Source organism: Alligator mississippiensis, chromosome 1 (assembly GCF_030867095.1).
Source record: "Alligator mississippiensis isolate rAllMis1 chromosome 1, rAllMis1, whole genome shotgun sequence".
NCBI lineage: Eukaryota > Metazoa > Chordata > Crocodylia > Alligatoridae > Alligator > Alligator mississippiensis.
In genome coordinates this window covers 361,328,220-361,472,398 of record NC_081824.1, presented here as the reverse complement: position 1 = coordinate 361,472,398, position 144,179 = coordinate 361,328,220, and the positions used below count along the sequence as shown (strand labels likewise).

The following is a 144,179-nucleotide window of genomic DNA, read 5'->3' as shown; positions in this document are numbered from 1 at the left end:
AGTCCAAACTTCAGGAGCAATTTGGGGATATCCAGATACAATCTTGAAATGTGGAATTGTCACAGAAAATTTGGATGGTTGATCACTGTGTGACCACTTAAAACACCTGTCAGTTAAAACCTATAGCAATATTACTCATCTAAGTCTGATGAATAACCTGATCAGTGCTGAGCATCACCCATGAAGACCTCAGTATATTCAGCATCTAGCTCAGGGGCGGGCAATTATTTTGGGCAGAGGGCTGCTTGCCCAATTTTGGCAAGCTGTCGAGGGCCACAAGGGTAGCCCCACCCCTTGACTGGTGCCCTGCCCCCTGGTCACCATCTTGGGACCAATGTCCCAATGTCTTGGGACCAGTGTCCCAGGGCCAGCACCGGTGGGGCCCAGAGCAGGGCACAGGCTGGCAGGGGTCTGTGGAGCTGGGCTGGACTGTACCAGCAGGGAGATGGAGGAGCTGGCCCAACTCCATAAAGTCCCTGCCGGCCAGGACTCTGTACCTCTGCGGCCCTGCTCTGGGCCCTGCTGGTGCTGGCGCTGGCACACCGGTGTAGGCCCTGTGTTCCCACGCCTGCTCACTCCCAGTGCCCCTCCAGCCCCGTGATACAGGTGGGGGGCAGCGCACAGCCCCGACCCCCTGCTCACTGGCAGGGAAGGAGCTGGTGTGGAGCATGGGGAAAAGTGGCCCCTTGCCTGCCCCATGGCTGGCACAGCCACTCACAGCTCACACGGGGTTGTCCTGAGCAGGCACAGGCAGCCCCAGGTAGGCTGCGAGCGGCTGCTACATGGGGCACCAGCCACGAGGTGGGCACAGGGCCACTTTTCTCCTGCTCAGCACCAGTTTGTATCCCGCAGCCACTACCAGCTTGGGCCTCGCGCGACTCCGGGCTTGCCCATCGGGGCTGCGCCATGCCAGCAGCAGCTGTGGCCCCCCTGCTTGCCATGCTGGGCAGTTTTTGCTGCTGCTGACCACCCAGAGCTTGCACGCTGGGCAGCACAGAGGTGGCGGTGGCAGCCTCATCACAGCCTACTGCAGCGTGAGCTCTGGGCGGGCAGCAAACTCTGCCCAGCGTGGCAAGCAGGGGGGGCCACAGCTGCTGCCAGCATGGCGCAGCCCTGACGGGTGAGCCTGGAGCCACGCAGAGCCCAAGCTGGCAGTGGCTGTGGGTTACAAGCTGGTGCTGAGTGTGGAGGAAAAGTGGCCCTGCACCTGCACCTGCCCTGCAGCCGTCACCCCGCACTGCAGCTGCTCACAGGCGCGGGGCTGACTGTGCCTGCTCAGGACAGCCCCACACAGGTTGTGAGTGGCTGCAGCAAAAAGCACTAGCCACGGGGCGGGTGAGGGGCTGCTTTTCCCCGCACTCTGCACCAGCTCCTTCCCTGCTCTTCCTCCCATCCCTTACCTGAGGTTCCTGTGCTGGGGCAGCCACATGGTCCCAGGCCAGAAGCCCCTGCTGGGACTTCCAGCTGGGGGGCTGGGCAGACCCTGCTGTTGTAGGAGCCCACCAAGGATTCCCCTGGGTCCTACTGCTTCTGGTTCCTGTCATTTTTGACAGGAACCAATGACAGATAAATTTTAATCTTCAATTTTTTTTTAGGGGCCCCACAGGCCAGATAGAATGGCCTCATAGGCTGGATCCAGCCCGTGGGCCATATTTTGCCCACCCCTGATCTAGCTGAATAGGCATTAAGCAAAATCATACCCCAAATGCCATAGTATATTTCTATAAATACATTTCCTGGAGCTCCTCCAGTGAAATCCTTATTGATCCCCCAGTTCTGTAGCTCCCTTGTAAGACTTGAATACAGTTTGTTCCATTTTGCTCCAGTAAAAATTTAGTATCAGAATATATTTCTGATCACTTTCAGGATCTAAGTTCAGGAATTCATTCAAGTTACTTCAGATTAAATTTAGAGGTTATTCAATTGTGAAACTCAGTAGTCACCTTCTTTAATTGTTAGAGGTCCTTATAGCCCTAGGATGTTCAACATGTTAAGTTCAAGGCTCACATTCTATAATTTTACACACCTTATCCCCTGCCGCCTCCCCTTTCTGTCATTAAACAAATTGCTTGAAGTTAGGCAGCCTACTCCTGAGGAAAAACTGGAAGCAAACAAAACTTTCCACTGAATTCTTCTACTAGGAGCATATAAGATTTTAGGATCTCAGATCTTTACATTTAAATGCATCTTTACTTATTAATTACCATATGTACTGAAATACAAGAGGATGTTTTTCCCCCCAGTTGGCATGGGGAAAAAAAGCCCATTATGGGAGGATGCTTAGGGCACCTGCCACTTTAAGAGGTCAGGCAGCCTGTAAAGCAGCCTGCAGGTGGGGGCAGGGCTAATTATGGAGTCATCTGACTCAGAAGGAGGTCTCATACTATATGGATCCTTTGTGAGAGGTATCCTTTAGCTTTGGACTAATATCATGCATAACTTGTACTATATGTAAGTGGATGCATCTACATGTGCACTTTAATGCACAATGGTCTACTTTACTGTGTATTAAAGCATCACATAAAAAGCCATGTGATTATACTAATGCACAGTAAAATAGGCTACTGTGCATTAAGCATCATTTTAAAAACATGAACATTTTTTACTGTGCATTAAGGCAGCTTAATGAGCATTTCTTTAGAACCTCACATTGGAGGTACAAAATTTAATGTGCATTACAAAGTGCCTTAATGCACATGTTGACACACCCAGTAGGCACCAAAGTGCTGCTCAGAAGTGTGTTTATGGAGTACCTAAAACTTGCAGCAGTTTCAAAGAAAAAGAAAGGTAACATGCATCAATTCTGGATGAATTAACTGTATGTATACCATACGCAACTTGCTACAGCCCTCTTTACTTTCAAGGTTATTCTTTTCAATTTTGCTCATACCCTCTTGAACTCTGTCTTCAAAGTTCTTTTCAACTTTCCTTTATGGTACTTGTTGACTATCGGTCTCGTGCCGGTATTTAGCCTTAGATGGAGTTTACCACCCGCTTTGGGCTGCATTCCCAAGCAACCCAACTCCGAGAAGACCCGGTCCTGGCACGCTGGGGGCCGCTACTGGCCTCACACCGTACACGGGCTGTGCCTCTATCAGAAGGACTTGGGCCCCCCGAGAGCAGCACCGGGGAGTGGGTCTTCTGTATGCCACATTTCCCGCGCCCCACCACGGGACAGGGATTCGGCGCTGGGCTCTTCCCTGTTCACTTGCCATTACTGAGGAAATCCTGGTTAGTTTCTTTTCCTCCGCTGACTAATATGCTTAAATTCAGCGGGTCACCACGTCTGATCTGAGGTTGCAGTTGGATGGGAGGGCCCGGGCGTGGGGGAAGGCCGAGAGGGACAGGGACTGGCCTGGCCTCTTGGTGCGCCACGCGCGCATGCGTCAGCCCTGCCCGCCACGGCTGCGGGCGAGCACACTGGCCCTGGAGGAGGCCCGACGGAAAGGAGCTGGGGAGAACGGCCCTGAGATGGAGGAGCGGCCGTGGACAGCGATCAGGGCCTGATAATAAAAGGAGGAAATGGCTGCCAGGGGAAAAAGTTGGGGGGAAGCAGAGAGCAAAGGGACTATCTGATCCCCTCCCACCCCCTGACTTATTTTGCTTGATGTAGTAGTGGGAGAGGGAAGAATTCAAGGCAAACCTCCTGCAGACCCTACCCTCCTGCAGACCCTACCCTCCTTTGGCCTTGTCTCCTCTGATGTAATGGATAAGAACTCATGAATGTGCTCATGACTAAAGGGTTGAAGATCCTAGAATGGGTGGCTGATTGACCCTTGATGATAGTATGACCCAGATAAATTTATTAAGCATGAGCAGTTACCCACAGGTTACATAACCTTGTGGCGGGAAAGTTTCAAGTAGCATCTAAGGTGTGAAGACTCCTGATTGGTTGAATCATGACTGATGTGTTTGCATTGGAGGTGCTCAACTGAATTGTATATGGTGGTGAGATATGTTGGTGTTACACATGAAGGTGCGAATAGGTCAGAGTATGGTGCTGTAAAGCCACCTGCAGAAGTGGTTCCTAACCACATTGTGAGGTTTGACCTAGAAACTACTATGCAAAGCCTAAGCAAAAGTGAATGTTATGTGACGAATGCCCATCTGCAATGATAAGGAAAAGACAGTCTTAGATAAAGGGGGTTTGAAAACAAAAGCAGAATCAGAGTACTAGGCCAAAGAGCTCATTAAAATACTAAAAATCACACCCCTAGGTGGGCAAAAGATATGCTAATGAAACATGTATGTATGTTAATGAGATACATAGCTAAAACACAGGTATAGAGACATGCTCAGTAAAGAACTCCTTGCGTCACTCCTTTATAGCCAATTAGCAAACAAGGATGCTTATGAAGGTTTAAAAACACCTGTATAAAAGGGCTTCGTTTTTTGAAATCTAGTGTGCTTGTTCTGTGAAATTATTCCGCTTGCACCTTTTATTGATAGCAATAAATCTTCTTTATACTTTCACCCCTGGTAACTTTATTGGCCTTTGCATACCGGGCACGAACCCAGACTTGAGCTGGGGCCTAACAACATCAAGCCCAGAGATCTTCACTGCCTGCAGTACTGTCTGGAGAGGATAACATATAGCCCTTCCTTGTTCTTGAGGTCCTGAATATTCTGTGGACAAAAGGGTTAAAAATCCTCATCAGTCTAGTGAGATGTGACAGAGCAGTCTCACTGCAACAGGGCCTATACCTGTTATACTGACACTGTGGTTTAAAGAGCGTAATTGCCTTTTGGATTTATGTCACAGTCTGTATATATGTGTGTACATTATTTTGTGTAATCATTCATGCTGGGTGGTATTGTTTGTTGGTGGTTATATTTTATTCATTACAGCTCTGGTGTTTGATCTTATTGGAGTTGCAGTGTGTTTATTCCAGCCTTCAGGTGGAGTGAGGCTGAAAGTCAATGCCTGAAGGGTTTAACCCTTAAATCTACCACACTTGTTATTATTAAAGAAGCCCCAAGGTATTTTTTATTTAGAGAAGGGATTACCTAGAAAAGCTGGTGTACAAGTCCAAGGGGCCAGATGGGATGCTAAGGGAGTTGGCTGATGTGATTGCAGAGCCATCATCTTTAAAAACTCATGGTGATCAGGAGAGATCCTGGATGGTTGGAAAAGAGCAAACATAGTGCCCATATTTAAGAAATGTGAAAATCCAGGGAACTAGAGACCAGCCAGCCTCACTTCAGTCCCTGGAAAAATCATGGAGTACATCCTCAAGGAATCCATTTCTAAGCACTTGGAGGAGAAAAAGGTGATTAAGAACAGTCAGCATGGATTCACCAGGAGCAAGTCATGCCTGACCAACCTGACTGCCTTCTATGATGAGATGGCTAGCTCCGTGGATGCAGGGAGACTGGTGGATGCGGTATACCTTGATTTTAGCAAGGTTTTTGATATGGTCTCCCACACCATTCTTGCAGGCAAGCTAAGGAAGTATGGGTTAGATGAATGGACTGTAAGGTGGATAGAAAATTGTCTGGAACATCAGGCTCAGAGAGTAGTAATCAATGGTTCCATGTCTAGTGGGCAGCTGGTATCAAGTAGCGTGCCCAAGGGGTTGGTTCTGGGGCCAGTTTTGTTCAATGTCTTCATCAGCAACCTAGAAGATGGCATAGAGTATACCCTCAGCAAGTCTGCAGATGAAGCAGTAGATATGCAAGATGGTAGGGCTAGGACTCAGAGTGAGCTAGACAAATTGGAGGATTGGGCCAAAAGCAATCTCATGATGTTCAACAAGGACAAGTGCAAAGTCCTGCACTTAGGACAGAATAATCCCATGCACGAGTACAGGCTGGGGGATGACTGGCTGGGCAGCAGCTCTGCAGAAAAGGGCCTGGGAGGTTACAGTGGACAATAAGCATACTCATAAGCTGAATATGAGGCAACTGTGTGCCCTTGTTGCCAAGAAGGCTAAAGGCATGCTGGGCAGCTTTGGTAGGAGTGTTCCCAGCATATCAAGGCAACTGATTATTGCCCTCTATTCAGCATTGGTGAGGCCACATCTGGAGTACTGTGTTCAGTTTTAGGCCCCCTGCTACAGAAAGGATGTGGACAAATTGGATAGAGTCCAGCAGAGGGTGGCAAAAATGGTGAGGGGGTTGGGGGACATGACTTCTGAGGAAAGGCTGAGGGAACTGGGCTTATTTAGTCTAGAGAAGAGGAGACTGAGAGGGGATATTTAATAGCAGCCTTCAACTACCTGAAGTGGGGTTCAAAAGAGAATGGAGCTAGACTGTTCTCAGTGGTGGCAGATGACACAACAAAGAACAACAGTCTCAAGTTGCAGCAAAGGAAGTTTAGGTTAGATATTAGGAAGAATTTTCTTACTAGGAGGGTGGTAAAATACTGATTACCCAGAGAGGTGGTGGAATCTCCATCCTTGGAGGGTTTCAAGACCTGGCTGGACAAAGCTTTGGTTGGGGTGATCTGGTCTGGGATGGTCCTGCTTTGAACTATGACCTGCTGAGGTCCCTTCCAACCCTAACTTTCTATGATTCTAAAGCCTAACAACCCTTCATCACAATTGTTGATCAGGTCTTCGCTCCAATAATTGGATTCTATACCTGCAAAATTAGAACAAACTTATAATTTTTCCGTATAGAGAATCTCACTGAGGGGTTGTCCTATAATCAGGAACCTCTTCCATTCAGGTAAATATGGTACATGAGGCATTTCAAAAGCCAAGATACTAGAGTCTCAACAGATAATCCTGAAATTAGAAATGGGAAATATTTATGTTTTCCTGTATCCAGCCTAAGAGAAACAGATGCTGTAGAACTTGAGTGACAGCCAGGAATTGTCTGGAATCCTTTCTATAAGCATCTGTTCAAGGGTTTAATACAACTAAACTAGATTTGCTATACTTGCACCTATTAAGTGTTTGAGAACTTAACTTCCACAGGATTCTTGTATTCAAGCTACACAAGTATAAAAATTATATGCATTTCGTCTGACAATATAGACGATCCAGGGGATGTTAACTGGACTGGTGATCCATTAATAGAGCAGTGTTCTACCATAGAATAATCCACGTCTGACACAAAGGCATGACTCTCTGTTTCAAGGTTAGAAGAAATGGGGAAAGCTGGATCAGCTGCACGCTGGGAATAGGGCGTTATCAGACCAAAACTGTCTACAGTGATCTTTCTGTTCACTTCCGGAGAAATGTTCATGATGTACCTTGCAAGGCTGTGTGTGTGTGTGTGTGTGTGTGTGTGTGTGTGTGTGTAAGTACATACATGAGGATATCAGCATATGAGGATATCAACATATATATATATAGTTTGACTTTTTGGTGATCCTGCAGCCAGCAAGTAGTGGAAAGTAGTGGGCCGTGTGAAAACCTAGAGTGCCATGTGAAGTTCACCTGAGTGCCCTGTGTTACCCGAGTGCCATGCTCAAAAAAAACGTTCCCACCTGAGGACTATGTGCAGCCTAGGTTGACACTACTGCATCGTTGACGTTGTGACAGGAGATTTAGTCCTGGCTCATCCCATTTTATCCCCAGTTGCACTAGCTTATAGTCTCCTGAGGTAAATATAACCCCTTCCTCCCTTTTATTGTTATATGTATGAGAGTCTTGCATGTACCCCTGTATATAATAATGTAAATAATAGAAATTAAAGTACTGTCACAGTATAATCAGTTGTTTAAAATAGTGTAGTAGATTTTGCAGTTTTCCACTTGTCATTGTTGTGCTTAATAAACTGTCTTTGTTCGTTTCAGTTTAAATTTGTGTTTCAGAAGTGTGCTGTCTAATTATATCTGTGTCCTTTCCAGAGCTGTCTGAGCACCTAGTTCAGTGGTTCCCAACCTTTTTATTCTGTGCCCTGCTGCTGGGAGCAGAGTGCAGTGGCGGTCACAGGTGCGTCCTGGGGGCAGGGACGGGGAAGCTCCCGGCACACAGCATGGCTCATCTTTTCTGTGCGGTACTGCTGGCATTGCCCTCACAACCCTCATTTGGGTCGTGGCCCAGGGTTGGGAACCGCTGATCTAGTTGATAGATGCTGAAGCTTGGACTGTGCTCATTAACCCTCACCCACTGAACTACCAGTTGGCTGGTGACTTTATTTGCCTAAATTCTAAGTTCAGAAAACATAACAACAAAGCAGCTTCCATTTGACCTCCTTTCATGGGACTATGATGTCCTTATGGCAGGTCTTTCTTCCATTCTCATGTATGTTCTTAAATGGCACACATCACTATTGTATCTAAGCAAGATCCAGTAGAAAACTGGATATAGAGACTAATATCTGTCACCTGAGGTTTCCTCTCTGTTCTGACTGAGATTTGCAAAGAAGCCTAAGGGAGTTAACTCTATAGGAACATTTCTTTGAAAATCTGAGTCTCATTTGCTACCTTTAAGGCAGAATTGCATGTGTAATTTAATGAATTGTCCTTAGGGCAGAAAAAGTTGAAGATAGAAATGTGCTTTGCAATCTCAACACAGTGTAATGAGGTCTGTGGGAGCTCTTAGTTCCTGAAAGGGATTTTTCTGCTGGCAGCTGCCAGCTCCCAAGAAACCCTTGTACACTGCACAAATAAGTTTATATTTTCTGGTAGATGATACAGTTGTTCCTAAGGCTCAAGTATGCTGATTGTAGCCAAAATCCAAGAGGGTTATGAGGTCTTTTTTCCTGGGCCCAGAACATGACACGTAAGGATGGATGCCTTTTATTAAATGTGATTTTTGTAGGCAGAACTAGTGGAAAAACTAAAGCAATGCAGTCATCTTCTATGAGTAACCTGGGCAACTGAAGGGCGGTTTGGCTGTGTTCTGTCACAGCTGCACTGATTTTAGGACTGATGTTGCCCAAACAAATTGTACTTCCACAATCCAAACAGGAGATGGCAGACATACATACCTTGGCCAAGTTATAATCCACAATGATGAGACTCAGTCTCCTATTCAAGCAATGATATTAGAAGTTTCTTAGGGCCTTGTTACACATTACCCTTGGGCTACACTAAGTGGTGCTTAATATTGAGCAGTGTTAATGTTAGATAGAACTTAGAGCAGTCGCACATTGGCTAAGTACAGAGGTTCAAAAAGCCCATGGCAAAATTGATTCAATCTGAACAAGTTTTCCTAAACTGCGTATAGTAAATCAATAACAAACTGAACTGACGTGTAGGGTTCAAGTGGCCAAGACAGGCAGAAGCCTGCATTGACCCAGGCCAGGACCCTGGAGGTGTTCACGTGCACCACCCCTCATGGCCACGCTTCCTAAGGCTGCTGAACCCAGCTCAATGGCAGTGCAGGCCTGGCTGGCTGCTGGACACAAACTTGCCATCAGCAGCAGGGCAGGTAGAGCCAGCAGACGATCGCCTCCTAGCCCCCAACTCCTCCCCAGTCCCTACCTCTAAGAATGCATCCCCCACCTGGCACCAGACCCCCCAGCTGGGGTGTGGTACAAAATTCCCACTGGGGGGCTTTGTGCTCACATGAAGCCCGGAGCTGGGCTGGGATTGCCTTAGCCCCACCACCTGCTCAGCTGTCTGCCTCAGAGAAGCAGAAGGGCAGGGGGTGGGAACACTCCCTCCCCTCGCCTGGCATCCCCCTTCAGCCAGGGTCTGCCAGGCACAGGTGTGGGGAGGGGGGGTGGAAGGGAAGGCTCCACTGGAAGAGCTCCACTGGGGCGCTCTTTGCCCCGCTGCAGCTCAAAGCTGGCTGGGATCACCCCCACCCTGCTCTCCTGTCAGTCATCCGTTCAGAGGCACTGGTTGCATAGGGTTCTGTGACGGGCTAGCTGGCAGTGACTTAGTCCAGGGGTTTTGAAAGGGCAAAAGATGATTGGAGGACTTGGGATTCCCTTTCCTCACCAATCAGGCCCCAGAGACTCACCCTCCATGTCCCCTGATTGGCCCCTTGGGTTACCTGGAGGGGGATAAAAGAGGCAGCATGGCTGATTCAGGGGAGACCAGTGAGGGACCACAAGGAAGGAGATTCAAAGAGCTGGGCCAGCAGTGCGGGAGCAGTTGCCCCAGAAGAGCCTGAAGGAGTGGGAACTGCAGGCAGCAGTTGGACCTTCTACAGCGCGGCATGCGGCCGGCAGGAGAGGCTCTCCACTGGGCTCCAGGATTGCCTATGAGAGGTAGTGGCCAGCAGGAGAGGCTCCCCAGATCCAGCAAGGATCTGAGCAGCGACCTGAGAGGTTCCCAGCTCTGCTTCCAGCTCCTCCAATCAGAGGCCAGGCAGCTCGATGTGAGGCCGAGGCTCTGGGAAGGTCAAGACCCCTAGCAGCCGGGAGCAGTGCTAGTACTGCTCCAGGCTGCTAGGGGTCTTGACCTTCCCAGAGCCTCAGCTTCACATCAAGCTGCCTGGCCTCTGATGGTGGCTGTGCGGTAGAGTTTCTGTCTACTAGGTGGGAGATCTGCATTCAAGTCCCAGCTGGGGTGCATGAAGCAACAGGGAGAAATCCTTGTTGCAGTGGAAAGGCATCATTGTGTTTTCCCTCTTTCCCCCTCTCCAGGTACCTAGGCCCTATATTCCTTGTTATTTGACATTTTGTATTTTGTGCCTTTTATATTTCACCAACCAGTATTGTTTGTTCTGCTGTTTGTGTTTTATATTTTGTTAACCCTGTCTTTTGTCAATGATTGTATGTGTCTAACCTTTGTTGAATCCTGCCCCCTCTGGGCGTTGTAGTGTCCCCTATACCCCCTGTTATGTTCCCAGTACTGTTCTTTCATTAAAAGGTATATGGTTAAGGCCCCGCTTTGGTCTGGCTCTGCTCTATAGGGGGAGGAAAGTCCCTACAGCTCCCACAGTGCTTGTGCACCTGCTCTGATCCCTGCAATTGGAGAGGGGGTACCTCTTGGAGTACTGCCCAGGTTACAGTTGCATCCTTGGTCACCTTATCTCTGCAGAGCAGCCCTACCTTACTGTCACATAGTTTCATAGATTCATAGAAGTTAGGGTCGGAAGGGACCTCAATAGATCATCGAGTCCGACCCCCTGCATAGGCAAGAAAGAGTGCTGGGTTTAGATGACCCCAGCTAGATGCCTATCTAACCTCCTCTTGAAGACCCCCAGGGTAGGGGAGAGCACCACCTCCCTTGGGAGCCCATTCCAGACCTTGGCCACTCAAACTGTGAAGAAGTTCTTCCTAATGTCTAGTCTAAATCTGCTCTCTGCTAGCTTATGGCCATTATTTCTTGTAACCCCCAGGGGCGCCTTGGTGAGTAAAGCCTCACCAATTCCCTTCTGTGCCCCCATGATTAACTTATAGGCAGCCACAAGGTCACCTCTCACTCGTATAGTTAAGTCTGCAAGCCCTTAACCATATGAGTGGTCCTTCTCTGGACCTTCTCCAGGTTATCCACATCCCTCTTGAAGTGCGGCGCCCAAAACTGCATGCAGTATGCCAACTGCGATCTGACCAGCGCCCAATAGAGGGGAAGTATCACCTCCTTGGTTCTATTCATCACGCATCTGCTGATGCACGATAAAGTGCCATTAGCTTTCCTGATGACTTCGTCACACTGACGACTCATGTTCATCTTGGAGCCACTAGGACTCCAAGATCCCTTTCCGCTTCCGTGCCACTGAGCAGGTCATTTTCTAGGCAGTAGGTATGCTGGACATTTTTCCTCCCTAGGTGCAGCACTTTGCATTTCTCCTTGTTGAATTGTATTCTGTTGTTTTGTGCCCATATGTCCAACCTGTCCAGGTCTGCTTGTAGCTGTTCCCTGCCCTCCGGCGTGGCCACTTCTCCCCACAGTTTTGTGTCATCCGCAAACTTGGACAGAGTACACTTCACTCCCTCGTCCAAGTTGCTGATGAAGACATTGAAGAGTATCGGTCCAAGGACCGAGCCCTGCGGGACCCCACTGCCCACACCCTTCCAGGTCGATACCGACCCATCCACTACGACTCTCTGGGTATGACCCTCTAGCCAATTCGCCACCCACCAGACCATGCAGTCATCCATGTCACAGCCTCTTAACTTGTTCACCAGTATGGGGTGGGATACCATATCGAAGGCCTTCCTGAATTCTAAGTAAACGACGTCTACCCCTACTCCTGCGTCCAGGTGTTTTGTAACCTGGTCATAAAAAGAGACTAGATTAGTCAGGCATGATCTACCTGCTACGAACCCAGGCTGGTTTCACCTCAGCATAATTTTTCCTGCCGGGCTCTCACAAATGTGAGCCTTGATAATTTTTTCAAAGACTTTGCCTAGGATGGAGGTGAGACTGACTGGCCTATAGTTGGCTGGGTCCTCCTTTCTCCCCTTCTTGAAAATGGGGACCACATTGGCCTTTTTCCAGTCCTCCGGGACCTGGCCCGTGCGCCATGAGTGTTCAAAAATTCCTACCAGTGGCTGTGCAATGACGTCAGCCAGTGCCTTCAGTACCCTCGGATGGAGCTCATCCGGGCCTGCCAACTTAAACGCATCCAGTTCCTCCAAGTGCCTCTGCACCATCACAGGGTCTACGCTTGGTAGTCTGGCACCCTGCTGCTGCCTCTCTACAATCCCAGTGAGAGACTTGTCTTGCCCCTCGCTTAGGAACACTGAGGCAAAGAGCTCATTGAGGAGTTCAGCCTTGTCCCCCCTGTCCGTCACCAATTGCTTATGCCCATTTAGTAGGGGTCCTATTCCACCCTGGGCCTTCCTTTTACTCCCTATATATCTAAAAAACAATTTTTTGTTATACTTAACTTGGGATGCCATCCTCAGCTCCATGGTAGCTTTGGCCTGACTAACTGCCTCCCTACAAGCTTGAGCAGAGGACGTATACTCCTCTTTAGTAGTATCTCCCCATTTCCACTTTTTATATGCCCCCCTTTTTGCCCGCAGGCTGCTCTGGGTTTCTCTGGTCAGCCAAGGAAGCCTCTTGGCCCCTTTTCCCCTTTTTCCCTGCATCGGGATCATCTCCCTCTGTGCCCAAAGGATCATTTCCTTAAGGCACAGCCACCCTTCCTGGGCTCCCACCTCTTCAAAACTCTTACTCTGCAGTGTGTCCTTGACTAAATGCCTGAGTTCATTGAAATCAGCTTTCCTAAAGTCTAGCACTTTCACCCTACTAGTTACCTTACCCACTCGACGTCTTATGATGAATTCTATTATTTGGTGATCACTGTCCCCCAGGTGACCACTGATCTGTCCAGCTGCCTCGCGACCAGCAGTCATCCATCAGCTGTTTCTGTTTCTGTTCAATATTCTGGTCTAATGTTAGACTATAATTTTTTTAACATTGGCTATTGGCTGAAAACATGTACATTTTGCTGGTTTCTCATTACACCTAGAAACAGGAGACATGGGCAGGCTCTGGCTACACCTGCAATCTCTGTAGTTCTTTTGACAACATCATGCCTTCAAGACACAAGATTGGTTTTTCAAATGAAAGTTTACAATTTCATCCAGAAGAGATCCCCAGTATCTCTTTCAGTTACGATGGGCATAAGTTTGATATTTCAGATAGCGAGTCATATCATTCCAGTTGTATCTTGTCCCTGGTTCAGTCACTCCTCCCAGCCATGTTACCTTTCTCCAGTGATCTTCCTTAATAGTTCAGCAAGATTTACTTTTAACTGGCATTAGAAAAAAAATGTTAAACTGAATTATGAAAAGTGCTGGATATGAGTATAGTCTTTGACTTTTTCTGACAATTTAGTAAAACAAGGATGTAACCTAACACCATGAGCTGGGCCTCATGAGTCTTTGAAAAGAGAATGACATGAACTAATGACCTGGGCCTCAGATAATTCCCCAAGGCATATTTGAAACATTTTTATGTGGGACAGTAATAAAAAACAACTGACTAAGCATCCTACTATTCCATATTTAGTGAGGGATGAATCTGGAAAGAAATGTATTCCCAGATGAATAACTTAATGGAGAGAGAGAGAAGGGTGAGACTATATTCTACTTAAAAGAAAAACAGTATTGTCAAAAATAAAAAAATTGGATGTATTCTCATTTAAGAAACAATCTTTGATGGCTCATTGACCTTCATTATCCTGTGGGGTACCTTATACCTTTGCTGAATGCAATTGTCATATTCACAGAATAAATACGTTAGTCCCTTTCAAAAAAATCCTAGAGGACTAGATCCATATACAGATAAGGCTGAATGGTCTGCTGAGGTTTCTTCCAGCCCTAGTTTTCCATAATTCCATTATTCTAAGGATGTAGGCATAGCATGTTTAGGTCGTAGAAGCCACAGCTCTGTGTCACACACCTGGGGCTAAATCCAGAAAATCTTTTTGTTGCCCAGCCTCCAAAGTGAAATCTAGAACCCAGTGTAAAACAAACAACATCTGCAATGAGCTAGGAAACAGAGAATGGGATCCACAAAATCCAGCATACAGAACAGGGAGCCACCGATGCTAGCCAACAGAAAATGGTAAAAAGAACGGGTATGTCTTAAGACCCAGCCATACTGTATGTGACCTCCAGTGCAATCTCCAGTTCACAATCCTGAATCTTCTTCTGGTATTAGGGCTGGGATAGATTGAAAAAGTATCTGTTTACATGGGAGTCCAGTGGTTGTTGCACCCACCCAGTAATGGGATATCTAGGGTATTTGTACACACCACATTTTTTGCTCTTTCTTGCATTGCAGCTGTGTGAACTGTTTGCACAAGCAGGTTTTCCAGACACTTTAAAAGTGTTTCTGGCACTTTAAACTAATATTCCTGAGATGTAGTTTAGTTTGGCTCACTGGGAATTAAAGTGTTGCATCCATGGACTCATTTTGTGCAAACACAAAGGAACTCAAAGATGTGTAATGAACCTCTTTGTCCACCAGGTGGTGCTCTGACTTTTTTGTAGTTCACTCCTTTGAATTGCTTTTGCTTTTAAATTGGTTCTGCTTTTTTGTGTGTGTGCAGTTTGCTAGCTCCCTGCTTCCACAGCTGCATGGCAGAGCATGGGCACAGGGTAGGTGGGGGACCCCTGGCCATGTGGGCAATGCTGGACAGTCCTGCTCTCCTGTGACACCAGGTGGGGACCAGGCTTAATGCGTTCAAAAACCTAGTGTGTGTAAACCCAGATGCAATGCTCCAAGGCTTAATTCGTTCAAAAACCTAGTGTGGGCAAACACAGATGCAACACTCCAAAATAAACAAGTTCAAATGTTATAAAGCTATTTAATTTAATGAGGATTAAAACCCATGGTGTGTACAGGCGCCCCTACATTCAAGTCTTTCCCCTGTCTAAAGGAATTTAAATCTGCATCTTGGTGAATTTTCTAACCAGAAGACCTATAGAGTATTCTGGAGTGGGAATCTCAGAATCTCTGATCCCTGAAACTGTTTCACTGTGCAGGAAATAATTAAATATGCATTGGGTCAGAGACTAAGAGACCGTGGATGGATGAATGAGCATGGCTGTATATATTATTGATTAGGGCACTCACCTGAACAGTGACGGGGAGAACTGAGCTTTAGTCCTGAGTCCAATGAATATTTAATATAAAATAAATGTTCATTGGAGCAGAGACAGGGATCTGCTCCACTTCCTCACGTCCAGGTAAATGCTAACTAATTTTGAGTCATGTTCACTCTCTTTCTTTCTCTGACCCAAAGAATTTCATGCAAATTAGATGAGCTTAAACAAGTGAGACTGAGAGTCCCTCTCCAGAATAGCCTTCTGGAAGATGGAGGAAGGAAAAGAAAGTTCATACCTCTCAGCAGAGGAAGGACTTAAGCAAGAGTTTTCCACTTCCTCATTGAGAGCCTAAAAATAGAGATATTGGTAGAAAGGGGCTGTGTTTCCCCCAGCTTTGTTTTGTGCAAGGCCTGAACAGGGTAGGGGTGTTTTAAGAAAACCTACTCAATTGGGCACTGAAGGTTAAAGAGCCATGGATCCTGACAAAACCTAAAGCATAAGCTAGGCACCTGGCTGATCTCCACTGTTGAGATCTGGGCATTTCTGACCATGATCTGTAAATGTCAAGGGAACATTGAAACTGGAAAAATAGGGCCCAGATGCTATTCCAGTGTTAAGTACACTTAATAGCCTCTTCCCAGAAAATGTGTGTCTTGCCTCAGGGCAATGATTTTATTTTACTCTGGGTTGGTACAGATATGTCCTATTTTCTCAACGGGCAGCCTAATAAGATCCTGTCATATCAGGATCCAAAGCAAGTAGTGAGGAGACATGTAGCTGAAACCAGCGCTGACTTTGGTGCAAAGAGGAGGACAAGTCCACCTTTTCCCAACAGCTTAGTGCTAGGGTACGTAGCAAGGAAATGGGATATACTGCATGGTCTGGGAATAATTACAAGAATTCTTTAATGCATTTTATCTTCTCAACCTTGACTATTTTACAACAGATTTTAAATGGGAATTTCTGAATGATGAATTATTATCAAGGCCTACTTCTGTTCTAGATGTATACGCTAATAGAATGAGTCTGTTCCACATTTGCATCAGCATAACTAAGGGCAAAGTGAGCCTCACATATTGTACATTTCAGACAGTGTTAAGCAGAAGTCCCCACTGAAATCAATTAGGAGTTTTGCCTAAAATGCCTTTGTACAATGTAACCTTAGTTTTGTAAAGCACTATTAAATTACTGTGCTGCATAAATGTTTTAATAATTAATCATGAAAATAATATAACCTCTCTCAGGACTGAAATGAATAGAGGTTCCTCTGGGGCTGCAGTGTTTTAAATAAATTCACATCTAAGCCAGCCCAAAAGCCACTTCAGTTACTTGCAAGTGAACCAGGGGATTTGGCCAACACGAGGGAGCAAACTGCTGGTACCCCAACAGACGGGCTGATCTTCAAAAGTACAGAGCACTTTTGGGGACCTCATTGAAGACCCTTATTTTCCTATATGCTTGCCTTGTCATGTCAATACAGATAGGTGCAGACCCACATACCTTTCTCTCCTGACTTCTCACCTCCAATTAAGCAGCTGTGTTTATGTAGGGCAAGAAGTGTCAGTTGTCTTTATGTAGGACAAGCATCAAACTGCTCTGTAGCAGAAAAGTGTTTTTAGGAGTCACTGCATGAACTATGCAGAACAGTAACAAATAATAACAGCTTCCACTTCCTGCCACCTCCCTGAACAGAATGAATGCTTACTCAATAGTGATACCCTACAATAACCCTATAATTATGTGTGTAACTCTTCTGCCCAGCACCAGTGTGCAGCAACAAGGGCTGGGTTCAAATTTCAGGGTATCCAATACGTTTTCACTGTGGCTCAAGCCCCGACCCAAAAATCTGGGATCACTGAATTTGGCTGTGGTGTCATAAACAAAACTCCCTCCTTGTAAGCAGTGTAAACACAAGGATAGATTTATTACAGAAAATAAAGGGAAAGAAAACACCAAATGCAATTTTAAACACTACCAACTACAAACTACAGGCTCTAGTTTGCACCCCTTTTGAGGGAGACTCCACTCATGCCCTGGCAGTCTGAAACATGGGGGCTTACCCGAGGGTTAGTCCTGGGGGGGCCAGTGCTCCTACACCTACTACTCAGTAGGAGAATCCTATAAGCTGCTCGCTGGGTTTCACTGCATCTCAGGGAGCTGTTAGTGAGCATGGGTCCTTCTGCAGTGCCCCTCATTGTTCCCTGGGAAGCCATAGAGCAGCAATCTCCACTTTCATGTGGTGGCTTTAGGAAGGTGACCGCACCCCAAAATTCCTAGTCCCAAATCCCACAGCTCCAGCTGGGGAAAAACTGCAAAAGAACTCAAGAGATGGGGAGCCAGGCCTATATTGATTTCTGGTCCTGAACTACAGATAGGCTCAGCTACCTAGCTAGGCTAAGATAGGGGTGGTTGTAAACACAGCGGGGGTTTAATTCAGTTTAGTTCTCCCTAAATTGAATGGTGGCTTCCCTCTGCGGTGGTGGCGCCCCTGAATCGCCGCTGGCCCAGGTGATCCCGGGAGGCACTGCAGCCGCAGAGGGAAGTGCAACCCCACCTTGCAGCTGTGGAAGGAAGCACCAGGCCCCTGCACAGCTCAGGCAGACAGGTAGGTGCTGAGAGAAAAAAAAGCAATCAGGCTCCTCGACACTTTTTTTTTCCTTCAGTTGAACCTGCCTGCGTGGGCTGCCACTGGGTTGCACACTCTCTGAGCTGCATGGGGTTCTTCCCTCTGCAGCTGTGGTGCCTCCAGGGACCACCCAGGCCAGGTGCCAGTGGGCAGGTGCCACCTGAGGGGGTACCACTACCACAGAGGAAAGCATCAGGGTCCCCTGAAACTCAGGGGCTGTGCAATCCAGTAGCAGCTCCCCCCCTCCCCCCCTTCTCCAGCTGCGGGAGATGCAGGTAAGCTCCAGCACCCCTGTACCATCCCCGACACCTTCCTGCTGCGTGGGACTGCCCAGGAAAGGCTGACTTGCCCTTGACGCAGAGAGGCAAGGTGGCAGGAGGGCGGTTGGTTATGCTGGCAGCCGAAGACGGTGGCAGGGATGGTGCATGGGGTGCTGGAAACCTGCCAAGCCCGAACTTCCCCAAGCACGTCATCTTCCAGCACCCTGTGCACTGTTGCATTTTGTTAGGTAGCAAACTAAAACACCTTGAAGTGTTTTATGTTGCTACATTACAAAATCATTTAAAGTGGACTACGTTGTCAAGCACGCAAACAGCAATGCCATTAAAGTGGTGCAAAAAGGCATTTAAGCCACGTTAAAGGCCAATTTTGTGGCGTGTACAAAGGCCCAAGAACTGCTACAGTTACAGCAGGAACTAGGCTCCAAATCCTTAACCAGGCTGTAATCCTGGTGTTTTGCTCCAGGGATTAATATCCCCCACAGTATTATTTCAAGACCCCAGAAAAAAGAGGGGACAAAGAAACGGAGAGGAAAGGAGTCCCAGACTCAGAGACTTTCACTCCCCTGTACCTGAAAGTTCCCTTTACCTTGGTTTCTCCAGCTGGTGCCTCCCCCCCTCAGCTCCCTCTTCTTTTGTTCCTAGGGTGACATCACCCCAAGTACCCAATCAGTGGTCACCAGGCTTCAATTTTTTTTTTCTCTTAGCCAATTAATTTGAAATAAGAACACTGCCCAGTTAGCCAATTAGGGTAGGGGTCTGCTTCCAACCTCCTCCACGCCCTTTAGAGACAAGAAACCAAGTTTTCTTGTTTATAGTAAACAGATGGGTCAGTTCTAGACAAAAGGTCTAAACACAGGTGCTTTCCTGCCTACGTGCTGGCACATTTATTTCAGATTAAGAAACAGACAAGATACAGCAAAGCAACCACCATATTAGACCCAGTCATATTCAAACTAAAACAATATTTTACAGCAACATAAAACTAGAATACTTTGAAGTACAAAATGCTTATTCATTGTGTGTGTGTGGTACATGTATGTTAAATTTTTAGTCCCAAAGTAGGAGAAGCCAATTTTTAAAGATACTTTTTCTTCTCGTGCTTTTTCATGGTGTCACTACAGGGCAGTTAAGTACCTTGTTCTATTCTTACCAATTTCTCCAGCCCTTGTTGCAGAACCCTACACTCCCAGGTGAAAACACATATCAGTGAAGTTGTAAGAATATGAATTGTTAACAGTCAGGGTAATTAGAGACTGTGGTCTGACTTGTGACATCAAAGCAACAAATGAAGAGTAGATGTGTACAGGTTTAGTAAAAACTGTATTTCCCAAATTAAAATGTATCTATTCACTGAACATGATACTAAGAGTGCTATTAAAGAGACTGAGGAACTCTGAACTCCTGAGATATATTAAAAATGATACATCAAACTGATACATATCCGACTTTGTTTTATTAGCATAGAAAGATAAAGTGGAAACTGAACTTGACTAGAAAGTAAAATCAGATGCTACTGAACAAATGAAGATGCCCTCAGCACAGAATGCAAATGGGACAAGTATTTTGTGTTATTCTAAAATATCTGAATGAAGTCATCACAAACTACCACTACCCTGCAACCGTTGAGGTGGTCATGTCTAGACTTTAGCATTTAATAATTATTTTCACTCTTATTTGCAAACCAAGGATGGATGCAGGTGTGACACTACACCTTCAATTTCCCTTCTGGTTGGTATGTTTTATGTGACTTCCTTTCAGGTTTACCACAGGATCAGAAGTGCAACAAAGCATCATGCCTCAAACTTTTGAGTATCTGGATGTGTTGGAGGTGATTATTGATGATCTGTTCATTTAGGAAGAAAATGGCAGCCAGTAAAATGAAAAACTATGTAAGGTTCCACTGTGTGCCAGAGAAAAGAATGTTGCATTTAAAAGGAGCAGATGTCAGATTTGGCTGGATGAAGATGAATTGTATCTGACACACGTTCAATAATCAAGAAAATTTGATTGGACCCAACAAATGTGGAAACACTTATGCAAACAAAAAATCTTCAAAATAGCAACCCCCCCAAGTGCCTTACAGAGTGATGACTACATTCATATCATTCATCTCTAATTTGTGTCAGTGTTCTGCCTGCTTAAAAGGATGCCTGAGGAGAGTACAGATGGGCACTGAAATAACCAACAGGAGACTTCTTCATTCTGAGTTTCAATTGTGCATAATTTAGCTTCCTTCCTCCCCAGCCCCACATGAGTTTAGTTTTAAAATCTTTACATTTAAAAATAGGTGCTTTTTCTTTACCTTCTGCTTTATGAAACTTGAGGGTACATCCAGCTTATATTGTCATGGTTTTTTTCCAACAACCATGAAGCCAGAAACTTAAAGAAAAAAAGGAGAGAAAAGGAAAGAAGAGGAAACTCAGGCCTCTGAAAGTTAAGTTTCTCCCATAATTATTTGACCCCAGGTGTTCAAACTTCAAGGTTATGTCTATATAGAAGCTTACCATCTGGAGTGGTGGCATCCTTAAATGTGCTGTGCTGCTCTGCATGGGTGAGCTCAGGGCTGGCCTGTCCTATCCTGTGGAACCTGTGGCCGTAGGGGGCCCCGCAGCCAAGGGGACATTCCCCACTCATCCCCTACTGCCCATGCCATGTTTAAAGGGATTGATTCAGGCAAGGAGCCTCTTCCTGGCTGAGCAGAGGAGTTTCCATGTCCGTTTCCACCTCGGGGGAAGGGAACCCAGGCATCCCCAGCAGATGCTGCCCCCACCCTGTGTCCCCCCACGGTGCAGTCCACATATGCACTGCCCAGCCCTGACTATTTTATTTCACTGAGTTTATACTGCAATTAACCACAATTTTGATTTTTCAATGGATCGGGGGCCCCAACACTATGTCTTGCAGGAGGCCCCAAAAATTGTGGGCTGGCCCTGGATGAGCTTCCCAATGGCACTTGCCAGGAAGTGACCTTATTCTTTGACAGTGCTAATTAGTGTGTCCCCAATGCCTGTTGAATGTGGTTCCAGTTTGGGAACAAATCTGTACAGAGCTGTTTGGAGTGTCTGTCAGCACAGTAAATTTGTTGTGTAGACATGTCTTAAGAAAAGCACCAAGTAACCTTATATGTGTAATGGATGCTGTCAACAGTGCTATTACTACTTATTTTTTAAGGTAGCTGTTACACAATACATTGAACCTAAATGTAACACCACCTTATAAATTGTAGCTTACTCCCAGTCAAATTCTATGTGAGTTAATAACATATAATAGTTCAAAATTAACAATGACTCATTGTTAATGACTCATTTCAAGAATTCTCCATTTAATAAATCAGTTCCACCACATCACACAATGTGTTTTCTATATATAATCAAAACCATTAGCAGAAAATGCATATAGGACAATGCTTTAAAACTGTGTATTCAGGAAATCCATAGTTAGCATAGAATTTAATATCCCTCATGTTGCTTTACTAAGATTTATGGGAAGCAGGGCAAAAACATGGGTGCCAACATCTAAAAGGTTTTTCAGTCAGATTAACCCTTCAATGGTTTCAAAAGAGCTAAAGGCCAGAATACCAAAACAGAAGAAAAAACTAAAAATATCAAATAGTTACTTCATTATAAAGTTGAAGACAACATTACACTTACTGGCTAGCAACCTGTTAAGGTCAAGAACCATTAATCTGCATCAAGCCTCTGAATGGAAATACCATCAGCATCAAAGCTAAATATAAATATACTCCAATAGTCAATCATAAATGGGAATAAGAGATATTTAGACCAAACCAGGACACTGGTATTTGTTTTGTAAGGGCCTTCCTAATGTAAATGGAAGTGTTCATGTGTGCCAACAGCCACCAGTGTCTTACAATAAAAAACCCAGCAAAACATAGGCCCAATAAGAGGGGGCTACTTCAGCAGCACATCAGGCCTTTGACAAGGAGAAGTCAAGTAATGGCTATATAGCCAGAAAACTATCTGGCAGGTCAGTGATACTTGCTTCTGCCTGAGACCTAATACAAGGCAGACCTGCCATCCATTGTAAAGGTCTTCTCGCCTAACCTCTATTCTCTTTGCATGTAGTAGCTGGCTGTAACAATGTGAGTGCTTTTTACTATTTTATTTGTGTTCTAGGTAGTGTTAAAGTAATGTTGCAACTATGATGGTCCAGGAATTGTGCAAGAGGCAAGGAATTCTGTAGGCGGTATCTTTTATTGGACCAACTGTATGGTTGGGATAACATTAGACAAGCTTTTGACTGCAAGACATTCCTCCTGAGGCCATCATTCCTTGTCATTTGTGTTTCACACTTTCTGTTTAGAAATGGTGATTCAACCCTGACTCCTGCCACCTTACAGGCATAGGCAGATTAACGCGTGAGCCAACTGAGCCTGGGTCCAGGAGATCCTGCCAAACAGGGACCCCCAGATGCCTGGATGGTGGGCATGAGAAGGAGTGGGAGCAGCTTGGCTCAGAGGAAATTGGCAGCTGGGCCAGGCCAGACATGCATGATGTGGCAGGCAGTGGCTGCTGGGTACTAGGTGGGGCATTGGGTGTGACCGTGCTGGAGCCCTGGGAGTAGCCGGAGCTGCTGGTGGCAGGGAGCAGAGCCAGGCGCAGTGCATGGCCAGGGCCTGCCCATGCAGCCAACTCCCATCCTGGCCATGATCCTGCATGTTTGCCGGGTGCTGCTGCAGCCGGACTGAGCTGCAGCAGGGTGAGGGGCTGCCCCCAGAGCTCAGGCCATGCTGGATACACCCAGTGGGCTCTATACTCCTAGCACTGCCTGGCCACAGGGAGAAGTTGTGCAGGGTTCTGAGCAACTGGTCCCAGGCTTCAGTTCATGTGGACCTGTGGGCGGGGGTGGCCGCAGCTCCTGCCTTGGGCCTGGGGGGCAACACGTCTTGCTGCAGCTGCTGTGGGGCAGGGCACGGGTTGGGGAGGGCTCAGGCTGTAGCGGGGCAGGCCTCTGGATCGTGGGAGGGGGCTCCCAGGCCTAGGGCCCCAATGAATCTTAATCCGCCTCTGCTTACAGGAGCAGTTTTTCTGACCCTTGGCAGTAAGGGATAGAGCAGTCTATGTGACTTTGCACCCCTCCCCCCCCTGTACAACAGTACTTTGCTTTGGCTTGCATTAGTCATACCCAGCAGCGCCGAGTACTTCCTGATGCCCTGCCACATCCTGGTGGGACCACGTGTAAACCCATGTTATCTTGGGCAGCAGGTAGGGGAAGATGTGGATTCCCATTATACCCCTGTGGACTCCCCAATTTCTTCATGCACAAATTGCTGTGGATGGGTTACAGGAAACCACCAGCTGAGGGGACAGCCATGCAGGGGCATGGAGCCCCAGCTGCTGGGTCCACAAATACACCTAAATCACGAGGTGTCAATACAGACACCCTCCCCAGGAGCAGATCCAGGGAGGTGCAGTATTGCAGCTGTATCCCACCAACCACACTTTAACTGCCTGGGAGTGGTAGCAGCATTTCTATTCAGGTAGCAATGAGGGAGTCAACTGACTTCCTGGCTTATCATCCTTCTAAACTCTTCACTCAGCAGCTGTTAATGACCTTCTCTCCTTCAAATAAAGTCTTGCATTCAAAAGCTTGTTTAACTTTATCCCAGCTACACAGTTGGTCCAATAAAAGAGATCATATTAAGAAATGCTTTCCCCTCATATAATTTCTGGACCATCCCAGCTACAGTATCACTCTTATACTATGTCTCTTTTTTAATGGCCCCACTAATCAAGCTATCCTTTCTTCTGCAATTCTGTGTTAGCAGCTCCTGGTAGTCTAGCTCCTATTTCACAGCCCCACAGACTGGTTTTAGCTCTAGCTGGAAACATCAACTCAGGTGTGGCAATGTGAGCTCAGGTGAACATGAACTCAGGTGTAGAAAGTACTTCCAAGGAACCAGTGGAAGCTCTGTCAAGGTGCTCAGGAAGGATGTGATGAATCTGACACAAGAAAGAGATGTCCATTTCACACTAATTAGCACAGGACTAATGAAAGGCAGGCGAGTTTCTTTGCATAAATCCAATATATTTTATTAGATCAACTAAAAGAGATGGAAAAATTCTTCACTGCAAGCTTTTGGGTAAAAACACCCTTCTTCAGGCTGAGGAAGTCTGCAGTTGGTCTGTGCTCTTCCTGGATGGAACAGAAAAGAAGCCGGGGCCAGTATGCAAGAAAGCCAGTCAGTGAAAAAGCAAATTGAGACAGTCAACGGGCGAGAAAGCCAGTCAGTGAAAAAGCAAATTGAGGCAGTCAGTGGGTGAGAAACAGGTGTGTCAGGGAAGAGGGGAATATAGACCTGGTGATTCTACTTTTCTCTGATTAAAAAAAAATCCCCAGTTTTCAGTTAAAAAAGTAAATCCAAATCCACATTTTTCTGTGATTAAAATGAAACATCACTACACACACAAAATTGGTGTTTCATTTTAGTCACGGAATAATGTGGATTTGGGGTTACTTTTTTTTAACTGACAATTGGGGATTTTTTTAAATCAGAGAAAACCAGGATCCCTGATGATAAGATATAGCTGGTAAATAGTAGAGAGGTTATCTGGAGTATCAGATGTTAGGCAGGTTATAATGTGCCATAAATCCACTGTCTATATTTAGGCCATGATTTTTTTATGTGCAGTAGGTTGATGAACTGAAATCTGTAGGCTCATCTGGGAAAGGTGTTTTGTAAATTCCCTTTGAGGACTTGAACTGAAAGACTGGAGAGAGAGAGTGGCTGTCTTGTGAGAAATTTGCCTAGTGAAAGGCTTGACTAAAATGAAACTTTAACTAAAATGAAACTGACTAAAGAAAGTGCCTAATTCATCAGCCTGATGAAGGGAATTTGTGCCTGAAAGCTTGCAAAGAAGAATTTTTCCAACTATTTGAATTGTTCTAATAAAAGATATCAGATTTACCAAAAAGAACCTTGTCTGCCCATGTCCTTAGACCAACATGGCTACAACCTACAGCTCTGCCTAATAAGAGGGCACTTGTGTGGTGGTTTTACACTCAATAGGTCAGGCTTGTCCAACATGCAGCCCGCGGGCCACCATGCAGCCCGCCAAGCCGTTTTCTGAGGCCCGAGGTGCTGCGATGAGAAACGAAAGTAAACACTGTTTACTTTCGTTCCCACCCCTTGTCCCTCCCCCAGACCCTCAGCAGCTTCCTACTGGCTGCTGAAGGGCTGGGGAAGGAACAAGGTTCCCACACGCACCGCGTCAGCTTGACGTTCCTGACGCGGTGCGGCTCCTCTCCTCCCCCCTCATTTCACGGTGTCCCTTCCTAGCCCTACCCCTCCCTTCCTCATTTGCATCCCAGCCCCGCTCCACGCTGGTCCCCACTGGCCGCATGGACTGGAGCAGGTCACAGTGCAGCGGGTGGGCGGGCGGGCAGGCACGGGGGGCGCAGATGCCGGCTTGGAGGGATGATGCGGCTGGGCCTGCGGGAGATGCTGCTGCTGCTGCTGCGGCAGTGGAAGCCAGCGCCACTCCCGCCTCCCTGCAACCCCCTGTGCCAGCAGACATCGTGCTGGGGGTGGTAGTTGTGGGCCCTGGGGAGGGAGGAAGCCCCGCCAGTCGCGCTCGGGCTGCCCTGGGGGAGAGGGAGTAGGGGGGTGTCCCTGCACATCACGCACCCCCTGTAGGGTCCCTGCATGTCCCCCTGGCTGCTGAGCCCAGGCGCTCACGTGTGGGAGCATCCTCGAGGCTGCCCAGGTGGCAGGGAGGACACGGTGGGGTCAGGTGGTGCCCCTTGACCCCTGTGCCCCCAGGCCCCACTGGCTGGATGTTGCCCCAAGAGACCGGAGTAAGAGATTAAAGATCTGTGATGCATTTCAACCACGTATTTGAAAACTAGGAGGCATGAAACAATGGTAATAGAAAGCTCTGCTAAAAAAAAACAGATCCCTGCAACAATTCTCTGGAGTAATACAGCATGATGTCAACAGAGGTTTTGCATTCAAAAATGATTTTTACCCCTCTGTAAATTGTGGCTTTCCATGGGGACAAAAGCAGAGAATTAAGGGTGCAGCAGGGTGGTACGCTCCTCTCCAGCACTGCTAGGGGGGTGTTTAAAATAAATCAGTGCTATTAGACCAAATTGTTTTTATTTTGGATTTTAAACCACTTTCCAGACCCATTTCATTGTCACTTCCTGCAACTTCATTGGTGTCAAGTCACGTGACATCACTTCCTGATGTGATACCGCTTCCTGTGAGGTCTTTGAATATGGCTCGCTGGCCCACTGGGTGATAAAAAGTTCATGATCTGGCCCCACATTCAAAAAGGTTGGACACCCCTGCAACAGGTGATCCAGCAACGAAGGCCCAACCCAATAAGGTTTTAGTCTTTTCCTACCCTAGTCTGAATACTGCAGCCCTGCCCCTCCCGACAAAAAAAACTCCTTGCGGAGTGTTATAGGAGAAGGACCGCCAACCCTCTGGAGCACAAGACCCCCCACCATGGGGGAAGAGATTAGCTCCACCCTCTGCAACGTCACAGCGAGAGGTTCTGATTGGCCCAACCCCGCTCTCTCCTCCCCCGCGCCACCGCGCGCCCTTGCGCATGCCCCGCGGCGGCCTGAGCCGTGTGTGCTGTCCATTCGCAAGCTGCCTTTGGCTTGGCAGTAGAGGGTTCTGCGGCCGGGAGCGGGACAAGGGGGCTGAATCTAGTCATAGCACTAATATGGAGAGGAGGCGGGAAGGAACCGGCGGGCGCTCCCTTTAAAAGTATGCTTGAAAGGGCAGCGGCTGCGTCACTAAGCCAAGCGCTCTTGACTTCCGGAGGTTTCTTCAGCCCGATTGGCTGGGCAGGGAAAAGGGGCGCGCGCATGCGCTCTCCAGCTCCGGCGCGGCCAGAATTGCGTCCCGCCTTCCTATTGGTTCCTTCCCTCCCCCCTCCTTTTAGCCAGCCGTTCCCCGCTGGCTGGCACATCGGGGCCCGTAGCGCCCAGTGATTGGCCGAGCCGGCGCCTGCGTCGCTGGGCTCCGGGCAAGGAGTCGTCGCCGGCCGCGCGCTGCGCTCGTTTGTTCTACCTCCGCCGACATCATGGCGGCTGCAGCCGAAGAGCCGTTCCCTTTCCACGGGCTGCTGCCCAAGAAGGAGACGGGCGCCGCCTCCTTCCTCTGCCGCTATCCGGAGTACGACGGGCGTGGCGTGCTGCTGGCTGTGCTCGACACCGGCGTCGACCCGGGCGCCCCGGGCATGCAGGTGGGCAACGGTGGGGGCGGCTGGGCCTGGCGTGTGTGTGAGGGAAGGGTCTCGTGGGGGCGGGGAGGGGCTGGCTCGGGTGCCCGGGAGGAGCTCCCAGCAGGCGCCATGCAACTCTCCCCATCTCAGCCCCTGGGGCGGTGAGGGTGGGGCGGTTAACCTTCTCTGATTCATTCCCTTCTTGCCAGGGGCGAGCTGCCTGGGTGGCGCCTGTGCCTAGTGCTGACAGGCTGGGGGGGGGCATTACCTGAGTGCCTAAGGCAGGCAAGCAAGGGTCTTTGGGTAGATGTGGTGTCTTTTATTAGACTAAAATGTGACAAAGGGGAAGGAGGATGGATGGGCACAATAGTGCTTCAAGCATCCATTGCTCCCCTTGCTTTTGTTTGTAGTTACCGTGGCCTGAGAGTTCCTGCTCTGAGTGGCTGTGAGCTGGCCCTGAGTTCTGGGGCTTGGCACCTTCTGAGCACTTCCCTCTGCAGCTTTCAGTTTCTAACTTGCTTTCCTGCGCACGTGTCTGTGTGTGCATTCCTGTCTGCCTATCTATTCGTCTGTGATTCGTGCATACTTGCATACAGTGTGTGGATGCAGTGCAGCTGGGTTTTTTTAAATAGAGATGGGTGTGGGGATGCAGGGTGAGTGGGTTTTGTGTGTATGCGTGCTCATACGTCTGTGTATGTGTGTGCACACATGCACACTGCATCCAGTCACTGCTCAGCACCTCTAGCTGGATTTGGGCAGCAGGTGTGATGGACGTTGAGGAGGAGTTTGAAGAAAGGCGGCAGTTTTACGTGAAGGTTAAAGGAGAGTATAGGCAACTGTGGCAAGGATGCTTAGATGAGAGGTGAACAAGCTAATGTCAGCATCATATCAAAAAGGGTGTGGGGCTGCTATGGGAGAAGATGGGACTGTAGCTGAGGGGCAGCAATTATTTGGGTCTGCATGCCACATAGGCTGTTCTGGGGAGCTGCCATGGGCCAGTCAGCACCCTCCCCCTGCCCCACCCCATGCAACAGCCCAGAGCCCCTGTGTCCCCAGCCCGCCCTGCGCCTGGTCTGGACCACCTGCCCACGCTGAGCAGCTGCAGCAGCTGGGCAGAAGCTGCTGCTCAGCATGCGGGGGGGAGGGGGGGGGGGGAGTGGTCATCTTTCCCTTTGCCACTGCCAGGCCCTTCTTGCTGCAGTGTGTGAAGCCTGTGTCCAGGCTGTCCTATGACTCCTCTCCCCCACCATCACAGCTGCCTCTGGGCTGCCCAGCAGGGCAGCAGTAGCAGTGCAGAGGAGCACTGCCTGGGCTGTCTAGAAAGGCAGTCTACCCAGGGGGCAGTGGGACACCCCCTTGGCCAGACAGCACCTGGGCCAGGCGGGACCAAGAGACCTGCTGTGGGCCATATTTTGCCAACCCCTGCTGTAGATAGAGTAGTGCAGAGGTTTGGAGGGGCCTGAAAAAAGTTTGAACCTCTTGAAATGGGGGAAAGCAGGCCAGTGGTGAAGGAGTAGATGGTCAGAATGTGTGTATTTGGAATGAAGTGAAAGGGAATGTTGTCTTGTTACACAGGCTTTTGTTTTACCCAAAGTACAAGAAAAGCCAAAGCAAGTTCCTCCAAACTACATGCTGATTTATCGGGATGTTATAGATCAGGCAGTATTAACAAGAGCTGCTACATACAGCAGAGAATACAGACATACTTACTGCTGGGGGGGTGAGGTCTCAGGGTCCTCAGAATAAATCCTCAGGGTTTGAGGCGAGTTCTACATTCCCACCCCTCCGCCTTTGTACGGAGCAGTTTTATACAGTGCAGGTTCAGATTTCTGTGTTCCTGCCCATTCCTCTTAGATAAGGATCTCTTAGCCAACTCATTAGGAAGCAGGGAAACTGAGTCATGGCCTGTGACAATTGTTCTTTCCTAGGGTTGCCTTATTAGCATTGCACTATGCAGCTCAACTCTCTTGAAACTCTCCCTTGCAATCTGCTTCTTGCATGCTAATTGTTGTGATTTCAGTCTGAACTCCTTCTGGGATCAGCGTACCAATGCAGAAGAATGTAGGAACCCCAGAACTTCAAAAAGGGGTGAGAGATGTTTCGGACTCCCTGACAGTATGGGTGTCAGGAAAACCAGAAAGAAAGAGTTTGGCATAGTCAAAACAAAGTTTGTGAGGGTCTATAGGAGTTGGAAGTTGAATCTCAGGTTACAAATGCGCACAGTGTGGAGCTTTAGTTCTTTTAATGGCAGAGCAAAGAAGTAGGGAGTTTTGGAGGAAAGATTCATTTTGCCTTTTTATGAAGGCGGTGGTGAATTCAGGGAGGAACTGTCCTGGAGCTATTGACAAGTTTGTCAGGAATGGAAATGTCTAAATGTGATATTTGAAATTGTGAGCAGATCTAATTGGAGAAAGAAAGTGTATAATAAAGAGGACTGGGCAAAGGTTTCAGTGCTTTGGGAACTTCATGGAGTGGATGTGAGAAGGAGAACAGACCAAAAAAAAGAACACTGAAAGAATGACCACACACAGAAAACGAAGCGGGGAGAAGGGTGGGATATTAAGAAGGATGGTGTAACAGTGTTAAAAGCAGACTAGGCATTAGGATGGGTGGAGACTGATTTGACAGGAAACTACTTGAAAGCAGGGTTGTGAAGATCATCCAAACCTACAGGCTGCTTAAGCTGTTCTGGGCTGGTCCTTGGGCCAGGTCTGGATCTAGCATATGCCCTGGACCAGCAGTCTACAGACTGTGCAGCGTGTGGGGTTGATCTGATGACACGTGATTCTGGTATTGCCCATGGGTCCTCAATTAGAGGCTGCGTCATGGGGTTCCATAGGCTGTACCTTTGATATCCCTCCTTTAACGAAGTGATTCTCAACCAGGATGCCACAAGATTCTTTTATGCATGATGTAGGGGTGCTGCATAGTATTAGCACTATCAGATGTGCAAGCACCTAGATGTTTTTGGTGCTCAGAACCATATAAAGTTTAGGCTGCATTCTCAGGAAAATTAAATGGGCTTAATATTATTATTATTATTATTATTATTATTTCTTTTGTTCTATTGAAAGATGTCAGGCAATGTATATTGTGCTACATCTAAAAGAGAGTCTGATTCTAGCATATTTTATTTGGTTTACAAAGGTTTATTTTTTTCCTATTAGTTGTGAAGAATTAAGTTTCCTGAAACAAAGCTATGGATAATTGTAGTTACCCTGTATATCATCTGGTCATAATTAAACCTTGAGGAGGGGGCATTATTTTGGATGGACCATGGGAGGCTGGGGTGGGGGGGAAGGTATCAAAGGGATGCAACTTTTTTTTTTTTTTTTAGTAAAGGCAAGCCTTTTGATACTGATACGCCCTGCTCCTCAAGTATGCCAACACCAACTCTTTATTTGTTGGCTTAACAATGTCATTCTCCATTGATTCCCTTCTTCACTGCAACAAGTTAAAATTCCTTTTCTTTTTACAGCCATGTATCCTTATGCATATCTGACTTAATTTCATCGTGTTGTCTTTCACTTTTGCAGCTGGTGCTAGTTTTAAAGTCCTGTGTGTCTGCTTCCCTTGCAACAGTGGGGTTTTTTTTCATTGGCAGCTCTGGATAAATACTCATTTTTATTAGCCATAATTCAAAAACAATTCACTTGACTGAAACCTCAGGATGTGTGGGTATTTAAATTGGGTGACTGCATAATTCTGTTGTGCCCTTTGCTTCTCTATCCCATCTTCTCTCTGTTGTTAGCTTGCTTATTTTGTCATGTTTCAGTGCAGAAACCATACCATTTAGTGCAGGACCATACCATTTAGCAAGCTTGTTTTATAAAGTGTCAAGTATGCTTTTAGCTGCTGTCAAATAAATAGTAAAGGGCTTAATTGTCACTTCATAAACTTGCAGTTTTTCCCACTAGAAACTGCATTTGGCCGAAGTAGTCAATTTGATCTGACTTTTTAAAAATAAAACAGTTTGTATGCAAAAAAAGTCTTAGCTTTTATGATGTAATGAAAGAGCTTAAGCTATATTTTTTTTCTGCTGAAATCAGTAAAGCCTGATGGGTTGACAAGAGTATGTCCAGTCATGTGTGCGTGCTTTAAATCAGACTTCAGACTGACATAATTTAAGAGTAGACTATCCAGCTCTACTTCTGTTACATGCAGAAGCTTCTTGATGTCAGAGTAATTTTTAAATCCTTGATTTAAATTAATTTATAAAAAATATTTAAATTAGTTTCACAAAGCCCCAGCTAATCTGAAAAATATATGCTGTCATAACTTTAAAATAAATAATTAAAAAGTTTTTTCTCACTGCTGGTAGGTTGTTTCGTGTGAATTTTACTAAACTACTATTGGCTAAAAACAGTACAAAATAGTCATTCTAATATTTTCCCTTTCAAATCCAAAATGGCACAAAATATTTGTAACTATGTCACAAGTTGCTTCTTTTTTTAGCACAAGTAAATTGTTTCGGATTTCAGTACCTTACCATAAACAAAACTACTGAAATTTATTTTGACATAATTTCTGTTGATTGGTTTCAGAACTAAAGTAATCCAACATTAAAACAGTCCATAATAAAAGTAATTTTATTATTTACATTTGTTGGTGTTGCTTTCAGAATTAAAATGCTTGATAATACTTAGTTTGTGCCAGCCAAAGTCTTTTTCTCATAATTATGAAATATGAAGCATCTGTCTGGGACATGGACAGAAGGGACTGAATCTGGGATCATTGGATATGGAACCCTGTATCCAATACTGCAGATGAAGGACCAGCATTCATTGTCTCAAAGACACTACAGGTCCTTACTTATGTGGATCCTCAAGTGAAGGGTAGAGATGCATATAGGGTAAGTGTGTCTTACACTTTGTTTCTGTCAAGGGAAACGCTTCCTAAACCTGCTACAGCTCATCCTCCCAGTGGCCACATGTTTGGACAATGACTCCAAATGACAAATCAACCTACTCATGGGTTATATTTTCATTCATTTTTTTCACACAGTTCCATCATTGAACAGTTGTTAGATTTACTAGTAGAATACAGAAAAACCTGCCTATTGAAATGGCCCCATATGTTTGTTTAATTTATTTATTAGATTTCTATCCTGTCCTATCCAAAGAGCTCAGAGCAGCTTACAGTAAACAAACAGCTCCAGACAGGATTCCTCCAACAACGACCCAAAACCCGAGAGCTCTCGCTCTGCCCACCTCCAGCCACTATCTCCCTGGCTGCATCTGCATGCAAGTTAACCTTCCCACTAGTTAACCACACCTCCCAACAACTTATTCATAGAAACCTGTCTTCAGCATAAACCTCTTATACCTGTTTTGGAACATTTGTTGATTTTTTGAGAGTGAAAACTTGCACATGTAAACATTAATTGCAAATGCCAAACAGTGACAGTGTGTTGAAGTCTGCTTTATAATGATTTTTTTAAAACAATTTTATATAGCTGCAGTTCAGTAAATGTTATGTTCAGTTGCTAAAGCTGTTGAAGATTAAATGTGTTATGTAGAAACAAAACACGTTACTATTAGCTTTGGCATTTGGAGCAGTTCTTTAGGCAGCCTTTTCAAAGTCATATATGTTAGTTTCTGCTAAATGGGAGTTAATTTTTGTGGTACCTGTCACCGACGTTTGTTGTATGTCGAAGTAATTTTGATTAAATGTTTATAGAACTACTGTAATCTATGAAAATTCTCAGCTTTAATATTGCATGAGAAACGCACAACTGTCTTTTAGTTTGGAAGCTGCTGAATTTATTGTTTATAACAGGGGTGGGCAATTATTTCAGCTGGAGTGCTGCTTAATGAGTTTTAGTGAGGTGTCAAGGGCCACAAGGGTAGCCCTGCCCCTTGACAGGTTCCCCACCCCCTGTTGCCATTTTGGGATTAGAAGTCCTGCCCCTAACCTCCCTAACCTTTGCCACTGGAAGTCCCTCCTCTTGTCTCAGAAGTACTCCTTTTGGGAGCAGGGTTGCCATCTTGAAACTGGAAAAAAAAATACCACAAATCATATACTAAAGAAATCAGATGTCTACTATAGCTTATTTTTCTTAAATTTAAATATTTTTCTCCTGATTTATGTGTGTTTGCATTGTGTATCAAGAGACAGTCTCAAAATAGCTTAAAATACACTCTTACTCCTGTATATTGTGTCTCACCCACTGCTTTGTGGTTCTGAGCAGTGCCAGCCTTTGCTGTTCTGCTCTCTGCACCTGTGTTCAGGCCCCAGTGATCCCCATGCCTTTCCTGGGAAGCCCTTGACTGGGGCTCAGGGGCTGGGCTACTTTAATGCACTTCCCTTACAAGCCAGCCTCCTCCTGCACAGGCTATTCTAGAGGGCCTCTAAGCCTGGCTGTAGTGCCTACCTGGAGTGTTTGCCCACCCCCAAATCTCTCTCTCTCCCCCATGCTGCTGCTGCTGCTGCCGCCCCCTCTGCCCTGCAGGACCAGGAGTTCCCCCAGGCTGGGGCCACATGTCCCAGCACTGGTGTGGGCATATGGCAGGGCTGTGTGTGGCAGTTGCCTCGGAGCCACAGCTCCCACCAGCAGGTCTTGTCCCTTCCCGTGTGGCCAGCTGGACACGCAGGTTGTGAAATTGATGTAGGGTTTGTAGGGGTGATGCTTGTGGTGCGGGTATGGGGCTTATGCAAGGGTTTGGGGTTTGTGGCTGGGTATGTGGATGAGGGCTTTGTCGGGGTGGTTTGGGGGTGTGGGGCTTATGGGTGCATTGTGGGTGTGGGGGAGGACTGTGTGGATATGTGGAGGGCTTCCCTGGAGGGGTGGGTCCCCCGCCTACCTTCCACAGGGTATACAGCCCCCTGCAGCAGCGGCTGTTTGGGGCACTCGGGACCTGCTGTTGGTAGAGGCCTGGCTGCCTCTACCGAATGTCGTGGGCCCAGCCCAGCCAGGCCTGGGGTTGTGTGCCTCCAGAGTGGCCACTGTGGCTGTCGCTTGGGGTCTTGACACTGCATGGAGGGGCCATGCGTTGGGCTGGGCTGGGTCCTGCCTCCAAGTGACCTACACACCTTTGGGCTGGGTTGGCTCCATGGGGGCAGGAGCCCCCATGAGGCAGATGTACAGCCTCTGCATGCAGTGCCGGGACGCCAGCTGACAGCCAGAGCGGGCTGGTGCTGCCTGAAGGCGCGTGGCCCTAAGCCAGGCTGGGTAAACAACATGCAGCACAGGCGGCACTGGGTTTGAGGCAGCCGGCTTTGTGCCATGGCGGGGGGGGGGTGGCTCTGCCAGCTGTGGGCCCTGAGTGCTTGACAGCCGATGCTGCAGGGAGGCTGTATGCCCTGTGGGGGCTGGGTGGGGGATCCCCTCCCCTGAGCTCCGCAACATGCAAACACAGCTTCCTTCACATCCACAGTCCCTCCTCACACCCACAATCCTCCCCCACATCCTTACTTACCTAGGACGGTGCCTGGGCCCAGGTCACGCTTCAGCCTTGCCTCACTCCTATTGCTCCAGTGTGCTGTGGTAATGTGCTGGGACAGCCACAGAGATGCTCTGGCCAGATGCGTGCCTTGCCCTGCTTTTTTTCTGCATGTTTTTGTTTGATATTGGGTTTCCAGGTGGCAAATTTAGAGCCCACGCTGCAAATATGCACTGCGGGGAACATTTTTTTGTTTCCAGTGTGCCTTTGAGATGCTGCAAGAGGCATGTGTGTGCTCATCCAGACGTGTCCTAAGAGTCTGTTTAGATAAATTCTGTTTTTAATTCAGTCAATTGTTTTGCCAAGCTGTTCTTTCCATTCTTATCTATTTGGATCATAAAAGAAACCTTGCTATATTGCCTTATAATGGGGTGACCAAACCATGGTTTGCAAGCCACATACAGCTCCGTGGCAGTTTAAACACAACTGCCAAAGAAAGTCATTCAACCACAGATTATTATTTGAGCTAGAGGATTATGTGCCTATCTTGACTCTGGGGCATATTAATCTTAAATTTTGTGTTCTGAAGCTCATGGTTACGCCAGTATTCTTGTGCTGATAGAATGGCTTAGAAATTTGGCCGACTTTATTATATAACATATGCCATAATCTAATTCTAGCTGGATTAGGTGCCATCTGTGGTGTTTTTTTTATTGTATTTATTTTTTTTAGGTTCAACCTTATCACTTTTTTCTTCTGAAGGTTTCTAGTATCTCCTTTAGGGAGAAGGTTAGAAAGGTAAAGTTATGCAACACATCTTTTCTCATGGAGGGTTGGAAGTGACAACCTGTAAAGCCTAATAAAGTTGGTTGCTTTTCATTTAGTTTGAGATGGGAACATGTAAGTGCTCTGTTTAGCCAGTCAGTTTGCCTCCTTCCTTGGAAAGAATTCACTCCTTTCATAGTATTTATTTAGTAGGTTTCTAGCAATATACACAACTTCTTACCAGCAATTGAATGTGACAGGATATTCATATTCCCATTTACTTTTGAAACATAAAGAAATAAAGCTTGTAACTGCATACTGCTTGGGATGTAAATTCCCAGGCTATTCTTCTCCCTTAATGATTTGTATTTGTTCCTTTTCCTTTTGCTTTATGTCCTTTATTTTTTTTTCCCTTGGATGATTCCTGTACTGCTGCAAGATGAGGCAGGAGCAGTAGTGTGGAATGTAATATGTACTGTTCTATTTTGTTCTTTTCTATGTTAGTTTTTCTAAAGTTTGGCAGGAAAAAGGTGGCTTAGGCAGGTGAACATATTCCTCAGAAATGCAAGTAGTGTGTTTTGGGTAGTTAAGAAACATGTAAAATTTGATCCTGCATTGACTTTAGGCCTCTGAGCATTAATAATGTAATCTTTCCTTTTTCTTGTCTCTTAGACATTGTTTTTCAGAAATCAGATCATTTTTATACAAGGCTATAACAGCATCGAAATGCAGTCTTCATCTCCACATGAATCTGTAACCATAATGTTAACATAATTCCATACTGTTTTGTTTGTATGTGTGTAAATAAAATGCAGGCTTGCCTAAATGTGCAGGTCAGTGTATTTAAAAAAAAAATGTATAAAAATGAAGGTGTCTGATTTGCTGTTGAAAGTGTCACTGGCAGAATCTGGTTATCTAAGTTTCACGTGATTATTTGTTTGCTTTCAGATTACAACTGATGGGAAACCCAAGATAGCTGACATTATTGATACAACAGGCAGTGGTGATGTAAACACTTCCACGGTAGTAGAACTCAAAGATGGGGAAATTGTAGGTCTTTCTGGAAGAACTCTAAAGGTAAAGGTTTCTATTGTATCATTGTATGGGGTTTTCTTTACTGTTGCTGGATTCAACGTCCCTCTTCCATCCTTTTGTTTTTCTGCATAGTGTATCACCTCCTAAACCCCACCCCAAACTAGTATAGCATTTGCTGACCATTGTGTTAACTAACGTAACATTTGCTGACCATTATGATGTTCATTCTGCTTGTGTGTTATGTCCCTTTCACCCTACTTCGTCTCGTCTATTTATGCTTTAAGTTCTGTGGGTCAGAGGCTGCTGATCACTGGGTGTTTTCAATATTAAAATGCACTTAATGTCAGTTATTTGATTGGTCCTTGGGCATTTTAAAATGATCCAATATTTTAAACTTAGTTCTGAAAGATGGATCAGCAGAACATCAAGATACCTTTAGAAATATCCCAAAATGTGTATGATCATGTGAAATATACTAATATTTGTGGAGACTAGCTTTATAAAATATATCAGATTAAAACTTGACATCCAGAGACAAGAGTCTGATTAGGTGACTGATGGTTCTAGTTACAAAAGCCACATTTTCTTGCTGTTAAGAACCCAAAGGTCTGAAAATAGTCTAGAACAGGTGATCAACTTATGACATAAGTGCCACAGGTTGCATGGATAGCTTCTGCCTGTGGCAGGGGAAATGGATTGGAATAGCACTCGGAAAGGTCCTGGGGCTTAATTTGTGGCATGCTTGCCAAAAAGGGTGGATACCACTCATCTAGAAGACAGCTGAGGTGGTAAGTCTTGTTAACAGCTATTGCTTTTGTTATTAATGGTCTTTATGAGGACTGATTTTGACACAGGTTAATGAGATGAAAGTTCTAAGTTTACATCTTTACAATATTTGAACTCCTCCATGCTGTCAGTCTTTTTATGATTGTATATGAGAGAATATAGTTCTCTGTCCTAATTGATCTGAAAGATATGGGGTCAGCAAATTTGGTCTGACAGCCCAACGATAGCAGAAAGTTAAGCTCCACTTTTGCCTCAAGCTGCTTGTCAGCATCTAATATAGGAAACAGAACTGCCTACAACAATTATGAAAAGAAACCAGAACAAAATACTGCTTTGGCAATGTATTCTAGAGCTGGTACGAATGGCCAGCTCTGTAAAATGATAGTTCAGTTTCTACCATCATAAAACACCTGTATAGAGGTTTTCAATTATGGTGCCACATGTATTAATACTCCTTTCCTGGGAATGGGATTATGACTGCCACCTCATCTTGCAAAACCTGTTGGTTATTGCCACTTGAATCCAATGACAGATCTGAACTATTACAAATATATTTAGCTATGTAATTTTATGTAACACTTTAGCATTGTCTTTTGAGTCTGACTGTATATTTAGTGAACCTGTCTTTATTTTGGAGTCTTATTTGTTTACTCTAGATTCCAACAAGCTGGATAAATCCTTCAGGCAAGTACCACATTGGCATGAAAAATGGCTATGATGTCTACCCTAAAGCTCTTAAGGAGAGGATTCAGGTAATGTTACCCTTTTGCTTCTGTTGAATGTATTCATATTTTATGGATTTTAATCCCTTTAAAAAAAAAAAAGTTTTATTATAAATTATGGCTTTTAAATGACTTATGTAAGATGATTTGTTTGTATGTAGTTCTTTATGTACTAAATCATCTATTAATCATGTGGCAACTCTGCATGTGTAAAGTACTAATATTGTTATATTTTAGTGAAAAATCTTAGCTTTTTCTTTTACAGAAAGAACGCAAGGAAAAACTCTGGGATCCTTTTCACAGACTACTTCTAGCAGAGGCTTGTAGAAAATTAGATGAATTTGACGCTGTTCATAGCTCTCCTTCACAAGTTTGTACTATTTTTTAAAAACTGTCATTGTTCATAGTGTACAAATGAAGAATAAGAGACCTAATAAGATTATTCTAGTACACAATTTTATTGTTGTATTTTTGTTCTTTTGTTGGGTAGTAGAAAATATATATAAATACTTCTGTGGCTTTGAATACTCTCATTTTCTTCTATATTAGTTTTTACAGTAGTTTTCATTTTCTGTATTGTGTCCTGATAGATCTTGTGATCTGTGATAATCCCAGTAGAGAAAATTGACAATGTTTTCCTTTCATGAAAGCTGCATGTTATTGTAAAGTGACAGGCAGTAAATTCACTAAGGGTTTAGACTAGTGGCTCCCAACCTCGGGTCGCAACCAAAAGCAGGGTCGTGGGGAGGTCCGCCCCTCTCGCCTGGGGCTGTCCCCGGTGCACGGTCCGCATGACTCTCGCCACCACTGCCTCCCATAATCCTGACCCAGCCTGAGCTCTGCTAGTGCCGCCAGGCTTTAGTGAGGGTGGAGGCAGGGGTTGTGACCCGGATTTAGGGTCACAGCAAAAAAAGGTTGGGAGCCACTGGTTTAGACTGTTGTAACAGTCCTATACTTTATTGATTTTGGTTGTTAAAGTGTAACAGTTAAATCCCTCTGCCGCTATAGAGACACTGTATTAGCTTTAACTCTTTCATTCAGGATTAAATTTTCAGGAGTTGCTTAAATTGCTATGAAAGCATGCAGTGTAACTGTTACAACTGGAACCTAGTCCTGAGTGGCAGCTCTTTTTCCCCCTTGTAGTTGGGATCTACCCAAGTTGCTGCCAGCAAAACCAATTTTACAGCCTTTTTGAAGTGAGCCCACTCCATGCTGCTGATTGGTTGAGTGGGCTGTCTGTTACACAGTCCCATCCCTCTCCACTGATTGATTGGCAAAGAGGGGTGAGGTCATGCGTTGGGCAGCCCTCAGCCAGTTGGAGGTAGTTCAGCCTTTATACCAGTGGGCCCTCTCTCCCACCCCAAAGGCTGCAAGGCCAGGTCACAATGAGCATGAGGACAGCCGGCATTTTATTTTTAGTAATTTTTTTTCATTTTTGGTGGATTTTTTTTAATTTCATGGACAGTGCCCAATTTTGTGGATTTATTGAAGTTTCTGAAAGCTATCCTCAGCCCTGAGTGCTGTGAGCTCTTTGGAGCACTTGTGAATCATCTTTGTTAATGATACTTCTGAACAGTTTGTTACCTTTTTATATCCCTAAATTGATTCACAAGCGTGAATAAAATAAGTAAATGCATTCCTACTTTACACTCCCTGCCCCGTCCTCAGACTACCGTAGAAATATGGGTAGTCACTGCTGAAGACAATGTACCCTAAGCTTTCAAACGTTACTTGTTCATATCTTCTGTACTACTTATAAGTCCCTTAAGAAGCAGTGATACAAGTACTGTCATTTTTCTTACTTTAAATTTGCTCTAAAGACCTCTTTAAAAGTAAGACACTATTAAAACTGGTAATCTGTGCTAAAAAGTAGACTTAACAGTTTTCAGTGGTTTGTAAATTGTGCCTGCATCCTGAGTTCCTATAAAATAATATAAAGTAGTTACTGCAAATTGGTCCCTTTTGTTCTTATATCCAGCCAAAGTACTGTACAATAATTATGTCAACAGAAATGGGTATATTGGCTTTGTTAGAAGAATATACTTAGTATGACTATAACAGCATATGATCTACTGAAGAATGATATTAGTAGCTCCTTTTTAAATACATTCATGTGTCAGGAGATGGGAGCATTCCCAGTAATTGAATTGACTAATTAACAACTATAAACAGCGCTAAAATGATAAGCCTTTCACCTTGTGAAAATATATGGTTCATATTACTTAAAAATATTGATATTTTATGCATTCTTTTCTTTTTCCAGGTAAATAAATTGCAGAAGGAGGAGCTTCAAAGTCACGTAGAACTGTTGAATTCTTTTGAGAAAAAATACAGCGATCCTGGTCCTGTCTATGATTGCTTAGTGTGGCATGATGGTGATACTTGGAGGTAAATGCTCAAGATTTTGCTGCATTATAAAATAATTTGCTTGTGCATATAAATCACTGAATCTCTGAGTTTTGGATTGCTGGAAAAAATAGGAACTTATTATATGTCTTTTTTTTTAAGAACATTTCCAAAATAAGCCTGTAAAGAGGATCATAGAAAAGCTTGCTAATGTAGTCATTACATAGATTCTGATCCTGCATTGTGATCTTGTAATTTGGCCACCAAGCCTGTGCAGAGTTCTGGTGAAGTATTTGGATCAAAGTAAGTGCAGTTTCAGGTGTAGTTTAATGTTCTTCTATTGCCCAAGAATGCATTAAAGTGTCTTGTCTTGCTGTTCTTAAGTGTATAAATTGCTAGCTATTTGTATGTAATTATTGGGGATCCTGGTTTTCTCTGTTTAAATATCACAAATTCTGATTAAAACCCCCCAAATTGACGATTAAAATGAAATGCCATATTATTGTAATCAATTAAGCACAGTGTTTTACTGGTATATTTACAGTTTTAAAGCAATTTTGGAAGCCTGCCAGTGCCTCAATCAATAAATTCTAAATACCTATACATGTTGGTATTTGATTTTGCATTTTTTGACATGGAAAATCAGAGCTCTCACTGCCCCCTTCACTCACCAGGGTCCCAGGCCCCTCACTCCCAAGCCACAACTACCTTTTCCCCCCTCCCCTTCAGCCCTGCTGGAGGGGGCCCCCAGCTGCCAGGATTACAGGGCCAGGGACCCAGGTCTGCAGCCCTCTACCCCTGCAGCAGCACCTGAGTCCTGCCTTCCACCAATGGGAGGTAACAGCTGCTGTGGCCTGAGTGGGCAGCAAAGTGTAGAGCCTGCCCGGCTCCCCTTCTCCCACGGGTGGCACAGATGGAGTGGAGCCCGTGGGAGAGATGGGTGCAGGCTGCCTGCTGCAGGATCAAGCTTCATTCCCTGCTGTCCTCCTCCCAGAGCCTCCATGGCCCAGAGGGCGGGACCTGGCATGGCAAGGCAGGGTAGGGTCAGGTGGAAAAGCTTCTTGCTGCTGCAAGCCCCATGCTGCTCTGGCAAAGCACCCACTGCCCACCTAGCAGCCGTGAGGGGCCCAACCCTGCTGCTGTCAGGTAGGTAGGAGGCGCTTTGACAGTGGCACGGGGCTAGCAGTGGCAAGAAGCTTTCCTGCCTGGCCCTGCTCTGCCGTGCACTCTGGGTCTTGCTTGCTGGGCTGCGGAGGCCTCAAAGGGAAGGCAGCAGTGTGAGCCCGAAACAGACAGCCCACACCCACCCTGCGCACAGATCTGGGGGGCACATGCCCCCCATGGTCCCTCCAGGAGTGCATGCAGCAGCAAGAGCAAGCCCCACCCTCCCTGCCCCCTGAACAAGCTACCCGAAGCCCTGTCCTGCTCCCCGCTGGGGCCCTGTGGCCATGCATTCTGGCCCTTGACCCCAAACCCCCACGCGCTGCCCAGCTGATCAACAGCCCCAGCCCTGTCGAACTCCCTCCCTATGTGGGCCTCAATTTCCTCCTCTTTTCCCTCCCCCTCCTGGGCACCCTGGAGAGCTGGGGAGGTGCTCTCCAGGGTGCCCGGCGGCCATGTGCATGTATATGTGCCTGGTGGCTCTTCTCCTGCTTCCCCTAGCCCCTTGCAGGCTGGAACTCTGCCAGCCTGCATAGAGCTCTTTGCAAAAGTGGAAGATCTGAATGTTTCTCTGCTAAAATGAGAAATCCGCATTTTTCTCCGTGAAAAGGGAAAATCCACATTTTTTCCCCATTTTTCCGTGGGAAAAGGAAAACCCAGATCTCTGGTAATTACCCATTAGTGACACATTTTGGAATTTGTGAAGACTGTTCATTCGTCGCTTCTTTTATAGGTAATGTATTTTCCATAATGACCAGCACAGCAAATGTTTAAAGTTAGGATCTTAAATCAGTATTAGGCCATGTGAGTAAAGTGACTTGACTTTCTCCCTGGGCTGCTGAGTAAAAAATACAAATCTGTAAGTCAACTGGATGTAGCACTTATGGAAGATAAAACTTACTTAGATGCCTTTATGATTTAGAAGCTTTACCTTGAGCATCCAGGTTTGAAAATTCTAACTATAGTCACTTATAAACGATTATGCAACTAAAAAGCCCTTCTATTAACTTCTCTAATTTTAAATGGAAAGGAAACAATTGAAGTCTTGCTGTGCACAGATTTATCTTGTATATGTTGACACTATTCTGTATTGCCAGAGCCTGCATAGATTCAAGTGAATGTGGAGACCTAACAAACTGCACTGTGTTGAGGACCTACAGAGAGTCACAGGAATATGGATCTTTTGGAACATCAGAGATGTTAAACTACTCTATTAATATATATGAAGAAGGAAACCTACTTTCCATTGTGACAAGTGGAGGTAATTTTTTTTTAATTGGTAAAAAGTAAAAATTACTCTCAGTGTATCAGTAAGCAGAAATAGTATCACTTTTTCTTTCCCCACAAAGTAAGATAGGCTTCATTTTCCAAGTAGCCTATATCAAAATATGCCCACCCATTTTTTTTCATTTAATTAGAAAAACATCTGTTAGATTGCTTCTTATGGGAGAGGAGAAATTTTAAGTCAAGGCACTTAAAATCTCTAAGAAATCATAAATTGAAATCAACTTAGTTGTGTGAAATTAAAATGAAAATGCATGCTATTGACCCCTCAATAGTGTTAGGTTAAAATACTATTCTTGGTATGTCATCTATTTAAATTTTACATAACCTTGATAAGCAAAATATAAATTTTTCGAAATTACTAATATGACCGGAAACTAGCAAGTTATGAAAACTATTTCTGCATGTAATATTAAGCATTTGTGCAAGAGGTTTTATCTTTTTTTGTTGTTTGTTATGTTTTGGGTTGGGGTTTTTTGTTTTTTTTGTTGTTGTTGTTTTTTGGAGCATTTGGGCTGAAATTTTATTTTTATAAAGATCCATTTGTATCAATTCAAAATATAATGTTTCTGGTTTTTAAGAAATGAGACAAATTATCTTTTCAGTACATTTAATAGTTGTCGTGAACTGTTTATATATCTAACCACACTTCCCCCCCCCCCCCCCCCAATACCTGTGTGACTTTTGAAGTCAGTAGGCTTCACCTTGCTATCCTACTCAAATAACGAAGCTTCAGCCTAAACTGAGATATTTCTCTTTCTACTTTTTTGGTGATGTTCTTTGTACGATTGTGTTTTGTTGGTTATTTGAGTGCTAATTTATACATGTACCAGTGTCTGCAGAGATGACCCGAGCAGGATGCGGGCCCAGGGCAAATCAGCCTGTCCAGGGCCCCACCCCTGGACACGAGGAAGCTGGTGGTGGATTAAGTGTTGGGGATGTGGTGCCAAGAGGCCAGACATGAAGCTGTCAGCAGTGTGGAGTTGCTGCAGCTGCTCTGGCTGGCTCCATGGGGCCCCCCAAAGTGTGGGGCCTAGGGCAGTTGCCCTGATTCGCCCCACCCCGGGACAGGCCCAAGTGTGTGGACAGCTCTGCATGCAGGAGTTCCCTGGTCTCCAGCTGCCCACACCATGTGAAGTGATGCACGTGTATCTGGGAACCAAGGAGCTCCTTAATCGCCTGCTGCTCATGCTGCACATCTTGAAGCGCAACTCCTTGGCTTCTTGTGCAAGGAAAGTTAAAGTCACAATGTGCAGCCTAGTGCTGGGCTCCATGCCATATATTTAAATTTAAGTGCAATACAAACTAGCAGCAACAGTGTTCCTCATTAAATTGGGAACATCTTTGTCACTGGTTTGCCATTTTACCATGCCATATATTGGCTGACCACGTTGCACTTTACATTTTATCACACATTTAATGTTAATCTGCTGATAAATGCAGTGTCTGCTCGGGGTCATATATGTATAACTATTAATTTTAATGCAGTTTTTCTTCACTCCTCATGTGAATGCGTGTAACTTGGCTGTTTTGATTTATGTTTAGACATAGTGAATCCAATGTTCACATTTTTGTATAGTGACAGTTGGGGCACTACTATTACAGCTTCAACTCTAATCCCATTTTGGTGCAGAATATAATTAGTAACATTACATTGTCATAGTTCAAGAAAGCTTGCCTAAAAGGTTGCTCGTATTCTGAAGACCTTTTCTCCCATGTTCATCTAATGCACCACTTTCTGTAATTTCAATGTAAGCTTAACACATTTATAATAATAAAACATTCTACAGGTTTCCCCTTTTCCCTTGTATAGCAAAACTTGTTTAAAAAAGAGGTTAATCTCATTGCTGTCGGTCAGTTTTTCTGTTAAGGTTAATATCACAGAAGCAGACCTTTAGTCTTAATAAACATGTTTTATGGTACTTTGCAATAATAACTTGTATGAAATAGAGCAAATCCAAGTAAAATACTATTTTCAGAACAGTATGAAGGTACTTTAAAGATAATGACTTGTAAAATTGCAAGGTGGGTGGATTAGTGAAAGATGGCACTGTAATAGCTCAACAGGTAAATAAAATGGTAGAGACTTGATTCAGAGCCTAGCCATGATGGCAATAAGTGTGTCAGATTTTCCCCCAATGTCCAGATTAAAATGAGAGCTAGTGTAGGATTTTACCCATCCTGGTAGCGTCCGCATAAATTGTTTACTTTGTTTATATTTAAATGGCTAAGCAAATGAAACTGATTTGAATTGTAAGTTAAGTGATGTTTCTATTGGACTCTGTTTAGCACATGCAACACTGTTTTATCTTTAATCTGTCTAGGAGCACATGGGACACATGTAGCTAGTATTGCTGCTGGATACTTTCCAGAAGAACCAGAAAGAAATGGAGTGGCTCCTGGAGCTCAGATTCTTGCCATCAAGATTGGTGATACAAGACTAAGCACAATGGAAACTGGCACAGGCTTAATAAGAGCTGTAGGTCTTTATTAACAGACAATTATGTTGCCTCCTTTAGATAAGCTTGTATAGTGTATCTTCTGGATGGCAAGTACAAATATATTTTGAGATGTACCTGGACATTGCTAAATTAATTGATATTGTATCATTTTCATGTGAGGGTTTATAGGCTTGTTATGGGTTATATTATTTTCTTGTGTACCACATAGCCTAGAATATAATACACCCCTTATTTTTGAGAGGCAGAATGAAAAAAAAGATTTTCCTCCAACCCCCTCTGTCAGGGTGTATAGAGCAGGGACAGAGTCTAATCTTTCAGCTCCTACCCTCCCTTAACTAAAATTGAAACCATAGGTGCTGCTAAAGACTGGTCTGCATGGGTGGATCTGTGATTTTGAAAAGAGCTAGTGTTTCAGGGGCTTTGAAAAAGAGAAACCAGGAGCAGGTAACAGGCAGCAAAGTTGCCTTTGAAGGTTGGCTTGATTAGTGGAACATCAAGACCACTAAAAAGGATATGTTATTAATGCCTGTCCAGTTGAAGAACAATGAATCATTAAGTCAGCTGATTCCCTTAGCTGCCTGAATGGTAATGCTACAACTACTGCACTGTGGAATAGGAGTCAAAACAGGATTTGGCTGTTTCTCCGGCCTACTCGGGTCATTTTGAATCCTGGTCGATCCTAACTCTACTCTCTAACACATCTGCAACTCCACCCAACTTGATATTTTCCACAAACTTGCAACGTGTGCACTTGATCTCATCTTTAGATCATTAATGAAGATAATGAACAATACCAGACCGAGGACAACCCTCTCAGGAACTCCACTTAATTTATCCCAACTAGACATTGAACCATTGATAACTGATTAGAGCATTGTACTCAACAAGTAGATGGATATCCCAGTTTACAGACTATATGAAAGTATTGCATTTGCATACCTAGTTAATGGGAATGTAATGGGAGACTGTCAAAAGCCATGCTAAACTCAAGGTATTCACTGCTTTTCCTCTCCCCACTCTCCTTAATCCACAAGGCCTGTCATTTTATCATGGGAGGAAATCGGGTGGGTCAGGTGTTACTTGCTTTTGTTGAATCCATGCTTCCTGATCGCCTTGTTCTCCAAGTGCTTCACAACAGATTCATTGAGGATCTACCCCATGATCTTTCCATGTGTAGATGTCAGGGTGACTGGGGTAGTTTCCCAGATCCTCCTCTTCCTCCCCTTTTCCAGTCATCCAGGATCTTACTTGACTTACAGAGTTCTCAAAGAGGGTAACCAACGACTCAAACTGACTCAGATAATTTCATCTGTATGCTAGCGTGCATCCCATCTGGGCCTGCTGACTTGAAAGCACCTAGCCTTTCTATATGTTCTTATATTGCTCCAGGATGTTTGTCTCCTTCCCTAGCTTTGCTGCCAACTGCACCCATCATCTGATAGCTGTTCTTGTTTGTGAAAGCTGAAGTAAAAATGGCATTAAATACTTCAGTCTTATCTGCAACATCGCAACTAGATTTCCTTTTTGCATTTTTGTAAGAGGAAGACCATAGGAATTGTAGGTCCTTTACTTTTGGTGTATTTGTAGGATCCCTTTTTATTGCCTTATGTCCCTTGCCAGCTGTGTTTCAAATTGTGCCTTGGCCTTCCTGCTTTTTTTCCTTTTTGCATGCCCATGCAATGCTTTTCCTAGTACTATGAGCAAGTTTCTACTTTTTTTTTTGAGTTTCATCTCATGGAAGAGACTGCTGTCTAGCCAGGCTGGCCTCCTGTTGTACTTCCTTTTTGTTCTGTTTTATTGGAATCATTTGTTCCTGTGTTCTTAAGAGGGCCTCCTTAAAGTACTACCAGCTCTCTTGGACTTCTTTTCCTCTCAGACTTGCCTCCCAGCGGAGCCTTCTCACCAGTTCCCTGAATTTGTTAAAGTCTGCTTTTCTGAAATCCAGTGTCCTTATTGTTCTGCTCTCCCTTCCTTCTCTTAGAATCTTGAACTTGGTACCTTCTCCCTTCATGTTCTGAACAGTAAGTCGAGAAGAGCTTCCCTCCTAGTTGACACCTCTTCTCTGTATCAAAAAGTTATCCTTCACAGGATATTTGCTATACTGCTTGTGCATGGCTATATTTCCATCCCAGCAGATACCCTGGTAATTAAAGTCCCCCATGAGAATCAAGTCCTGTGACTTTTAGAAGTTTCCACTGCTTTGTTTAAAGAAGGTCTCATCCACCTTCTCATTTGGTGGCCTGTAGCAGATGCCCACAATGATATCCTCTCAGCTGCTCTTCCCCCTGACGTTTACCCAGAAGCTTTCAGCTGGCCTACCTTCCACTTTGTACTGCATCTCAGAACGTGTTACCTCACCTTTTATAAACAAGACAACACGTCCTTCTTTTTTCCTCCTGTCTGTCCTTCCTGAACCAGCTATATCCATCCATGACAGTACTCTAGTCCATGACAGTACTCCAGTCATGTCCCATTAACCCCAGTTAATGCTGTTTTTGTACTAGGACTGCTAATTCTGTTTCCCCCATACTCCTCTCATTTGTGTATAAACATTTTGGGTATTGAACTGTTCCATCCTTTCCCTGAGAACACTGCTTAGGCTTCTGTTATTGCTTCCCATCACTAAGTTCTTATCTAGGTCTCAGACTTCTTACTTACCTCTGGGGTTTTTTTTCTCCATTCACTAGTGAACCTAGTTTAAAGCTCTCCATTGTTACTTAAACGGCTAGGAGATATTTGTGGTGGAAAAAGAGAATGGGAGGTGGATGGAAATAAAAATACCATGTGGATGTTCTATAAAATTCTCAGCCTGCTATTTAGATGTCAGTAAAGGGTCGTTTCACTTGAGTAATTGGATCACAAAGTGAAGGGAAAATTGAGCAGTGCTAGTTGCAAGCACTTAGTGGCCCCAAAACATCTGTATTCTTGTGCTCTGGATCAGAGGTTCCCAAACTTTTTTTCTTATTGCATGCCCCCTTCCAGATGTACCAGCTTCCCATGTACACCTACCAGCATATGATTTACAAGCTGCCTGTGTACACTTAGCACCTTAAATGTCAATTATTTTAATATAAAACAAATCTGCCATTACACAATTTCTCCCATGTACCCCCCAGAGATGACTTGTGTACCCCTAGGGTTACTTGTACCACAGTTTGTGAACCCTTTCTCTAGATCATATAATTTAGAAGTTGGTTCATTATGAGAGTGTAGGGCTTCAAGGTGTGTTTACTGGCTACAGAGAAAAAATATTTAGATAAACTTGCGCTTCAGTTTTAAATTACCTTAATTCAAATGGTTTTTATTAATGAGGTGAAATAAATAGTTTTGTCGTGGGTAAGCAGCTGACCTCTTCCACCCTGTAAATTATCATCTTTCATCAGTTTAAACTCTGTTTTTAACAGATGATAGAAGCAATAAAATATAAATGTGATCTTGTCAACTACAGCTATGGAGAAGCCACTCACTGGCCAAATTCTGGGTAAGCGCAGTAAGTTTAATGTAGAATTCCTGCCGCCGCTGCCGCATGCATCCCAGGTGGAGGCATGGGCATGTCCGTCTGTCCGTTGTCTGTCCCTCCCTCCCTCCTCTCCCCCCCCACCCCGGATCTTTGCGCAGGGTGAAGGCAGGCTGCTGCTGTGGGCTGGGTCTGGGGGACAATGGCGGGCTTTTCCTGGCGTGGGGGGCTGGGCGGAACGGGATAGGCAGCAGCAGTGGCACAGGGACAGGATTACAGGGGGGCCATAGTGAATTTTAGGGTTGCTGTAGCCTACCCTGTAGCCACCCCTTCCAGCATTGCCTCTGCCTACCCTGAGTGCAGCCCTGACCCAGGCCCTGGCCCCCCGCCAAGAAGAGCCTGGCATTGCCTCCAAACCCCCAGCCCACAGTGGTAGCCTGCCCTTGGTCTGCATACAGATCTGGGGGGCACATACCTCCCCCGGGGATGCGCACAATGGTGGCAGCTGCCGCCCCCCCCCCCATGTCCCCAGACAAACTGCTCGCAGCCCCATTCTGTGCTCCACTCTGGCTGGGTAGCCTCAGCCCTACTTCCTCCCTCACTGTGGAGGCCTCAGTCTGCCTTCCTTCCCCCCGCCGCTTCTCCCCCACAAACTAACCGGCTGGATGCTGCTCTCCAAGCTGCCAGGCTGCATTCCTGGCCATGTACATACGACTGTGCCCACATACATGGCATTTATTAGCGACATCAGCCACCTTGGCCAAGAAAAGCTGATTGCCAATAATGTCAGTTTCCCTTTTATCAGTGCCGATACAGTATGGATTGATGTGTCAGTGCATCTCTAGCTGGTAGTATTTTAAGGCTCTGAGTCTTTGGGGGGAAAAAAGTCTTTGCAATTTTATCTTTTTACAAAATGGAGTGCCTACAGAAACTCTTGCTTTGAGAATAAAGTTTCATTTTTCTGGCTAATTCTTGGCCTTCTTTAAAATTTAAAAAGTGATGGTTTTCGGTCAGTTTATACCCTACATTTGCTTACCCTTCCAGGTTTGGCTGCTAGATTAAGCAAAATTTTGTAATTTATGGAAAGAAAAGGTTAGTATGAAATTGGCCCTGTTAAAATAAATAGTAACATAATAATTGATAGCATGGGGGTCTGGATTAACAGCCGTAGGAAGGAAATTGTGTTTTGTTGCTTAAATGACTTGTTTTCTATGCTTATTTTAGGAGAATTTGTGAAGTGATTAATGAAGCTGTATGGAAACACAATGTCATCTATGTTTCAAGTGCGGGAAATAATGGTCCTTGCCTTTCTACAGTAGGATGCCCAGGTGGAACTACATCTAGTGTAATAGGTAAATAGTTTTTTACAAGATATCTGTGGTATGTCCTTATTATAATGAACCCCCATAGACCTGGGAGGAAAAGTCTTTTTAAAGAGAATTTGTATGCTGCATCATCATTATTAAAAAAAACAAATAAACAAATGAAAACAGATTCTGCCCTTGGGATTGTCAAAAGCCAGGAATATTATGTTGGTTAGAAACATGGCCTGTTATAATGAGGTTATACTGTACTCAAAGGGATACCCAAATGGCTGTCCTTTTAAACTCTGTATTTGAATCACCTGGTTAACTGGTTAATATCTTGCATTGACTGAAGCAGGTTAAATTTAAACTTCTGGGTTCTAAATTTTTTTTATATCCATGGAGATGAAGGTCTTTGAACAAGTCGCATAATTATTGCGTTTATCCGTGTATTTGTGTGGCAAATGATTATTTGGTTTTTGTTATCGTTTAGGACCTGATGTCCAATCTGAATGGGCAGTATGCTATTTACTTTTGATGAGGAACTGTTTCTTCAGCCACCTTTGACAGGATTTATACCATAAGTAACTAGACTGCTGTGTATCCAGAAAAATACAGGGTGCTTTCTAGGTTATTTGGATTTGACATAGCTTTTAATATACCCGGGGAAGGGAAAGCCTTGCAGATTAGTCAAAATTTATTAAAAGAAGTCTGTTAAGTGCGTCATAAGTGCAGCTGTCTTTAAAAAGACATAACTTTACTCAATGTTTTGGTTATGTTTCTATTAAAAATGTAGTTTGTAGAAACAAAGTGGACTTTCATCCTAATTTATCTTATACGAAGTGTCTTGATTAGACTTGGAACAGACACCAAACGTTCTGAAACGCTGTTTCAAAAAAGATCTGCCTTGTATGGTCAGATACCCTGATACATTTCCTCTTTTCAACCCTAATGAAGTCTAGCTTTGCGATTAGGGTCTAAAATAATTCTATGGCATTTATCAGGAGTGGTCCGTACTGGGGCTGATAGGAATCCGTACAGCTATTTGCAGGAGCATCTGTTTTTACAAAACCTACCACACACACCAGCTTGCTATTCCTGGAATCAGAATTTGTTTTCCTGTTGTCACTATGTATCTAATACTGTAATCTTTAATGAAGGTATTTAACCTATAATTTAAAAAAAACAAACCCTTTTTACCTTTCCCTGAGCCACTTTTCAATGGAATGATGCATCTCTGGTTTTTCTCAATATAAAACATCACTTTTGTAACAAGTGCTATTGAAACCACTTGCTGCAGTACATTTCAGCCAAGAATTCTAACACACAGACCTTAGGCTTACAAAAAGTTAACATCACTAATCAATTTAAACATTTGGTTCTAGATGAAAATAACCACCAGTCAACTTCTAAGTATTGTAGGAATCTAGAGTCCAAATTTATGGGTTCTGTTAAGAATGTTATAACTGTTTCATTGTCATCTTGTGAGAGAGAGACAGAATGAGTTAACACACCATCTCCAGCTTTTGTTAACTGGTGTTTTAAATTTAAACTAGCTGATTTGTTAGTGGGTAGAAGTTGAATTTTCATTGCCGATGCAGTGGGAATATAGCTGCAATCTGCAGGCACTCATCCACTCCTAAACAAATTGCTGTGCTACTAATTAAGTGACTCTGTGTAGCTCAGTTGTTTTTCAGGGTAGCCTACTCTCATCTCACTTCGCGTAGGCTGACTGTTGCAGTGACTACAAGCCTTTGTCATGTGAAATTTTAAAAGTTAAGTAAGTTTATTGATCAAATTAGTTTTATGAAGGAGGCTGTATGTAATAAAGAGTGACTAGGTTCCGATGCTTTGTTTCTGTAAAATAGACTTTCTGACAGGTTGAATGGCCAGGACAGGAGAGCAAAATCTAGGTGGACAAATGTAGGGGTGCTTGTTTTTACATGAAGAAATATTGATATAATGACCTAATGAAAATTGGAGATTTGTGACTGAAAAGATTGCAAAAAATAAGGTAAAAACACTGTTGAGGACGTCTGTTTCAAGGACCCCCGAAGAGGAAATAGTTTTCAGAACTATGTTGTAAACTGATATTGTAAATTATTTGGTTGTCACTCATTCAGATGCTTATTTCACTATAGCACGTGACCTGAAACTGTATAGACTTGACTTTGCATGTATTCTCATTGTATCAAGACGGTAGCAGTATTTATACTGAGGGGAGGGTCAGTCTTAAATTTAGCTTCTACTTGTAGTCCAACCTAAGCCTGTAAACTGGGAAGCTTCCAGGTGTAACTTTGGCCTGCTTGTCTTGAGACCCTTTTCTTTTCTCTAATGTATTGGAACTTTCCTGGCTTGCTGACATCAAGCTTAGCAGTCTCCCAATTCCTTATTTCCAGCACTTCTATGATGTACTTCTTTCTCTGCTGCTACTAGTAAGTATAGATTAAATGCAGAAAAAGAGATTAGTAGTTTACGGATGAATCCTATAAGGGTTCCTCTTCACAAATAAGAAACTTTGGGAAGTATAATATAGACAGGGAAGGTCATATCTCATGTCTTAGGCTGATTTAGGGTGACCTGAAGGCTGACAGTAAATATTTCGGATCTATTTGTGGTGTTTTACAAAACTTGGACTTTATTATGTGACAATTCAACACTTGGAATGTGGATACTCTTTCCAACTGAATAAAATATATTTTAATATATAGCTGCACCGCACAAGTGGCATGGGCAACCTCTGGGTGTGGCATGCGGCAGACTTGAGAAGGGACAGGCAGCACAGTGGCAGATAGGCCAGGAATCAGAAAGGAAAACAGGAGATCAGACAGGGAGCAGAAACCAGAGCAGCAGACTGAGCAGGGAAAGGAGATTGGAGTGGCACTTGGTGAGGGTATAGGGCTAACTTGTGGCAAGCCTGCTGAAAAGGGTTGTTCTTCCCTCCCCCAACCATCTCCTTTGGATTAAAGCATTTCTTAATAATTGATTGTAGACTGAAATGGGCTCCCAGTACATCGTTGTTTCTTCTATACTTAGTAGCTGCTTGGCATTCACATTTAGTCTCTAAAGAGCAAACAGCTTTGTCAAAGAAGAAAAACCTAAGTATTTCTCAACTTCTATTGTAAACTACAGAAAAATATAATTTTCCATAGTAAAATAGGCAAAAGATGTACTCTGTTATTTTGGTTTATTACTTAAATTATTTGTAATACCTCATCGATATAAAACTGTGAATACTGAAATATTTCCTTTATAGGTGTTGGTGCATATGTATCGCCTGATATGATGGTTGCTGAATATTCCTTGAGAGAGAAATTACCAGCAAATCAGTATACTTGGTCATCTAGAGGACCTAGGTATTTTTTATATAAATCATAAGTTCTTTTGTTCCATGGTTAGTTTAATCATAATATTGCTCAAAGAATAGAAGAAGGAAAGTGTAATTTTGCAGTGAGAAGTGACCTGCATGGGAGTCCTATTTGTTGAACCTCTTTATGCTCGGGACATTTTAAGCTCTTAAAGGAAAAGGCAACAAACTACCTTTCCACAAATCATTAGTTTCTTACTTCAGGGAAATGTGGAACACTACCACCCTCCATTACCAATTCCTTCATTTCTGTGGTTAGTGGAAGATAGCTTTGTATGCACCATTTGCATTTTATTTCTGCCTTGAAGACAATATTTCATTTTACAGCTAAAAGAATTTGAAACTGACATTTTTTGGGGATGTTTTCCCACTTGCCACTTCCTTGAGTTTATTTTTATTTCTGTTTTTGCTTGTTTTTTAAAGCTGACATGAAGCTGCAGGTTTTCAGTAACTTGATCACTGCTTTTAGAGCAGGCAAAAGCAGTCTTGAAATCATGGTTGTTGATCATGCTCCAAAAGTGGTCAAAGTACAGAAAGGGGTATGTGGTTGCCGTCCAAAGGCCTTAATTCTATGGCTAAGAATACGAGCATGCTGGAGCAGGGTTAGAGTGGGAGGAAGATGCCAAGATGATGCTATGGCTTATAGCATTGAAACAATTGTAGGCAGAGCTGCTACCCATAGAGCAGCAAGTGGTGGGGTTGGAGCTGATATTACACAGATAGGACCACAGGTACCCAAGAGGCAGCTGTACTCCCTGAAACAGTCCAGGACAGATGTTGCCTCTCCCTGTGCTGTGTTGTGAATTTATCACAGATCATCGTCTTTAAAATTTTAGTTAGTTGTGGGAGTGACATCAAACAACATGTAAGATCTGAGTTTTGAATCCCCCCTTTATTTTTCTTTATTATCTTTGTTGGAAGTTAATAAGGGAAAATAATTACTGTGAGCATAATCTTAAACTCTTAGGCACTCAGATGTTAAGCATAGAGCAGGAGCATCAAACAGTTGGCAGCAGGCAGTGCAGCTCTGGAACCCAGTGCTATAAATGGGGGGCAGGGTTTAGTTGCTACTGAAGACTAAAATCAGTAGGAGAAAAGTGAGGGGACAAGTAGTGGCTGTATTAGTCCCTGTGACTGGAACCCTAGGATTAACCCTCAGGTTAATGCTGCCATTCACAGCCTGTGAAAAGACCAACGGTCCAGATCTGACTCACAGGGCCGTGCGTTCAAGACCCCTGTCAAAAGTTTTCTGGTTGCCTGTATTTCTTAACTTAGATGCCAAATATTATGCTTCTAAACTGGAGTCTGTGATAGATCTGTAAAAACTGGCTAGTTTAAACATGACAAATATGCATGTTGTAAAGACTAAGCTTATCTCCTAAGCAAAGCTTTTATAGTTAAGTTGCCAACCTTGAGTAACATGTCTGGTTATTATATTTTCTTGCCTATAACATGCCTGCATATATAACATGTGCCCTTGGGAAAGAAGAAGAAAAGATTTTTTTCCTTAAAAATACCCTTAAGTAATTGAATACAACAAATTACAACATGCAAAAAACCACACATGAGCTTTCTGTGTACCTCACTTCCCTCATTATGATAGTGCAACATGTCTACAACAGAAGCCAAGCCTACTGTAGTCATCAGTGAAACCCTGGCAGCTGCAAAGGGGCTGGGGAGCATTACTGCTGCATTAATGCCCTAGCAGCTGCCCTAGCTGCTGTTCCTAACTCAAGGCAAGCTCTGCCTGACAGTAGGACTAGGTCCTTAAGTAAAAGGGCAGGAACAAGGGTGGGAGACTATCAGAGATAAAGCAACTTCATCTGTTGCACTGGGCAGAGTGAGGCATCATGTGAGAGCTGGAGCTGGAGTGGGTGTGGGGGGAAAAAAGTCTTATCTGCTTCAGCTAGGGCTTCCTGCTCTCTGACTCAAGCTGCTGTGAGCTACTGACAGTGCTGCTAGAGACAGATGGGCTGCTGTAAACTGTGTTCAACTCCACCTCCAGACAGCCTCTTTGCAGCAACCCCATGGCTCAGGCTGCCCAGGAATGCCCAGGGCTAGTACCCTGCTCTCTGCCTGGGCTGGTGACTAAATGGCATTATCATCTTTCCTCATATACAGTGCATACCCAGATTTTCAGCCTCTTCTTTTCATTAAGAAAGAAAGATGTGGGTTGTGTAAGAAAACACAGTAGTATGGCATACTGTAAGGAAAGTTTTATTGCTTATGGTTATACTACTTTGAATGTTGTGGTGTGTGTGTTGGGGAAGGTAAACTGAAGTTAGAATCTAAAGGTACCTGTTTTAAATATATTATGATAGATTTACTATAAAGGGTGGGTGGATGTATGTCTGTGACTTACATAACACAAATAAGAATATCTGGATTTTAATATTTTTAACTCCAGTACTGACGGAGCCCTTGGAGTAAGTATCAGTGCACCAGGAGGTGCTATTGCTTCTGTCCCTAACTGGACTTTACGAGGAACTCAGCTTATGAATGGCACATCTATGTCTTCTCCAAATGCATGTGGAGGCATTGCTTTAGTTCTGTCAGGTAATGTGTGCTGTTCTTTTCTTTTTAAAAATAAATTTGTTTTTCAGTACAGTTCAGTTGTATAACATTAAATCTAGCAATACTGTAGTAACTTGCATATTCTATTTTCTACTCGTACATCCTGTGATTGTTTGTTTTTAATTTTAGGTCTCAAAGCTAACAATGTTCATTATACAGTTCATTCTGTCAGAAGAGCTTTGGAAAATACTGCTGTAAAGGCTGAAAATATAGAAGTGTTTGCACAAGGACATGGTATTATCCAGGTACCTGACAGCAAAAATGAATGGAAACTATCTACTTCAAAAGGTCAACTTGAATTTGAGTCAGTTGGAGAAATTGTTACAGATGCTGCATAATCCCCTCAAGCTCGCATTTTTCTTATGAGTTTGCTCTTTTCTGTTCCGGTTTTCTGTGGCAAACTGGCTCCAAAAACATTCTTACTGAGAAATCTCATATATTTTTACATTGTTTGGGAAGTAGTCAAAGAATTACTTTACTTCATAAGATAAAAAGTTGTGAGTGAAAATGATGGCTTTCCAGTTCTTTGCTCCTATGCTTGCAGCTTTTCTGCTACCCTCACCCCCCATCCAACACCTAGGAAGAAATTTCACGGGAGCCCAGCTCTTTATCAGAACTTCTAAAAAGTTGCTTATTAAAACCCTAACCAAGACATTTTGGAATGTGGGAAGGAGCAGTAATGAATAGTGTCTGCCTGTTTTTACTATACTGCTTGTTCTAATATTGAACAAATAACGTTTTCCCTCATATTCTAGGTCCCTTTTTCCACAGGAACTTCAAACTTTTAGGGCCAGATCCAAAATGATATTAGCCAGACTTTAAGATCAGACACTTTTTTTGGATCTTGGAGGGTTCTAGTCAGTTTTGAAAAGTAGATTTTGATTTTTTTTTCGACATTTTACCATGCACCTTTAGACTATTTTATCTAATTTTGGGGAAGAAGTGCTCTTCCTTTCTCTTCTTGTATGGCATCTTTAGCCATGGTATATATTTTGTGTTGCTATATTGCTAGCACCTGCTGACAGAAAATAATAGATAACCATTGTGACTCAATGCAGATCTCATGTGCTGTGCACTATTCCTAGTAGTTATGCTTGCTAAAAACTTCAGGCTAGAAGTATAGCTTTTTATATCTGTTCTGGCTTTAAACTGAAGCATTTGGAATAATGTTGTCCTTTCTATTAGGTTGATAAAGCCTATGACTACCTCATTCAGAATTCATCGTTCACAAACAACATAGGCTTTACTGTTACTGTTGGAAACAACCGTGGAATCTACCTCAGAGATCCTGTCCAGATAGCTGCACCTTCTGACCATGGGGTTGGCATAGAACCCACCTTTCCTGAAAATACAGGTAGGAAACAGACTGGTTATACAAAAAAAAAAATGAATTTGAGAAATACATAATCATTGTGTACACTTGGTGAAGACTTACTTCTATTGAACTCGCAAAAATAATATTCACACAAATAAGCCTAAAGTTCATATTTTAAAACATTTGGATGCCGTGAGTTCTTTGCATGTATCTGTTATTAAAATAAAGAAAAGCTATAGGTTTTAATCATAAAGTTGTAACAGTGATACCATTATAAAATCAAAATGGCTTTTCCTTTCTCATCTCCAGTGTTTATTCTTGGGCTTTTCTATTTCATTTTAAGACTAAACGCTTCATTCTTATTCCCAAACCAAGGAAGTGTGTCTCTTCATTTCAGGGAATTTTCAACAAATAAGCCAAATAGCTGTTTTGTGAGAGCAAGGAAGGGTTGAAAAATTTTCTCCAGCTTTGATAGTGAGTGCATCTACATAAGACATTTACTGCAGAACCGCCTAATTAGCTCTGCAGAAAAGTCTCAGTCTCTACACATGCGGCCCTATTAGGAAACTAATTAACTCTGCTGCAAGTTAGGACTTGTAATACAAGTACTGTCCTATGGTGGAGTTCTTCAGTGCACAGCAATACACATGTAGACGCTGACACAGCTGACTGGGGCATGAAGGTGCTGTAGTGCGGGGATGCCTGTTGACCAACTTCACACTAAAGCATCCTTGTACCCCAGCCAGACCCTCCACAACAGGATGAGCAGGTCGGAGCAGCTCTAGGCTGGCAGGCTGACCTTCCTCCCCCAGGGCTTCCTGCCACCTGGGGCAGCTCTGACCCAGCTCAAAATGCTGTAGTCCCAGGTGTATGTTCAAGCGCAACACCCAGGAGCAATGAACTCCCATGCGAGATGCACTGGAGTTTATAGTTCTTGTGTTAATTGCATATGTAGACTAGCCTAGTGAGAATTTTAAAACTGGTTTTCCTCTTGTAGCCCTTATTTGGGAATGCATGCTGTTGTAAGTATGAAAAAATTTAGTTGAGAAATAATTCCTAGACTTTTTGTGGCCACAAACTTCCAAGGATGTGGTTAAATAGGACTTGCACTTCTAATGGGTGAAGTCATTTTGTAATCACTTGTTGAAAACATCTCATGATGATGTCTGAAACTTTAAGCTTTCCACTTTTTTTTTTTTTCTTGAAGCTACTTATATATACCTTACAGCAGATATAGGATAGGTAGTGTTTCTGGGGGGTACATTAAATTATGATTAATTTGGCTCAGCACTCGGAATCATGGCTGATTTAGACCTTTTGGAATCTGGATATAATCTGGAGATTTGTGATGTTGTGGCTAGAAAAGCTAGTGCAATTCTTGGCTAAACCAACTGGGGAAATTTTGAGTAAAAGTAGATAGGTGATCATGTGGGGAGAAGAGGGGAGTGAAATTCTGGTACTACAGCAGCAATTGGAGTGTTTTGTCCAATGTGGTGATGACAGACAGTTCAAGAAAAATGGTGATGAATTGGAGTGAGTTCAGAGCCATAGGCATGATTAAAGGATTGGCATTCTTAGAATGAGCTCCTTTAACCCCTCACAATATATAGTTTATCAAAAAGAAGGTTAAAGGGTGACTTGCTGAACCAAATCCAGCTCCCCTTTAGATAGCACTTATCAAAAATTGGGATTTCAGGTGACTTAGTGATTTTTTTTTTAATCCTATGCCCAATGTGCAATTGAACAAGTCCTTCTGATCATGCTGACAACAAATCCACTCTAGCCATTTATGTTCTGTTGTAGTCCTGTTCTGTCTGGGATAGTGTGTAAATCCCAAGTCTCCAAAATGGTAGTCGGGGTGGGGAATAAATGTGACTGGTTATTAGAAAGAGGGGAAGTATCCCCTCCTACCTTTCATCTCAGTAGCCTAGTTGTTAGAGCACTTATCCAGAAAATGAGAAGCAGGTTGTATGGCCACCCTCCCCCTGGCCCCAGTGATTGAAGATTTAAACCTACACGAAGGCAATACCAAGAGCCCCTTGCACAGCTGATGTTAAAGCTAGTACACTGGCTGGGAGCGAATAAGCTAGAGATACTGATGTTCTGTGACATAATAAGATGGGCATTGTGTTGGAATGGAGGGAGCCCTCTGTTCTTTTTTTCTGCCCCAAGTATGGCAGAAGAGATCCAAGTGCTGCATTTTTTTTATTTTTATTTTTTTTTTATCCAATGGCTATTAAATGTGACAAAAGCAGAAAGGATGCTCGTGCAGGAATGAGTTGTGGTGTATGTTGCACCACTGGAAATGTTTATAATCGAGACAATGTAGATCATCCACTTCTTTTGGATTTGAAGCGTGAATTAATTCAGGGAACACTTATTTCCTGTGTTATAGAATCATAGAAGTGTAAGACTGGAATAGATCTCCAGAGGTCATCTTGTCCAGCCCCCTGCTCAAAGCAACATTATCTTTCTCCAAACCATCCCATAAAACTGCTTTTCAAACTACAGAAGAGTCCTGCTGCTTGCATGGTACACAACACCATGAACACCCTCACCTTTCATAGGCAAAGCCCCTGTGGCAGGTGAGGTGCACTGTCAGTGTCCCATTGCTGTTAAAATACATTAAAATGGCCCAAGGAAGGGGGTCATGTCCCCTGTTATAGAGGAAAGCAAAAACCCCTCATGGCCTATGCTAATCTGACTGTGGTTAAAATTCCTTTCTAATTCCAGATGTGATCAATCTGACCCTGAGAGGGCAAGGCCCTCTAGTTAGAAACCTCTGGATTTTAGTACCAGCTGGAGCATTGGTATACCCAGTCAAGATCTTCAGGCTTGGCTGCAGTTAACACACAATGCTTCCAAGGAGGACAAAAAGATCCCTGACTCTGTAGGAACAGTAAGGGGAAAAAATGATTTCCTAGCCCCATGTGGCAAACAACAAATTTGAGAAGCATGGGAAAAATAAAACACCCTCTACTTAGCTGTCCTCAGATTATAGAGCAAACAAACCCACACATCACATCCCCTCGCTAGAAAACTAGAACTCCACTTTCTGTAATTCTGTTCCCTCCATAAACTTAGTTCAGCTCCTTTATTTTTCTTTCATAACTAAGCCAGCTCTGGAGCAATCTGTTACTCTCCTGCTGATAAAGTTCTCCAATATCATCTGCTCTGGGATGCAGAGTTCTTGTCATCTCCCAGTGATCCACATGGAGAGCCAGGGGAGGGGGACGCTTCTGGGTTTCCAACTGTTACTTCAAGAATAGCTGTTCTTAGGTCACCCCTGACCAATACTTATCGAGCCCTGTACTCCAGGATTGGGACCTAGGGCCCAGCAACTTCCCTCTGCCCACCTGGCCCTGCATGCTGGGATCAGATGCTGGATCCAGTGCATGGGGACCTGGGCTCCGCATGGGTCTGGAAATTTGGCAGTGGTGCCACCGTTCTGCTGCCAAATTTCTGAACCCATGCAGAGTTCTATGAGCCAGATGATGGGACCTCAAACTACAAGGGGGGCGTGGTGAAAGGGACCTTACGGTGGGTGTCTACTACAGACCACCCAACCAGGGGGAAGAGCTAGACCAGGACTTCTCCAGTCAGCTTATGGAGGCGGTTAGGTCAAGGGATGTTATTGTCATGGGTGACCTAAACTACCCAGACATTTGCTGGGAGGAGCAGACAGCCAGGTCTGACCGCTCGTGTAGGTTCCTGGCTGTATTACAGGACCTTCACCTTATCCACGAAGTGCACAGCCCCACTAGGGGTAACGCTTTGCTGGACTTGGTCCTGGCCACGGGGGATGACCTGGTGAGGGGACTGCAGGTCCTTGACCACCTGGGCAATAGCGATCATCACCTGTTGGATTTCACTATCCAATGCAGGGTGTCTAGGGCTCACACCAAAGCTAAAGCCCTTGACTTCAGAAGGGCTGACTTCAGTGAGCTTAGGAAACTAGTGGGGGAGGCACTAAGGGCCCAGAAGGTAGAGGAGATGGGAGCCCACGAGGGATGGTCGTACCTTAAGGGGGTGATCCTCCAGGCCCAAAGGATAACAGTCCCTGAGAGAAGCAACTGGGGTAAGAGTGCTCAGAAACCCCCTTGGCTCAACAAGGGCATTCAGCAATGCCTGAGGACTAAAAGGAAGGCATAAAACCAGTGGAAGGGAGGAACTGTCACCAAGGAGGAGTATTCCTCCTCAGCCCAGGAGTATAGGAGGGCTATTAGGAAGGCCAAGGCAGAGATGGAACTCAGGCTAGCATCCAGGATTAAGGACAACAAAAAGTCCTTTTTCAAGTACATTGGGAGCAAGAAGAAGGCACCAGGCAATGTAGGGCCCCTGCAAGACGCAAATGGTAATCTGGTGGCCACACCAGACAAGAAAGCTGATATTTTTGACAGTTTCTTTGCCTCTGTTTTCCTGAACAGGGACCGGGATATCCCACCTACCAGAGGTAGGGACAATCTTGGGGATAGCTCTATCAAGCCTTCAGTCAGTGCAGATGTAGTTGGGGATCTCCTGGAAGGGCTAGACATTTTTAAATCTGCAGGTCCAGATGCCTTCCACCCAAGGGTGTTGAGGGAGCTGGCAGGGGTCATCGCGGAGCCTTTGGCCCAGCTGTATGAGCATTCATGGTCATCTGGCCAGGTGCCGGGGGATTGGAAACTGGCTAATGTGGTCCCTATTTTTAAGCAGGGGAGGAAGGAGGACCCAAGTAATTATAGGCCTGTAAGCCTCACCTCGGTGCTCGGGAAGCTCTTGGAGAGGATCATCAAGGAACATATCTGTGGGGGGCCTGCAGGGGAGATCATGCTCAGGGGCAATCAGCATGGGTTCACCAAAGGCAGGTCCTGCCAGACCAACCTGATTGCCTTTTACGGCCAAGTAGCTAAATCCTTGGATGATGGTGTCACTGTGGACATAGTCTTTCTAGACTTTAAGAAGGCCTTTGACACTGTCTCTCACCCCCTCCTCATCAATAAATTAAGTGACTGCGGCATTGATGCCTGCACAGTTGGATGGGTAAAAAATTGACTGAAGGGGCACACCCAGGGAGTAGTGGTGGATGGGTTGTACTCAACCTGGCGAGATGTGAGCAGTGGGGTACCCCAGGGCTCTGTCCTCAGGCCCGCACTGTTTAATATCTTCATCAGCAACTTGGACGAGGGGGTGGAAAGCATGCTGTCCAAGTTTGCTGATGACACTAAGATGTGGGGTGAGGTGGACACACTTGAAGGGAGAGAGAGACTGCAGCTAGATTTAGACAGACTACAAAAATGGGCAGACGAGAAGTAGTTGGGGATCATTTTTCCTTCTCCCAAAGTGCTGTACCTTGGGAGAAGGAATCCACAGCATACATACAGGCTGGGGAGTTCCCTTCTTGAAAGCACAGAGGTGGAAAGGGATCTCGGAGTCATTATTGACTCCAAGATGAACATAAGCTGCCAGTGCCAGACCGCAGCCAGCAAGGCCAGCCATACTTTGTCATGCATCCAAAGGTGCGTCTCAAGCCGGTACAGAGAGGTGATACTCCCCCTCTATGCGACTTTGGTCAGGCCGCAGTTAGAGTACTGTGTCCAGTACTGGGCACCGCACTTCAAAAGGGATGTGGTCAGCCTGGAGAGGGTTCAGAGGAGGGCCAGCCGCTTGGTGAGAGGGCAGCAGGACAGGTCCTATGAGGAGAGACTGAAGGACCTGAACCTATTCAGCCTCAGCAAGAGGAGGCTGAGGCGGGGGACCTGTTGGCTGCCTAAAAGCTCATCAAGGGGGATCAACAGCAAATAGGTAGAGCCCTTTTCTCCCCAGCACCACCTGGGGTGATGAGGAACAATGGTAATAAGCTGATGGAGAATAGGTTTAGGTTGGAGATCAGGAGGCAATATTTTACAGTTAGGGTGGCCAAAATCTGGAACCAACTTCCCAGGGAGGTGGTCCTCGCCCCGACCTTGGGCATATTCAAGAGGAGGTTGGACAATCACCTGTCTGGGGTCTTGTGAACCCAGCATTCATTCCTGCCTGTGGCAGGGGGTCAGGCTAGATGATCTGTTCAGGTCCCTCCTGACCCTACCTACGATGAAACTATGATGTGGGCCTGTGGACCAGGGGTTGAGCACCCCTGCTCTAGAGAGATCTGAGTCACTGTTTTTCATATATAGTATATGCTTCTGCCACTGTTGGAGCAAGAACACTGAGCTAGATGAACCATTGGTCTGATCCAGTATGGCACTTATGTTCTTATATTTGAAGACTTATTTCATGTCTTCTCCTAATTGCCTTTTCCTAAAGCTGTGCATGCCTATTTCTTTCAATCTGTCTTCATATGGCTTGCCTTTCAAGGCCTTTATCACCTTTGTTGCCTGCCTCAATACCTTCCCTGGCTTCTCCACATCCTTTTAAAAACAAGGAGCCCAGAACTTCACAGCATAGGAGTCAACTGGCTGGTTCTCGCTCCTACCCTGGGGGTCTTTAAGAGGAGGTTAGATGAGCACCTTGCTGGGGTAATTTGACCCCAGTACTCTTCCCTGCTACAGTAGGGGGTCGGACTTGATGATCTGCTCAGGTCCCTTCCAACCCTACCAACTATGAAACTAAATGATTAGTCATTCATGCTTACCTTAAAAATCTATTAAAGCTAATTGAAGCTTCACTTCAGTTGGTTTCTTTTTTCTAGCAATTCAGCAGCGCAGATTTTAAAATCCAATTTAATTAACCCTATGTAACCTTTCTACAATATGCAAAGCTTTATGGAGCTGGAGCATAAGTAATGGCCTCTAAGAGGTATTAGGCTTGCTGAACTAGCCTAATCCAGTTTATTGGTCGGACTTCCTTCATTTTTCCTCCTTTGCTTCTGAGAGGATGGTTTTCAAGATTTGGCCATAACCTTTATTTATTTTGCCAAAGGGAAAACATCGGCTTCTGCTTTGTTAGTTTTTAGGATAAATGTTGAGTATCTGCCATATATCTAATCAGGAGCACAAATAAGCATTTTTCTTCCTAATGTTGTTCTTTAATTGAACATGCTGTTTGATATCTGTCAGAAACTGTTTTCTTTAGGATCTTAAATATTCATGTTTTCATATATCATTTTTATACATTTTGGGTATAAAGGTTTAAATGTTTTAAGATGAACATTAGTTGTACTTAGTTCATTGGCTTTATGGCGCATCTGATTCATCAGCATTGTAAATTATAGGTTTTACGTTGCAGCAAGGGGGGTGGGAATTCTGTGGCTATCAGAATCTGTGATTGTTGACTACCAGGGATTTAGACAGTTACAACATTACCTGTTCCTGTTGGGCATTCAGATAGCTCCCTTGGATTCATTTAAAAAAGGAACAAGTATGTTGTTTTTACTTAATAGCTATTAGAAAAATCTGAAACTTTTATTTTGGAGCATTCACTTTGTAAATAACTGTGTTCATCCCGATAAGTAGGTCTGTTTTTGAGTGAGTATAGCATTATTATTAATAGTGTGTAAACATTAATTTGGATTGTAACAGTTTAAAAAATTCGTCTTGTTGCAGAAAACTCTGAAAGAATCTCTCTCCAGCTCCATTTAGCTTTAACTTCAGATGCACCGTGGGTTCAGTGTCCCAGCCACTTAGAGCTCATGAATCAGTGCAGGCATATAAACATAAGGGTGGATCCTCGTGGCCTGAGGGAAGGACTACACTATACGGAGGTACTTTTAGACAAAAGAATATTCCTCTTCTCCCTTTCTTGTCTTTTTCTTCAGACTTTTGGAAACCATTTTTAATAAATAGCACCCTAGGTTTTATTTATACCTGTTGTATATTCATTTAAAAGTTGACCAATATCATATCTGTTTAAAAAAAATGTTAACATGTAGTGGTTTTATGCAGGAGACAAACTATACATTCTTTACCTCTCCTGATTTTTGCAAATGTTTGCTTCCCTGCCTCTTGTGGGCTAAGTTTAAGTATTGATAGAGTAATTAGCTTTTGCTGGTGATAGTAACAGATTCATCAGTGATGTGGGGCAAGATTTAAACTGAAATTAATTTCTATTCAGTTAATCAAGCCTGTCATGTGGAGACAGCTACACATTTGGGTGGATGTTGAATATGCAACTTAATTTAATGATCTTTTTCATTATTTTAATTCTTTCTTATTTTAAACTTCTTTTCTGAAGCGTCAGAAAGATATTTAAGCAAGTATTACAGCTTCTATAAATTTAATGAATGGTAATTATAAAGATTAGCAATGCTTTGCAGTTACTCTACTGCAGCTTATAATATATCACTTTAGATTTGCTTCTAAACATGCCTTTATGTGATTGCTTTGGTAATACTTAAAAAAAAAATTCTTTTCCAGGTGTGTGGTTATGATATAGCAATGCCTAATGCAGGCCCTTTGTTCAGAGTTCCAATAACTGTTGTTATACCAACAAGGTCAGTAGCTTTGACATTATTTTTAATGTACTTAAATTTAATTTGATTGTTATTGCTTTAGTCCATTTTTATTGCTTTTCTCGTTTTGCTGAATATAAAATATACCAGAACATGATGTTTTGACCTAATTTTCTCAGCTGTTCAAGCATTTCACAATATTTCCAATCTTCTACTCCTATGGGTAGGGGCCTGTGTGTGAAATGAGAAAACGTTGATTGTCCCATCCTAGATATGGAGGTGGCTGTTGATTTGATATAATTCTTATCACTTGGTGATACTTCCTGAAGATGCAAATACCATAGAAGAGCTTGGTAGGGGAGGTTGAACACTCATAGAGCCTCAATCCTAAAGTCATAATAATTTGGCTCATTCCATCTCCAGCGAGAGACACATTGAGTCTACAGGGTGTCGCATACCATCATGAGAATCACTGTTGGCCCGTGAAAAGAATCTAGGTATAACTTTATGAGCAGGTCCTCGTAAAGACGCTATTTGCTTTATAGCAACAATTATGAAGCTCATTCTTCTGTGAAGCGTTATTTCTCTTGAAATAGTCGGTGAGAGCAAACAAAGGGTAGTCATAATCCAAATTGATAAATGTCACTTGTTCCTATCTAGCTTTGTCAGGCCATGGGTATTTAAACACCCAGCAAGACTTTAAGACTTCTAAATAAAATTCAGTTTGACATTTTGTATAGTTAATACATTTTTAAATTTATACCCACAGAGTAAATGAATCCTCAAGCTATGACCTTTCATATACTGATGTGCATTTTAAGCCTGGTCAAATCCGAAGGCACTTTATTGAAGTTCCTCAGGGAGCTACATGGACTGGTAAGAAAAACAAATGTGCAAACTTAAAAGTTATATTGTTCAAATATTCCAGTAACTCTCTTTGAAAGTAGTCATATTTTTTCCAGAGTAAGTACTCCAGGGTTTTATCTTTTGTTGTTGTTGTTTTTATTCTAAGCCAACGATGAGATATATTTATAAATTGTGTTTTTCCTTTTTGTTTGGGGGGGGCATAGTTTTGGGGGTTTTGGAAGGAAAGTAAGGTGCGTTGTTGGGGATATTTTGGTGTAAGCTGTGTTTGGAAGAATGATACGTTTGGAAACCATCTTATTCTGTCTAGTCCTCTGTATACTATATGGAAAAATTCTAAATAAATGGGTGAATCACTCCATGAATGCTGCAGAGGCTGGGGGGCACGCTAAGGTGACCGGCAGCCACAGGGGGGTGGGGGGGGGGGGGCCAACAAGTGGCAGGTGACACCCGCAGTTGGCAGTGATGATTGGGGACCGCCCACAGACACTGCTGGTGGGGGGGGAGGTGGTGGCGAGCAGCAATTGCCCACAGGTGCCGCTGGCAGTCCACAGTGCTTTTTGCAGGGTGGGGGAGGCACCATCAAACTCGGGGGGGGGGGGGGGGGGGGTGCATGTGCACCCACGTGTACCCCCCACATGTCCCCAGTGATCACGCTGAGAATATTGCATACATTTTTGAGAAATGCTGGATTTTGCCCTGATTGGTCTGATTTTAAAAAGTATAGGAACCTGAAGTTAAAGGGGGGTAGCCTGTCTTCCCACTGAAAAATGCAAATTTCACATATATCAAAGAGAGAGTACATTCAGCAAAAAATAAACCTTTTGGGAATCTAATAGACATTAAAGAATGATACAGAATTGTTTAGAACTTGGCTACCTTTTCCTCTGTATAGTAATAATCTTTTTGTAAACTGGTTAAGATTCTAAAGCTGCTTTAGGGTGGGTATATGACTAACTTGTATTGCTGCAGAATCATGCAGACATATAAAATGTGCACTGCTGAGTAGCTGCCCAACTCTGTCCTCCTCCTGTTTCCCTTTTAAAGTACATTTGAATATACTCCAAGTTACATACTCCTGGAAAATTGGTTCAGGCATTCTCATTAGATTTGCTGGTGCTTTGCTTATAAATGATCTGAAAAATTCAGCTGCACTGTGTGTCCCAGAGAAGTCTTCCTGCCACCTCCATTTGATTGGTATAGGCTGTTCCAGGTATGAGCATTAAAACTGAGTGGGAAGCAACACTAGGATTCTGCATATAATTTAGTTTTGTTCAGTGGTCATACTGAAAATCCAAAACACATTGGGGACAAGTTAACAAAAGCAAAGGAATGGAAATGAAGGACTGGACTTGATTTCAGTTCATAAAACTGCAAGGGGACAGATGAAGGAAGTGGTGGTTGAATTTTTTGCTTTTTACTCAATTCGCCCATCAGCAAGGTCACTCACCTAGTATGAGTTGCAAAGCAAACTCTCTCTTCCAGAGCTTCAAATGAAACCTGAGTTTCCAGAGCACTCTCATTCCTTTGTTATCAAAGGATATTTGTAGAAACCTTCTGGCAAAATATCTTTCTTTCTCAAATGCTGCTTTCAGTTATTCTGTTAACTTTAGTGGCAGAGGTCTGTATACTTGATCGGAAGGCTCAGATCAGCAGTTCCCAACGTGGTGCCCGCAGATGCCATGGCGCCGCGCCCCCCCCCCCCCACACACAGTTTATTCAGGTGCCTGCGTGCATTTTCGTGATCGGTAAAAATCATTCCAACACAAAATGCTGTCATATTGGCACGTGCTGCTTTTTCTTTTAAATTCGAATGTGCCCTTGGGCACTATAAATGATTCAAGTGAGTTGTGATGATAAGATAATACATTTTGAGAATATTTCTCTTTTTTGTTTTGTTTCTCCAAAAACCTGGGAAATTGGCTGCATCAAATCTGTTAAAAAATAAATGGTTCTATTTTGGAAATTAAGCACTGAAATGTTGGGAAGCACTGGTATTAAGATGACATGCAACCTCTATTTAGCTTAGTTGCACATATGTATTATAGTAATCTTTAATTATGTGGTACTTGTTCACTGTGTAGCTCCGTATGTCATTTACTGCACTCTTCAGAGCTTCTGCCAAAGACAAGCTTGTGCAGTTTCTCATGGGCTTTCCTCTGGTATTCGTGTCTTGTCTGGTAGGAGTGCTTCAAAAGCATTCATTGATTTATTTTCCCAATGTGTCAGTGAAATAGAGGTAATTCAAACTCTGTTTTTACATGGAGATCTGAGCCACAGACTGAGGCGCAGGATTATGTAGCGCGTGGTTCAAAGCATAGTATATGCTAATATCGGTTGGAAAGTGAGCACTCAGCACTTAACATACTGGGTGCAGGTGCCCAGAAAATGAGGAATATCCAATTAGTGACCACTTACAGAAAGTAGGGCTGAAATAATTCCTCTTGCATCAAACAAGCTCTGGCAGGGAAAATAATAGAATCTAGTTCTTAAGAACAGCATTCAGTCGCTTTAAGATGGAGATCATGTTTTTAAATCTACTCTCTCAACCTACAGCTTCCAACTTGCTCAACTAGAAAGGCAGGGGACTTGCCTACAACACTTCTGTTAATTATACAGTCTTGATTAATCCCTAGAGCAGGTCTGTTCTTTGCACTGAAGTGTCTTGTAGAAATTATATCATACTATCATAATGGATATGACAAAAGGGACTTAAGATTTCTTAACCTTAGTTCTTGTCTCTGCTAACTGTTGAGTGCTTGATTTTTGTAGCTTTGCAGTTCTTTCAGTAGGTTTTTTGTTTTGTTTTGGGTGTTGTTTGTTTGTTTGTTTGTTTGTTTTTGTTGGGTTTTTTTTACAGCTTAATAGATTGCTTACAGGTGTGATAACAGAAGCATTCATCCAGCTTTCCAAGTTCACTAAAAATGTAAAACTATATACTTCCATTAGCATACTAGTATTGTTTTTGAGGCTCAGCATGTATAAGACCCTTCGTGAGTATTTAGTCCCCATTACCTATACAAATTATTCTTGACAGGCAGTTCGCTAGAGTGTTGATTAAAGACCAACATATCTGCTGTTATCTATAACACCAGATGCAACTCTGAATCTTTTCCCTGGGTTGAGTTGATGATAAAACTCTTCATAGAGAGCCAGTTGAAATCCAGAATCAGTTTGCATGATTTTTAAAATAAACATCCATATTGCTTGGTCAACAGTTTTCACTATTAAATAAATAATCACATAGCTTCTTTACACTCTTGATGTAGTCTTACTAGTTTTTCTCCATTTGAGAAGGTCCAGTCTGTATGTATTCTGTTGTCCAAACTATATGTTGACCCTGCATATAGTTTGATCCTACATTTTTTTTCATGTTCACATATTAGGAGGAAAAAAGCATTTTCCTTTAAATATTAATAACTACAGACCATGTACTGCTGTTGTGCTTGCAGAAGCTCATAGGAGAATCTAACAATCGGGATGAAAGGACCCAAAGACTTAAATGTGTGGAAAAGTTTTGTGTGACTTTTTAAAATCTTTTTTTGTGGGGGAACACATAATCGGAATAATACAATAAATTACTTGACATTTGTTTTACACCTTTAGTCATTTGTGTGATTATTAACTTTAAAATTAAAAGAACATTAGGCTTGGATTTTAAAGTCTTCTCTAGAGGTAATTTTCCATTCTCATGAATCTCTTGGCTATTCAAACTTTTCCTTTTAATGTAGAAGTTACAGTATGTTCATGTTCATCTGATGTATCTGCCAAGTTTGTGCTTCATGCTGTTCAACTAGTGAAACAAAAAGCTTATAGAAGTCATGAATTCTACAAATTTTCATCACTACCAGAAAAAGGATCAGTGATTGAAGCATTTCCTGTTCTAGTAAGTTGCTCTGAATTTAAATGCTATCACAGAAAAAAAACAGTAAAATATAAAGAGGAACTGTTTTATGAACCTGTCATGAAGAGTTTGAATAAAAGGCATCGGGATTTATTTAGAACCCTGAATTAGTTCTAAATGTATAGCCAAATTTAGTGCACTGTCTTTAGTGCACAGTAATTTCCTTTACTTTTGTTTCATATTTTATTTTAATACTTTTTATTCAGTTTTATTGACTTTAATGTCTTCAGTTTGTGCATGCGTTTAATACATGTTAATTACCCCTGACCCGAGTTAATTATAAACAAGTGGTTAATTCAGAGTCCAGCATAGACAGTCATATGTCATCTGTTCAACATGTCTTAGTCCTGACCTGAAAGTATCTTCTCAAACTGGTTTTAAGATGATAGTACTGGGAAAAATGAGAATTGACTGGAAAGGTGGGGATATAGATCTAACAATTTTCTTTTCTTTGCTCTTATCCAGGGTGGAAAAACACTTGAATTTTGTATTGCTCGTTGGTGGGCAAGCCTTAGTGATGTTAGCATTGATTACACAATTTCCTTCCATGGTGTTGTTTGTACTACCCCTCAGCTAAACATAGTAAGTGTTTCATATTTCCTTTTGTTGTTAATCTAATAATCCAGTGAAAAATAATAAAAAGCTCTTTAGATGCACTTTGAAATAAAAATCACTTTTATTCAAGCTTGGTGCATTTTTGGAAGATAAGCCTACATGTTCAAGGGAGATATGAGCTGGGGGTGGAGGGTACGGAGGGGGTCCCCTGCACACTTGGCGGCAGACCTGGAAGTAGACTGGAAGTAGTTTTGGTCCACTTCCAGGTCCATCACCAAGCACGCAGGGGGGACCCCGCGTGCTCCTGTGAGATGCTCCATCTGCCCCACCATCGCAACGTTCACGAGCTGTGCCTGGTACCTCAAGGTATGAAGGGAAAACATTTAAACCTGTCTCTGGCCGAATTGCTGATTCTCCGAATCGGCATCAAATCTTCATATTTGGCCTAATCAAATCGGGACAGTGATCCATATCAACGAATCGAATCCAAATCGAATACGGCCTGTTTCGCACACTCCTAATACTCCCCCCCCCCCCCCCCCCCCCCCCCCCCCCCCCGTATACACCCATGCCTCACAGGGCAGGGCATGAGGGAGTGGATTGTGGCTTGGCCTGGGCCCCAGCCCCAAGTTGTCCCCATGACCCAGCCCTGTGAACCTGGCCTCGCCCACACATCTCACTCCTGAACACTGCTCCCTGCCCACCCAAAGCCTCATAGGTAGTTTTGGCGAGTTGTTACACAGGAGGTGGAGGGCGCTGACTTGGCCCCTGACAGCTCATCAAAACTCCCTATGTGACTCTGAGGCCCAAATAATTGCCCACCCCTGCTGTTCACAGAAGTCAAAGCACTATACTTTAAAACTGGAGTTTTAAACTCGCCTGGGGCCCTGGGCCAAATCTGGACTGCAGGGCTTCTTGCAGGCTGGTTCCAACCTGGGGAATGAGGGCTGTTTTAGTGGCCACCACTGTGGCAGTGAGGGCTCTGGTGTTAGCACTGGGATCTGGTGGAGAGCTGATGGCCATTCCCAGTGGTGCCAAGCATGCCAGGAGTCTTTAGCAGGCTCCACAACTTAAAGTCGCTCATCAGTAGCCCACAAGCCAGATGGCTGACACCCCTGCCCTTGCTTTAAGAAGTTCACTATAGAATTCTAGATCCATATCACTGTTACTGTGTCATGGGTTTTTTGTTTTTTACAGACTTGTGGAACAAATGTAACATGCAGCTATAGTTAAAATAAAGTACATTCTGTACTTTTGTAATCGGTTTTTCTGCCAGGACAGTAGATGCTGTTGGGATAGCCCAGTTTAGTATTTTGCTTGTAATGTAAAATAAGACTGTGAATTCACATTTAAATTGCATGCATGCAGTTGCCAATTATTAACTCAAATTATTCAGCTGACTGGAGGGTGGGGGGTATGCATCCACATGCACCCACCCCATAAAATACAGATAGATTTTTTTTTTTTTAAACTTTATTACCCAACTGGGCTTCATGTTTAAATGTGTTATTTGTTTTCATACATGTATTTCCACAATATTTTTGAGGAAGGTGAAAAATTAATTGGAATTGACATGCTTGTAATTGAACACATGTAACTGTTACTACTTACCCTTAGCATGCTTCAGAAGGCATTGTTCGTTTTGATGTTCAGTCTCCCTTGAAGTATGAAGATCTTGCTCCATGCATAAATTTGAAGAACTGGGTTCAAACACTCAGGTACTTTATTTTTCTTCTCTTTTTTTTTTTTTTTAAGGTGGAAGGTAGAGATTGGAAGGAGAAGCATTGTCTATTTGAAAGCTTGCTTTACCTAGCAGGTAGCTAAACTAGTTCATGCTAATTTTCATTAATTAAGGGTAGAAGTTAAAATCAGGGCCAGGAGCATCAATTAGTTGTTATTTCCAGTTAACTCTTGTAGGTGGCACTGAACTGTTAGCACTACTTAAGGCTGCCCATTTTTTCCAATTACAAGACTCTTTTATGTTGCTTATAATGTTGACATTTAGGCCTGAAAATTTTATGCTGATTGCCTGTATTGGGCTGTTTTAGGGAAAGGTTCAGCCAAATGTTGCCTATTTTTGGCAGTGAAGAGGAAATGTTTTTCAGTGGTGAGGTCAGGAGTAAGAATCTGGTTAATCTCTTTTGTTTTTTTCCCTTTGGAGAGCCTGTTGGTGTCCTCATACTCTGGATCAAGGGCATGAACTTTTGCTGGTCCTGTGAAAATTGTCCCAAATTTGGCCAAGTTTATAACTCTTTGAAAAATACCTCAAATTAATTTTGCTGAGTCCTTGGAGCGTACAGAAGTTGAAATCTTGAAAGATTCCAGCCTCTGCTAACACTCAGCCCCCTCCATCACCAACTGCTACTGACTTTAGTTGCCAGTGATGATCAAGAATATTAAAGTCACCGGTGATAATCACTCCTTGGATGTTAGCCATGCTGACCCAGCAGCTCTGGGAGTCATGGTATATGGGGGTTGAGCAGTGGCAGCATTAATTCCTGCATTGCTGGCAGCCGGAGCCAGAAGCCCCATGGACTGTATGGGGAGCAGGACTTGGATGTTGGTTTGGGAGTTGGTTGGAGAATGTTGGTCTGGGAGTTGGATTCCAACCTTGCCTGTGCCATTGTATTCCAGTACCATGCTGCATAAGCCACTTCAACTAAACTTCATATATTGTCACTAACTGGTACATTCCTTATTTTTGGAGTGCTTGAACTGAGACATGGGCGTTTGTTCTGCAGAAGTGCTGAGCAACCACAGGTACTTCTGCAGTCAACCAGAACTATGATTAGAACATACAAATTGCAACCTGCTGATTTTCAAATATTCTGAAACCCTTGGCCTTAGACATCTCAAGGTGGGCACACGAATTGAGTGGCTACTTTGATCTGGATTTCTCTGTGCCTTAGCACACCATCTGTAAAACGAGGATGCTGTCAGCTCTGGAGAATTTTTTTAAATGGTCTGTTAGTGCTGAGCAGTACAAAGAAAACAAATATTAAATAGCTGCTCATTCAGTGGGCACCATTTTACTTGGATTAAGACATTTTTCAAGTGGAAAAAATTGCATGTGATCACATAACTAGAAACTAGTCTGGTACATATGCATGAGGGAGACAAGTTAAGGTTGCCTGGTTGTATCATTCTTTTTTTCCCCTCTTTTTGTATCAGCCTTTAATGTTACTTTAACATACTGCACGAAGGAAATAAAGTAAATAGTTTTTTCCCTTTCTGAATTTGTTGCTGAACTTTGCATCTGAGCTCCCACATAGGTAGTGGAGATCAGAATCCCACTTCCCTGAAGCAAGTAGCTATATAGTTTTTCCAGTTTTGAAAGCACTCTTCATACTTTTATAGTCCAGAAAGGTCCTTTTTTATATGGAATACCTACCAATTGAGCCGCAGCATCTTCTGGTATTACTGTTTCTGTCTAACAGCTTCTAAAGAACAAATATGCTAGTTGTCCCTTGGACAGGAGAGGTGAATTATATCAATGTTTCCTCTTTCTGCTGACCTACAATTTGAGCATTATATTTCACTCATTCCTAAGCCTGGATGGTGTTTACTTTGACAGCTGTCTTCCTGAGCATTGCCCTTGAGGTGTCATTATTTTAATAGAAGGAGGTTTTTCACTGTGTATTTTACATGACTAGGGTATAATCTCTTCAGAAATGCTGTAAAATACTGCAACTTGGTTCTTTTTGGTGTATTTTTGCATAGGCAATTCCTACATTGGTGTAGGAAAAGAATATTCTAAATGATTCTTCATATTTACTGTTGTGTTTTTAATTGCAGACCTGTGAGTGCTAAAATAAAACCTTTAGGATCCCGAGATATCCTGCCAAATAATCGACAGCTGTATGAGATGATTTTGACATACAGCTTTCATCAAGTAAGTTTTAATTGACTGATATCAATTACTGTTTCATACTGTCTTTAAAATTAACAACACAATGTCTTTAACTAGTTCCTTAGCAAAAACAAGCAGCACACTAAGATGTACTAGATCATAAAATTTAGTGATTGTCAGGATCAGGATTTTCAGTTGACCTTTATTGCAAACTTTCAATATTTGGGGGGTTTTGTGCAATATCATATATAGATGGCTTCATGAGCCGTGTCTGCTAATACAGTATAGTCTTTGTTATGACTGGACGTTGCTGTCTGTTTGTAGCTAATGGTAAACTATTTCATAGATATCATAGACCTTAGGGCTGGAAGGGACCTCGGAAGATCATCGAGTCCAGCCCCCCGCCCAAAGGGCAGGACGTCAGCTGGGGTCATAAGATCCCAGCAAGATAAGCATCCAGTTTCATCTTGAAGGTGTTCAATGAAGGTGCTTGAACAACCTCCGGTGGCAGGCTGTTCCAGACCTTGGGGGCTTGGACAGTAAAGAAATTCTTCCTTATGTCCAGCCTGAAACGATCTTGTAGTAGTTTGTGACCATTCGTCCTCGTCATCCCGTGGGGCGCTCTGGTGAACAAACGTTCCCCCAGATACTGGTGGTCACCCTGATAAACTTGTAGGTGGCCATCAGATCACCCCTGAGCCTGCGCTTTTCCAGGCTAAAGAGCCCCAGGGCTCTCAGCCTGTCATCGTAGGGTCTGCTTCCCTGACCTCTGATCATGCGCGTGGCTCTTCTCTGGACTCTCTCAAGCTTCTCCACATCCTTTTTGAATTGTGGAGCCCAAAACTGGACGCAGTACTCCAGCTGTGGCCTCACTAAGGCCGAGTACAGGGGGAGAATGACATCCCGGGATTTGCTTGAGAAGCATCTATGGATGCAAGCCAGCGTTTTGGTCGCTTTACTAGCCGCAGCATCGCATTGCAGGCTCATGTTCATCTTGTGGTCAATGATGACCCCCAAGTCTCTTTCTTCCATAGTGCTAACCAACATAGCACTGCCGAGCCTATAAGGATGCTGCGGGTTTTTTTTCCCAAGGTGGAGAACCTTGCATTTATCGGCGTTGAACACCATCAGATTCTCATCCGCCTACTTGCTGAGCCTGTCCAGGTCAGCCTGGATCATCCGCCTGTCTTCTGGTGTGGATGCTTTGCCCCAAAGTTTGGTGTCATCGGCGAACTTGGCCAGTCCGCTTCTGACTCCAGTGTCCACATCATTAATGAAGATGTTGAACAGTATGGGTCCAAGGACAGAGCCTTGGGGGACCCCACTGGTCACAGGACACCACGATGAGTGACTTCCATCAATTACTACCCTCTGGGTCCAACCCCGGAGCCAATTTTCCAGCCAGTGGATCGTGGGGGACCCAAGGCGACAATTGGCCAGTTTCTCCAAGAGACGATCATGGGACACCAGATCGAAGGACTATGTTTAGTCCTATTATTTTTTGTCTGAGTGGTTTACAGTATTTCATATGAATTCATTTGTGTTTTATAATACAGCTGGGATGGAGCTATATGGTAGTAAATGAGTTTCCATATACAGAGATCAAAGCCAAAAAGAGCACTAAGAAATGTTAAGAATTTGCCTTTACCATGACTGCATATTGGATATGGACATGTGGATGAGACTGGGCAGATGGGCTGAAGCCTGAGTCAAACTATTACATTTCAGAGGGAAGAGGTATTAGAAGAAATTTAGTTTTCTGTCCAGCTAGTCTTTGATAAGAAATGAGAGGCTGTGCCCATAGAACGGGGGTGTCGAAGCATGGCCTGTTGGCCAGGTCCAGCCCATGTAGCCTTATCATCGCTGTATGCGCTAGATAAGATGTGTACGCAGGGCTTAGCACCCACAGCATACATAGTACCTCCTTCAGGACCTGCACTACATGCAGCAACCACACGGAGCCAGACTGGGACTGTCCCCACCCCTGCCTGCCAGATCTAGTGGCTACTTTGGTTGGTTCAAGATGCATGCTGCATGTGGCACCTGTTCTGGACAATCTGCAGCAGACACTGCATGCAGTGCAGGTATTGGATGTGGCACATGTCTTGGCATTAACACTGTTACTGGCATTGCATGGAATGAGGTGTGATGGTCTGTGGGTCTGATCTAAATTGCGGGGGCAAATCAGTTTGACACCCCTGCTCTGAGTTATTGAATTGGCAATCAGTGTCTGAAAGGATGTAAATATTCCCCTAAATATAATGGGATCAGGAAAGATACCTCACCTGATAAACAGATGCACATATGGGGGCAGGAAGTTACATACATAGCGCATGCTTCCCAAGAAGCATGCGCTTCTTGCGCATACTTGGAAGAAGTGTATACTTGGAAGAAGTATACAAATAACCAGATTTGTATTGAGAGGCAAATCATGTCTAAAGATTTGCAGGGCTTTGGGATGATGCCAGTCCCCCAGCTGGTTTGGCTGGGGAGTGCAAATTGACAGTCTATCAGGGACTTCAGCTTGGTCAGAAGTAGAAGCAGCATTTTTAGGGTAAGATTCAGGGGTAAGATCAAATATTCTAACAGGTTTTTCATATATTTCTATTCTTATCTCAGCTTAAAGTTACTGATTCTTACGATTTCTCTTGTTTTTATAACAACTCATTTTGTTATTTATTTCAACTTACTGTCAAAGGTAATTGTGATACCAGAACATTTGGCAATACAGGTGGGCTTTTTCTGCAAAGGAAGAAATCAGCAATTTCTAGCACAAAAGGGTATGATTCCTTAAGATGGCAAGATCTCCTCTGTTAAGAGCTGTCAAGGCCCATGTGAGCCAGGAAGTTGAGGCATCCTATGCTAAGGACTTGGCCCCTAGCACATCTAAACTTGTTCTTAGTGGTCAAGCAGAAAACTGCAGGATAGGAGTTTCGGACTCAAAGGGCACCCTTGAAGGTGTAAGTGTGCCCCGGAATGTCACAACCATAATTTTGAACTTTTTGCATTTACTGTGTTTAGTCATGAATTCAGAATTGGTTAGTCAATACTTAATGCTTTTACTTCTTAATAGCCGAAGAGTGGAGAAGTGACTCCAAGCTGTCCATTGCTTTGTGAATTGCTATATGAATCTGAATTTGACAGTCAACTGTGGATTATATTTGACCAGAACAAGAGGCAGATGGGCTCAGGTGATGCCTATCCACATCAGGTATAGATAGAATGATGTAGTTACCATGATTATGCATATATTCTGTATAATGTAAAAATAGTTCTTTTTGGGTCTTCTCAACCTTCCTCTAGTTCACGGTTTGAATCTGGTTCACAGGGCTTTTTTATCTGGCCTGGGAGCCAGGAGGCTTTTGGTGACAGGTAGCTAGGCAGCTACAGAGGTAGTGGGACTACCTGGAGTTACGGGGGGAGGGGAGAGAGGAGATGCCCTTGGCAGAAGGAATCACCTCAGCCCCTAAGCATTCTAGGGAATATTAGAGAAGATGTTTATAGACCGACTAAAGTTAATACAAACTGAGGCAGTTAATCTTTAGCATCTTGCTTATGTTTCTATAGCCACTGAGGTGGCAGTGCTACTGAAGGCAAAAGAATGGCCATTAATCTTCTATATTACTATAAATGTAGGTGAATAAGATTTTTCTAAGCAGTCAGAACTTTATATTCTTGGGAACATGAGATTCAAAATTTGTGCATGTTTTGCAAAACCTTTTAATCGTTGGCTTTCATTGAACCTCTTTCTTTCAGTATTCGGTGAAACTGGAGAAAGGAGATTACACTATTCGGTTACAAGTCCGTCATGAGCAGAACAGTGAACTGGATCGTATCAAAGACCTTCCATTTATTGTTTCTCACAGGCTATCTAATACCTTAAGCTTAGACATTTATGAAAACCATAACCACGCTCTCTTAGGAAAGAAGAAATCAAACAGTTTAACATTACCACCAAAACATAATCAGCCCTTCTTTGTTGCATCTCTCCCTGATGACAAGTAAGTTACTGACACCTTATTTTTCTCATCTAGTTTTAATTACTTGTCTGTACATCAAATTGGATGATGTATATCAAGACTGCATACCTTTCAAGAATCTGTAATTCCAAATTGTGGCTTACATATTGCCATTTTTTTCTTCTAGTCTACATTTAATTATCATTCTTTTATATTCTGACTTAATTCAAGTTTTCTTTTCTTTCTTCTAATAGAATACCTAAAGGAGCAGGACCTGGATGTTACCTGGCAGGAGCTTTGACATTGTCTAAAACAGACCTTGGAAAGAAAGCTGTGAGTACTTAAAATGAGTGAGGATCTAATTTATATAAAAATGGAAAATTCTGTTTTACTACTAATCATTGTGCTTTTAAAGTGTCTTAATTTTCTTATTATTTATTGTAGTAACCTGAATACATTTTTAAAAGCAGCTGATCTAATGTTGCCTTTAAAGTATTTTTAAAAAATATTCAGCTCTTTATTTGGCAATTTAGTTTGAAATTGAAGCATGTCAGTCGTGAATCTCCCAAAAATTATCTTCAGTGAAAAATTTTTGGATGTTTGGAGAAGCAGTTTCTTTTTCACTATTATTACAAACTTGTAATAGGGTTTACACCTTAATAAATGCACAGTATTTAATGCACTTTTTTTTGCATGTGGCTTCCCTGGTAATGTGGTACCATTCCTTACTTGAATGCATGCATGCTGCTTTCAGCAAAAACACAGGATAAATATGTTCTTCAATATCTATATCACATTTACTTTTAAAACCTAGGCGGCCTCTCTTTTTTTTTTTTACTGTAAATCTGGGGCAGGCTTTCTTACCTGATGCCACCTTATGTTGTCAACCACGAATACAACTGTCTGCAGCAATATAATGGTGTCATATCTTTTTGTCATAGTGGGGAAGAAGCTGTACCTCACTGTTCAGTGTAGTGCGACCTAGATCCTGATTTTTCTGACTTGAATGAATTTTTAGTAACTGTATCTGTAATAGTCAAATCAGTCTTCCTGTCTTTTAAAAAAGAAAAAACAATTCAGTGCTAAGTAGCGATTCTCTTAGCTCCTGTAATATTTTAATTGATTCAGGTTGGGAGTGAATCAGCATTGGTAAATACTGACATTTGTCAGTATTAACAGAATTAGATTCCATATAAGTTAATCTAAATCCCTAAAAACAACTGAATTCCTTATTACCACCAGAAAGCTTTATTTCCACAGCAATTTTTGTTGTACAGTGATAAGCATACATTAGTGCAGTACATAAGATCTTATTGAACAGACCACAGAATGAGTTCAGGAAAATTAGATTAAATGTATTTGGTTGTGTAGTTAGGAAAAGCAAAATGATGCAAGTGTAGCTGGATGTGATACTGCACTAAATAAGAAAATTAAATGCATACAGTTGGACTTAGTAAGTCAGAGTTGTAATGAGATAAACTTATAGAGATTGGAGCTCAGTACAGACAGTCAAAATGCCTGCGGTTGAATCAGTTCAAAATAGGCAGCTTCCTCTAAGCTGTGTAGGTTGAACTGATAACCACCCGAACTGACATTCAGTTTTTAATTGGGAAAAGGCAGTGGGGAGGTCTGCATTGACCTGGGCCAGTAGGCAGGAAGGGGAGCACTAGAACATATCTCCCAGCCTGCTGGCCATTACCAGCCCAGCCAAGTGTCCCCCAAATCTCTGCTGTCCCCCCCCCCATTGGATTCAGGAGCCCCCTGTCTGGGTGCTGGCCAACCTCGCGGGCACCTCCCCTCAGGAGGTTTTCCCCAGCACGGGCCCTCCACCTTCCCAACTGCTGATTGCTTCAGCTGCTGCGACGGGAGTGAGGGAGAAGGAGTCCTCCTGGCCAGGTGCCTGCCCATGCAGCCCAGCATGGGGGCACTGGGGATCCCCAACCTTGCAGAGTTCCCCAGCCCTGGGCTGCCTCAGGGAGCTGAGGTGACTTCTTCTTGACCCCACCCCCTTGCCTCCGCTGTTGGAGTCTCAGGGATCGCCTGAGGAGCAGAGGGAAAGTCCTTTGCTCTCTTGCATTAGTTTTGCCTCGGATGCAAAGCAACTAAGGCAAAAAAAACAGCTGCGAAGGAGCAGGAGAATTTCCCTCTACTCCCTAATGCTGCCTGAGACTCCTAGGGGCTGAGGCAAGGCTCTACGGAAAGTTTGGGGAGGGGAAGAATCCCCTCAGCAGCCTGGGGCTTCCCTGGGCTGGGGTGAGGGGAAGCTCCCCAAAGCAGGGGCTCCCTGGTGTCCCCCATGCTGGCCTGCAGGGGCAGGCACCCAGCTGAGAGGACTCCTTCTCCCTCCCTTCTGTGGCAGCTACTGAAACAATCAGCAACTGGGGAGAGCATGGCCAGGGTCTGAAAAGCCCACAGCACAAGGGCTTTCTCTCCCCTGCATGTGCTGTGTTAGACACTGGCTAGGGGAGCTGTGGGTCTTCTCCCTTGCCCTCCCCATCCCGGTGGGCTGATGCACAGGCAGGAAGCAGGCTAAGGAGCAGAGGGGCAAGGCAGTTCCTCCTTTACTGGAGCAGGCAGCATAGCCCAGGGCTGTAATGCATCCTGGGATGCTGGGGGACTGAGTTAAGGTGAACCAGGAAGAGATCTGGGGACAGAAGTTCTATAAACCTGTTTGACCTGAATCAAGTACGTCTGATGCTACTTCCAATCAGGTTTATCTTAAACTGATTTTGGTCATTTTGAAAGCAGTTTATTTGTACTGAACTTCTGTTCTGTTACAGGCTTAAACCAGTTTTTGATCACTTAAATCAGTTTGTGTAACTTCTGTCCCTAGCCTGGGAGTTTTATATTTCTTACATTGGCTTATAACTTTTATGTACTTACGTGTACAGTAAGGTTAAAAAATACCTCTGTGAAAACTAGTGTTAAAACCATTATAGTAGTGTCAGCTAGGTTCACTTAACTCAAATTCATCAGTTGATTGAACAAGTTTTTTATCAGATTAGTAATAATTATGTATAATTATTTCTGAAACTGGAAGCACTTAATGTAGTAGCTATTATTTATGAAGCTGGTTTTCTTGTTAGCGATTGGAGAGAACTGCAGTATTGATCTTTTCACTTCACATTTGTGTCTCAATCATATTCTAGTTTATATAGGTATGCTTTGTTGGGAGGCTGCCATCAACAAAAAGTACTATGAACTAGGAGACAGAAGTGGGTAGGCATTAGTGTTTGTTTCTAGCCCACTAAGTAAAGTGTAAGTTAACAAGACAGATGAGAAAAAAGGTTAATTCTCCCACATACAGTGGAACAAAATGACTAAATTTATGTTTTTAACATGAAGTATAACTGTGTTTGTATTCCATAATTCAGTTTGCTATTTCATTGAGTGGTTAACAACACTTGCTTATATTAATAGGAACAATAAACTGTCTACACCAAAATGCATTGTGTTTTTAATTTAAAAGAAATTTAAAATATTGTTATGCTTTAAGAGCATGTTTTGATCATACAATACACTTGGCACTTCAACTATTTGAACTTTGTAGATTAAAAATATAATCATAGTAATAGTTCAGAGAAGGTGTCTCCGTCCTGTGTAGTGTCTGCATGTTTTCTTACAGTATGTTGTTCTAACTCCCAGGGGCAGTCTGCAGCAAAACGACAAGGAAAATTTAAAAAGGTACTGAATGTCAGTTTTTGAAAAAGATATACTTAAGTCTTTGTATTCTTAAACTCTTAAAGATTTTTTTTTTTTTCAGTATTATACTTTTAATTTTCTCTCTCAGCTGCCTCCTTAGTCCTGAGTTACCTTCAAGTGCCTTTTAGCAATGCCTACTTATAGAACAAAACATTATGGTAATGCTAGACTCATTTAGTGGCATGTGAAAATATACAAAGATACTTCTGAGAGGTGCATGCAACTGCAAATTGCTGTGTGGCTCCCTTTTTTGCCTTATATGAATACCCCCCCCCCCCCCCCCAACAGTAATTCTTTCAAGTGCTTGTGTAGTAAGGATTTTCCATCACAAATGCATCATCTATTCCATCTTGTCAGCTAATGAATCCATTGAAGATTGAACTTCAATGCTTGATATAGAGGTATTCGATTTCCTCCTCACCACCACCTGAACATATTTCTTCTAGACTCAGATGTACTGAAACCTAGACTAGAGAGAGCTCTATAAATTCTTCTTCAGCAGTCAGTATTATTTTTATAGGAGGAGAGAACTAAATGACCTACTAAGCTTTTTCCATTCTGGCTTCTTGGATGTAATGGAAAATCATGGCCCTTGCTCAGTGCAGATTAAATGAATTTTTAGAGCAAATGCAGGCTGCTTGTGAATGTATAGCTATGTTCATCAAATAACCATTTTAATCTTCCCTTCATTAAGCATTAAATATTCTTCCAGCAGATAAAATCCAGTGTCACTCGCTAGGAGTGTAGTAAAACACTGGAACAGGTTACCCAGAGAGGTGATGGAAGCTCCATTCTTGGAGGTTTTCAAAACCTAGCTAAACAAAGCTTTGGCTGGTATGACCTAATTGGGGATGGTCCTTCTTTTGAGCAAAGGGTTGAACTAGATGACTTCCTTTCTATGGTTGTATTCAGTTTTTTTAGGGGGGAGAGGAGTTGGGTTTTTTGGGGGGTGGGAGGAGGGAAGGACTGGGTTGTGTAATCACTCCGGTTCTTTCCTTTTCGCAGCAACTGTAGGTTGTCTGTCTGATTGACTTTAGTATGTCACCCTTTCTCCTGCCTTTTTCTAATGTTTCATGCATATTTAACTTCTAATTTGCTCTTGGAAGAGTCTGCCTCAGGTCTTGGAAGAAGATCCTGCCCTTTTTCATTAACTTAATTATTGGAGTTTTCCTTAGAATGGAGGAGGGAGCTGTGGAGCCATGAAATCATCAGCCTCTTGCAACCAATTCTGCCATTGCTCTTGATTAAAGACACATTTGCTTTCTATCTGTGAAAGACGTAAAGAAGGGTATACTTTCACCTTTTAGACTAAATAAAGCAGACGTATGACAAACTCTTGTGAGCCCACGCTCACTTTCAGATCGTTATGGAAAAAGATGACTTACTATGATAAAACTTTCATGTTGCTATTTTTTCTTTTTTCACACTTATGCTATTTCTGGAAATAATGATAGCCCATTCTAGAAAGAATATTAACAATTTCCATAAAAATGGTCTCTCTTGCCTGATGACGTTGTAGTCTGCTAATTGTTAATCTACAATAAGGGACTTGATATAGTCCTTATTCACATTTCTTGAATGAATTTATTGGCCCTTCATTAATTCTTTTGACCCAAATATCATTCTGTAGCTGTTGGCCTGGTCCAGAGACTGCTTGCCTCCAATACTGCATTGATTATCCTTAACGTGTCTTCTTTAATGGTAGTCTTAAGTGAGATCATAAAAACTATTCCCAACTTCTTAGAGGATTCCCATTTTTAAGCTATTGTGTGATGTCTTTTCTGGCTGCTTCAGCACATAAAAGTTGTATCAATCTACTGGCAGCTTTTGAATAAACTTGCTGTGCTTCAGAAACATCTTTGAAATATTGGTGATCCATAACTACTCCATCAGTGAAGTGCCTCTGGGTTCCACATATACTTAAATCTCCAGTGTTTCTAGTAGGTAGATCGTAAACTTTCTTTTTAGGGTATTTCATTATGTTTTTACTGAGGCATTGTAAAATTCTTTCTTCAACTTCGGAAGCTATTTAAATAAGCCATTTTGGGTCATTCAGCAATTTTCCTTGAAAGAGTGCATTCTGAAGAAATCTGCTTCCCTCCAATAGTTTTGCCTCCTGCCTTAGGACCAGATAATTCTTCCTTTGTCTCATCCATATTTATGGGTAGACCCTTTGCTCTGTGATCAGTGGCGAGTCTGTGGGAATCCCCATTCCTTGAATCTGTAAAGCTGCTTCCTGCATCTTATTTTTATTTGTCTGACTTGCTGGAAGTCCCTTGGGTTATTTGATCCTGATCACTTACTGTCAGTTTAAAATACTTTTATTTTGCCTCACAGTAACCCAGGATTTAAGCCAAAATTATGGTGGCTGGAGCAGCCAACCTTTGTAGAATTGATTGTTTATTCATGTATATCTAGAGAACAGAAATTGGCAAGAGATGACCTCTTCTATGTAAAAGCAGAGGTTTGTCCCTTAGAAGAGAGATAAAGGGTGATAAACTTAGTACAGCAACTCCTTCCTCAAAAGCTAGTTTGAGAGATGATATTCATCCCTAAACACAAAATACCATATTCTGTCCTAAGCAAGGGCATTCTAACTGTAGGTAGCTTCTCAACAAATGGATTCCCATTCAGAGTTTTCATGTCTTTCTTATCACTGTATCTGGACTGAAAGTTTTTTTTTTTTTCTCTTTGGTGGCTCCAAGACTTGATTCAACAGGGCCTCTTCCTTGGAGGAGACTCAAACTTGAGCAGAGATCAGCAATTACAGCATGCCTTGATTGTCAAGTTATACTTTCACCTACAGACCCTGGCAGAGAGGTTATACTAAACAATTGAGGAGCAAACTCATTTCCATGTAATTTTTTTTTTTTTTGTCATAACCTGAACAGCAGAAAATATTCAATATCCTATAGCATGGGTGGCTAACCTGTGGCATGGCAAATCTGCATAGAGCAGATCAGGGAGGGGGCAGGCAGGTAGATAGGGCATGGAGGAGAAAACAGAGCAACAGATCAGCAACTGAAAAGGATTGGAATGGTCCTCAGGGTCAGTGCAGAGTTATTTTGTGGAACCCCTGCCAAAAAGGTTGGCCCCCCATTGTCCTATAGGATCTAGTAGTAGTAGTCTACAGTAGCAGTAGTCTGCATGCACTCTTTCAAGGAACTGGAATGAAAATGAAAGCTCACTGACTCATCCTGTGGATTCTGAGAAATATGTTTTGGTTTTGTTTTAAACAGTTTGTTGTAGGGCTTCTGAGCAGCAGTGCTTAGTGACTGAACATTACCTACACTGTCTAGGCCAGGAAGTGGAAGCTGCTTAGTAGTCCAGAGGGAGCCAAACTGTGCCTTTTGAATCGCATATGGCTCCTAAGCAACTTTAAAAAAAGACTCTGGAGGAAAAAGGAGTAGTTAAATTACTTATTAGGAAAATAACAACTGAAGAAAATAAAAAATAGTGAGTAGTACTGTAGAGTGAAAAGTGTTTTAATACCAAATCGCTCTCTCAGCTTAGGGTGCTGTGCACAGATCATTGACTGTGGGGCATACGCATTTCAAAAGTTTTGTCCTATGACTTGGCATTGTCAAGATTTTGGTTTACAGCTGGAAGGGCTAGGTAGTTTGATCACCCCCTCTATTAGTCTGTGTTAGCCGAAATCAAGGGGGACAGTAGTAGACATCTGAGTAAACTGAGATCCCTAGGAAAATATATGTGCAGAGACCTTCATCTGTTGGAGGTTTGACCTAGCCTGAGTGTGCTCCACCTTTCATTTGTAAAGTATTTCAAAAGTAGGGAAGATTGTTAGTTTATATAGCACTTGTATTTTTCTTTTGCTGAGCCACTTTCATTTTGTGCTAATTTAGGTAGTGTCTTTAAGAAACTATAAATTCAGTTGACCTAATGGTCCTGTACCTTAGAGAGATGCAATGTTAAATAAGTTGCTTTAAATATTTAAAGTAGGTAGGAGCTGCCTTAAGGAACATTCAGCTGTATATATGTTTGAGTGTCTATTGTATTTCATATGAAAATTGAGATGCATGAAATGATGGAAAATGTTCAGCAAATATTCCATAACTTAAATCTCTCTCACTGTGGGAGTGAACAAGTACCCTGCAATGAAGAGTGTAGTTCAGGGGTAAGCAATTATTTGGGCCCAAGGGCCACATAGGGAGTTTTGACAAGCTGTCACAGGCCAGCACACCATGTCCCCCTGCCCCAACAACTTGCCAAAACTCCCTATGTCGCTTTGTGCAGGTGCAAAGCAGTGTTCGGGAGCAGGACGGGCATGATCTGTTCCTTGCATGGCCTGGGGGTATGGGGAGGAGGAACTGCAGCTGGAGGAAAGGGAAACAGAACAGCCCCACTGGCATGGGCCCCCAGCCAGCATTTGCAGCTTCTAGCAGGGCTGTTCCTAGTGCAACTGCAGCCAGCCAGGTGCTGCTCTGCTCTCTTCACATCCAGCAGTGGCACCTCCTCCCACTCCTGCTGTGCCGTGTTGGCCGAGCAAGTGGGAAGCTTCAGCCAGGCAGCTCCCACTGGAGGCAAGGGAAGCAGAGAGGCACCTGGCTGGCTCGAGCCACATTGGAGACGGCGCCCCCCAGAAGCTGCATGTTGGCTGGCCTGGGCTGGCACTGGTGAGAGCGTGGTGTGGGCTGTGTCAGTGGGAGCAGGTAGGGCTTGGCCCCATGCAGAACTCCCTGGGGGCAACTGCAAGCTGGTTTCAGTCAGTTGGTGGGCCAGATTTGGCCTTCACGCTGTATTTTGTCCACCCTTGGTGTAGTCTAACTAGATGAAATGAAGAGATGAACTGTGAACATCACTCATAAAAATAAGCTCCTCTTTTTGAGTATGTATGGATGGTATCTCTTGTCTGATGATGTTGCTTTTTATACACTCTCCCTCCCCCTCAATCCTTGTTTAAAGATGTTACAGATCTGTATCCTCAGGCTGATATCAGATCAGGAGTATGCTTATACTTTAGCAGGGTTATCAAACTAATTTGGCACTGAGCCAGGTGAGTGTTGTGCGACAGGTCCAAGGGCTAGTTTAGGCCCCCAGGCACCTCTTTTGCCTGCATCCCACACCCTGTCCTCCCCACTATATAGGATCTAGTGTATGCAGCGTTCAGTCTTGGACATGCTCACATACTTTCCCAGGATGGTTCTAGAAGCAGGGCACCTGCTTCAGCCAGTCTGGAACCCATGGCATCTGGACCAACTGGAGGGGCACTCTGTGGGTCCACTCTTAAGACCCAGAGGCCAGATGATCGGACTCCATGGGCCTGATCCAGCCTGCGGGTTGCATCTCTGATACCCCTTTGCTATACTATAACTATAGAAAAACACTTTAACGTTATATTTCTCTGACTCGTAAAAGTAAAATGCCCTGAACTTTACTAAATACACTTCAAATACAAAAAGTGGAATTACAAATGGAAATAAGTAATTAATGGTTAAATTCCCAAAACTGGTTTAATTTTTGCGGCAAATTAAGTGATCTTCCACATATATAGTTAGTAGTTCTATAAAAATAGGATGTTTTGTGAAACATAAATCATTTCATCTATTGTATTAGAGCTTAGTTTGTTAAAAAATAGAGGGTAGCTGTAATGGTGAGGTCTGAGAGCAGGTACTACAGAAGCTGAGATTTGTCTCTAGTCTTTTTTTCTGTGGAAAGCAGCATATTAATTTCTAAATTCAATTGTAGTCAGTTCAGTTGCTGTGATGTAAACAAATCCAAAGAAAATTGGTGGAAACTGTGAATGAAAGCAGTTTCCATGAACCTCATGAAAATGGCGATCCCCCACAATTCTGGCAATGGAATCGCTGGGTGGGGCGGGAACTTACTGAAAATAAAATGTTGGCCCCCACTAAAAGCCAGTGGTCCTCAGGGCTACTGTGGCCCAGCCTTGCAGCCTGCTGGGGGCAGAGGGAGCTGCCAACATAAAAGGGAGCTGAAAGGTAGTGCCCTCCCACTTCCCTACCCCTCGATGCTGATTGGCTGAGAGGGCTGCCTATTGTGTGGCCTCTCTCCTCTCTGCCAGTCAGCATGGGGCAGGGCTGCTCATTGGTAGACCACTTGGGCAGGCTGCCATGAAAAGACTGCAAAAATGGCACCACATGCTGCAAGCAGCCCATGATTTTTTTTTTTTTTTTCCCCCTCGCCTTAGCAGGAATTAAGTAGATCCCTACTTATGATATTCATATTGATATACCCTTCTGGTGTAGACAAGGCTTGAGCCATAGACGTGCCATTCAGACTTCTTAAACCCTAAACGTAGGGAGTCCCATGGACATTACCAAGCAAGACCTGAGAGGACTTTGAACAAAACTGTCCTGAAATATGAATAAAACTGTATAGAAAAAAGGATAGTTTTATTTTTTTCAGGAAGACATAAAAATCTGTTTGTTTGTTTTTATTAGACTCATTTAAGGTGGTTTCATACTCTCTTTTTTCAGACTTTTTTCTAAATTGGTTGTTTTGTTTCCTTTTTCTGTGGTCATTTGACTCGAATTACCATATTTACTTGAATACAAGATGAGGTTCCTCCCCACTCCCCCCCAGTCAGCATGGTGGGGGCCCCTTGCCTTACACTTGTGTACAAGGAGACCTCATTAAATACATTGTCTATCACTAAACTGCTGGCAAAAGCAGCAAGTGCTCAGTAATGGAAGCCAACTGTGAAGTTGATTAATTGCAGCCAACACTGAGTGTGACCATAAAACACGTGGCTCATATTGGGCAAAACATATTCATGGGAACCTACCACAAAGATAGATTAGTGTAGCCCATCTGAATATGATGCATAGTAGTGCTCATTGCACACAGTTGCCCTCAGCACCGACTCTGCTCATGAAGAGGCACTATGCTGAGTACATTTTAACTTCCTCTTTACTCCCACAGCTGAGCTGTGCCTTTCTTTCCAATCTCCAGTGAGTCCTGTTTCTTCACTGGCCTTAAAAACATCACCAAACAGGTCCCCAAACAGTTCACCCAGAATCTCCGTTGCCCCCTCTCTCATCTTATTGCATATGATTAATGTGGCCCCAACCTCTGCGAGGTGGTGCCAGACCAGGTTGTCCTGCACTTCATCTGCATATACATTTTTGGAACATTCCAGGACTCTTGACAAAAATGTGTGGTTCCAGCCATGAGTGGTGGGGGGGGAGGGGGCTGATTAGCACTTAGATCCTTGGTGCAGGGACAGGTAGATGGTATCTGGAGTAAATGCACATACTGAGTAGGGCTGAGCTGTGGGGTCATCGTGGCTTAAAACATTGTTGGCTTTGCCTTTGTAAACTATATAGTAAATAATGAGCCTTATGACTTTGGACTAATATCATGCATACTTTGTACCCTATGTAAGATGCTACAAAAGTACTGCTTAAAAGTGTGTTTATGGAGTACCTGTGCTAAAACTTGGTGCTAAAACTTGCAGCAGTTTCAAAACAGATAAAATATTTAATTCTGGATGAACTAAGGGTCCTAAGGAGCGGGGAAGGGACTGCAGGAGGAAGAAGCTGGAAGGGAAGGTGGGGGAGCAAAGGGAAGAGGGCTTTCTAACTTCCCGCCCCCCCCCACCCCGATTTATTTTTCCTACTATAGCAGTAGGAGGGGGACAAAGTCGAGTTAAGCCTCCAATAATTACACTGTATACCTGGAAAATTTTTAACTCATTTATAAATTTTCTGCATATAGTGTCTAATTGTACTTAGGGTAGTCTTATATTTGAGTAAATATGGCATCTTGCTAAACCTTGTATCAATGTCCCAGTTCCTGTATCAGTTCTTCCATGGGCTTGTGCCTGTGGTTCATTCATCACACTCTGGCTAGGTGTTGCAAAAGGTTCATCCTATATTTATATTCCTAAATGAATTTTAGTTTTATAGTCACTAGTAATAAGTATCATTCTTTGGTATTACATGTCTCCATAGCTCAGTGTTGTAGTTCAGTACTGTTTCATATCAGTACTGAACTACAAGGGACTCTGAGTAGAAACAGACGTTGCCTTCATGCTGCCGTAAAATTTTTCATGGTGTAAACAGCAGATAGGCATCCATAACTTTTGTTGTGTCACAAAATAGACATAACGGCACAATTAATATCTTTTTTTCTTATTGTGGCAGATGTCTATTTATGTTATAGCAGAAGAACACAGGTAACTGGAACAGCCTATGTATGCTCTCCTACCAGGCAGGGACTCCCTGGGCTTGAGGGGCTCAATCCTGTTTGCCCCAGGATATCCTGTTCAGGATTGAGCCCCTCACACCTGTCCAGCTTTCCCTGCTTCCAGAGGCACACCCTCCGCGATCTCCTTGGTGTGTCTGTGTAAGCAGGGGACATATCACCCATTGATCTTGCCGGACAAGAGGTAAATATTTTGCCCAGTGAAGTGAATCAGCTGTGTTGGTACATATCCCAGCACAGCTGATCCACTTCACTGGGTGATGTCTTGTTACACTGATCTAGCAATCTGTGTTGAAAGTCCAGTGTTGAGCTGCTATCTCATTGATACTTAAGGACTTTAAGCAAGTGATCCATTTGAATTGGTATAAAAGACCTGTAGCATAATGTTTAGCAGTTTCCAGTAGTTATCTTTTTACTCGCAAGGTGTGAAGTTTGCCCCTGTTTTGCAGGCTTAATGTTTTCTGGCTTCAATCACAAAACTGTTCTTCCCGTGGTCCTGCAACACGTGGTTGTGTGATTAGAGAATTTACTTCTGTGAAAATATTCTTACATATACTTTATTTCTATTTATGTAAACGTTTAGTTTTCAAAACTAAAAATAAATGGACAACATAGTTCACAGAATAGCATAAATAAACTCTGAGGTGAAAGCTTCTGTACTCCAAGTTATCTTTACTACACAACCTTTACATAGTGAAATGTATTTGGGCTGTACACTCAGATTTGTTCCTTTTTGCAGCCTCGTTGAAATGAATAACAGCAACATTGTTAAAGGGGAAAAATTAGAACGGTACTAACAATTATTAGGCATGGTTTGGAAGCTGCTTTACTGTTTTTATTAGCAGAGCTAACTTTTAAATTATATAAAAATGTGTTTAAGGAACAATTGCTTCTTGAACAGTTTAGATTATTTTCATCCTTTGACTACATAAACTAGTTTGGATATGGGACTTTTGATGCAGGCCTATGAAAGCACATTATTTTGGGTATCTAAATTTCAAAAATTCTCTTGAAGGATTTACTGCTGTTCAGGTTGTAGTATCTGAATGTAAATGCAATATAAGCAGTGCTGAAAATCTTGGTAGCAGCAGCTTAAAAGATAGCTAGTTCATCCAAGGTTAACCAATCATGTGCTTGATAAGTACTGCAAAGGCCCTGGAAGGGAACACTTTTTGTATATTATGGATTTATTGATGTTTTAATTTATTTTCTTAACATATGTGAGTAATATTTCTTTCATTCTTGCGTGTTATTCCTATATTTAGAAGATGGGATCTCCACCTGAGATGGGATGGGATCTCCACCTTTATTTTCCTAATTTATCTGCTTTCTTGAGCCATATCTATAACTTCACCTTTTGTGACTAAAATACAAATTTTAGTCGCCTCTGAAGAAACCTACAAAGCACATAAGCCAATTTTAATGTTTAGATTTATAATCTAAACACCCTACAGATCCTAATCTGTAAATTTTGAGAGAAACTAGTAAAAACATACACATTTTAATATGTATTTTGCAGAAAATTAAGTTTCTGAGTTCTTAACATTAATGTTTTGCTCTCAGGAACTGTTTTCATCAAAAGCATATTTTAGCTCAGTGTAGCTATTCACTTTCATTTAGTTCTTTGTAAGTTAGATCACTAGAGATGTGCTTTTTTCCACTAAAAAACAGAGGGTTGTTATTGTTTTCCCCACTCCTAGGACATACTGACTGTTCATTATCATCTGATACCATCACCAGCAAAAACTAAGAATGGCAACAAGGAGAAAGAAAGGGAACCAGAAAAAGAAAAAGATGTAAAGGAAGAATTTGCTGAAGCTTTAAGAGACTTGAAGATACAATGGATGACCAAGTAAGTCCTTGTTCATATCGCCATTTAAATTTTATATTGTTAACCACAAATTTTATAGAACAAATGAAAATGTAATGCTGGGTTATAATTGCATTTGTGACATTGAAGAAGCAGTGTCTAATCACTGCTAATACTGCCTCTTGACTAGAAAATGCAGACACCTCGTTTTCATTTCCTCTCTTTTTTTCTTTGCTAGGCTGGATACCCCTGACGTGTACAATGAACTGAAAGAAGCCTTCCCTAACCATCTTCCATTGTATGTTGCAAGACTTCATCAGCTGGATTCTGAAAAGGTGAGTTCTATGGTATTTATCTGAATACAAGAAGACTTTAATTTTAAGACAGCCCTCCAGTAATAGATTCTATAAAATGACATACTTATAACTTTTTATGTTTAGAATCTAAGTATTGGAGGGGCATCTTAATTTAGTCTCCTGCACTGCTGCAGCAGGGAAAGCAGTGGTGGGGGAGGCAAGGGGAAGAGTGAAGGGGGGGCGGTAGGGAGGGGCAGGCAGCCTGACCCAAATACCTCAGCCACTTGCCCTCCCCACTGTCCCTCCTCGCAGCCTTCCCCCCTGGCCTTCCACCCCACCAGCTTCCCCTTTTCTCCTGCACACTGCCGCCTTACTCTCTGTAGGGGCTTGGCCTCGGGCACCAGACCTAGCCTGCCTGATCCTCAACTTGCACTACTGCCTCATCTCCAACCTGTGCCGCTAGCCACAGACTCAGACATGCTGCAGCTGACTCCAGGAGGCAGCAGCAGTTCCTACCCTGGCGTGGTGCAGGTCGCAGCTCCAGCCCTGGACCTGATTTGGGGCCAGGGCTGGGACCAGTGCCATACCAACTGTCTACTCTAAGCCAAGACTTGTATCCAAGACAGACAAAGACTCTTTGTCTCCCCCCACCCCCATGTTAAAGGTGTGGGTGTGGTACTGGATTCAAGTAAATATGGTTTGGTTTATTTTTTTTTAATTTTAAGGTTTTTAACTCTACCTAGTTGGCATTATGGACCAAATCTGGAGGTTCCTCCTTCACAGTTCTTCACAGATGCTTTATCTTTAAATGGCTGCTCTGCCTGCAGTGGACTGTGTAGGCTTGAGATTTAATAAAGTTTACACTATTGTACAGATACATGTTTCTGTACCAGTTTTTCTAAATGAGTATACTTACCAGACTACTCTAGTTATTTTTCTTTTCTTGGGGGTAGCAAGGGTTGTTCCTAGCTCAGAAGAGAAACGGCTTGATTGCTTATCATTGGTTGCTTTTTAGTATTTGTAAAAAAAAATATTACTGAGAGAAGAGGTGTTTTGCATCCAGTATGACAGGCTTACGAAATCCGGGACTGTCCCAGCCAAACTGGGACATATGGTCACACTACTGTTGCACCAACTCCTTTCTAATCTGTTATCTTAACCAAGGTATGTGTGGTGCTAACATTCCATCCCTATACCTTGCCAGGCTGTTGTTTTCTTATTTTTTTTTCAGATTGCACAGATTTTTAATGCATGATTCAAGGCTCATATTTGGGCTGCCCATCTTTTTCTTGTAGATCGCTTCTCTAAACATGATCTGTGAATTTATAACAAGATCTGGCTCATCTTAAATCATGACTGTCATGTATTGTCAGTATCCCCCACTTTCATATTTGGCTTCTGGTTAGGATACTGTTTGGGGTATGTTGGACTGGCCCCCAGACTGTATGACCTTTTGAGACTCTTTGCATGTAAAATGAGAATTGATACTTGCATTAATTGTCCTGTCCACTTAAATTGAAGGTCTCATGAAGTAGCATCTTCATCTTGGCATGTATGAACCATATTAGCTTAATAGGGCCTTTATTATTTGTCTATTGAAATGTTAACAAAAATAACCAGTTCAATGAACTAATGATAATGTTGCAGTCTCCTTGTTACCGCATTCATGTTAATAAAGTCCTGTATTAAGTAGGGTCACTTTGTTTTACTAAACTATATATATATATATATATATATATATATATTTTCTTTTTTTTTTATAATTATTATCTAGGAGCGAATGAAAAGACTTGATGAAATTGTTGAAGCTGCAAATACTGTTATCTCTCACATTGATCAAACAGCCTTGGCAGTGTATTTTGCCATGAAGACTGATCCCAGACCTGATGCAACTACTATAAAAAAGTACCTACCCAGTAAATAATTTTTTTTTTTCTTGCATCCATCCTATTTCTGTACTCTGTAGACATAGTTGCCTACTCTGCATATGTGTATTCTAATTGTAATGAGGTTTTTTTAAACATGTAATGTTTTGAAACTTGGAATCAGAATTGCTTATAGGTAGAAATGGGCTTTGGGATTTGTACAGTTAGGGTTCCATATACTTTTCTAGAATACAGAAACATTCTGAAACTTAGAATTATTTCTGCTGAGGAGAAAAGTTTGATTAAGAATGGCTTTTTGGTCAAAATTCAGGTACATGAGCAAATCTATAAAGGAAAGCTTGTGTTTTTTCACAAATTTGAGTTTAAGACATCTGTCGCAGCTGGGCACTGTGAGTGTATCAATTTTATTGCAGGCCAACTGGGCTGTTTGATTCAGTTTCGGAACGAGCAGGCAAAGTTGGGAGTGAATTAAAGGCAAATTTATTATAGCTTACACACACACACACACACACACCCCCCCCCCCCCGTTAACAGAAAGATAAATGCGATAAGCAGATAATGCAGTATAAAAGAGCTAATAGTAAATAATAACAACAGATAGATAGATCAATCTGTTGCAGGCCAACTGGGCACTGCAAGGGTATTAGCCACACTAGGCTGTTCAAAACAATAAATAGACGGACATGGCAACTTATCGATAGTCCCTCAATGCCAGGTGCGTGCCAAGTGATTCCAGCGAGGTCAGGTGTCCCCGTTCGACGCTGTCAGAGGGATAACTGGGAAAGATCCCTTGATCAGGATCCGATCCTCACTCACACTGGGAGTCCGGGGTCCAGGCGTTTAACAGAAATGACCGTTCTGTTCCCTCCTTCCTGCTGGTTACCTGATGCACACGCTTTTTATACCTAGTCTTATGTTAATCTGTTGGCCTCAGGGCTACTCATAATGTTGCCCTATAGCTGTTACCCTATGGGATTGAAAGGTGTTAAAATTATCATAAAAGGTACCCAGACTCAGGTTAATCCAATAAGCAAATTATGATACAACACCTTTAGGTTTGAAATTGGCATTACTTCACCTAAATCCCAACCCCTTTTAGGCTTCATTTGAATATGCTTTCTTGGAATGTGTTGGGTGTGCCAAACAGTTAGATCCATTTTTTTATTGCTAAGGCTGAACCCTGAGCAAAAAACCATTAGGCCAGCTAATCTCACAGCTACAGCTTTGCCTATAGGGGCCCAGTCAGTTCCATGAACAGTTAATTTATCATTCTGGTTAAATTTGACAGACAAGTTACATTTGCAGTTTACAAATTTACAAGCTTATATTAACTAATGTTACCTGTTTAGACAAAATATCCAATGCCTCCAAGAAGCACATATTATTGCTTATTAATCCCTTTGGTTCTGGCTGTTACAGGCGTCATAATCACCGTACTACTGCTCTTCGTAAAGGAAAAAGCTCCTGGGAAAAGGACTAGGGTTTTGCTTGACAGTGTGAAACATTCAAACTCAATATTAAGGTGCTTCCAAAATGGTGGTTAGTTGAAGCATGTTTGAAAAAGCCAATATGAAGTGCATATGTACATTATGTATATAAACTAAGTTGAGGAAGAAAGTGGTAGCCATATGCCAGTTCTCTTCTCAATTCTTTTCTTACCAGAAGTTTTTAAGTATTAAAATATTCAAATGCCAGTGTTTTCAGTAGAAGGACAGTTCTTCTGGAAGGATAAGACTTCCTAATTTCAGAAGTTTGTTTTATTGTGCTATTTCATTCACAGATGAAAAAAAACAGATCTAAAATTATGGGACCTGAAAGTGGGAAGAATATATAAGTCATTTAAGATAATTTCCCATAATGAATGCTATAATTAGGCTAATTATTTTGAAGTATTCTGTATGTTGTCCTTACATTGCTGGCTTGCCATTTTGTTATTCAATTGCGTTAGTTCTGAGCATAATTCCTCGTGGTTGAAGCTAATATTTGCAAATGAAACCAAATAAGTTGTTGGTTTAAGTGAGTGCAATTCCTTTGAAGTCAGCAGAGTTGTAGCTTACTCTAGTAAAGGATTTGTCGATCTCTATTCCTGCTACCATGAACTATTAAAATATATTGAAAGATCCTGACTTCTCCTGAAATCTTAAGTATTTGGGTTGTAGTACTGTTTGGATACCAGAAACAGTTCAGGTTTACTCACAAAGATTTGGAGCTTTTCAAGAATCCTTTGATTTATTTTATTTATAGAACCTATTCTATTTATAGAACCACAATATGCCCCTTGTATTTGTTTGTTTGTTTTTTTTAATATAGTGAAATGGAAAAACAAAAATCCACTTTAGTAGATGCCCTTTGCCGAAAGGGAAGTGCACTGGCAGATCAACTCTTGCATCTACAGGCACAAGATGGGGCTGTTTCAAGTGAGACAGAAGCTAAAGATGATGAGCATGACAGCTGCTTGGATGCTCTGTCAGAGACTTTCTGGGAAACAACAAAATGGACTGATCTTTTCGACACTAAGGTAAAAGAAAAAAGCAGATTTATTTTTGCATTATTTTTTCCTCCTAGTCTCTTGATGTGCAGTTGCATATCACCTTCTGTGTCTGAACTCAACATCTCTCTTTAGTGGTCCCCTTTAGTATTGTGCCCATCTCCCTCATAACTTTTCTTGGCAAGTGAGACCATTCCAAATCTTTTAAACCCGTGGCACACAAAGTCTATGCTTGCATGCATAGCAAGGATGATAAAAGTTCCAGTTCAGATTTCTATTTTAAGAATATAGGAAGTGCCATACTGACTCAGACTGGTGGTTCATCTAGCCCAGTGTCCCATCCCCAACAGTGGTAGAAGTTGAATGCTTTAGAGGGAGAGTAATGAACTGGGTATATCTGGAGTGATCTACCCCCTGCTCATACACTGCTCTCCCCCCCCCCCCCCCCCCCCCCCCCCCATCCACTATCATTGGTTTAGAATGCCAAAGAAAACATCTCAGACTGTTCTAGGTTTTTTTTTTTAATTGCTTGCTTTTGCATTGCTTCTTATCATTTTTTTTCAAAGGAACAATACCATGTTGCACAGCACTATTCTAGCTTTTCACCCAGGATGTTCTACGTCCCTTTGTTCTGATTATGGATTTACTAGGAGAAAGCCTATACTCCTTCATTGTCAGCAGTAGCTGGAGTTGCAGCTAAACCTGCCCACCACAGTCACATCTGTCTTGTCTGCATTGAGTTTTAGTTGTTTCACCCACATCCAGTGCCCAACTACAGATAGGCCTGGTGAAAGAACTGAGATTGCAGGCCTTGGGTCAGATGAGACAGAGGTAGAGTTGGCTGTCATAAGCATACAGCACCTTACTCCAGGTCTCCACACAATCTTACCTAGTGGCCTCATGTGTGCACTGGACAAGAGAGGTGATGAGATGAAGCCCTGGGGACCTGAAGAAATGATGAGCACTTGCCCATCACCACTCTGGGACCTCTCTGGTAGGGAAGAGTACAACCAGTTACAATTCCAAGAATACCCACCAGGTCATGTAAACCCTTTATCAACACCTCATGGTCAGCTGTATCAAAGGTTGTTAAAAGACTAGGAGGGCACAGTGTTCACTGTCAGTCTCCAGGCAAACATCATCTGTCAAGGCTCTGAACATGTTATCTGTGTTATCTAGGAGGAAAGCCAGACTGAAAAAGGTCCTGGAAACCAGTGGCATCCAGCTATGGCTAAAGCTGTTGGGTGACCACTTCTTCAATAACCTTCCCCAAAACAGGGAGACTGGAGATTAGGGCAATAACCAGATGAAGAGTTAGCATCAAGTGATGGTTTCTTGAGTACGGGCCAGGGACTCTTAACATCTGGCACCCTGCCCTCTTGAAGGCAAGCATGTGATGCCCTTTGTCAACAGTAGCCCCAGTGTCCCCCAGTTCCCAGTTGGCTTTAACAAGCAAGGACAGACAAGGGTTCAGTTCAACTGGTTATCCTCATCCCCCTTTCCCTCATATAAGCTTATCCTTTGCATCAGTGGATGCAGTGGGTAGTGATTTAAAACAGTCCATATAAACAGGACAAAGACTGATTCCTCAACCCCCAACTCTGACTCTGCAGCAAAAGTAGTGAACTTGTAAGCTCTGAATACAGACTTTTTTTCTTCTTTCCCCTTGCGAGGTAGGTGGCAAACTTGTCACAGCAGACTGAAGCCACTTAACTTTCTCCCATTTTTCTTCTTGTTTTCTCACTGGGGCAGCATCTTGGTTTCTAGTGAAATAATAATGCTGTTGTATATAGTTGAGTTCCCCTCTTGGTGGGTTTAGAGAAGGAAGGGCTAGGAGTAAAGGTATTCTAACAAATGCCTTCCTAGATATGTACTACTAGGCATAACATGGAGGGGGTTTTTTTGTATGTCTGCTATCAGTACCAAATTTTACATTTGTCCAGAATTTTTTCAGTACTTTGTTTCAGCTCATAGTTATATTTTTTAAATCCTCAGTTTTGATTATCAGCATTTTATTTTTCAGTTCTGAACTGAAGTTAATGTTGGATATGTTGTTCTTAAGCCTTGTGATGGGTAGTGCTGAAGATCAGTTGGAATTTAATTACTATAGCCATGATTTTATTTTTTTAAAAGGAAATGCATAACCATTGAGTATAAACGTATAACCAGTGATTTCATTAGTCTGTTGTCTCAGTGCCAGTATAATGGGTGTAAACTTCAAATGGCCTTTCCATGTATGTTTGCCTTTAAACCGCAAGTTGTTTTGTAGTGTGAACATTTATATAAAACTTTATTGCTTGCAACTCTTTTCTAAACCAAGATGTATAGAAGGTACAAGGTGTTTCTTTTGTGTTAATTGGTTCTTAGATTTAATCTATTTTTCAAGTATTGTAGCTTTTGTATTTGAGCATAACACTGGCTGTCACATTAAATTATGTATCCCTTGCTATTCTCAGTAGCAATTCCTGACAAGTCTTGTAAATTAAATGATTAGGGGCCTACTTAAATCATGGTTTAGTGATTTTTAATGGGAACTGCAAAAAATAGTGACTGCTGCAAAAAATGGCGCTAGCCACTATTTCCTGCTAATCTACCCCTAAAAATGCTAACTGGAATACAAAGAAATTGCGGCAATTGCTGCAGCCATAGAGTACATGATTTGAGTGAGAGCTACTAAGAGGCTAAGCTAGCAACATAGATTAAGTGAAGGTGCCAGTCAGGAAAGCAAAAGTGTTTCAGCACCATCTTTTAAGAAACTAAATGCAGTGGTACAGTCTGAAGATGAGTGAAAAGAAATCCAAAGAAGCAAAATACTTTTCAGTTCAGAATTGTATAATGAAGTTCCATGTTCATATGGTGTTAAATTGTTTTGTTCACCTTGCAACATGACTCTGCACGTGTTGAGGAAAAACAGCACTGATCAGCATTTTAGTCTGAATTACATGTAAAATGAAAGGCTTCTGCAAAAGCTGAAGGTCAGAGCAAGAAACAAGTGCCAATGTCCTCACTGTTTAAAAAAACTACTGAAAGCAGTTTAACAAGAAGAAAAGCTACATTTGAGTTAGTGGAGGCATTCATGGCTGTTAGCATACCCTTGGAGAAAATTGATAACCTAAAATCAAGGGACTATTTGAAGAAGCACATGCCAAATGCTTGCAGTTTGTCACGTGCTAACAAGCTTGCCAGGATTATCTGCCAGAGGTAATTGCTCCTCATGTTCAGTCTACAAAATCTGCATTGGTGGAATGCGATTCGGTTTTGATTGTAGCAGACGAAGCAACAGATGCCCAGCATAACTTGTATTTGTACTTGAGCTGGACAGACCATGACCTACCTGTTTTTCTTACAAATGTGAGTTGAACCAGCTCTGTTTTATTTTTTTAACTGTAGCACAAACCGTAATGGGGGCTGTTGTAAACTATGGCTTAGAATTTAACATAATTTTAGCATTTCTGTCTGATAATGCAATGTACATGTGCAAAGCTTTCTTTGGTCGGGGGCTCCTAGTGGCAGCCTATAAGTATATAAGGGGGTGTACCAAAATCTGGGAGAACAGTTGTTCACCAGGGCTCCCCACAGGATAACAAGGTTTAATGACCACAGACTTCTGAAATGCTGATTTAGACTGGACATAAGGAAAAACTCCTTTATAGTCCGAGTGTCCTGGGTCTGGAACAGGCTCCCGCCAGAGGGGGTGCAAGCACCTACTCTGGACTCATTGAAAAGGTGTTTGGATGCATATCTTGCTGGGATCACTTGACCCCAGCAGACTTCCTGCCTATGGCGGGGGGTTGGACTCGATCTTGCGAGGTCCCTTCCAGCCCCTAATGTCTGTGAAATCTATGGTGTGCTCCATGGAATGATGCCCAATGTAATTCATGCTACCTGCAATACATAGATGCCGCCTTTAGTGAGTTACATCTGGTGCGCATGTTTTCCTGATGTGGATAGACTGATTTCCTCTCTTTAAAAAAGCATTCAAACGTTGCCCAAGCCATTAGCTTTGATTTGGAGTCCATCACCAATCATAACAGGGATCTAAATGCAACTGTGTCACTTCCACCAGAACCAGTGCTTACAAGGTGAAATTCTTTGTATAATATAGTTTGTTACTGTGCAAATAATGGTAAATACTTCCAAAAATTCATGCTTGATGAGCTTGAAATCACACCGGGAACACATTGTACACTTAAACTACACAATCTCTTAAGACAGGGTGACATTGAAGATCAAGCTAAGTTTGTGGCTGAAAATGCCATCTGGTTCATGGAGCTTATAACATAGTTTGAAAGTCAACAGGCTTTGATTCACACAAGTTGATGGAGTTGTTAAATTGGATCAAAGACATGGCATCACAACAACTTTCAAACTGTCACTGTGAGAACCGTTCCAGACCATAGCTGTGAAGTTAAATCAGTACTACAAGTATGATTGGTCATTACCACTTTGGTTTAAACAACCAGCTGCCTCTCTTAGGGCTGTTCCCATTTTGTGACCCAAATGAGTTGTCTTTTCTGAGTTTTGACCCTCAGCTACTGAAATCAACATGTGGATGGCAGAAAGAGCATGACAGTGAACATGCTCCTTATGTGAACTTTGGCAAAGAGTACCAGGTGCCTTTGTGACTTCATAGTATTCTGCCCCTGATTTGGTTTCCACATCTCTACAACTTGGCAAAATGCCAGTTCAGTGGATGCAAAACATGATCTCTGTGTATAGACAAGTGTTGACATCTTCTGTCTCTGCAGTGTTAGCTGCAATGCTGGTGAATGCTGCCATGGTAGCATTTAACAACTAACATGAATAGTTTCTGTCAAGGTTAGCATTATTTAGTATTTCTAATGGGATGCACCAATTAGATATTTGTTGGGCTGATACCAATGGCCGACTTTTAAGGAGCCATATCGGCTGATAACCATCCAATTCTGATATGCAGCTGAGCAGCTTGGAGACTAGTGTCAGGCTGGTAAGTCTGGTGTGGGGGGAGGGAAGAGTCATGGAGGGGGCCTGATGGAGGTCCCCACAGTGAAGAAGGGAGTGGGGCTGGGGCAGGGATAAGCGATGCACGGGTGGGGTGGGGTGCAGGATGGAGCTGCAAGCAGCTTGTTTGGGTGGGGGAGGAGGAAGAGGGGGGTGGCTCCAGCTTTGCACGCACCCCAGGAGGGCATGGGGGGCATGTGCCCCCAGATCTGCATGCAAGAAGGGGTGGGCTATTACTGCAGGCTGGGGCCAGGGGATGCACTGGGCTCTTCCTGGCGGAGGGCTGGGTCAGGCTGTGTTGGGGGTTGGCAAAGCAGCAATGGGGGAGGGGGACTACAAGGGGGGCTGCAGCCATCCCAGAATTCTCTGTACCCCCCCCCCATAGCTCCCTTCCCAGTGCTGTCCCCTTCACACCCTCTGGATGAGCTGCTCGCGTCTCCATCCTATGTCTTGCCCTGGCTGGACATCACCTGCCCCTGCTCCACTCTCTCCCTCACCACAGGAGCCTCGATCTGCCACTCCCCATGCCCCTTCCTTCTTACCAGCCAGATGCTGCTCTCCAAGCTTCTGAGCTGCGTTCCTGGCCACATACACTCCTGGTGGCTGTGCACATGCACGGGGCATTTATCGGCCATATTATGGGGGCCCCATCAGGCAAAAACTGATTTCCAGTACTGTCAATTTTCCCTGTATTGGTACACCTCTAATTTCTAAACTTTTTTTTGTAGAACACTAATAGTTCTGATAGTATAAGTTGCAATTTATATTGTGTATAAATTTATATTAATATATTTAGATTTACATTTAATACATAAATTACCATATTATTGAAAATGTATATGATATTTTCATGGAATTTGCTGTTTAATTATGCGGGTTTTTTGCCTCTTGGCCAGCCAACAGCAAGGGACAGGGCCTCTGAAATGCCTGTGAAATCAGCTCTGCACATCGCAAAAAACTGTCTTGCCACAGTTTAAGTAGCTCCCTATAAACGATCATTGCTGTACTTTTAAGAACAGACTGACAAGGAAACTCTTAATGTAGAAGTTGCTTATGTTCATCTTTATGGGCAGACAAACAAGAGAATACATTAAATGCAGTCACTGTGATGTGGCCAAGTCATCCTTGAAAAATGCCATGAAACAAGTTCAGTTGTCTAGCTTTTCAGAAATAATATTAACATCTGTCCCTTTGGAAATGCATGCATGATGGTTGGTGGTATTTTTCAAAAAGTTTTCTTTTTTTTTTTCTTTTAAAAACACATAAAGCATCTCTCCTTAACCATACAAACACTTTTTAAGAAAATGCCTTTGAAAGAGAAATGGCTGAAGGTTTGAATATTTGAAAAATCCCTACTGACCATGTTTTAAAAAGAAAAAAAGTTTACTTAAGACATAACCTTAGCTTGATTTGTGTAAAGCTTTTAAGACTATTTTACAAAACAATGTGTGTTACTTAGTATTTGTGCCTTTTTACTGAGACAATGGGAGGGAGAGCAGTGTGCCCTTTGAATCCAGCTGAGTGTCATGCTCCCCACAAGCTCAGCATGGTATGAAAGAAAACCTTGATGCCAGGACCCTGGAGTTTGATCAGCAGTGGCCTAGATCTCTGACTCCAGTGGCATTTTCTGGCAGTTGGGAAAGGCCAAAGCAAATGGCCATATGTCCTTACCTAAGACATCTTCCCTGCGTTTAGGAAGCGGGAGGAATAGGAGTGTTCCCAACAGATATGATACCTGAGAATTTTGCAGGGTGGGTTTGCATTCCTTGAGTAGTTTAGAGGAACTGTGGTGCAACAGAGGATCCTAAGAAGTGCCATACTGGGTTAGACCAATAGTCTACGTAGCCCAGTATGCTAGACAGTTTCATTTTTATCAATTTCATTAGATGCTCCCTAGTTTAAACTATTCTGGGACTTGGTGAGTAACAGTTACCTCTTCAGTTTGTCCACATCCTTCATGATTTTAGATACCTCCTATCATATTACCCTTCAGCTTTCTCTTTTTGAAACTAAAGAGAATTTATATGTGCATTTATATGTGAGCATACTGTACTAAGGTCTCAGCTTGCAGATACTGTGCTGAAACCTGTAAGTGTCTAGATTTTTTTTTTTTAAAGATGATTGAATACATACCAAATATGTATATAGGCTTGGAGAGTTGCTTAGCTAATGTGCATTTATTTTTTAACCCTTTAAGGTACCGTAGCCTCTCAAGATAGGTTTACAGTGTCAGCCATTATTAACCAAGGCTAGATTTTTTTTCTTTTAAACCAGAACAAGCATGTTTTGGGTTCTCAGTTTTCCAGAGCGGTGTGTGTAGTGATGGATGAATCAGCTACACTACTTTATTTTTTTCTCTTTTACGTGAATCAGTTCCTTAATATGTTACTAAATTAGCTTTACCATTGGTTTTCACCCCTCTATTGTTTTTGCAACATCTCTGTTGCTCATATTTGAGGTCCTTTGAATTTGAGTCTATGTTCCATTGAAGCATCACTCATTGTCATTATCTGTTGTAGCAGATAAATGGAGTGGTATGTGTTGACCAAGGTAGTAGGTATCTTCAGTAGTATTTCATATCTTCTGGTTCAACCATTGATTCTCAACTAGTGTGCCACAGGATGCCTTGAAATCCTTCAAGGGCTCTGTGTGGTGCCATATTAGCATTGTTACGTGTGCAAACATGATTCACAAAATAAACCCAGGAGTTTCAAATAGGAAATCATAGTATTAAGAAGTTCTGGCCAGTTGTCATCTTTTTGTATTCTTTGCAACACAAGAACTGGTTTATTTTATATAGTCAAAATACAAGCAAGAACTAGAACAGGGGTAGGCAAAATATGGCCCGTGGGCTGAATACGGCCCACGAGGCCATTCTATCCGGCTCACGGGGCCCCTAAAAAAAATGTAGAAAATTTAATATTTCTCTACCCTTGATTCCTGTCAAAAATGACAGGAACCAAGGGCAGTAGGACCCAAGGGAAGCCCGGTGGGCTCCAACAACAGCGGGGCCCACCCGGCCCCTCCCCCCAGCCAGAAGCCCCTGCCACAGTTTCTAGGCTGGGAGCACGTGGCTGCCCCAGTGCGGGAAGCTCATGTAACTGTGGGAGGGGGAGGAGGAGGATCCTGGGCAAGGAAGGAGTGCGCGGGGGGGGCCGCCCACGCCTGGTGCCCCGCGCTGCAGCTGCTTGCACCCCATGGCCAGTGCCACATGCTGCAGCCCACATGAGGCTGCCTGTGCCTGCTCCAGACAGCCCGCAGGGGCTGCAACTGCCTGCAGCGCAGGGTGCTAGCCATGGGGCAGGCGAGGGGCTGCTTTTCCCCACTCAGCACCAGCTTCTTCCCTGCTGGCGAGCAGGGGGTCGGGGCTGTGCGCTGCCCCCCGCCTGTACGACAGTGCTGGGGGGCACTGGGTGCGAGTGGGCAGGGAGCCAGTAGGAGCACAGGGCCCGCACCGGTGTCTTGGGGCCGGTGCTGGTGGGGCCCAGAGCAGGGTGGCAGGAGTGCAGGGTCCCGGCTGGCAGGGGCTTTATGGAGCCGGGCCAGCTCCCCACTCCCTGCTGGCGTGTGACCTGCTCTGGGCCCCACTGGTGCTGGCCCTGGGACATTGGTCCTAAGACATTGGGACATTGGTCCCAAAATGGTGACCAGGGGGTGGGGCACCTGTCAAGGGGCAGGGCTACCCATGTGGCCCTCAACAGCCTGCCAAAACTGGGTAAACAGCCCTCTGCCTGAAATAATTGCCCACCCCTGAACTAGAATGTTTCAAGAGGTGTCCTGAGTCTAAAAAGAGGTACTTGAATCTGTTGAGGAGTGCCTTGAGTCTAAAAATGTTGAGAATCACTGGGATAATAACCCTTTATCCCTGAAAGATTGTTTCAAATTTAACACTTGAAAGAGAATTATGTCTGACTACAGTTGTATTTAAGAGCTCTTATGCTAGTATCCTTGCACTTGGTTATGGTATGCTTGGATTTTTTTAATGGAACTTAAATGATGGCACAATTTAACAGGATTTTAATGTAAAACTTCTATTTATGGTTCACAAGCTTTAAATTGCAACTCTTTTATAGGAAAGCAGCAAGATGTCCCATGTATGCATCTCTGGAAATGGTTTGTGTGTTGTTTCATGTAGGTCTTCCTGGCCCTTCTAGCTTCGAGGTGTAGTTTTTCTTTTTCCCTACATTTGGAGGCTTCTCTAGGGAACTTGCAGAGTTTACATGTCCTCTAGGAACCATTTCAAATGTAACAGAATCTTAGACAGCAGTTAAGAGTAGGTGCATCACGGCTCTTACAGCCTGAATTACTTCTGCAAATGTTCTTAAGCATTAGTGTAGAGGTCTAGGGAACTCTGCCATTCACAAGACAAGCTTATAATAAATGTGGGTGCATTGCGAGTTTTGTGGCTGCTGATACCAGGCTATTTTGAATCAGTTTTTGCAGCTTATGCACCTAAATTCTACATCAGTCCCAGTTAAGTGCCTAGTGAATTTTTGCATCTTGTCCCCAGTTCTTTAACTACCTTCTCCATTACAGTTGTTCCTCAGCTCAGATTGGTCTCATGGGATGCAGACAAGTGACAATTTTCACCCAATCTGGCCACAGAAAAAAGCCTATAGCCGTGATCAAACACAAGTGCACAGCTGCAGACCACTTAAAAATGGCCAGTCAGAAGAAAATCTGAACCCTCATTTGCATGAGGAGTCAGATGAAGATGTTTCCAAACAGAGCATCTTCTGTAACTCATGTCTGTGCTTTTGTTGTTCATGGTGTCAAATTCCCCCCTCTTCCCCTCCCCTCCATCTGATAGAATTAACCAGGTCTGCCAAAAACAGCTGCCAAACCCATATGCTCTCAATAACTCCCTCCCAATCTGTTCAATACAAAGCCCATCAGAATGTTATCTAAACCCTTTTTGCTCTGGTAACAGTTTGGGTGATGTCAGAGGCAGGCATAAATAGTTCACAAGGACAGTGTAGTATGCATTAGCATAGCAAAGTTGGAAGATTATGGCAGCATGATAGCCAGTAGAGATGCTGTTTTGGGCAAGTTGGTTGCATTTGAGATCAGAAAGAGAATTAATTTTACTGAAAGAAGGACCGTGCAGAAGTATCTATGCTCAAATTGATTTGAGGTAAAGATGTTAAATTAAAAAATACTTAATTTTTCTTTAGAAGGGGGAGAGGCACCGTTATGTTTTGAATAACCATCCAAGCTTTCTGAATACTTCAAACACTGGGTCTGAAGTACAGAGATCTGCTTGCAATTAATTTATAAAAATGTATGCAATAAATTATTCTGCCAGTAGATGGAGTAAAGTCACTAATAGGCTATGGTCTTGACAAACCCATAACCTGATATTTGAAGTGTTCTTGATGTTACCATAGGAAACATTAAATAATGCCGAACATGATGACGTGACTTTATCGATCTGTTTATCTGAGGCTGGTGATTTAAGGACATTCACCAATTAGTACTTAAGGTATTATTATGTCAGGTGGCTTACTTGATATCAGACATCACTTTTGAAATAGATTGACAGGCTTTTAAAATATATTCCGACTCTTTGGTAGCAATAACTGTAGTTTCCTCGTTCACTCACTATTATGGAATATGAGACCTAACTGTCTCCTGGAATGACCTCCCTTAATTAATTACATCCTTTTTTATTACATTTTGTTTAAAGTTCTTCAGGCAATTCTTAATCTATATTACTATAGCTGTCTAAGTCAAGTTATTTTACGTTGTTATTAACATTTTGGGACAATGCAAAGCACTTAAATAAAACCCAGTAACATCATAGCTGCATTCCCATCGTTCAATAATATAATAATCTGAAGCAAGCCATTAAGTTTGCTAACCTGCTTTGTCATGTCCTAGTCTAGATGCAGTTTCTAATTTTAATGTTAGTTAATACTGGAAAACAGTTCAGTATTTTACTCTTCTATCATGTCATGATTAAAATCCTTATTGCATCACAATTTTTCCATAAGACTTCATTTGACACATACATGCACATATTCTAAAGCATGAGGTTTCTTTATGCTAACCTAAAATTTCTTAGCTTGTACTTTGTCTAGTACTTCACATATTCTAATAGTTTCTGAAGTGCTTATTGATTTATTAGCTTTATTTAACCTTTATTCTATTGTTAATATTCCCAAAGGCAAGGCAGCTATTTCCCTTCTACCAATAGTGATTGGCACATCATTTTAACTTCTTTTTTATCAGTTTTATCTACTGGAAAAATCTAACCTAATCTCTTAGAAATTCCCAACGTTTTTATTTGGCCAGAGCAAAGGTGTTTCGTAAAATGCTTTGTTTTTTTGCCACAAAAACTCTAGGAAGCCCAGTTACGAAAGAAATGCTGTCAAGTGGCTTTCCTCCTGCCTTAATCACTGATGTTCAATAGCCATTCAAAACTTGCAGGGTCAGGTAAGAGCTTTCTTAATAGAGCAGTGACATTGCTAGGTAGCTTCCAGTATGTTTATATTTGCTGAGAGCTCAAATACATCTTCCATTTTATAGTTTTGTTTGTGGTTTTGTCATCTTTTCCAAAAGGGATCATACAATTTTTTTTTTTAAGTTTAATCAAATGACAGAACAACTGAACAGTTGTTCAGGAGTGTTTGCTAATGTGTTTTTGCTTTAGAAAAATATCCAACCTTGGATTGAAAATGCAGCATACAACATTTTTTCCAATAGCAATATTTGGAAAATCTGTCTGTGAAGGTGCTGTATGCTCATTGTTGCATATTGGTGTATACTTAAAGCATTTACAGCCTATGATGTCTTAAGTGAGTACTTCCACAGAAAAATAACTAGTTATTTGGTCATTGAAATATAGTGCAAATGACTCTCTTGAATGTTTGCTGAATAAAATTACAAGACAATGCTCCAGACTTTTGAGATTTATCTTTATGTTCTTGTTTACTGAGCCCTTTAGGCTGTTATTTCAGTTCAGTCACTTAAGGGCTAATCCTGCAAAGACCTGTATACATTTGTTTCATTCGAACTCTGCATGGAGCTCAAGTTAGGCAAGCTCTTATCTTTGAAGGGTATGGGAGAATGAGTATTCAAAGAGGCTTGAGGGGGTGGGGGTTATTCTTTATTCATTTCTGATAGTGGAGCAAAATATTCTTTGGATATTTTTGTTAGCTGTACTTAATCAGACATGTTCATATAAGTTGTCTTAGTTGTGAGAATTTGATTTGATTAGTGATTGCAAAGAGGGAAGAAAAATATTGCTCTGGAAGAGGGGCTAGAACTTGCAGTATAAATTGAAGTATCAAGGCTTTGTATTACCTTAAAAATAATAATTTGAGCCTTTTGGACATATTCCCCTGTTTTTTGCCAGTGTCTTGTTTTCACAAGAAATAAAAAATAGGATATTAACTGTGGCTTTTAGAGGACTGTACCAGAGATAAAATGTCTTAGTTTAGCACTCATACTAATTGCTGTGACTATTAAAATGGCATAAAGGACCTTCCAAAACCTTCAACAGAGGTTCATGGTTAGGCTGCGAAGGAACCGCATTTATTTCACTGTCATTTCTGTGGTGGAGAAATGTGCTCATCTGCATATTTTAGGCACAGTCTGGCTAATGGTGTTGTAAGCTCTCTGTTCTAAATATATTTTAACTCTAATAATCAGCAACAAGTGTGGTTCTAAATATTAACAAACAAATTCTCAGGATTAATGAATTAAGCAAAAACATGCTTACTTGTCTTCATTGCTTGTTGTACTTATATACATAATTTATATATATTACTGTACATTTACATACCATCCACTGTCTTTTGTTCATGTTTTGTTGTGAAATGACATTGTGACTTACTGGGATATATGTCCCACAAACAGATATCACTTCTGTTTCTGTGGGATAAAAACTGTAGATTGTTCGTGATTTTTATATGGAGTGCAGTTGCGGTTAGACAGGTTAAATACCCGAAGCAGTTGTACGTGTGATTGCTGCTACAGTTTGACTAGTTGAGATCTTTTGAATCTACCTAAATTGTTTTGAAGTCAAATGTGTTCATGATGGTGTCAAGAAACAGTTGCTTACATTTTAGAGCTTTAATACAAGTTCAGTAACTGCTTTCATTCATCTGTTTGTTAGAAAAATGAATGCATGCCAATCACATAAACATTTCATTTTGACTTTTTCAAATTGTTTGTCATCTTAACAGTGCTACTATTATGTGGTAAGCCTTAATAAGACTTAAATATTGCAGTAACATAGATTTCTAACTTTCTTTTATTTGCTTGTATACTGTAGGTTTTAACATTTGCCTATAAGCATGCGTTGGTCAATAAAATGTATGGGAGAGGTCTTAAATTTGCAACTAAACTTGCAGAAGAAAAGCCAACTAAAGAAAATTTGAAAAACTGCATACAGGTAAGAGAAATTCAGTAATTCTGTGTTAAATAGATGGTTCTGAAAAAAACAACTTCTTAAGACACTTGAATTCTTGATGCCTTTAAACTATTAAGTTGGAGAAAATTCATTTAGATTCTGGATCAAGTAGCTGCTGATAGATGTTTCATCTAAAAGTATTCAAATCTGAAATCCTTCCCCGAATTCAATAGAAGTTTGCATCTCAAGTTCTAATTGGGCTTATTGAATTCATTTGCCACCTACTAGCCAGGTAGATTAATCCAGTAGCTCAGAGATCTCTAAGAAATTTGGGTGGGAGAATCTGTGAGGTCCTGGGAAGGCATCTACTAGGATTTTTACCTGGGTACACTTTCTGACTTTTCATAGGAGCTCTTGTCTTCTGTATCAGTCTCTCAGCTCTCCCGTTCAGGTGCTGAAAGGGGGGAAATTGTCGTCTTCACTCGCTCATTCTGAAATAATCACCTTCTGTCAGTTCTTAGACAGGGACGGTTAACAATTTCACTGCTGCCTCTTCTGAAAGGTTTTCCTAGCAGTAGCATGCAGGTCCTCCTTAAGAGTCAGGTTGCTCCTTGGAAAAGGGATTAGAATGTCTGATTTCATTCCACTACTTGGCAAAGCTCCTGGGCCCCTGACATGTTACATTTAAGACACTAGTATCCTGTTAGTCATACCCCTAAATAGTAACCTGGTCATGCATTCAAGTCAGTATATGGTGTGATATAAAAGTAAATGAACCACAAAATTATTCCATATATAATGTGCAACACCTCTGTGGCTCATTTGTGCCATGCCTTAAATTGCTATGGGTTAGCCCATAGCAGATCCCAATGCTCAGCTCAGTGTCGGGATCTGGCTTGAGGTAGCTCCATGGTCTGGGACACTGCTCAGCTAGGCTAGGGTAGAACCACTTCCTGGACCCTTTGCCTTCTCCCAACCCAGCTGGCTTGCACACGATTTTCTGACACCGTTGTCCAGGGAACCTTAAATCAAGGCATCTCTTCCTAATCCTGAGCTGTCCTGTTCAGGTGTACTATAGATGGCAAAAAACCACATGTGCAGCCCAGCTTTTAAAGGTGTCAGTCAGCGTGATGGAGCCACAGGATTGGGGAGAGGTTCCCAGATCCTGGAGACCTGTTTAAACCATGTGCACGAACCATCTGAGTTGCACATCCAGTTTTTCCTCATCTGGGTGTACAGGGGACCTGGGATTAGGTTATGGCAGCCTAGTACCACATGTAGAACCACAATGAATCCCACAAAATCTGGCAACACCAACACTACAAGCAGTGGCCTGTGCAGAATATTGGAAACAGACCATATAGAAAGGTTGGACTGGAGACTCAATGAAGAAGAATGACAGCCTAAATCTGGGATCATCATGCTCTAGACTTGTAGAAATCAAGTATGCAACTCAAGTCCCAGATTTCAGTCAGCTGGTTGTTGGGCACCCTGCTTTCAACTTGCTGGTTCTCTGTGCACTGGCAGGTAAATCACGGTTGGGATCTAATCCCTGATCCCAAAATTGTACGCCCTGCCTGGCATGTGTGGCATGACAAGAAGTGAATTTTTTGGGATCAGGTTCAGATCCCATCACACCTTTACCTGAATGTCTGCCAGTGACCTTAGAGGCAGAAATTGTTAGTGTTACACATTACAAGTTACAGGTGTTCACTGTCTTAAGAAGTCAGGCAGCTTTGAATTTAGCTGCCTAAATAAGTATTTCTGCGCCTAGTTATGGCTAGTACATACAATATTTTTCTCTCAATTTTAAGAAATGGGATTCATGTTTAAAGTCTGTGGTGCTCAACCAGATGAGCCACATGAGAGATGCAGGGCTCATCTGTGGACTGGATTGGGCCCTGCACCCCACTGCATGCCAAGTGCAGCATGCTGTGAGCTACGCTGTGTGGCCTATCAGGCTCCCCACAGGCCTAGAAATTTGACAGCAGTGGAGCACTGCCCCCCAATTTTCAGACCTATGGGGAATACCATTGGACAAATCTGACCTAAAGGCTAGGGGCTGAGCATTCCTGTTTTAAGCAATTTGTGCCATTTCCCGCTATCTGTAGATTAGCTTGTAATAAACTGCTATTCAGAAACACAGCAAGCTCACATGTAAATTTAAAAAACGATTCTTTAAATCTGCATGTGAACTCAGTATAATTAACATTGAAAAACTTATGGCCTTGATATTACACTTGGGCCCTGTTAATCATGCCATAAATACACACATCCAGGGAATTATTAGCATGACAAAAGAAATCAGCCACAAATGTTCCACAAATATGTGGAACATTTTTGTGGCTGCTTTCCATTGTTCCTTAAATTGTACCCAGGGCAGGTAGGCCCTCTGGCCCTGGGAGCCCATCAGCTGATGGGCTCCCTCATGTTAGCAGCCTGATAGCCCTATGGTTCATCCCTGCACGGGTCTGCACCACTGTTTTCAGCTTGCTGAACATCAGCTGGGCAAGGGTTCTGAGTTGTAGCAAGCCGCAGGGCTCCCTGCAATTTAGTGTGGTGCATGCCTTGCCCCACAACTCCTGTGTTCTGCTGTGCGTCTCTCAGGAGCTGCAGGGCAAGGTGAGCACTGTGCTGGGTTGGGGTGAGCCATGGGGTTCACTGCAACCTGGCATCTGAATGTGCCTTGCTTTCCAGGGTCAGACAGCCAAACAGCCAGGCTTGCCTGTGCCCAGTTGGGCAACTGGCCTTGGTAGTGGGGAGGGGAACAAACTCCCTAGGGAGGAGGGAGTACCCTAGGCTCACCTGGGTGGGAACCTTCCTAACTCCCAACTGAGTTTCAAGGTTCCCTTTCAGATAATGGTGCAATTGAGATCAGTCCCCAGTCTCAACAGTCATGTATCGTGCCATGCATGTGTGGCTTGGCAGAGTGCATAATGGTTGGGATCAGGGATCAGATCCATCATGCCATTATTTTAACGTCTCACTGGCCTTAGAAAATATATGCTTAAGAAACTTTGGAGTCCTTGGTAGTTATACCAATTCTATTTCTATTCCTGTAAACGGGAAATTAAACCCAGAGTTCATTTGGACAGCAGTAAACCTGGTATTGTTTTGTGCCCCAAATGTAAAACAGACTTTACAAGCATTCTGTATTATATATTTCAGTGATTCTGTCTGTCCTTAGACCAGCGTGGCTACAACCAACAACCCTTTCAGTGATTCTGAAACTTCATGTAAAAGTTTTGCACTTCTGATAGTGGTTCCCTTTGACAATATGTTACCGTTGGTCCATTTTCTAGTTTAAAGAGTTGAATTAGAAAAAAATGAAATGGGAATAAATGACAAAGTGAGGAAAGAATCCTAATTTTTCTGCTGCTTTTTTTTTTTTTTTTTTTTTTTTTAGCTAATGAAGCTACTTGGATGGACCCATTGTGTATCTTTTACTGAAAACTGGCTTCCTGTCATGTATCCACCTGATTATTGTGTGTTCTGAAATACTAATTGTTGTAAACATAAGAAATGATTTTATATCGACAAATATAGAAAGATGAGTTTGTTATTAGAACGCATGTTTTCATTCATTACTGAATGCTGATTATTAAATTGTGTGTCTGTCAGTAAAGGCACCCTGGTGTGGCTTAATACCTGTTAACCAGACTTCTGACATCAGGGAGTTTCCTTTGCGTGCATCCTATTGCTGGCAATGGATGTACTAGAAGTGCCAGCACCAAGGATTTGGAAAATGATTGGAAAAGGCTTTTTTGCATGCATGTTAAATTCTTAACAGTTAATTTTAACTGCAAACCTGTAAAAGTTCTGTATTTTTTACAGTGGACAGGGTTTTAACATGTTTAATCTTAATTTCATTTTCATTTTATGAAGGCCTTAAAGCTACATCAAGAGTAGCTAAATTTTTATTTATTAGATAAAAATAACAAAACATCATTAACTGGTATTGTTTATAAAAGTTTACATTTGATTTTTTTTTTAAAAAAACCTTTCAAACTGTCACAATGTTTATCTCAGAATTGCTGATGCAGAGGTGCTCTTGTAAATCTTCATCTTGGAGTAATTTCAGGCAAACTTTCAAAAATCCGTATGAAGTTGAATATCTGGATGGACTGATAATTGTATAAAAGTGCCAGACAGTTAAATCTTAATCAGGTATTGTAAAGCTATACATATATGTTTAATAATGTTACAAATGTAAAACACAGCAGAATAAATGTGCAGAGTTGAAGATCAAAAAACACCATGTGCACTCTGATGCTTTAAAGGAATTTTTATAATTAATAAAAATAAATGACAACGCTGAAAATTGTCTTGGTTTCTCCAAGAGTACATAAATGAAACTTGTGAGAGAACAGCTTTGAAAACAATATAGAAATATGCAAACATTAAAAAATGTAGCTATATCTAATAGTTCATACAAAGTTTTAGAATAAATTTCTGATTGCGGTGTGTTACTAACCACTGCTAAAGTGAAGTTAATCTGTTTGAGTAGATGATGCATATACATTTATGAGATAAATCAGATGTTGAGTTCTATTCTGACACTTTTGTTATACAACCTGACTTTTTTTCATATATATTGCAATGCAAAATACAGAACTATGGGTTTAAGTATTAATACACAGCTAAGACTGTTCTAAACCTTGAAGTGCTACTGTTGAATCAATGCTGTTATTCCCTTCATTGTTTCCTCTCTAATTCTCTCTTGCTGTAACTTTAAACAGCTTGATGGTTGATTCTGGAAATTCTGCTAGTAGTTTTACATTGAAAATATCGCTAACCTTTTCCAAAAATTCATAATCAGCTCTGAATCTGAATTTGTTTGCCCATAATAACACGGTCCCTGGCTGACAAAAATATACCATTGTTGTAAGCAGTGGCTCCAGAGCTGCGTGGTGATAAACAACATCACTTGCCAAAATCAAATCATAATGGTAAGTTGATCTAGGAAAATCTTCATTGAGGTCTTCTCCCCACACCAGTTTTCTCACTTCAGGCTTGTGTACGTTCAAGTTTTGTGTATTTTTTGAAATATTAAAATTGAGATTTTCAAGAACTTCAGGCAAATCAGTAGCTGTAACATAGGCTCCTAAAGAGAACATGAAAATCTTCAGTGCACATGTGCTTGTGTACGTATTCTTTTAACCCCCTATAACCTTCCCTTAATTTACATTGATTGGCCATCAGTCACTCAGCTGACAACCTCCCCCACAGTCCCCACAGTGGGGGACATACTCCTTAAAGGACTTTCCTTAAAAGTATTTGCAGTGACAGTGGTTAAACCACAGCATCATAGAACTGACTTAACCACCAACTCACGCGGGAAATATATTGAACTGATCAGAATTTACTAACCTAGTATACTGGCCACAATGGAAACCAGGCCTGTTCCAGCACCAATTTCAAGAACTTTTTTGTCTCTGAGGTTGATCTCGTGTTGATGTGATTCCAGGTATTGAGATAAAGCCAATGCCTAAGGATAGTTAACACCCATAAAATACATTAATTGGTTAATAACTGCACAGTAGTTCATTAAACAATTAAAAATATTTTTGTTAAGTTTTTCAACTGATCTGCTGTAAAACATAACTCAGTTCAATATCAGAAAATCAGACCAAGAAAAAAGGAAGAAGAGATCTGTTTTTGAAACAAGATTAGAATTAGACAAATGAAGAAGCAAACCTGTCTCCCCCACCGCCCCCACCCAAAAAAAAAAAACCAAAAAAACTTAACCTCCACCAAAAGGAAAGCTGTTTCCCTTTAAAATATACAGGTCTTTTTTGCCTTCATTTAACTTCTAATTAACTTTAGAACTGAACGCAATCAGTCTGGGCAAGGAGAGTTTACTTTCTAAGTACAAAAGCAACATTGTAAAGATAAATTGTTTTTTGTTTTGAAGGTAAAACAAGGCTTTTGAGTTGCAAAAAAAGATTTAAGAAAAATTCTAATAAATCGGCAATCTAATGTGCTGCAGAGGAACATTATGAAACTGACTCCTCTGTAGAGATTCTGATCTAAACTTGACCGTCATCAGTCAGAGAGGGTGAACCTAGTTAGATAATTTGTGCTGCGGTACAGGAGGAAGGGCAGTAACCTATGACACCTTTTCAGTACAGTATTCAAGAATTGCTTTCTTAGCAATCTCAGGAGATGCTAAAATCTAGATCTGCAAGACCAAACAGTACCTTTTAGACCATCTATCTGGGCCCATGTTAAATCTCTAACTAGGATTATCCCCTGCACTCTGTGTGTGTGTGTGTGTGTGTGTGTGTGTGTGTGTGTGTGTGTGTGTGTGTGTGTGTGTGTGTGTGTGTGCGCGCATCATCTAGATTGTCTTGGGAGTTCTCATCCACATATGGATATCTGATTTATTATGAGATCCAACAAGGTTCAGTTCATGAGGTTGAAGGCCCATACTTTTCTTTTTTTTTTTATACTGTTTTGAGATGAAACCTGACACTTCCTGTGATCTGTCATGATTACTAGACAGATCAGATTCCTGAAGAGAATGCCAATTCGTGTCCATCTTCACTGTAAATTGTGTAAATGAGTTTGAAATGTTTATCATTTCTCCATCAGTTCTGAACCTCCCCCCTCTCCATGAAGGCTGCTTTCCAAAGTCCAGTACTATCATTATTGATGAGCTCTGCTTATTATAAACCCATATGTCAACAGCAATCCAAGTGGCAGAAACGTTTTTATATAATTGATGCAGCAAATTGACTAATACTACAGTGAACATCCTCTTTTTAATGCACCATTTTCCCAGTCTTATGGAGAATTGTTATGATGAGGTTGTACTGTACTTTTTAAAATCTAAGAGTAAGAGAAGCCAAGGGCCAAGCAAGGCTTCTGCAAGTACAGTCTTTAAAAATACTAAATCTATACATCTCTTCCCATACTTTCAGTTCTGAAGAGAAATCTAAAGATGATTTTCCATTAACTTCTTAATTTAAATTGCTAAATTTAAATTTCTTTATTTAACTTCAGAGATCACTATCCTGTTCAGATAGGAAAGATTGCCTAGGAGTTGGTACCCAGAATCAAATGAGCAAGATCAAGTCCCTATAAGACAGCCACTTTGTATTTAGCAAATGAGGGCAAGTAACACCACCTTTCTCTCACACAGAAAACAATGAAAATACAGACCCAAAAATAATCACATCCCCAGTCTCCAATAACTGAAGTATATCCAAGTTGTCTATTAGCAGATAATACCCTCAAAAGAGTGTTCTTTTCATAGCAAATTTTCCTATAGTCCCATCAAGGGAGGAATTAGTGGGGCATGGGGTAGTGCAGGAGTTGTCAACCAGGCGTATGCATACCCCTAGGGGTACTTGCAAAGGTCCTAGAGGGTATGTGGGAATGGGTGGGGACAGAACTGCCACCCACCACCCCACACTGCCACCGCCTCCCAGGAGCAGGGCTGGAGGGAGGGAAGCAAGGGCAGCGGTGCCCCTCTGCGGCCTGCATAGGTGCCACCTGGCCAGCCAGACACAGGGAGGGCAGGGGGGAGCTCGCACGTGGCAGCCGCCACTGCCATCCATCACCCCACCTCGCACCACAGACTTCAGTTCCCTTAGGGAACTTGTGGGCAGGATCCCCTGGGAGGCCAGTCTGAGAGGAGTCCAGGAGTGTTAGCTATACTTTAAAAAAAACCTTATTGAGGGCACAGGAATCTTATTGAGGCATATCCCAATGTTCAGGAAGACTAGTAAGTATAGCAGAAGACCAGCTTAGTTTATCAGGGATCTCTTCAGTAAGCTAAATCACAAAAAAGAAGCTTATAAGGGGTGGAAATTTGGGCAAACAACTAGGGAGGACTATAAGAGTATTGCTCGGGCATGCAGGAAGTCAGGAAAACCAAAGCACAACTGAAGTTGAAGATAACAAGGGACGTAAAGGGTAACAAGAAGCGTTTCTACAAGTACATCAGCAACAAGAGGATCAGGGAGAGTGTGGGTCCTTTATTAAATGGGGGCAGCAACCTAGTAACAGAAAAGGCTGAAGTACTTAGTGCCTTTTTCACCTCAACCTTGACGGGCAAGGTCAGCGTTCAGACTACTGCACCTGGCAGCACAATTTGGGGAGGAGGTAGGTGAGCAGCCAACAGTGGCAAAAGGAACAGGTTAGGGACTATTTAGAAAAACTAGATGTGTACAAGTCCATGGGAATGGACAGGATGCATGTGAGGGTGCTGAAGGACTTGGCTAGTGTGATTGCAAAGCTATTGGCTATCATCTTTGAAAGCTCATGGCAATCAGGAGAGGTCCTGGATACAGTGCCCATCTTTAAGAAAGGGAAGAAGGAGGATCCAGGGAACTAAGACCGGTTAACCTCGCCTCAGTCCCTGGAAAAAATTATGGAGCTGGTCCTCAAGGAATCCATTTCTAAGCACTTGGAGGAGAAAACGGTGATTAGAAACAGTCAAAGTGGATTCACTAAGGACAAATCATGCTTGACCAACCTTATTGCTTTCTATGATATGACAGGCTCTGCGGATATCAGGAGAACAGTGAACATGATACACCTTGACTATAGCAAGGCTTTTGATATGGTCTCCCACAACATTCTCACAAGCAAGCTAAGGAAATATGGGTTAGATGAATTGATTGAAGTGGATAAAAAGCTGACTGGATCATTGGGCTCAGAAGGTGGTAGTCAGTGATTTGATGTCTAGTTGGCAGCTGGTATCAAGTTTTGTTCAATGTTTTCATCAATGACCTGGAAGATGGCATAGTGTGCACCCTCAGCAAGTTTGTGGATGACGCCAAGCTGGTAGGAGTAATAGATATGCTGGAGGGTAGGGCTAGGATTCAGAAACACTGATAAATTGGAGGATTGGACCAAAAGAAATCGCATGAGGTTCAATAAGTATAAGTGTAAAGTCCTGCACTTAAGATGGAACAATCCCATGCACTGGTACAGACTGGGGACTAACTGGCTAAGCAGCAGCTCTGCACAAAATGACTTCAGGATTACAGGAGACAGCGAGCTGAATATGAGCCAACAGTGTGTCCATGTTGCAGAGAAAGCTAATGGCACGTGGGGCAGCATTAGTAGAAGTTGCCAGCAGATCAAGGAAAGTGATTGTTCCCCTCTATTCGGCACAGGTGAGGTCACATCTGGAATACTGTGTCCAATTGAGCACCCCACTACAGAAAAGATGTGGACAAATTGGAAGAGTCCAGCAGGGGGCAACAAAAATGGTTAGAGGGTTGGAGCACATGCTTTCTGGGGAGGTGCTGAGGGAACTGGGCTTATTTAGTCTGGAAAAAAGGGGGGGATTTAATGGCAGTCTTCAGCTACTTGAAGGGTGGTTTCAAAGAGGACTGTTCTCAGTAGTGGCAGACAACAGAACACACAGAGCAATTGTCTCAAGTTGCAGCAAGGGAAGTTTAGATTAGATGCTGGGAAAAACGTTCTCAATAGGAGGGTAGTAAACTACTAGAACAGGTTACCCAAAGAGGTGGTAGACTCCATCCTTGGAGGCTTTTAAGACCCACCTAAACAAAGCGCTGGCTGTGATGATCTAGTTTGGGGATTGTCCTGCCTTAAGCAAGCAGTTGGACTAGAATTGGCAGCGTTTGTCAACCCATGGGTTGCGACCTGAAAGTGGGTTGCAAGAATATATGAAAGGGTCGCAAGCAAACTTTCAAAATATATCAACAAACTTCAGAAAGTTTTCTCCTTTGAAAGAGAAAAACATGGTAAATGATGGCTTTTTCCTTGCCGGCTGGCAGAGTTCCAGCCTGCGAGGGCCTGCTTGAGGCCCCTGTGCCCTACACACTGGGGGGCTGGGGGTGAGGGGCAGCAGGCCAGGAGTGAGGGGTACTGGCTTGGGACTGGCTATTGATGTTTACAAATGGATCCTGGTACAAAAAAGGCTGAGAACCACTGGACGAGATGACCTGAGGTCCTTTCGAACCCTAATTTTCTCTGATTCTATGATCACTAGTTTTCCTGCTTTCAAACTGAAATGGATGACTATGTTGTTTGTTAGAGTTTCCTCTCTACTGTAGTCAAACTGCATTTCTGCCCTCATTTGTAATAATGGGAACAGTTCTAAAAAAGGAACAGACAAAAAGGTAATTGTAAGTTCTCATAACTCCATTAAAGACTAAGGAATTTTGTTTTTTGGCTAGATCTATTGATTTGAATCTACTCACTATTGTGTATCCAGGTCCCAGAAGAGAGGGTGGCTGTGGTCAATGGAAAATCCTAACCAATAAAAGTTTTCTTTTTCCTAAGGCTTCATTTTGATGCTTTTATAGTTCTAAATTATTTATCTTTAGGGCATGTGCTATGATCCAGAAGAAAATATCTGTTAACGTATGGTTAGATCACTGAGCCAGCCCTAGTATCCCACGAAGATTGCTTTTTCCTCAAGATGCCTTTGAAGGATCAACACAGAAGAGTCAAATTCATATACAGTTCACATGTGCACTAACTCCTTCCTTGCATCTTACTTCCATTTTGGCAGATTCCTAGAGGTGTCCTAGATAGCTGAGCTTGAATTTTATATTCCCACTGTGCCTCTGTAAGCTTTTATCCCTTACTTAACTTAGTAAGTGCTTGCTTCATGACTAGTGCAACTTGCAGTAGCTGTAGCAAAAGTTAGAGCTGTCTTTCTTGCAGAAACTCCTGAAATTTACTATGACAAAGTACAGGTGCCACTACCTTCGTATATGAGAAACTGTTCACAATGTCCTAAGAATCTGGCAGACTTTTCCAATCCTAAATGCAGTACCTATGAGGAAATATGCCATAGAATAAACCCTGGAGATTTTCTATGAAATGAACTGAGCAGGGTAGAAAGTTATTTTTTTCAGCAGTTCACTGTCTTCCAGTAAAATTGTAAAGGAGCTAAATTCTCTGAGTCACATCCTAATGTGGTGGATGAAACACTGCAGGCAGGGATCACAGACAGTACAATTTGAAATAGTAACTTGGGAGCACCTGTATCATCCTGCTGCTATTATTGGGGTGAGGGGAGAGAAGCGATAGGGCCACAGCTAGAGGCAAGATCCGTAAATCAGTTTGAGGTGAAGTTGCTATATTCTGTTCTTTTTTTTTTTTTAAGGTTTCTTTGAAATATGAATGCTTTATGTCTAGATTTTACAAAATGTTTTTATTTCTCTAGTCTCCTTTGTTTTGCTGATTGCTTATTTCTCCACAGTGAGTAACTTCCTGAAGACAAGAGAGGACTGAATGCTACTTACAAGCTGGTTTTTTTTTCTTTGTTTAAGGATCTGCACCTAGAAATGTCTGTAGTCAACCAATGGCAGCAGTTATTCTCTGCAGTCTCTACAGGGAGAGGGGTAGAGATTTAAAAAGGATTTACAGTTTGTTCATTTGTCATTCCTGGCACAAAATGCCAAGTGGGTGAGGCACCATTCAGCGCTCCTTGCCAAAACACTTCTTGCTGCTACCATTCTGCCTTGGGATGAAATCCTCAATAGTGACATGAATCAAAACATTGTCACACTACTTCACTCCTGGCATCACAATGGCTTGCATTTTGTTTTACAGCGAGTTTAACTACCTGGCCACTTTATAATAGTAGAAAAGTAAAAACTTACACCAGGCCAAACTATAGCTCCAAAGTAGTCTATTGATTCTTGAATAGTGATCTGCTGGCCTACGTAACAGTAATGCTCTTTATCGAAATAGGGGGATAGTGTAGGAGCCCACTTCTGAAGTATTTTAAGGGTTATTGGCGAATCTGTGGGAGAAAAGATCAAATTAGTGTTAGCTGGTGCTCAGAAGTGCATACATACACATTGTGATGGTGAAAGGAAATTTGCCAGCAGTCACAGGATATGCAGGCTGGCTGGGAAAAATGCTTGTGTTCTTGGTCTCAGGAGGGAGCTGAATAACAGCAACCCACAGTTCACAGTTACAGTGGAGTCGCATCATACGTGCATTTAACTTACACAAATTCAACTATCCGCAGGGAAGGAGGGGAGGCGGGGGCTTGAGTTTGCACGCGGCGCAGCTGCTTACCTGGAGGCCCATTATGGCCATGATGGCCACTGCCTCCAAAACCTTCCGCTGTCACCACGGAGCCGTGCCCGGAGCTGTGTGGCTGGCCGCCAGACGTGGTGGTGGCCAGGCGGCACGCAGCCATCCCCGCCACCACTCCACGCTGCGTCGCTGCCACCGGCCACACAGCTCTAAGCACAGCTCCGTGGCAGCAGCGGGAGGTTTTGGAGACAGAGGCAGTCACCACTGGGATGGTAATTTTGACTACGCGATTTTTTGCCTTACACGCTGACTTTAGAACCTAACCCCTGTGTAAGATGCGACTCCACTGTAATTTGGGTTGCCAGACTTTGGGTGCCTGTACACAAGCCAGGAGGCTGTTTGACATGCTCTGGTTATAGAACTTTTTGCCAGGCTCATTTAATCCAGTCTGCTGGAACATGGTAATTACCACGCTCCAGCCAGCCTCCGCGTCTCATGTATCAGCATCCGTACACTTCAAAATGGTGGCAGGGATGCTTTAACTAAAGCTTGTTCAATGAACTTTAGCTAAAGCACCCGACTGCCATTTTGAAGTGCAGGGACACTGATATATGAGATACTCCAGGTGCTTTAATTTGAGTGGCTCTCGGAGCTGCTCTAATTAAAGCAGCCCTCCCTCCCCCTACCTGAGCATTTGTAAAAAGGGTAGTCCCTAGTGTATGGGTAGTCATGGGCAGTGTGGAATCTCCTACTTTCCCACCAGTCATGGAGTGACAATTTGCTTGGTGGGGAATTTGAGCTTCGCTTTTGACAACAATTGATTGCCTTATGAAGACTTTGGCACCCTAGGACATGGGTTGCAAATCCTCAAGACTTCTGGGTTGCTTATTTAATTCAATTCAGATTCAGCCCAATTCAGGGACAGTGATTCAATTCATTGATTTGGATCACTGTCCCTGATTCAATTTGGCCGAATCCAGATCTGAAGATTCGATGCTGATTCAGAGATAGAGACAGCTTCAGATCTGGAGGTACCAGGCACGGCTCATGATTGCTGCAATGCTGGGGCACATGGAGCATCCCACAGGAGTTGGTGGGGACTCTCCACATGTTCGGCAAACCCAGAAGTGGACTGGAAGTACTTCTGGTCCATTTCCGGCCCCCCCCACCCCCCCCCTGGCTCGGCAGTCAGCTGCAGGGGAACCCCAGATGCCCCCTCCCCAGGCCCAGGAGGCACCAGTCACTGACCTGGGAGGGGTGGGGGGAGGCATGCTCTCTAGCGGACCCAGAGGTGGACCAGAAGTGCTTCTGGTCCACTTCCAGGTATGCTGCCGAGTGCACTGGGGAATCACCCATGCTTCTGTGGGACACTCCATGCACCCCAGCATCGCAGCGACCTCAGAGCTGTGCCTGCTACCTCAAGGTATGTAGAAAAAACTTTTAAAGCTGTCTCTAGATCCAAATCTCTGAATCTCTCCAAATCGATTCAGAAGGTTCTGATTCGATTTGGAGAGATTAAAGGGTCCTCTGATTCGATTCGGATTCGTAGATTTGGCCACCAAATTGGGCCAAATCAGAATAGCTGTAGATGGCAGATGGATTACCCTGTTATATGGTATCCTTTCCCAAGTATTAAACATGATATTCTTTATCTCTGATAATGGCAAAGGACAGCAAGAGCAAGGTCTGAAACTTAAACCTGTGTTAGTCTTGTTAAAAATAGAAAACATGAGAGCAGGATGTTCCTTTCTATCCAAGGCAACTGTCTTGACCAGAGTTTGGCGCTCTTATTGTGTATTTTGGCCGGACTTTCATACAATAGGGTTTTTCATTTAACACTACTATAAAACAGGGAAAAATACATGCTCCTGCTTTCCATCCACCAGGTCATATGTTGACGTTTGAACTTCAGATCTAGATTTTGAAGTGGGAATAAAGGATAAAGAGCAATCTGGTGCTAGGCTGTAGGTCAGATTTCCAAAGGTGCTCAGACCTGACCACTCTCATTGTTCAAAGTGGAAAATACAGCCTCTTCGTTCAGGGTGATGACTACTCTGTCATCAGAGATATGACTGCAGCATCTGTGGGTATAACTGAGCTTTGATTTAATTAACTTGGGGACAAGCCATAGTTTAACTGTAGCAGCAGGGACTTATGTACATGCTGTACAAGTCTGGGTGAGTGCCATGGTGTTTACTTGGGCAGATAGCCTGGACAGAAATTTGTGCTGCTGCAGCTATCCTGCTGTTGATACCTGAGCTAGCCAAGCTGATATTCACTCAGGTATGCCCATCTCTGATTGACTGTAGTGTAGACCTACTCCCCTGTGTCCAACTAACAGCAGAGGTCTTTTGAAAATGCCTCAAATGAGCACTCTGAGTTTTTCTGTAAATCTGGTTTTGTAAGAAAAATGTCAAATGAGCATAATACAAAAAAGTATAAGCGGAATATTGGAGTTGCTTTTTGCATTCGTGTATCTGGGATAATTCAGTGTTCTGCATGTTGTTAACATAGCATTGTGTGTATGTGTGTGTGTGTGTGTGTGTGTTTATATGTAAGTAGCAACCTGAGTTGGATTCTGATGCTGTTGTCAAACAATCAGAGCAGTTTGAGCAGTGTTCAGGTTCACACTGGTTTTCACAGAGCTCCTTCTCCCTTTGGCACTCCATTCTTTGCCTTTCATTGAGGTGGTGTGGCAGGTGTGGTGTAGAAATCATGGCAGGAATCCTGGAAAGGGAAAAAAAATGACAGAAGTTCTGAAAGATACAGACCTCTCCATGGCTACCATTAGTCCTACTGCTGCTTCTTCACCTTCTTTCACCAAGTACCCTTCAGATTATCTGTGTGGCTCTTGGTTATTGGCCAACACCTGAATTAAAACCTGAAATCCAACAGATTGAATCTCTTCCAGTGTGCTACAGAAAGAACTGAGGCAGCTGAATACAATAAACCAAGAGATGCACTAACATCTTTTTCCTGTGAAAAACTGTAAAAGTTCTTACCCAAAGGGCAGAGGCATGGCTTCTGTTTAAACCCTTGGGCAACAGCACACATCCCACGTGGTACATTTTGGCAATACTTTTATAGTGATTTGGAATAGTTTATCGAAGGTTTCCTCAGAAGTTCCTCATCCAGCTGTTAACTGGGTCTGGCCTTGCACTACTTAGTGAGAAACGAGAGGATTGCAAATTCACTATGATTGTATTACTGCTGATTAGAATCCCTCTCCCTTGTGTGCCTCTATGCATACATGCACATTCATAGCATCCTGTGTCTGAGTATCCTGCCTCTCAATAGTGAGAAAAAACAGACTACTGCTGGTCCCTATTTTAGAAAAATATATCAGACAAGTGTAAAAGTTTTCAAAAAATTGCTTTCTGCCCATCCAGAATGGGAATAATAAAAGAAATAGTCTTTGCATTCATCCCTCCTGAAATAAGAGTAATTGCATCTTATGCGTAAGTGAGTCTGGGTAGCGTCTTTCCCTAGATGAGTGTTAAAGGGACTATGAAAGAGTGCTAGCCCTTACATTGTGCAAAGGTAGGGAGGGAGGGAGGAGTGCAATTTTCATTTCTCGTAAGCATAAATTGGTGAACACTACTTGTAGGTCCAGCATCCTGGTTAGAAGAATAACTCCCATATTCTGGGTATTGCATTTGTAGTTACACAGACAACCATGTTTGGGTGTATGCTGATCACTAAGGTGGTGATTGGGAGCATAAACATTCACTGCCCTCCTATGTGAATTTTGACTCTGAACTATTTAACGTAATGGAAATTATGGTAGTAAGAGAAGGCACTTCAGAGCACAGAAACTAAGCAAATCTGGTAGAACATCTATCAGTATATGGAAATAAATGTATTTAATATAATTATGCACTTCCATTTATAGCTGTTTCATAGATGTTAGGGGCTGGAAGGGACCCCACGAGATCACTGGGCCCAGCCCTCCTGCACTTGGGCAGGAAAGACTGCTGGGGTCAGATGACCCCAGCAGGGTGCATGTCAAGGCATTTTTTTTAAAGATCTTAAGGGTAAGTGATTGTACCACCTCTGGTGGGGGTCTGTTCCAGACCATAGGCACTCAACTCGTAAAAAAGTTTCACCTTATGTCCAAACTGAAGCAATCTTCAAGCAGTTTGTGACTATTGGTTCTTGCCTTCCCCTGGGGTGCCTTGGTGAGCAGATGCTCCCCCAGGCCCTAATGTACTTATAGGCTACCACCAAGTCCCCTCTAAATCTTCTCTTCTCCAGGCTGAAAGACTTGGGACTGTTCAGCCTCTCCTCGTATGACCTGCTCTCCAGACCTTTAATCATGCACATGGCCCTCCTTTGGACTCTCTCAAGCTTCTCCACATCCTTCCTGAAGTGCGGTGCCCAGAACTGGACTCCACATGCTGTAAAACTTGGCAGCATTGCTATTAAGTTACCTTTATTGCATTCATTTCATTATCTAAATATATTCTTGCTGCAACAGGCCAAAAGTCCCATTTGACTATGTGAACCAATAAAAATCATATAGTACTTAAGAAACCAGTTTTGGTAATCATCTACCTGTCTCATCTGCTCTCAAATACTTGGATGATGTAGCAAGGTATTTACTGTAAGATGTCAAAATTTGAATACCCAGCTGTTTTATGGTCAAGGTGCTAAGACCTGTTCCTTCTTACCTATCAACACATTCACCATGGAGAGAGAAACTGCCGGTGCCAGTCAGCCCCTGATGACAGACTGTCAGCCGCTTGTTAACTTGTAAAATAAGCACTTTCATGCTTTCTCCCATGCCACCTTCTTGTGCTTGAGATGAGCTCTCTACAGATCCATAGACACTTAATTGTTCTTCATCTCCCTTTTTAAAACCCTTAAGCATTTTGTAGGCATCCTAGTATGACGAGAGGCTGCTGGTGTGACAGAGCCAATGCCCATTATGCAGACCAATGCTGTTTCCTTGGGCCCCCCTATCTGTCTATCTTCATCTGTTTTCTCATCTTAGATTACTTCCCACTCCAAAAGAGTTTATAATGTTTTTTTTTTATTGTCTTGGTACAGGCCCTTGCACAATGGGAACCTACCTGCTCCATAACAAAGGCTTCTAGGCACTACAATAATACATGTAACACGATAAAATCAATTGAATCTTTTGATTCTGAACCGTCCTACAAAGTCTTAATAACCACAAACAACCAAATCTATCTCTGTAAGTCCTAATGACTTTCAGTATGTTCTGAACCCAAAAATGGGTTTGGTTATTTTTCTTCAGTTACAAATGAAACACAGGACTCGATTTTTATAATTTGGAGAGCTGTAAGTATTTTAGTAGCCTCCACTTAATGCCACTATTTCAAAATTGTGGCAAAGATTATAAACACAAGACGAAAGTAATTCCTAGTTGCAGGAATTACCAGTAGTAAAGCTCAATTGCAAATGTGTAGCATCTTGTGTTACTGTTTATACTGTATGTGCCATATACATCAATTGCAATTACTGTGAAGGCATAACTGAATTTTCAAACTTTTTTTGCATATAAAATCACATTTTTGCTGTCACTTCTGCATTTACTTTCCTTGTCTTTTTGTTGGATTTTACAAAAGGCATAAGAGAACAGAACAAAATAGGCTTCAATATAGTCATTTAATTGTGAGTCAGTGTTTTAAAATGTTCAGGTGAGACTGCATGTTTATACTGTGAGACTGCAGACTTGACTTTTTAGCTATAATTAATCACAAAATACATAATACATTCATTGAATGTTCTAATGATCATGTTTAATTGCATGCAGCTTCCTTGTACATTTTCCCCATCTGCATTTAAAAAGGAATTTGTCTCTCATAATTTTGAAATTCTGTTTTTGCGAAGTGCTAGTATTTGATTTCAACCTTATTGAAATGGTTTGACTTCACCATTTTAACTTTTTATATTCTTAACTGTAATATGCTGCCAAAATATTAAGCTAATTTCCTGGCCAATTTCAGTGAAATGGACATGCATCTATAAAACACATCAATGGCATCAAATGAAAGTTGTCCAATAGAAAACTTCCATCAGTTTTTTTTGGATCAGCTATATGCATGCAAGTATCTTCTACAGAGTGATCCAAAAGCAAAATCATTACTTAAACGTTTATGTTCTGTGTATTTAAAACCTTTTACAAGAGCCCTTCTAATTATCCATTAAAAACCTTAAACTCTGGTGATCAAAGCAAGCTTTTAACTACACCGTTTGTAACTTTACCAAACTTTTATAAAATCATATTTCAGTGCCTGAGGCTTCAAGCTCATTATTAGTTGGTAGACGACCCCCTTTATGACAGGGATGTTAAACTCAAGCTGGCAGGCTACATTCTCTGCCAGCAGCCAGGGGGTAAGCCAAACCCAAGGCATGGATAATCTGGCCGGTCGAACTTCTCACGGGCCAGACAACCCACCTTTAGTTCTGGACAGCAGGGCTTCTCTGCAGCTGAAGGAGCTGCTGTTTTTAGTGTGACCAGCACCAAGGGGGGAGATTAACACTGCCACTATTTGTACCCCACATGCCCCCCTTTTCCTGTTGCAAACAGCAGTCAGAAAATCAGTGGCAGATAAGAGAGGGCAATCAGCAGTTGCATTAACCTGGATGGTGGCCTGCAGTGACAAATGCTGCTGGCCTGATTCAGAGATAGGTTTCTAGCCTGTGAGACCGTTTCACACACCTATTCCATCGCATTATTATGGAAACATTTGCACAACTAGGGCCAAAATCATTACAGAGTACTGAAATACTGTAGTTATTAGGGGATATATTTGAGGAGAATACATTTTTAAAGTAATAGTTTGGTTACCAAAGGCCAGATTCTGTTCCACATATTGGGTGTGTAAGTGGACTTAGCTGTCTAAGTACAAATTCCTGCTCAAATCCCTGAAAGAAACTGCTAATATACAAAGTGAATGGTTGTCCTATTCCCTGCTTTTTTGTGACTTGATCCTAAGGGTGATGTATTAAAAATGTAGATGAAATATGGATTTTTTTTAGGAACTTGAACAAGGTGGAACAGAATTGTGCTTAGCCACCTAATATAATTTAATGGCGAACAGATGGAATAGAATCTGTCCCTTAATCTTTTCAAAGTGCAGTGTTTGCTTGAATGAGGGGGAAACAAGCTGCTCATCTAGGTCTGTAGGGGAAAAAATAGGTGGTTAATGTAAGTCAGTGAGCAAAACTACATTGTGTGGTGTTTAGCTGTAAAATGCAACTGCTGGTTTTTGGTTTTGTTTTTTATCTGAACTTTAATGTGAGATGCTTAACAACAGATGCTTTGATTTGCATTATTAGGCAAAACCCATTTTCATTTGCTCTATTGGCAATTTGATTGTTTTAGTCTTCCTTGAAAATGGGGTCGACAATGTTTTGGCAAAGTGCCAAAAACACCCCAGACTCAACTTGAAAGATGTTGGCATGGCAGGCAGGGTGGGGAAGAGGAAAGGGGCCTGATCTTTGTTGTGGCAGCACAGCCCTGGTCCCTTCTGGGCCATCTGCCTGGAGGTGCACGTGTACCTGTTGCCAGCAACGAGCTGGGCCGGGGCTCCGCAGACCTCAGTTCAGCAGCTTGCAGCCTCCCAGCTGCCTGCCATAGCCAGCCCAGGCTCTGGACAGGCCCCCACCACCCACCAAGGAGCCCGGGATGCTCACAGCAGAGGGCAAGAGGGGCTGCAAGCTGCTGCACTGAGGTCTGTAGAGCCTTGTCCTGGCTCGTTGCTAGCAGCGGATGCACGTGTTCCTCCAGGTGGACAGCAGGGGAGCTGTGAGGGGCCTGATCCTTCTTGTGGCAGCGCAGCCACGGACCCTTCCCTGCCATCCGCCCTGAGGCACGTATGCCTAGCAAAATGCCTTTGCATGACATGCTCTGGCACATGTGCCAGGGGTTGTCAACCCTTGATGTATCCCTTTTAAAAGAATTTTTTTTTTAAGGCCATGTAATTTCACTAAATTGTCTTTCATTAAATTAAAATGAATAGCGTTCAGAGAAAGAGAAGTCCTAGTCTCAAATAAATCTTGGGAAGATTTGCTTTCAGAAAACCACCCAGTTGGTACTTGAGAGCATGGTGGGAGGGATGCAGATGTATGCTGAAAAAATGACATTCCATGATTATTCATGCAGTGAAAAGCAAGCCAGGAAACAATGATACATTTGTCAGAAGTTGAGGAAATTTAATTCCTCTGGTTAATAATCAATCCAGACGATTCCAAATTTAAAAAAATCATTAGATAAATATAACATTATGTTGTTAGTTGAGAAAAGCATTCAAATAAATCGCAACCACTGTTAGTTGAACAACTGCATAATTTACCTTCTTTAGCTGAGTGAGTGTGAAGTTTCCTGTCATCCTCCTGCACTCCAGAGATTTTTATACAGACGTGCACCTGGAAGGATTAATTCTCCACTTACAAAGACCAGCCAGTAGGAGTGCAGGCTATTTCGGGTAGCATTACCAAGCAGCACTCTAAGAACTTGCTATGTTACGCTAAACTTTTTCACATTTGCTAAACAAACTAAAAATCCTTGTCAGTCTCTGAAGCTCTCACAATGTGTCTGCTTTAGAAACTGAATCTCTTCAAGTTCTCCTGATGCCTTTCTTGTGGTTTTTAGGTTTCAGACTATTTTATGTCTCAATATCATCAGCTGCAGTCCTAACCCAAACAAACAGCTTAACATGGTCAAAGTTACTACACCACTAACCTACCCAGCCAATTGGCAGCAGACCAAACCAAGAGAGAAATTCACGTGGCACTGAAGATCCTGCTTCCAGGGAAAGGTCAGGCCATAATGCCCCTCAGAGAGGATCTTGTGGCGGAGGAAGCCATGGGCATACTCCCTGTCCACTCTGAAGTTATTGGAGTTTTTGGAAGCCGTGAGATGAGAGGTAAGGGGATCCAGCAGCACTACAGACTTAACACAAAACGTTAGCCCTCCAATAGGATCTATAATCAGCCTGCAGATGCTGAGAGAGGTATGGAAGCCTCTCTTAAAGGAACAGCATAAACCTGAGAATCCTTTTTCAGCTGAAAATCTTTCATCTGTTCATGTTACAAGCAACTTCTAAGATTAGCCAGAATATTACCTTTTTTTCTTTTGCGAATTCAAAGCTATATGTATTTCCTAGTTTTGCTGCCCCCTGCACAGTTGAATTTTGCTTCATTGGAAATTAATTTTTTTTAAATCACCAATTTGTAGAAAATTCCTGTTAAAGGGAAGTTGACAGAATATTTTGTTTTCTACACGTATAACAATTGATTTAAAGAGTCCATAATGAGCCACTGGAGGTTTGCATTAAAATCAGGAATATGTAGACTTAACGTCTAATAACGTATAAGCATTTACCTGACTGAATACTTACAACTCTTAAACTCTTATCACATGCTGCTTTTCAAGAATGGAAGGGGAAAGAAAACCTCTCTACCTCTCCCCATCTGCGTTACTTCTGTTTTTTGCACATTAACCACTAGGTGTCCTCAATATGCTCATACATCACATTCTCTTACAAGTATGCACTTGTCGGCTTCCTCAGCTCTTTACTAGGCTGGGTATTTTTCTGATGCTTGGGACCAGATACTGAAACACTGGTCTCTTAACCAGACCTACGCTCTGAGAATATCTTAAAAGTACATTTAATCTTTTCCCAGCCTGTTTACTGCCCACCTGACCATTCAGATATCATATTTATGTGAATCCAAGGCAACCTTTTTTGTGGGTTTTTTCCCCCTCCCATTCAACCTGCAGGGAGGAGGGGTCAAGACAGCCCCTCATCTAGGATCTGAATACAGGGGAGAGGGAGGGGGTCAGGCAGTTGCCGTGGCTCTGGTTCAGGCTGCTGCCCTGTCCCTCCTACCTGCTGTCACTCTGCCCCCCCCACCTCCTCACGGCCACGTCTGCCTTGCGCTGCCTCTGCCTCACCCCCACTTTCTGTCTTCCTCCTACCCTAAGCGCTTGCCCCTGCTGCCTACCCTGACTTGTGGCTCAGGCCTGAGACATGGAGCTCCAGCCCCAACTCTGCTCCAGAGCCAGGGCCAGAGCTGTCAGTGCTGCCACTACAACCACGGGGGTTGGACTCGATGATCTATTGAGGTCCCTTCCGACCCTAACATCTATAAAAAACCACTGCTGCCTGGCCAAGCAAGGTCCGTAGCCAGCATGTTCTCTGTGCCCTGGGCTGGAATTAGATCCAGACCTGTGGGGGGACACACACTGGGGGGGGACACAGGCATGGGGCAGGCAGCAGGGGAAGACAAGTGGAGGGGGTCAGGATGCTTGATGAAAGCACTAGCTAGCATTGTCACCAGGTAACTCTTGCACTGGTAGACCATTATTGTTGTTCTAATGCAGGGGTGGGCAATTGCTTAGGCTGGTGGGCCACTTAATGAGTTTGGGTGAACTTTCAAGGGCCGCGCACACAAATTCAGAAGACATCATTTTAACAAATTACAGTTAAACAGCTCATAAACTAAAAATCAAACATCTATTAGAACACTTTCATTTTATATAAAAAAGTTTTTGTCCCAATTTATGGGGGGGGGGGGGGTTTATAGTGTGTATATATAGAGGCAATTGCATAATAGCTCAAAATAAAGTCTTACTCTTGTATATTGTATGGGGGGGGCGGTGTCGAAGAGGGAATTGGTGGAAGGCAGCTGAGAGTTGGAACTGGAGCCCTATGCACTGGGGTAGGAGCTGCCTGGCTGCAGCTTCCCCCGCACTGCCCGCTGCCCAGAGCGGCGTAGCAGGGGCAAAAGGAAAAGCTGCTGGAGGCAGGGGAAGCTGAGCAATACCTGGGTGGCTGCAGCAGCAGCAAGAGCAGCCCTGCTGGGAAGCTATATGTATTTCCTAGTTTTGCTGCCTAGTTAGTGCCTGCTGGCCTGGTTGGTGCCATCATTGGCAGGCACTGGGTGGGTATAGGTGGGAGAAGGGGCAATACGTAGGAAGTGCACGTGGGTGCATGTGTACCTGCTGAGTGTGGCGGTGTACCCCCTACAAAAAGGTGCCACCAACACGGTTGACAGAGCCTGGGGGGGACACCGCTCACCACCCTGCCACCAACACTGCCAGTGGTGTCTTCAGGCAGTCCGCGATCCCCACTGGCCACCACCGACACTGCTAGCTGCGGGTGGTCACTGACAACACCAACGGCATCTGCAGGAGCTCCCCCGCTTACCGCCACCATGCTCCCACCTCCGCTGTACCCCACCAGCTGCCAGGGGCACACGTCATTCATGGGTGGGAGCTCTGTGCAGGCTGCCTGGGGTAGGAGCAGGCAAAGCTCAGCCCTATGCAGATCACTGTAGGACAGCCATGAGCTAGATACAATGAATTGGCAGGTTGGGTCCAGCTCATCGGCTCAGGTTTGCCCACCCGTTCTAATGTAAATTCTAATGTCAAGTGTTTATTTTCTTTAAGCAGTTTCTTCTTACTCTTCAGCAGGGATCCTGGTTTTCTCTGATTTTAAAAAATCTGCTATTTTCGGGTTAAAAATAAATAACCCCAAATCCACTTTTTTCTATGGACACTTCGGATTGGTGGAACATTTCCACCAATCAGCAGCTGGGAAGGGATTGCCCTGCCCCTGCTCGGAGAGGGGAGGGGGTGTGAAAAGCCCCTGGACCTGATCGAAGACTGCACTTTGCAGGTCCAGCAGACTTGGCGACAGGGCCTCTGGTGTAAATAAAAGCCCAGTATGCCATGCAGACACGGCAAAGGACGGCAAGGAGAGAGGAGTTCCAGAGAAGACCGTCATCAGGACCCTGCCTGAGCCTCGATGGTGCATGTATTGGCGCACGGTGAGCTGGCCCTGGGAGCAGCTCAAGACTGCTTGGGCCCCACACAGTGCACAGGTCAGCACACAGCTCCACCACTGCTGCTGCTGGCTGCCAGCCGGGCTTCTCCTGTCCCTAGCAGCACGTGGAAAGCCGGCTTCAGCCGCATGCTTCTCCAGATGGGACGGGCCTGGCTGGGTCTGCACCGGCCAGCAGAAGCAGTGGCAGAACCATGTACCGCTCAGGACTGACCGCAGGTAGGGGGAAAATGCAGCTGAGCCCCTGCTGCTCCAGCTGGGCGCATCCTGTCCCGAGCAGCACACAGCTCCGCCGCCACCTCTCCTCCCTGGTGCTGACTGGGCCAGAGCTGTGGCCCAGCTGCTGCTTCCCCTCCCCAGTGCCAGCCCAGCCTGACCCTGTGCAGCCTGAGTGGCATGGCATGGCATGGGGAAAGCCTGCCCAGCAGCTGCTTTCCTGGGCTTACCTGCAGGGCAGGGCCCTTTGCAGTCCCGCACGCGAGGCAGAAGCTGGCCCAGACATTCTTTCCCCTCATTGGCGCCACAGGTTCTGGCCCAGCCTCACTGCCCCTTCAAGGTGCATATGTGGCCTGAGCCAGGGGCGGGGCGGGGCGAGGTCAGGTTGGTCAGGCTGAGGTCAGGGTTGGTTGCCTCACAACCAGAACCCAAGAAAACAGCCTGAGGTGCTGGAGCCGGTGGCTCGTGCTGCCAGAGGCTTTTAGAGAGGCAGCCACCATTATGTGGGTTTTGAAGAGGCTCCACGGGCTGGAGGGAAGTGCTTGCCAGGCCAGATCCAGCCTGCGCGCCGTATTTTGCCCACCCCAGAGCTAGAGGCACACCGGAGAGAGGCCCTTGCGGGACTGACCAAAAGGGGATGAGCCTTGTCCGCTTCAGAGCGGGAGCAGGAGTTGCTGGGGAAGCAGGTGCCACAGGGGACATGGGCTTGAGAGAGGAGAGTCTACAGCCTCTACTGTCCTCCATTGTGGGGTGGGGGCATGTCCACATCCTGGGGCCCTAAAGGGTAGTGGCTTCAGGGAACACCCCATGGGGTGCTGAGTGCACTTCATATTTTGTGATTGATGTTTGCTTCGTATTGTTGATGTTAATATAGTTATGGGTACTCCTTAAGGGGGGTTATATTGGTTTATCTGTTTTCGTTACCTATATATGTTTACTGCCTATTATCTGAATTTACCTGTATTGTTGCCTGTGTACATCTATTGCATTGCTACCTCAGCTTACCTGGGTTTATCTGAGTTGATGCTTGTATGTGTTTACTGTGTTGATGCGTTGACTTACCTGTTCCAGGGTGTTAATGTTCATCTGTGCAGGGAGGTTAATACTGTACTGTGGATCACCTGCACTGAGTTCTCAGTTACCTGTTCCATGTTTTGCAGTCCCTCAAAGTGGTGCAGCATGTTGATTGCAGGTCATTGTGTATGGTTTCGCATACCAATTTTACTGTAAATATTAATGTGACATATTCGTATTTATTTTTGTATAGAAATAATTTGTATATAGTTAAGTGCTTTGTCCCAGCCTGGCTCTATAGAAAAGAGGGAACTGCTTCCCGGTGGCAGGCCCCTCTCACAGCAGTCTTGCCTGACCACCCCATCCCTTCTACTTGCGGACAGGGCACACCCCTGGGTTAGTCTAAAATGCAGAGATTAAACTGAGAAACAACTGGACAGACACTCATGTTTGATTCAGGAAATGTAGCCACATAGCTGCAGTAGCTCAGGCCAGAAGCTAGATGCACTACACCACAGTTCTCTGACACACAGCCAGCATGGGCTGTGTGTTTGCTTCCTCTTCCTGCTGCCCCCGAGATCTCTGGGATTTGCAGCCCAGACTCACACCAGCAGGACTATGCATGGTTGCTGATCACTTTCTCTTCCTGCTTCAAGGTGCCTCTGAGATTTGAAGTCCACAGTCACAGCAGGTGGTAAGTTTTTAGTAGGGCAGCTCCATACTTGGGGCAAGGGATATTTAATCTTCCTCCCTGGCTCCAGGCCCCAGCCAGGGTTTGCGTCGGGGTCACGGTCCCTGCCTCCTTCTCCCCACCCCTGCTTGCCCCAACCCTCCTCTGCTGGAACAGACAGCCCAGCCCAGGGCTGGAAAGCATGCTGGGATGCTGGAGGACTGTGATTTAACTTGAACCAGGAAGGGGTCTAAGACAGAAGTTTTATAAACCAGTATGACCCAAATCAGCTAAGTCTGATACTACATTCAACCAGGTTTATCTTAAAACAGTTTCAGCCATTTTGAAGCCAGTTTATGTGCACTGAGCTTCTGTTCTGTTATAGGTTTAAAACAGTTTCTGATTACTTAAACAGGGTTTATGTGTAACCTCTGTCCATAGCCTTGTTGTGTAGCGGTTAGTGTCTTTACAGCATTTCATTTTAAATGAAAATATGAGCCTTGCAAGTTTATAGAGACCGGTTTTGAGGAAACTCTCCTCAGTGCAGGAACCAGTGTTGTGGGAAAGGTGCTGCTTCCTGCATTCTCTTCAGTCTGCCCTCCTGCCTGAGAACTTCAGTTTTGTCACCCAAGGATTCTTGCCACACCCAGGGAACACCACAAAAAGACTGATCTGGAGTCTGGGCAAGACTTGTCTGTGCTAGCTATGCAAAGCAGAGCCGTACGATTCCAGAGGCCTTATTTAAACAGGCTGCATAAAATGAGAGAAATTTTTCACTCTTTTTTTTCTTCACTTTTCCAAAATTTTCATCCTGTCTGTTTTCAGTACAAACTCCCCTTCTTAGCATGCAAGTTATACCACTTGGACTCCTTTATGTTCCCATACACAGAATGTGGCCAAATCCAGAATGTGTAAGCCCGAGGGAGCCAAGTTCCATATTACTGTACACATATGGAGCTAAGTGCACAGTAATCTTCCTCCCTGGCTCCAGGCCCCAGCCAGGTTTTGCTTTGGGGGCTCAGTCCCTGCCTCTTCCTCCCCACCCCTGCCTGCCCCAGCCCTCCTCTGCTGGAACAGACAGCTCAGCCCAAGGATCTGGAGAGCCCAGCCCAGCCCAAGGACTGGAGAGGTCTCAAGTCTATGTCAAGACTTGACTTGGCACCAAGATATGAATAATACTTTGATTTTATTAGGTCATTGTGAAGGGCAGTCCAATTTTTTTTTTGCAGACTGCCCCCTCGCCGCCCCCCCGGCCAGGAGTCAGAGACCCTCTCAGGTTATGGTTTTCAAATCTTATGGAGGAATCTCATCTCTTATGGGCAGGAGGGAATCTCAGTCCCCCAAGCTCTCCCATAATTCAACCCCTGTTTGGTGCTAACTTGGACTTTCTCAGATCACTGGTGAACTTGACTGTCTGTCCTCATATTTACAGAATTACCATCAAGCAAAACAAATGAATTGTTAAACTGTTTGCAGCTGACAGCCTAATATTTTCTTATAATGCCACATTTCAGCTCATTCCATAAATTATTAAGATGCTCTCTCAAGATTTTTTAAAAGTTAACTCATCAAAAACTGAAACTCTCCAGATTCAGCTGAAAGGATGATTTTGAGTTTTGATATGCCTTGTTAAAATTAGCCTTTCCCCTCTCTGCTTTGATATACCACAGCACCAGTGGTGGATTAAGGTGTATTGGGGCCCTAGGCAAACACAAAATTGGAGGCCCCCTCCCACTGTGGGAGCTGGGCTACGGAGTGGGGGTAGAAGGGCCCCTTCCCCTCATGGTGCTGGCAAGGGGAGGCTGGGTGGACCTCTCTGGGCTGAGGGGTGAGGGGTGCATATGCTCACCTCCATGTTATAAAAATAGCTTCCAAGTTTAGACTTTCAGTGAGTAGACTTTTGTTAATTATCAGTAGTAATATCAGTAATAATCATCAGTAAAAATCATACATAAGAATACCCCAAATTAGGGGTGTCCTATTTAGCTTGCCCCATGGGCTAGATCCTGGACCATAGAGCTTCCTATGGGCTGGAGCTTCTTATGGGTTGGCAGTAGGGTGGCAGCTTGTTGGTGCAGGTCCAGGACCGAAGGGTGAATGCTGCCACCACTCATTTCCCCTTTTACTCGGCCATCATTTGGCATCACCAGTGATGTCTGAACACCTTGAATTCAGTGGCAGGCAAGAGAGTGTGGCAATGAGTGCCAGTAGTATTTAGCCCTGGGTTCCAGAGTAGTGCAATACAGTTGCCCTGGAAGCTGTACCAAAAAGCCCCAGGGGCCACCAGTTGAACAGCCCTGATCTAAATCTCTACACCAAGAAAGGCATAGCTGTACATGTCAGGGTTGCCAACTGTAAATTTATAGACAGTCAGTAAAAATTCAGGCTAAAAATGGCTGCCCATAAAGTCCATAAAGAACTGTGACTCATCCATAAAAACACAAAACTGACAGTCTGCTTAACTGAAGCTCCCTCTAGGAAAGAAGCTAGAAAGTCATGCTTGATTAAAGGAAAGACAGCAGTGCATCATCACCTGGTGTCTCAGTGGAAATGCAGCACTGTATCAGAAGTCTTTTTTCAGGGCTTTGCAGACCCTCCCCTTCCAGTCATGTACTGCTGATTCTGCCGCTGCATCTCTTCCTCTAGTACTGCTGGGTTACAGTTAGGTTTCCTTGGAAGTCCGTGCTGGGACAGAGGGAGCAGGGCCAACAGGGATAAGGCTGGGTGGTGCAGTGTGGTCAGGGGCATCAGGATGTAGGGTTGAGTAAAGTACCACTGAAGGAGGAAACATGCTGTAAAACCATTGCTGCAGTCAAACAGCATTGCCAACCCAAGAACATTTTTATTGGAAACCTTTTACTGACAACATGCTTATATGCTTTGCTAAACCAAGGGCCTTAGTAAATTTGGCAGAAATAAAGCTATGTCTTGCATTAATTAAAGTGAAATTCTTGCATTCAGTATATTAGAATGGACTTTTGCTTCTTAAAATAGGTTTCACTGGCCAGGTCTACATGAGATGCTGACTGCACAGTAGGGTTGTGTGACAAGAAGAGTGATGCAATGCTACTGCACAGAAGTGTTAGGCTACTGTGCAATCAGTGCCACAAAAAAGCCGTTCAGTATTGCTACTATGCAGTAGGGCTGTGCAAAACACCATTGTTTTGTTTTCATGTCTGTTTTGCTGTTTTGAAGGGACAGTGTTTTGTTTTGTCATTTTGTTTTGTTTCAAAGCAGTGTCCTGTTTCGCTTAGTCAAAACTGTTTCACTGTTTTGACACGTTTTGACGTGCTATAATGGGGAATCATAAAAATGCCTAACATGTTGTCATCTGTTGCCTGATTCAGATGCAAATTGCAGGAGTAGTAGCCCCTTCTGAAGGCATGAAGCCTGTCAAGTTTCAAGGAGATAGGTGCAGAGGTTTCCTGGAAACTGCACCTCAAATTCTTGAAAGCAAAACTCATGACACTTGCTAGCAGCAGCAGCAGCCTCCTGTCATCTGGCATGCAGATCCAGGGGCCTTCACCCCTAGGAGGTCTGTGGGGCTGTGACAGACTCCTCCTGGGGATGCAGAGCCCAGGATCTGCGCCAGATGGCAGGAGGATGCTGCTGCCACTTGGGACCAGCGCTGGGTGCACCCCACACCCAGCACTGGGGAAGACAGATGTTGCCACTGGCCTTAGGCAGCAGCAGTAGCCTCCTGTCATCCAGGCACAGATCCAGGGGCCCACACCCCCAGGAAGGCTGCGGGGCTGTGCCTGACTCCTCTCAGCGGTGCAGGCCCCTGGATCTGCACTGTATGACAGGAGCAGCACTGGGCACAACCCATGCCCAGCACTGGGCTCCATGGAGCTCAGCCCAGCAGTGGAAGGCAGAGAACAGCCCTGGCTTTCCCCGCCTCCCACTGCTGGGCTGCGCTCTGAGTGGCTCTGCAGCCCCATGGAGTTCATATATTAGATTAATATATACTAGGCCATTCTGTCTTGTTACCTGCCGCTGCTGCCTAGGACCAGCGCTGGGCTCAACCCATGCCCAGCACTGGGCTCCATGGAGCTCAGCCCAGCAGTGGGAGGTAGAGCACAGCCCTGGCTCTTCCCACCTCCCACCGCTAGGCTGTGCTCCAAGTGGCTCCGCAGCCCCATGGAGTTCATATATTAGACTAATATATATTAGACATTATATTAGACTAACATATAGATCTATATACTAGTGGTGTTTCATTTTAATCATGGAAAAATGTGGAATTTGGGTTACTTTTTTTAATCTGAAAATTGGTGATTTTTTTTTTTTAACAGCAAAATCCAGGATCCCTGGTGATTATCCACAGCAATTTTCCTTTCAATGGCCCCTTTAGTCCAACAATAAAACAACAGCAGGAGAGAGCATGCTCAGACCAAACTGTTAATTACTGCCAAACTATAACCCATCCCCCCTCCCTCCTCACACATGATGATAGTTTCTAAAGCCCATGTCTCAGAAATTCCCTGTTACAGCTTTGGGGTTTTCTTTTCAACTCACAAGAAAACATTGCTTTCAGCATAGATTTACTTTACAGGAGAGGGTTCTACCTGGCAAAATCTACCCTAGACTAATATATTAGACTAATAAATAGATCTATATATTAGTGGTGTTTCATTTTAATCATGGGAAAAGGTGGATTTTAGGTTACTTTCTTTAATCTGAAAATTGGGGATTTTTTTTTTTTAATCAGAGAAAACCAGGATCTCTGATAATCACTTATGTAATAGCAGGAATGAAGTATCACTGATTTGATTTTTTTTAAACTAAAAAGCAAGAGGATGTGCTCAAAGAGTGATAACAAGCAGGAGAGCTGTGCAAAACAAAGACTGTTCACTTATATTTGAATGCTTAGTAATGCAGGTGATTGTGCGCACAAAAATCCATTCTTTCCAATAGCAGAAATTGCTCCTGTTAAAACTTACTGATTTGAAAATTCATTTAGCCCTTCCTGCATTTTTACAAGACCATCTTCAAAAAGAGCCGCTGATGATTTATGGGATTTTTTAAAAAACAATTTCATGTAGTAGCTTATAATAGCACCTATAATTACCTAGCAACTGTAGGATTCCACAAGCCTCCATCATTCTCTAGTTACCAAGGAAGGCTCTTGAAATTGGAGACTTCATGCTTAAATATGCAAGAGAGAGGAATGTCTAATTCATAATCAAGCAGCTGCAGAGAAATGGTAGGGGGATGGGAAGGAGGAAGGAGAGGAAGATTTTCTGTTAGCTTATGGTGTAGCTTCTGTTGCTATGAGCCCAAATGATCTGTTGAGCTTTCATGAGCTCAAAAGCTGGACAGCTGAATTTCCATGAAACTGGGCTAATGTTGCATTGGTGATTTATTGGAAAATAATTGTATATTCTTGTTTGCAAAGCTAGTGTTCTCTTGCAATATAATGTAGATTTGCTGGTTTTGGCTAGGGATAGAAGTTACACACAAAGCAGTTTAAGTGATCAGAAACTGGTATAAACCTGTAACAGAACAGAAGGTCAGTACACATAAATGACTTTCAAAATGGCTGAAACTGGTTTCAGATAAACCTGGTTGAATGTAGTATCAAATTTAACTGATTTAAGTCAAACCAGTTTATGAAACTTCTGTCCCAGACCCCTTCCTGGTTCAAATTAAATCAGAGTCCCCCAGCATGCTTTTTAGCCCTGGGCTGTGCTGTGCTGTCTGCTCTAGCTGGAACAGTGGGGGCTGGCTCACTGCCCCCTCCCCCCCCTTGAGAAAACACCTGCTGGGATCTGGAGCCAGGGACAAGAGTTAAACTTCCCTTCCCCTGAAAACGGAGCTGCCTTGCTGTGCCCTGCCCTGCCCTGCCCTGCTTGCTTAGTGCTGGCTGTGACTGTGGACTACAAATCCCAGAGGCATCTGGAAGCAGGAAGAAGAAGTGATGAGCAACCCTGCAGAGTCCTGCTGCTGTGAGTCTGGACTGCAAGTCCCAGAGACCTCTGGGGCAGCAGGAAGTGGAAGGATCAGAACCTAATTGTAAATCTGAGACAACTGAAAGCAACACTAATGGTGAAAAATGGAGAGAAGGGAGAATGACTCAGAATAATGGCAAAGCCATGAACACTTCTTGGTCTAGCTATTACAGCTCCCCCCACCCCACCCCAACACACACATGCTACATGATTTTTTTTTCCTTTCCCAAGTTTATTGCAGTCCTACCCAACCCTCTTATACACAACCCTTTATATTGAATTCCAATATTTCTTTATAACTAGTTTTCCTTCCACCCTCATCTTCTGCCAGTATCTTTAATTTCACATTCTAAGCAGCTGTCAATGAGTAACATGTCTTATTGAGCAACATGTCATGTCTGCATTACTAGCATTTTAATTTTCTGTAGCACAAAGAAAAGAACTGAGCATGGGCCTATAACTTAGATGGTCTTTCTGACATGACACAAACTATAAAAACATGATAAATATGTTCACATATATTGTAGGCTAGATTAGACAAATTTCTGGGTGACAGACGCAGATGATCTTCCTGAAACAAGTTTCTTACTGAATTCCTATTCTAAGATAGAAAGGGTGTGACATTTACATGAACCTCTTGTCAAACAATCTCAGCTCTCATGTTATAATATAAATTAGATCATTATTTCCTAGTTGTGTTTGATCAGCAGGGATCCTGATTTTCGCAGATAAAAAATCCCTAATTTTCAGATTTAAAAAATTAACCAAAAATCACATTTTTCCATGATTAAAATGAAACACCACTTATATATAGATATATCTATATATTAGTATATTAGTGGTGTTTCATTTAAACACGGAAAAATGTGGATTTTGGGTTACCTTTTTTAATCCAAAAATTGAAGATTATTTTTTATTAGAGAAAATCAGGATCCCTGTTGATCAGTAGTTTCCTATTTTCCTCTTCCTTGGTTAGGTAGACTGTAATCCTCCTACTCCTATTTGATGCCATTGTGCTATCTTTGCAATTTCTAACTTGGCTTCTGCACTGAAATAAAAAACCAGTCCTCACTTTGTAAACATGTGCTCATACTTTTTATATGAAGCAGTATGGTGATGTGGAATACCAAGGCTGTAATTCAAGTTGCTGATCGTAAATGGCCTAAATCATTTTTCTTTCAGAGTATTGACTTACACTGAGCCTATAGACTGACTTACAGTCTGTTGTGCAGTGTGAGAGATCTGACTGTTAGGAAGAGTTATTAGTAAATTTTGGCAAGTTATCTTTCTCTTTTAAAAGAATGATACTCTATCTTACTGCTGGATAAAAAATAGGTACACACTTAATTGTTTTAAATAAAAAGTAGACATTTACAAACAGTGAGTTTATCTACTAGTAGGACTTCTTTTCTGGCAAAGTTTTTAAAAGAAATACATGTGATTATCTTTGATTGCTAATAGGGCTTTGAAGTTTCATTTTAAGTTGCAACTACTAAAGCAACACTAATCTACGGCCCCTATTCAAGAAAGTAGTTAGAGATATAATTAAATCCATCTCTTTTCAAGAGAGTACTGGCACATGCATACTTAAGTGATTTAAGTTAACATTAATTGAACCTATGTCCATATCTAACTTTAATATATGTTTAAGTGCTGCTCTGAATTGGTATGCTTCTCCAGAACTGGAGCATTTTTTCTGAATAACTGTACGCTAGTAAAAGTAGAAAACAGTAAGTGTCTCTCTAAGGACATCTTAAACTCTCAGAGACTTCCTACTCAAGCTGTCTGCTGCTATTAGAAAAAGCATGGGTATGGAGTGGTCATTCACTTCCCGGTCACACACAGCAGTAGTTTGAGAAGAGTGAGGAAATTTTCTTTTTGCTAGTGTGATCCAGAGA

The 144,179-nt window shown here is 43.1% G+C and overlaps 2 protein-coding genes across 6 annotated transcripts; one reads left to right on the top strand and one right to left on the bottom strand.

Moving 5' to 3' along the window:
- The first annotated feature begins 26,906 nt into the window (after positions 1-26,906).
- TPP2 (tripeptidyl peptidase 2) lies at positions 26,907-114,950 on the top strand. Of its 5 annotated transcripts, none has more exons than XM_014600448.3 (30): positions 26,922-27,485; positions 36,560-36,688; positions 38,089-38,184; positions 38,420-38,524; positions 40,418-40,542; positions 42,759-42,922; positions 45,270-45,424; positions 48,812-48,888; positions 50,089-50,216; positions 53,425-53,524; positions 55,943-56,091; positions 56,239-56,354; positions 57,295-57,463; positions 64,948-65,105; positions 65,758-65,834; positions 66,562-66,668; positions 70,388-70,542; positions 71,026-71,142; positions 72,733-72,833; positions 74,911-75,007; positions 78,039-78,176; positions 78,722-78,966; positions 79,179-79,257; positions 82,570-82,608; positions 92,514-92,665; positions 92,862-92,958; positions 94,694-94,824; positions 97,116-97,323; positions 110,552-110,671; positions 113,798-114,033. In XM_014600448.3, the coding sequence occupies exons 1-30, from the start codon at positions 27,324-27,326 to the stop codon at positions 113,798-113,800; spliced, it is 3,699 nt and encodes a 1,232-aa protein (XP_014455934.1). In that variant the 5' UTR covers positions 26,922-27,323; the 3' UTR covers positions 113,801-114,033. The 5 variants fall into 5 exon arrangements, with proteins under 5 accessions (XP_019342447.1, XP_014455935.1, XP_014455934.1 ...); XM_014600446.3 differs by lacking the exon at positions 113,798-114,033 and adding an exon at positions 114,036-114,950 and having other exon boundaries at positions 26,931-27,485; XM_006277226.4 differs by lacking the exons at positions 82,570-82,608; positions 113,798-114,033 and adding an exon at positions 114,036-114,950 and having other exon boundaries at positions 26,951-27,485.
- Positions 114,951-115,046: 96 nt separating this feature from the next.
- On the bottom strand, positions 115,047-131,472 carry METTL21C (methyltransferase 21C, AARS1 lysine). Its single transcript, XM_059721099.1, has 5 exons — positions 130,936-131,472; positions 125,178-125,338; positions 122,227-122,369; positions 116,000-116,117; positions 115,047-115,733 (listed from the first exon to the last, which is right to left on the bottom strand). The coding sequence occupies exons 2-5, from the start codon at positions 125,326-125,328 to the stop codon at positions 115,339-115,341; spliced, it is 807 nt and encodes a 268-aa protein (XP_059577082.1). The 5' UTR covers positions 125,329-125,338; positions 130,936-131,472; the 3' UTR covers positions 115,047-115,338.
- Between the last annotated feature and the right edge of the window lie 12,707 nt (positions 131,473-144,179).

Coding starts and splice junctions, on each gene's coding strand:
- TPP2 (XM_014600446.3), top strand. CDS start 27,324: ATGGCGGCTGCAGCCGAAGAGCCGTTCCCTTTCCACGGGCTGCTGCCC. Junction 42,923..45,269: donor TTCCATTGTGACAAGTGGAG/GTAATTTTTTTT, acceptor TAATCTGTCTAG/GAGCACATGGGACACATGTA. Junction 48,889..50,088: donor ACTCACTGGCCAAATTCTGG/GTAAGCGCAGTA, acceptor TGCTTATTTTAG/GAGAATTTGTGAAGTGATTA.
- METTL21C (XM_059721099.1), bottom strand. CDS start 125,328: ATGATTTCTACACCACACCTGCCACACCACCTCAATGAAAGGCAAAGA. Junction 116,118..122,226: donor GAGCTATAGTTTGGCCTGGT/GTAAGTTTTTAC, acceptor AACTATCCTTAG/GCATTGGCTTTATCTCAATA. Junction 115,734..115,999: donor CATTGTGGCCAGTATACTAG/GTTAGTAAATTC, acceptor TGTTCTCTTTAG/GAGCCTATGTTACAGCTACT.